The sequence below is a fragment of the Rosa chinensis genome, chromosome 3 (assembly GCF_002994745.2).
Source record: "Rosa chinensis cultivar Old Blush chromosome 3, RchiOBHm-V2, whole genome shotgun sequence".
Classification (NCBI taxonomy): domain Eukaryota; kingdom Viridiplantae; phylum Streptophyta; class Magnoliopsida; order Rosales; family Rosaceae; genus Rosa; species Rosa chinensis.
Genome location: NC_037090.1, coordinates 19892021 through 20031905, shown reverse-complemented (window position 1 = coordinate 20031905; position 139885 = coordinate 19892021). Strand labels below are relative to the sequence as shown.

Here is a 139885-nt window from a genome sequence, read left to right as displayed (position 1 = left end):
GTTGTCTATTTTTAGCGCGAGAGATGAGAAAGAGGGGTGGTTGAGAGTACAACAAGGGATATAGTGTACACGTGGAGATTAACAAGGAGTCAGTTTGGATTTGGTTACTCTCTAGTCTCTATTAATGGAATATGGAATATTAGTGTTAGATTTCGTCTTCAAGTTGGGCTCTGTTCAAAAAACAAATCTATTAACAATAACTATATTTGATCCCAAAAAGTAAACAATGAACTGTGGGTCTTGAGAAAATTATTTCATTGTTTTTCAATTTACTACAAATTAAAGACAGTGTTTCGTCAACTTCTCCAAAAAAAAAAAAAAATAAAGAGAGAGTGAATTTCGTCGAAGAACTAATGGGCCAAACAACGAATTAAAATTGAAACCTAAGATCAGGGTCATATGAATCATAGATCCTTATTACATACCTAGACATTTAGCTCAGGCTAGCTAATTACTTAGAAATTAGCATTTACATTCTGAACCGTTTTTTCTGATAGCTCTAACTAGCTAGACCTGGGAATATTGGTTCATCAACTTAGGAGCATTCATAGTCCACGCATCGAGACTCTCAATAGTGACAGCCTCAGTCCCATTGTTGAACACATACAAGTGAGCTTTATTGTCAACAGCTAGAGTGGGGTAAACCCTAGAAGTAATGCATGTTTTTCCTCCAGCTCCAAAACTCTCAACAACAGAATGATCAATCTGCATTTAAACAGGACAAAGAAAAAGGGAAAATTATTATTAAATTACTAACTAAAACCGTAAGGAGTTGCAAAGGAAATTATTCGTATTAAGCACGTACCAAACTCCTGAGGGAGAGCTTCTTACCAGATAAGTCTACATCTACAAAACCAGCAAATGATGGTTTGTACAGATTATCCTGCAAAGAGGAACTGTCCGGCCCACCCAAAGTGATAAATTAGACAGTGCTAAGAGTCAATAAAAAAGATTTAAATGCTAGTAATACTAGATGTGCGAACTATTATCATAATTATTAAGGTCCTAATCAATGCGATAATATTCATTATTCATATTTGGGTTCTAATTTTAAAAAATTAAGAAATTTTCCTATTATGTGTTTGGTGCAACATAATTTTAATAAAGAAACAAAGGCAAAGACGAACCTTCTTGCATCAGAGCACAGGAGAACCTTATGCTTATTGCCTTGAGTTTTGAACACCCTAAAGAAGACAGGAGTGAATTCCTCTAGGTTTTGTGAAGCTAAAGTCAATAGCCCAAATGGGCCAATGCCACCTCCAATTTTTGAACCCGTTAGCCCACATATTGCTTGGGCATCAAGGTTTGACCATTTAGGGTCAAACTTCTCTGCTTTGTGCAAGCTCTTGAAAGAGAATATAACTTCAACGTCGGCCTGTGTGATTCAGTGACATATATGAATGACAAATAATCATCTTAACGGTTTGACCAAAAAAAAAAAAAATCATCTTAACGGTAATATACTAACATATTAGAGGATCAAACCTGGGCAGCATGTATTCCTTTAACTTCAACATGATCTCCCACTTTGAGATTTTGATTCTTCATCTGGACCTTTTGTCCCCTTAAAGTTTCCAATTCTTCAACAGGCCATTGTAACAATTGTTTCCCATCAGGACTCAGCCACACAGTCCTTGGGATTGCCTGCATATAAAATAAAAATAATCTGAATGTTAGTGCGCACATGATTAACTAATATTACACAAAATGGCTCGTCCATCAACAAATGAATAAGATAAGTGTTACCAATGGTCTTTTTACAGTTACTACAGTGCTGATCATATCTCCCACAAAAGTTAGACACACTAGAAGAAGTTTCTTGTTCTCAACTTTATTTGAAATGCGATTAGGAATTTGATCATTAAAACGAAACAATAGTTGTAATATTTGAGAGACAAATGAGGATAATTACCTGAACTCCAGCCCATCCCTTTTCAACATCATTGTTAGGAGTATCAGACTCATTAGCCCAGCCCCACAAAATTCTTCTATTCTTTGCAGGATCAAAGAAAGTTTTGGAAGCATAGAAGTTCCCATAATCATATCTCAATCCAGCCCAACCATCCACCAATTCCTTATCAGGAACATACCTATCTTGTTTAGGAAAGTATTTTCCAACAGTGTAGTAGTCATACCGAGTCTCATCAAGGCTCACTTTCAAAACATGCTTCACATTCCCACCATCTTTTGATGTCTCCAACCCTACCTTGCCCTTCAATGAAACCGGGTAAAAATCCGGGCATTCCCACATACCCGTTTTCGGGGCAGAGTGAAGCGGGTGCTGGGCCTTGACCCAATAAACAAAATCCTTGCTCCTATACAAATGAGCCATTCCTCTATGCTTTCTCTTGCCACCCACCAACATCTTCCAGTGCCCATTGCTCCACCAAGCGGTTGTCGGGTCACGGAACTGGGATGCATTCATACTTGCATCCGGAACCACTAGCGGGTTGTTGTCGGGCTTAACCCATTTGCGTAGATATGGGTCGGAAACATTTGCGGGCAAGGCGTAGTTTTGGACCTGGCGCTTTTCCGGGTCAAGTCCGGTGTAGAGGATGATGGGCTTGTTTCCCGGGAGAAGGGTGGCGGATCCGGACCAGCACCCGTTTATGTCAAAGGGCTTGGATGGGTATATGGCGGGTTCAAGGGCTTGCCAATTGATCAGATCCTTAGAGACTGAATGGGCCCATACAATGTTTCCCCAAACAGCTCCTTTGGGATTGTACTGATAGAAAAAGTGGTAGAGACCCCCAAAATACATAGGTGCTGTTAAAATTCAAAGATAGAAATGTAACTAGTTACATTTAAGTTGGTGAGTAAAAGGGAAGGATTGGTAAATTTCATGCTAAAGAAAACTCACCATTTGGGTCTGTGGTTCATTTGTTTATGAACAGCCATGGAAGGGACAAAGTAAAACAATAAGAAGTCAGTAATTGTTAAAAGGTAAAAGCATGCAACTATTTCACTTTAAGATATATGAAATATATGGTTTATGAATGTTTTGTATTTCTGTATTTTTATTTATGATGCTATGATGATTTGACTGTTGGTTTTCAGAACATAATGAGGAGGCAGATCTCATCAGGAGAAACCTGTTGAACACACACCAGAACTTTCAAAAAACCACATGAAGCCTGTGCTCTGATGAACTGACCAATATCAGCACTTTTCCAGCTATGAATTCCACGACATCGTATTAATTAAATGACCGACATGCATCCATTTACATAAGTTGAAATTAAATTGATAAAAATAATTGACTCCATGCTGTTGAACAATCAATTGCCTCCACGGCTCCACCGATGGTGGAATAGGGGTTCATAGGGTGCTATATATATCATCAACATCATCCACCTAACCACATTGTTCTTCATTTGCAAGTTTGTAAAGCAGTAAGTAAAGATCTTCTACCATGCTCTTAATTTACATGCTCCAAAGTCAGGTAAAATTTTAAAATATGGAACAACAATACAATTCAAAACTCATTAGCACTGAAGTTATACTGTTTCTACAGTAGTCCGGAGTTCGACATGTTTTCGGAATTTTTAACATTCTCTTTTCACCTGATCCGACTATAGAAAATCCAGGAGTATTGCATATTGAATACCAAAGAGTTTTTATAGCAAAGTTCTTCCGGTGAACGGTTGATTGTGCATGCACAATAGAAAGGTTCACTTTGATTTCACAATACTTTTTAAATATTAAAAGTTCACGACATCATGCTGATTTTTTGATTTTGGACGAAGACATAATGCTGATGGTTTTTCTTTTCATATTTAAAAATTCTGAACATGTACATGAAAATAGTTCAAACACTTTGAATAGGTTTTCTTATCCAAAACATGAATAAAATTACAAAGAAAAACGGAATGCATGGACCAAACTGAGAATTGAGAAAAACTTCATGATTTAAATCTGCAAACAAATCAATATCAATGGTTTAATGACAGTAACGAAATCAAACAGAATTGAGTACCATTAATCCAGTGGCTGGGAGGTTGAAAGTGAAAACCAGTTCTGTGGACTTGCTTGATCTTCACAGCACGAAGAGACTGAAACTCTGGGTATACCTTGTGTGAAGCTTCGACTCCATTGATGTTATGTATCACAAAAACACAGCAACAAGCGAGTAGAAGGAACCATTTAGTGGTATCCATGAAAACACAACAGTGAATAATTAAGAAGCAGAAGGGGATCAGAATAGACAGTTTGGAAGTGGAAGGCGGGGTTGGTTGAGTTTGGTTTGTGTATAGTGATTTATATAGCGTAGTGGAAGTGGAATACCTTTCACAAAGGGTGTGAGAAAGATGATTTTAAAAGTAACAAGAATTGGATTTGGATAATCTTTCTTATAGTGATCGTGAAGTTAGTTAATTTCTACTTAATTAACGCTTTGACTTTTGAGGTTTAAGAACCCTAAGAAAGAGTTAAAAAAAAAAAAAATCATTAGTCCTTTTATCCAATTTTTTATTCCAACTCAAATAGGTACTACAATTAAACAATAGGGTGGTCCTTCCCCATCTTTGGCCATCAGAAGAAGACCATCGGCTACTCTGGCCCTCGTCCGTACATGGAATCGATCATTACCTAAACATTATGATAACTTGCTATGTTTTGTTTCCCAATCCCACACGAGCTATCTCGAAACTGTCGAGTTTCAATGTATTAAACATTTTTCCAATTATAATTGATTTTGATGATGCTCCAAATACTTAGGGTTTTAAACACTTTTTTTTTTTTTAACTGAAATTCATTGAAACAATTAGTGATTACAATCACTTAGAATGGCATCCCGAACACACTCAGGAGCAACAACAAACCAACTTTGACTCTCATTCGAGTGCAAAGCATGATTTGCTAAGACATGAGCTACTTTGTTAGCCTCATGAGATACATGAACTACTTTATAATCAACATGCCTGCGCATAAAATCCTTCACTTCTGTGATGAGTATACCCAAACTAGACAAATCAGCATCTTGCTGCACCAAAGCTTGCACTAAGAGCAGACAATCTACTTCAAATATAACTTGCTCATAGCTCAATGTTTCGGCTAACTTCATACCTTCAGTCAATGCATTCAACTCTGCGTGGAAAGGAGATGTGACCTGGACAAAAGGCCGGCCTGCTGCTGCATTAAAATGGCCAAATTCATCCCTCATGATCACCCCACTCCCCCTCGACGTGTTCCAGCCATGAAAGCACCATCGATATTACATTTCTTCCAGCCAGTTGCAGGTTTTGTCCATGCTTGCTGCCGGGGCCTAGTGTCTCTGCTACATACTGCATTAGCTTTAGAAAATTCATGAAGCCATCCCAAACTAAGCATAGACGCCTCACTTGGTCGTTGCTTTGTATTGTCCCATAGCTGGCTATTCCGATTCTTCCAAATAGCCCACACAATCACAAGAAGTTTAGCAAAAGCATCCTTTGAAAAAGAAACTGCTAATTGCAAAAAGTACTCTTGGAACGTCAAATTGGCTGGCACCTGCATGGTGATAGAGGCAGCATTCCACATCTCTTGAGCATACGGACAACGAAAAAATAAATGCAAGTTATCTTCCAACTGATGGTTACACATCAAGCATTTCATATCACCCATATAACCCTTTCGCTGCAAATTAGCTCTAATTGGTAGAATACCGGTACAACACCGCCATGCATGCACTGCTACCTTCCCCGGAACCTTAGCTCCCCATATAGCTTTCCACAGCTTAGCCAGTGGATCCACAGGTGCAGGGGGTGCCAAAACAGCACCCAAAGCAATATCTTTTACAACAAAATAAGCGCTGTTCGTGGTGAACATACCTTTCTTGTCAAAATGCCATACCACCCGATCTGCAGTAACGCGTCGACTCAATGGAATAGACAATATAAGATCAATATCTGCTGGAGAGAAGAATAAATTCAATTTGCACATCCCAAACCCGGTGTACTGGATCAATCAATTCTGATACAAAGCCAGGAGCATCCTCCCTAGGGGGAGAAGAAGGGCAGCGAGGAAAGGTATCTGGAATCCACTTATGCCGCCAAATATCCACCTGCTCCCCAGAACCAATTCGCCAATGCAGACCTTGATCTAACACTTCTCGAGCTGATAGAATACTACGCCATGAAAAAGATGGAGTGATCCCTAACTCAGCAGTAAAGAAATCCCCAGTAGGAAAATATATGGCCTTGTACAAACGCGCAATCAAGGAATTCGGATTTTGCACTAAACGCCATCCTTGCTTGGCTAGCATAGCCAAATTAAACCAATGAAGATTCTTAAACCCCATCCCACCTTCATGTTTAGGAATGCATAGTCTCTCCCCTGATCGCCAATGAATTTTATTTTTATCATCCGTGTCTCCCCACCAGAAACCCGCACACAACTGATGCAAATCATCACAGAGCCCAGTGGGCAACAAATAACAATAACAATTCATAACATAATTGGGAACAGTTTGGGCGACAGCTTTAATCAAGATCTCCTTACCCGCACCACTTAACAGTTTGGCTCGCCAACTTACCAATTTCTTAGTAAGCTTCTCCTTCAAGTAGCTAAAAGCTTCTGTTTTCTTCCTCCCCACATGTGTAGGGAGCCCCAAATACCTGTCATGCTTGTCCACCCGCTGTACTCCCAGAATACTAGCCAAATAAACTTGTCTATCCAAAGCCATGTGTCTACTAAAAGCAACACTACTCTTCTGTAAATTCACCCGTTGTCCAGAGGCCAGCTCATAGGTATACAAAATATTATGATACTGCTGACACTCTTCTTCAGTAGCCATACCAAACAAGAAACAATCATCAGCAAATAATAAATGATGCAATGTGGGAGCAGTGGGGGTGATGGTCATACCTTGAATCCACTGATTTTGAACATAGTGGTGAATAAGAGAAGATAGACCCTCAGCACATAAGATGAACAAATATGGAGACAATGGGTCCCCCTGTCGAATACCCCTCTTAGGTTTAACAAAACCACAAACTTCCCCATTCACTAGAAAAGAATAACTCACTGTGTTCAGACTTGTCATGATCAATTCCACCCATTCATAAGCAAAACCCAATCGAAGAAGCATACTCTTCACAAAATCCCACTCTAAGCGATCGTAAGCCTTACTAATATCCAACTTGAAAGAAAAATGATCATCCTCCCCCCGTCTATTAGTATGGAGAAAATGCGCTACTTCGGTAGCCACCAATGTATTATCTGAAATGAGCAGCCCGGGGACAAAGGCACTCTGGAGTGGTGATATGACAGAGTCCAAAATCCGTTTCAACCTATTAGCCAACACTTTAGAACATATGCGATACAGAACATTACATAAAGCAATTGGACGTAACTCCGTCATGTCTTTAGGCTCAGCAACTTTAGATACAAGAGTTACATACGTGAAGTTGAGCTCAGCAGGTAGAATACCAGAGGACAAGAATGACTTAACCGCGGTACAAACATCCGGACCAACAATATGCCAGTATTTCTGAAAAAAGAAAGGTGACATACCATCCGGGCCAGGAGCCTTAGATGGATGCATCTGAAAGAGAGCGGTTTTTATCTCAGAGTCCAAGTACGGGGATAATAATTCCCCATTCATAGCAGGTGTGACCCGAGCCTGAACCGTGTTCAGTATAAGATTCCAAGCTGCATCGTGCACCCCTTCAGTAGAGAATATGGAACTATAATAAGATGTGACCACCCTCTCAATATCCTTAATATCCATTACCCACCGACCATCGGAGTTGTTCAAACCCTTAATGGAATTGCGTTGTTTCCTGTTGGATGCACGGCGATGGAAATAAGCCGTGTTTCTATCCCCAGCCTTCAACCATAAGGCCTTGGACCGTTGCACCCATATGGTTTCTTCTTCTGTAAGCAACGCCTGAAACTTGGCAGTCAATTCCTGCTTCTCTGCATGATCAGCTGGGTCAAAAGGAGCTGCTAACAATTCATCAAGTCTACTACGAACCACCCGCATCTCCACTTGTCTAAACATGAACGTTGATTTCTGCCATGCATGAACGCTACACTAGTACCCTTGATCTTCCCAGCAGCCTTATTAAAAGGATCACCAGAAACCTGCGTTTCCCAACCCGTTTGCACTATCTTCTCACACTCAGGGTGCACTGCCCAAAACTGTTCAAACCGGAACAATCTTCTCCATGCCCTATGCACAGGAGGGATAGCACACACCTCCACCATTAATGGGCTATGATCCGAAGTGCTCTGATGTAAATGAGTCGTAGAGGACCCAGGGAAGAGTGATCAGAGACCGATGTTCCAAAGGCTTCAATCTAATCTTTCCTTAGTTTGATAGTCAGCCCACGTATATAGACTCCCTTTGAACCCCATATCCAGCAGATTGCAATCCACCATTGCCTCCCGGAACGCTTGCATTTGGGCAATCTGGCAAACCCCACCACCAGACTTCTCCGCCCTGACCAAAATCTCATTGAAGTCCCCTACAACCAGCCATGGTAGCGGGGAACCGGCTGCTAACTGTCACATCAGAGCCCATGTAGCTCTACGATCTGCAGTCTGAGCAAAACCATAAATACCAATTAATCGCCATTCATCCAGTGACCCCGGTGTACCAATCGAAACATCGACATGTCGGGCCGAGTAGTTCCTAATATGAACTGGTACATCGCTCATCCATAAAAAAGCTACCCCCGGGGATTCATCACTCTTCCCATACCCCAGACAATTATCAAACCCAACCCTAACCCTGAGAGTTTCAAGCTGCCCTTCAGAACACAACGTCTCTGACAAGAACAAAACCCTAGGTTTTTCCTGTCGAATCAAATCCACCAAGGCTCTCCTTCGGGTACCACCAACGATACCTCGACAATTCCATGCTAATATGCGCACGCTCATCATGATCGACTGCCGGGAAGGCCGTCGTGCACAGCGGTGTTGATGCCGCTAACTACTCAGAGCGGTTTTTGCTCTGCTAGGGTTTTTTCCAAGGGTTTTAAACACTTATGTCTACTATTTTGTGTTTATGTTTTTGCTTCTTCTTCTTTTTTTTGGCAATTACTTATGTCACTTGTAATGTTTTTTCTATAAAGGACCTTAATAACACCACAAAGAGTCATGGTAGTTTCGTAAACGAAATTGTCGAATCAATAACATTGTCATGTGTGAGATGTCTACAGTGAATAAAGGAATCATGGCCATGAAATTTTTTTTTTTTTTTGTTGGACAAGGCCCATGAATATTTTAGCCTGATTCATTAAAAACAGATCATGTGCGTTGCAAACTGGGAATGATTATAAGTTATTGGAACCTGATTATATTAAAGGTAATATGGTGTCCAATGTTTTGAGTGTTTTTCTTTTAATTGTTGTCGTTAAACTTCTTTTAATTGTTGTCGTTGTTTTTCCTTTTTTTTAATAAACAAAAGAGTAGTCTAGACGGCTCATCCCCTATTGAATTTTATTTTGAAGAAAAGAAAAGAAAAAAGTACAAAAGGGAGGACGGGACATAAAACCAAAACTCCTCCAAATAAATTAATAAAAAAAAAACAAATGAACCAAATATTTGGATCATTTCTCGATTTATGTGTGTAAGGGGCCATACTAATCTTCTCTATGTCGTTCCAATTGTTTTCGTTGTTAACATCTTGAACAAAGCAAAAATTCATGTGGTTCCGCGTATGTCTTCATGTAAATGAAGTTCTGCTAGAAACAAAACCAAAAACACCCTATTCAAATATAGAAATTTTTCCTCCATGGAGGTATGTTTATGACTTCATTTCTCGCATAGCCACAGGGCGATGTTCTTGTGTTCGGCTCGTACTACAACATTTGAATCACAACCTCTTGGAGCCTTCTACAAGTACTTTACCCACCTAACCTTTTCTTTTTTTTAAATGGGTTTGGAACCCATAATATGTTATTGATTGTGGTATTCTTTCAAGTAGTATTTATACGAATTCAATTTCTATTGGCATATAAGATGAATGGGATGTATAGAGTGGGTAGGGGTGAAGATTAAAAAAAAAAAATGTGATACTCACACGGCAAGCAAACGGTTAGCCAATCTGGATGATCCAATGCAGTTTCTTCATCTCTCTCTCTCTAGGGGTGAAGATAAAAAAAAAATGTGATACTCACACGGCAAGAGAACGGTTAGCCAATCCGTTAACCGGATCCAATGCAGTTTCTTCATATCTCTCTCCCTCTCCCCCCGCCCCCCAAACACACTCCAAAGGGTGAGCTACAGAAGGGTCGAAAACGACTACACATTTAAATCACAATGTCTTTTGTTGATTCGAAGGCATGTTGGAGGGAATGTTTCTATAGAAATCACTTCTTCAAGTAGTGCTTTTATTAAAAGTTCAAGTGCATACTGTATATGCATACACATTCTAAAGTGATTCGTGTAAACGCACTGTGAAGTGCTTTGAAGACGCGTGCTATTCAGCAAAAGCAACCTAGAACACCCACCAGCTATTGTGATACTAACAGCTAGCACCTTGTGCACTTTCAGAAGCACTATCAAGAAAAGAGTAAATCTTTGTACCTATTTTATTTAGAGACACATAGAATTTGATATCTAGTCTTATTTATAAATTTACTGGAATCATGATTTAGATCATTCCAGCCAAAGTATACAGTATTCAATATATGATCGACGATGAGTTGGATATAAATTAATCAGACGGATTCATTTACTTATTGCATTATCGCCACACGTGTAGTGTTCGAGGTTGACCCTGGAAAAGTTGATCGATCAGTACGTTGACGATGATGTCTTCCTAATTTCGTACGCCGTGTTATTTTGATGCTAGCTAACTAGCTACTGTAAGCGGAAAATAAACTACACATGAACTTGCACAAATAATAAACACAAGATGAAGATCATATATATAGTATAACATAGCAAGATAATAACAGAATCGGTTATGAATATGAATCATATCAGCAGTGGTGGAGAAGGCCATCGATCTTGCAACAAGGTCTTCCGTGATCCTCTCAACTTAGAACCTACTATCTATGGGGCTAGAACTGTATGCTTGCGTGTTTTGAGAGGTCACAGGGACCTTGTATTTATATTGTACAGAACAATGAATACCTGCCCATAACAGGTTACTTAATATCATTATTACTGTATCTAACAAAATATATCCGATATATTCTTGCTTGGTTACCAAGCCATTTAGATTCCCAATCATAAATATTAGATTCACATATAAATACGAATATCATGGAATAGGTTTTCTCATATTATCTCAGATTACTTTCTCCCACTTGAACATCTAGTGAATCCATGTAATAAGAATACTGCTCAATATAGACATAGTAATCAACCAAAGTGTGCACAGAGATAAAATAAGTACCTTGATCTAACCAAATCTCTGTCAATGTACAACCATGTTGAAGAACCACAGAAAAGATTCAAAATTGTAAAAAATTGATCCTTTTGCAATTACAAAACCCCATGATCGTGCATCACATGAGACACTAGAATTATCACTTAATATGTACAGTGCCAATGAATGTGAATTCTAACTCTTGATGCATCTGTACATGGTCCTCTTAATGGTTCAATGTGCAAGAACCTCAACACTCAGTCAATGATTATAACCGATCATAATGTGTTATCAAAATTTTGATCCATAATAACTAATTGCTGAATGTATACATATATGGTAAGGGTTAGAAACGGATCAAAACATAATTCAAAAGAAAAGCTGCAGCAAATAAAAGTATAACTAAATACACCATCGATAAACTGAATTTTATTGACTTGTAAAATTCAAATGTCAAATACAACTTGATAAGTTCTTAAAACTCAAAATATAAAACTGAAACATTAATCATAAAACTTAAAAATCAGCTCAAAACAAAACAGAACTCCCACTGAACTTGGCTATACTCCCATTAAGCTTCAGTATCCAAAGTAGGCAGAATGCCAATACATCGAGTATGATTTTGAAAAGCTGCAACAGTTACGGGTTTGGTAAATGGATCAGCCAACTGGTTCTGGGTACTAATCTTCACAATATCGAGCTCTTTATGCTTCACCCTTTCTCTAACACTATAATATTTCAAGTCAATATGCTTAGAGTTGGTTGATCTTTTATTGTTCTTGGTAAAGTAAACTGCAGCTGAGTTGTCACAGTGTACTTTCAATGGTTTAGAAATAATGGAGCTCACTAACTTGGTTTGCTGCAAGAAGTTCTTCAGCCACAATCCTTGACACGTTGCTTCATAGATGGCAATATACTCTGCCATCATAGTGGAGGTTGCAGTTTGCGTTTGCTTTACACTCTTCCAAGCTATGGCTCCTCCAGCAAGCATGAATACATAGCCGGAAGTTGACTTTCCAGAATCAAAATATTGCCCTGCAAAGTCTGCATCTGAAAAACCTTCAACTTCAAGCTCACTCACTCTTCGGTAAACCAAGCTATAACTTTTGGTTTTCTGCAAGTATCTTAAGATTTTCTTCCCAGCTATCCAGTGTTCATGTCCTGGATTGCATTGAAACCTAACTAACATACTTACTACAAAAGCCAAATCAGGTCTAGTACAGACCTGAGCATACATCAAGCTCCCCACAAGCCTAGAATATGGTTTGCTCTTCATGTCTTCTTTCTCAATATCATTTTTGGGGCATTGACTCTTGTTCAGTTTATCACCCTTAGACATAGGCACTTGTCCTGGAGAACAATTATGCATTTCAAATCTCTTCAATATCTTTGAAATGTAATTCTGCTGGGATAGTCCCAGCAAATGCTTGGTTCTATCTCTAGAGATTTCAATTCCCATAACATAGGAAGCCTCTCCCAAGTCTTTCATATCAAAATTACTTGAAAGAAAAGACTTGGTCTCCTGCAGCAGCCCCTTATCAGTACTTGCCAATAAAATATCATCCACATAAAGCACAAGAAAAATAAAATTCCTGCCACTGATTTTCATATATACACATTCATCAACCAAATTTTCTACGAAGCCAAAAGAACACACAACTACATCAAACTTAAGGTACCACTGTCGTGAGGCTTGTTTCAAACCATAAATTGATTTATTAAGTTTACAAACTAAGTGTTCAGTTCTAGGCTCAATAAAACCTTCAGGCTGTCTCATGTATATCTCCTCATCTAAGTCTCCATTCAAGAAGGCAGTCCTCACATCCATTTGGTGCAATTCCATGTCGAAATGTGCCACTAAAGCCATAATAATTCTGAAAGCATCTTTTGTGGAAACGGGTGAAAAAGTCTCATTAAAATCTATCCCTTCTTGTTGTGTAAAACCTTTGGCCACAAGTCTAGCCTTATATCTCTCAATCGATCCATCTGCACACCTTTTGGTTTTATAAACCCATTTACAGCCGATTGCTCTATGGTTCTTAACAGGTTCTACTAATTCCCAAACTTGGTTATCATGCATCGACTTAATTTCAGCTTCCATTGCCTCTTCCCACTTCAGATTCTGATCACTTTCAACAGCTTGCTTGTAAGTTAAAGGGTCATTATCATCACAAAAATCAAAATCTGCCTCCTGCAGGTACACTTCATATTCTGCACTATTAATTGTTGGTCTTCTAACCCTTGTTGATCTTCTTAAAACCTGGTTATCAGTAGCAAGCTCGTTTTGAGCTTCTCCTGCAACTATATTTTCATTTTGTCCCACCCCCACAACACCAACTTGAGGTTCTACTTCAATTTCTATTGGATTTGGCAGTTCAACATTTTGAGCTGGTTGTTGAACTTGTTGCACAACTTCAAGTTGAGGTTGCAGAACAGGTTCAGTAGGGATATTGAAGTCAAGAGGTGTGCTTGACATTTCAGTTTCATCGTCAGGCAATTCTTGAAACTCAAGCTCAAGGTCTTCGAAAGCATGGGAATGGTTTATTTCATCAAGGAAAACAGCTCTATTTGTCTCAATGATTCTAGTACTGTGATTAGGACAATAAAATCTGTAACCAAAAGATATTTCTGGATAACCAATAAAATAGGCTGAAACTGTTTTTGGATAAGGTCTAGCTTCAACTTTGCATCCCCAAACATGAATGTGATTCACACTAGGCTTTTTATTCGTCCACAGTTCATAAGGGGTCTTAGTGACAGCTTTGCTTGGAGTTCTATTTATCAAATAATTGGCAGTTTTTAATGCTTCACCCCAAAGAAATCTAGGCAATCCTGAGGTGCACATCATACTCCTAACCATGTTAAGAAGAGATCTATTTCTTCTCTTTGAAATACCATTTGATTCTGGTGTTCCGGGTGTAGTGTATTGGGCTTGGATTCCATGTTTTTCTAAATACATTTCAAAAAGCCCCTTTTGTTGTCCTGCTTCAGTGTATCTACCGTAATATTCTCCCCCTCTATCTGATCTAACTGATTGAATCTCTTTCCCCAATTCTTTTTCTGCTTCAGCTCTAAAGATAATGAATTTCTCTAAAGCTTGAGATTTTTCAGACAACAAGAAGACATGACAATAACGGGTAAAATCATCTATGAAAGTGATGAAGTATCTATTTCCACAGATGGTGGTATTTGCAAATGGTCCACAAATATCAGTGTAGATCAACTGAAGTGGTTCAGTGTTTGTATTTGAAGTTTTGTTCCTGGATTTAGTAAATTTCCCCTTAAGGCATTCTATACAAGTATCAAAATCTGACCAGTCAAGCTTAGGCAACAAATTTTCCCTTTCCATTCTCTGCAATCTTTCTTTGGAAATATGAGCTAGCCTTCTATGCCATAAAAATGCAGAATTTTCACTAAACTTTCTTTTCTTACTCAAATCTGATTCACCATTTTCAATCAACATCACATCTTTAGGCAGAGAGCAATCCAGCAACCAATAATCATTAATGAAATGAGCAAAGGCAAGAGATTTCGAACCAAAATTTTTTTTTATTCCTGATAAGTCGATGAAAAAAGTACATATTTTCTTGATTAAACACGAAACTGAAATAAGATTCCTCTTCATAGAAAGGATATAAAAAACATTCTCTAAATCAAAAATGGCTCCAGAGCCTAATACTAGCCTAACAGTCCCTATAGCTTTAACTGCTACTCCAATTCCATTTCCCACAGAGATGTTGACTTCATTTTTCCTTGGTGCCCTCCTTGTTATGAAGCCCTGCAAATTGTTTGCAATATGTATAGGTGAGCCTGTGTCAAGAAACCAAGAACTAGGGGAAAAATTTACTAAATTTACTTCAATAGAAAACACTGAAAACCAAGACTTACCCTTTTTCACTAGCCAATCTTTAAAACCCTTACAGTTCTTTTTAATGTGCCCTTCCTTCTTGCAAAAAAAATACTTAAATGTCCCAGGTTTCTTGCCCTTATTGATGCCCTTCTTAGGACCAAGTTGATATGGCTTAGTCCCGCTTGTGCCCTCACCAGAATTTTCAGCACTAGACGCTACAGCTTTGCCCTTACCCTTCCATTTTTGCTTGTTAACCAGATTCACAGACACAGTCCTATGGCTCTTAATTAGCTCTTCTTCCTGCACACAAATTGCTATAAGCTCATTTAAGTCCCATTTTTCCTTCTGTTAAAAATATGCAGTCTTCAGTAGGCCAAAACTAGAAGGAAGATGGATCAGGGCCAAGTGAACAATGAAGGCATCAGAGAATGCAATCTCCAATTCACCAAGTCTAGTGGTTATGTGAATAATTTTCATTATATGCTCCCTAACACTCTCTGAGGTGTCAAACTTCATGCCTAAAAGCTGATCTAGTAAGGCTGAAATCTCTGCTTTCTCATTCTCCTTAAACTTCAGGCCAATAGCGGTCATAAATCCCAAAGCCGTATCAGGTTCAGCAACACTACCCCTCACCACAGGTGACATCGTTTGTTTCATAATTAGTTTGGCCATTCTATTGGTCCTATGCCACTCCCTGTGTTTCACAATTATCACCTCAGGACTAGTATCATTCAAAACAGGTTGAGGCTCCCTCAAACACACATCAAGTCCTTGGAGGCCAAGATAAAGCTCAATACGCTCTTTCCATGTTTTAAAATTTGAGCCATTAAGAGGCTCAATGTTGTGCAGAGAATAACCTGAGTTCATCGCTGAAAACAAGGAAAAGAAAGAAAAATTTCAGTTTTCTGTTCAAAATTTTAAAGGCTTTGTTTGAAAAAACTTGAATGCAAAAATTCATAGCAATCCACAAAAAAATCAAACAAGCAAACGAGTGAAAAATTTCACACAGAAAACAGAAAAGATCCCCAAAATGCACATTCAATTGAAAAGCTTTACCTGTTGGCACAAAGACAATTCAACATACTATTTTTCTTAATTGTAAAGCTGAAAAATTAGAAGCTAAAATATCCCTGAACTTTCAACACATATTAGCAAGAAGAAAAGATCAGTTCACCAAATATAGTTTCTAAAATTTCATATTACATTGTTTTAATTTCAAGAATATAAAAGTCTAATCCTTCTGTTGAAGATACAATTATATTCTAAAAATCAAAGACACAAGTTGCAAGTCTATAACTAAATGGTTCTCAAAATAATCAAATGGCAGATTGATGCTACAACATATACCATAAAACTATTCTGAAAACTTAGAACTTGGCATTGTAAAGATTGAACTTTACGATCAGTTTGTTATCAAATTACAAATTAACAAGATACTGAACACTTAAGGGAGGCAATCTTGTCAAAAGTAATTCAATCATAACAACATACATACATAATTCATATACAGGGTAGTGAAAAACACAAAACCCATCGCTCAATCACAAGACAATTTCAACAATACAATCAAGAATTCATGATCAAGCAAAACAAAATTTAAATTCCATCCGGTCACCATCTACACTAGCCTAGATGCACGCCGGGAATGCTTCTAAGGTTCTCATTCAACATCAGAATTATGCATATATGTAAAATTCCAAGTTTTTGAAACAAAGCTTACCGGGACGCTCCTGCATTGCAAAGGAGGGTTAATTGAAACAAATACACATTCATAGAATCAAATCAAGGCATACCCGTAGCGAAAGTTGAAGGAATTTTCAATCAGAAGCATCAAATTCTCAAAAATTGAAATTTTCTCTCACAAAACCTAAAACCCCAAAACTGAAAACTGAAAACTGAAAACTGAAAACTGAAAACTGAAAACTGAAAACTGAAAACTGAAAACTGAAGAGGAGAGAGCGTTCTGCAAATTAACCGTGTATTTTTTTTTTTTGGGGTAGCTGTACGCGCGTATGCGCTCTTGGTCTGTGAGTGGACTTGAATAATAAAAAATAAAAATAAAAAACAAGCCATAAAAAGTTTTGGGCATGTTCCCTTTTTTTTTTTTTTTTGTGGAAAATTTTGCAACACAAAACCTAATATTGCAAAAAGCCTAATCCGGTTTATTATCATGCAACTAAGGCTCTGATACCAATTGTAAGTGGAAAATAAACTACACATGAACTTGCACAAATAATAAACACAAGATGAAGATCATATATATAGTATAACATAGCAAGATAATAACATAATCGGTTATGAATATGAATCATACTAGCAGTGGTGGAGAAGGCCATTGATCTTGCAACAAGGTCTTCTGTGATCCTCTCAACTTAGAAGCTACTATCTATGGGGCTAGAACTGTATGCTTGCGTGTTTTGAGAGGTCACAGGGACCTTGTATTTATATTATACAGAACAATGAATACCTGCCCATAACAGGTTACTTAATATCATTATTACTGTATCTAACAAAATATATCCGATATATTCTTGCTTGGTTACCAAGCCATTTAGATTCCCAATCGTAAATATTAGATTCACATATAAATACGAATATCATGGAATAGGTTTTCTCATATTATCTCAGATTACTTTCTCTTTACGAAACAATAATTATTACACTTGATATGCTTTCATTAGATGTTCATATCAAGTCTTATAGCTACGGTTTAGAGACTGTTTGAGGGATTACCCTTTGTTCTTCTTTTTTTTCTTTTTTGAGAAAGAGATAGATATTTCATTCAATCAACTAGAAAGCATATATTGGGGAAACATAAACTAATACCCCAAGAAACCGCGGTTACAGATTCCATCATGTCAATAGGCCCAAACTCTAACCACAAAACACCCTTTTTCAAGGCTACATTGAGCATAACCACTGCAAGTGGCCTAGTGGTTCTTGCCTAGTTAGGTGTGCTCCCCAACCTAGGTTTAAATCCCGAAGCTGTCAAAGTGGTCAGGCACTGTGCTGCAATGCACAGTTTGAGCATTTCACATGCGCCGAAAGGGTTTATCTTGGGCCTAGGAAGCCTTTGGGTTCCTCTTGACAAAGTCAAAAAAAAAAAGGCCAAATTGAGCATGTGATCCCGAAAGGCCCAGTAATACCCTATAATCAACAACAAAGAAGACGTCATCCTCTTCAACACCGTGTCCAAAAAGTAACAGACCACATGTAAAGGATCGCTCGTCAGCAAATCAACAACAAAAGTTAATCAGAATTGAACCAAATCGTCTTCGGGAAAGACACCATAACACTGACACAACCATGAAACCAAGATTGACAACCAAACCCTCGCTCAATTGAGGAGAAACTTATTAGATCTAACCAAAAACCAAAACCTAAAAACCTAATAAAACAAAGAATTCGGCTACCACAACATGCTTCCAACTTCGTCGATGTTGGACCCTAACCGCTAGCAAAACCACTACGCTGAGCCCAACCACACAAGCTCACCCCATTGTAGACACCCCAACCTACCGCATGGCCTTCCACCTCCGTTCTCTACATTGTCCCTAGCCAAAAACATGACCAAGCTTGGATCATTGATAACTCAAAAGACCGGAAAACATGAGAGAGAGAGAGAGAGAGAGAGAGAGAAAGAGAGAGAGAGAGAGCAGTCTGCACCGCCACCGTAGGCCTGGACCTGCTAACCACCACCAACCCTTGACTCTCAGCCTTTTGTCCCTTTCCACCTCAGCTTGAATCCGGCCCAGCCACCAACCGCCATCGCCTAAAGGAAAAGAGCAATCCGCTGCTACCGCCGAAATACCCTCAAGCCAAAAGAACCATACCGCTCCACTAAGGCAAAGCCGACCATCCTAGTGCCCTGTCCGGCAACGTCCACCACACACCGATGCAAGCAAAAGCCGTCATTGATGCGAGGACGCTGCCGGACAAGCCACAGCTCCAAACCTCTGTTTTCCAAACCCTACGTTTTGCTCCGAGTATTGCGGAGGAAATAAAAGGATTATAGTTGAAACTTAAATTGATTAGATTGTTTGAGGGATTACCTTTTCCATGAACTATGGGACAATCCAACTGTTACTTCCTCATTGGATTTAAGATTATAAAATAAATTCAAGATGATCCGTTAGAATCATTATCTCTGTGACTGAAATTTTGTGTGTCAAATATATGATGTGGTATGTATCATTTCTTGAACTCAAGGGCAACGATGAATATTAGCAGGTGGACACTTGTATATTTAACAACTGGATACTTGGTAGCAGATCCGCAAATAAAGGTTGAAAGCCCCATCTTTGCAAGATGGATCATTGTAAATTTGTAACAAAAGGGGAATGCTAGCTAGCACCTTTTCTGTTTTCAACTTTATTTGTCAACTTGTTTTTTTTTTTCATTTCTAATTAGGGCCAAAGTGGATATAGTATAAGGATCTACAAAGACATACCTTCAGATCTAGCGCATCTGACCTAGCGCTCTGCTAGGGTTTGTGGAGCGGCGTATCTTTGCGTCTGTCGCGTCCTACACTTTCTTCATTCATGGAGCTTTCTTCAAGCTTCGGTCTCGTCTTGTTTGCCTTAGTTGTGGTCGTGGGCACAGTGTGTGTTAAGGGGAATCTTGGTCCTGGTGTTGCTTCCTCAAAGAGCCAAGAGAGTGTTGGGTCGGCAGGGTAGAGGCTGTCGGGTGGAGTGGGATCCGGATCATTGCAGCAGTCTGCGTCAGGCTTGGTGGCTGCGGGGATTAGTGGTTATCATGATGACGAGATCAAAGGCATATCCAGTCCTTCGTCGGTGGCGGAGGTCATTGAAGGAGGACTGAGATTAGGTTTTGACGATGGTGGTAGAGTCCATCTTGTTAGTGGTGGACGGTGGGATCCGGGAGGGTTGGATCTCTTGCCTTTCTTTCATGGTCATCTCAAAGGGCCGACTAATCTCGGTGAGGATGCTGGCAATTCGTGTTTTCTGTCATCGATCAGAGTGGGTTTTAGCCGGCCAGATCACCTGACGATGCTACTACCAGATTCTGGGTTCGCGGCTTGTGACGTCGACTTCTTCTTGACAATTGATAACCTCAGTCGACGGAGTGGTACAAACAATGTTGCAGGTGATAGGCCACCGGGTAGTTTGGTGGATGGATGGTACGTCGGCGGCGGAAGATTTGAAAGCCTTTGGACTCTAGGCGATACTTGGTGCTGGGTTTGGTGGACGGGTCTGGGCTGGATCCTGATTTGGGATTCGGGTAGGTCTTGGATCCAACCCAAAAGTGTGATACAAATTTTTATTGGGCTCCCTTCCGATTATTGCATTGGTTTTGGGATCGTGATGTTTATTTGCATTGGGTCGGGGACCCGGGATTATGGTATTTGTTCGAAAGGGATCGTATGCCAACACGGTCATGTTCTGACACCCTTGGCCGGCTTCTATCTTTTGATGGAAGATTGCCCTCTGTTCTTCTTCAAATTGACTTTTGTCATTTTGTGAGTTGCATATGCATGGGTAGTCATACCATCGACTACAAAATTCACTACACGGCAGCATTCCGTAGTGATAAAACAGCGCATGCGCTATTGCTATATTCCTATTTTCTTGTATTTTGGTGCATTTGTTGCATTTTTTTCTTATTTAGAAAGCTTGTACTATGAGATATTTCTCGATTATCAATAAAGTCTAACCTCCTTCAACTCAAAAAAAGACATACCTTCAGATTTTTGCATGTAAATAAGAGAAAGTTGAATATTATATTTATTGGCAGGTCTAAAGCTAAAAGTGTATGAACAACATTGTAGGAGCACAAATGGGAGTGAAAATGGAATTAATGTATTTGGTCCCCATCCCTTGCTTATGATGCAACATGTCTTTGGCGAGTTTCTTACTTCGCCATCGATCAATATGATCACTTATGTTATTGTTGTTGGTATGATCGCACCCACTGATGTAATTGACCAAGTAACCTGCTTAGCATTTATTCAATTTTACGCATTCAACTCGACTACATTGGCCATAAATTAACAGAGATGGACACTCACAACCTTTTAAGGCTTTAAGCATTTACGCAAGACTTTGATTTTCCAATGTGGAAGAACACTTCACCCTCTCACATTGTCACCCAGATCTTTCTTAAAACTTAAAATATTTGGTTGAAGCTAGTGTTGAACTGGTCAGGTTTTTCAGATTCCTGCTGATACAGCGAAAGCTGGATGCTTCGATCACTTACTATATGTCTGCTATGATCGGGATCACAAGATTCACGATCTTTCTGCTATAGTGACTTTTCAGAACTCACTAAACGTCAGACCGGCCAACTAAGAACATGGCAGTCCAACTCACATGTATAGATTACTGGAATATTTGCTTGCATCGTTGAAGAGAGAGTACGCTTTCGTTTTTGTTTTCCATGTGATTTCACTTCAGTAAGTAATTCTTCTCTTCATTAAAAGCTAAACTTATAACCAAAGGTAAGAAACCCCAACTAGCCCAACATACTTTGTGATTTTTTTTTCCTATTACAAAGATATGTCTTTGTGTTTAACTTATCATGAGTGAAGAGCGACCCTAGGGTTTGAGCACAGAGAACGGCGGCGACGGATCTGATCCTCTTCGTCATTTCTAGGAAAGGCGGGATCTCTCGGCGTCGAGCGTGGTCCTAGGGTGAAGCAAGGGAAGCAGACTTGAGGCTTGGAACAGGTGCTTTCGAGGTTGTCGTTTGCACAACAGAGGAGGACTGCGTGATTTCTGCGGCGACTTTTGGAATAGGTCAGTTTTGTTAGCGGTGGCGGCTGAAAAGGAGGTTTCTGCTGTGCTGCAGCAGGTTGGAGTGGAGATCGAGGAATCGAGGCTTCGGATCAGTCATTGTTTTGGCTGACTGTGGTTTTGATTTTTTTTTTTTTTTCCTTCACTCAGTTTCAGCACTGATTGGTTTTCAGGTTCTACATTTGGGAGGTGGCGCTGATGCCACGCTAGAAGGGCCATCCGCCAAAAACTGTGGCGGCAGCAGTGCTGATTGGCAAAGGCAGAATAGCTTCTACTATTGCTTTCTTTGGTTGCCGTGGGCCTGGGCCTGAGATTGGGCTCTTGGGCTTGGTTATAGTTATCTAGTTTTGTTACTATTTGTTAGAATAAATGTCTATGTTAGTGAGAGCATCTCCATGAGCCCATATGGAAGTACTTAGTGCCACTGTACCACAATTGCATTCTCGGCATGTGAGATTAGGTAAAATAGATTGCCTACAGGGCGAGATTCTTTTGTTAACATAGACTACTCTGAGCTACGATTATTGAAACAAAGTAGTCGATTTTGTACTATTTTTATCTATGAAACAACGGTATACAACTGGTCTGTACTCTATAATTCAATAAATAAATAAAAATATGTCTTTGTGTTTTAATCGTTTGTGGCAATTTAAAAAAATAATAATAACAACAATAAAAATAATACGAAAAACACTATAGAACTATGTGCAAAGTGCCCTTGTGGTGGAGAATCTAGCGATTAGCAAATTTACATGCTTTGGATATTTCATTGATGGTTCATGTAAGACTAACAAAATTTAATTTTAATCCCAACATAACACAGAGAAGTTTTTTTTTTTTTTTTTTTGACTCTGGACAACAATATAACTCCCCACCCCACCCCATCCCTGATATCAATGAGATTTGAACCCGTGACCTCCACAGTGTTAGTTAGGCTAGCTAATCAACAGGTCACGGCTCACCGACATCACAGAGAAGTTAAATCCTAGCCTCATTGCCCTAACACCTAAAATTTGATTTCCACCAAACCACCGTAAATTTACAGATGAAAAGTTTTGTTTCTTGCTAGATAATCATTTTTCAATGAAAAACATATAGGATTCACAGTGCTCCTCTAAGCCCATGCATTTTGTTGGAAATTTTATGATTTAAAATTAAAATATATTTTATTTATTTCTTTATTTATTTTCGGGGTTATTTTCATTTGTGTTTATTTCTCTATTTATGGTTTAATGGTTTTATATTTTAAATATATGATTATTATTTGACCGTTATATGGTTAATGAGGTTATTGATGGTATGGGAAGTGTGCCTTATATAAGGGTACGTGGCTAGTGTTGGAAGGCACATGTTGAGGCATGAAACATGCACATGTGTGGGAGTTTTGATTGTCAGATAATGAGGGTGTACATGACAGTATAATCCACCATAATGCAACCACTCTAGCCAAATACCTCTGCCAAAGATACTCTTGAAAACTATACATATACAAACTTTACTTATACACTGTTTTAAGTGCACGGGTGATTAAGGTTCAATGGGGCTTCTTAGCTGCACAACGGAGCTCTAAGAGTTGTTGTTTCTTGGGGGAAGTTCGTTATTCAACCCTGTGCAGTAGGGGACGAATCTTCTCTTAGGACAGTGCACTTACACGCCTCGACTCGATAAGTTTTCCTATATAAAATTTTATATATTATATTATTTTCTTACTTTATTTTATTTTCTCATCTGTATAATTATTCTTATTTCCCAAGATATTATCATATTAATTTTGTGTTTTTATTTTACAGGAATTCCGTCCCATATTTTTTACAGCAATCTAAGAGAAGATTCATGCGGAATTTCTGACAAAGACAGACAATATGAAGTTCAAGGAGTCACAATCAATTTGGCAGATTTGGCTTCTTCTTTCTTTCTCAACTTATGAATACCTTAATATTTTTCTTCCAATTATTAATTTATATTGGCTTGAATGTGCTGATTGCATTTTGCTTTACATGTACTAATTAATAATCTAATATCAACTAATTCTTGATAGGGAAAATATCTCAAATGCTAAAGTTGATGGAGAAATTACTTACACAATTAATATATATGCACTAGCCTCTACCATGACGAAGAAATCCTGAACCACCTCTACGACATAACCAACTTTTGTTCTATAAGAAATATATATATATATATATATATATATATAATATATAGGATTAAATTCAGTTTACCCCCCTGAACTTTGGGTCTAAAATCAGACTGGTCCTTAAACTTTTTTTTAATCAGACTGGTCCCTGTACTCTCAAACAACATCACCCGATTCCAAATTTTGAATCCGGGTCCAAAAATGACGTCATTTGCTGAGTTAAAGCCGACATGGGGGCCCACACTTCAGCTTTTTAAAACCTGAAGGAGGGCATGATGGACATTTCTAATTTAATATAATTTCTAATTTTTTTTGTCTATATTCTCTCTCTCTCTCTCTCTCTCTCTCTCTCTCTCTCTCTCTCTCTCTCTCTCTCTCTCTCTCTCATCGAGAGACTCTCGATCTCTCATCTTCTCTATATCGGAGACTCGCAAATTGGAATTGAGGTGGGACGACTGAGGCTGCGTCACCTCTGCGTCGTTGGAGGACGAATCGATAGCGTTGGGCTCGTCCTTCCTCATTCTGACGGCGTTGGTTTCTCCTCTCTCAATTTCTCTCTCTCCCCCTCTCTCTCTCTCTGTTTAAAATCAAAGCTTCCACTCCACCTTTGAGAATCGATCACAAAATCAAGAGGGCGAGGTTGAATTTGAGGGACGCAGAGGCGGTGGTGATCAGTGGTGGTGGTCGTCTCTCACGACTGGGCTTCAGAGCCTAGAAACACAAATCATCAGAACTTAATCAATGGGGTCGGGAAGCTCGGTCAGAAACGGGTTGTGGGATTAGGCTGGCCTAGTCGTCGAGGCACTTATCCGGGAGCTTTGAGGTGCTGGGCTCGGAGCGGGTTCGGGCTTTACGGGAGCAGATCCAGAGTTTTGTCATGACGAACTGGGTTTCTGGGAAATCCAATTAGGTTTTGTCATGATGAAATTCAATTTCGGATCCTTCAATTTCAGTGAAAGCTTTTTCTCGATCTGGGTTTATGATTCCATTTCAGAGCCCGATTTCTGTGTTTCAGGGTCCTGTTTCGAGTAGCAGCAATGGGGTTCCGAGCTCTACAAGAAGTCCTCCGATGAGAATTGCTTATAGGTGCAGAGTTGCAGCACAAGATTTTCTATGAAGAATTTGTTATCAAGGCTTTCTACGAGGTTGAAAAGCACACAGAGGGCAGGTAATTTTGATTTGATTGCTCTGAATGGTTTTTATTTCAGTTTGGGAATTTGGCCAATTGGATTGAGAAGTTGTGTTGCATCTTATTTGCAGCATTGTGTTGAAACGGCGGTGTGCTCGCATTGATTGGCGCTAATTAGAAATTTGAGAGGGTGTGGAATTTGGTTGAGAATTTCAGTGTAGTGGATGGTGGGAGCTTGTGAGGTGTGAAAGAGAGAGTTGGGTCACTTGGTGGGGAGGAGAGGATCAAAATTCAGAGCCTAGTCGGAGAAAGAAATCGGAAATTGAAAAGGAACCAGTGTTTCTGGCAGCGATGATGGATGAGGCCAAATTGGGTTTGAGTTTGGGTGTTGATGGGTTCGCAATGGCGCGGAAGAAGAAGAAGGAAAGGGGATTGGATGGGTTCAGAAGAACAAGAAGAAGAAGAATGAAATCCTCTAATTTTTTATTTTTTTTTATCTTTTTATTGTGAGAATGTCCAATATACCCTCTCTCAGGGTTTAAAAATCTGAAGTGTGGGCCCACTGTCGGCTCCAACTCAGCAAGTGACGTCATTTTTGGACCCGGATTCAAATTTTGGACTTGGGTGATGTTGTTTGAGTGTACAAGGACCAGTTTGATTAAAAAAAGTTTAAGGACTAGTCTGATTTTAGGCCCAAAGTTCAGGGGGGTAAAATGAATTTAATTCATATATGTATATATCCATATTCGATGCATATGAGTTTTTCCATAAATATGCAAGTTATAAGATAATGATTAAAATACATAGATGTTAGTAACCCACAAGCATGTACGTATATGTGCATGTTACAGTTAATTGGTTTATATACATAACCCTATTTTCTATGAAGTCATCTATGCAAATTATATTTGTTGTCAATGATAATTAATTTGTCATGAGATCAGGTTGGCTATTCTTGATTTATGATTATTTGACCGTTATACGAAACTAATATTTCCTAGCTATGATACGAGATTTGCTGAGCCGCTCCCTAGGGTTTCTCTCTGCAAACTCTAGTGTTGTGTGGTAGGCGACGGCGGCAATGACGATCGGTGCTCGCTGGTCTTGCAGGGTGGGTGATAACCTGCTGCTTGCATCGCTTCTGCTTTGGTGGTACGGCTTTGGAACCGGAGGATCAAGTTTTCTAGTTCGGATCTCGGGTGTAGATTGGTAAGAGGTGGTCTTTGATCGTTGTGGTCGCAACAAGGCTCTTGGGAACAAGGACTCGGCGCAGGTGGTGTGTGGCTATTGTCTTAGCTGCAAGGTTTTTGATCGGGTTGCCGAAGGAGGTGCTTGAAGGCTGTGCTGGTTTGGCTTTCGGGTTCCTTCAACAACAGGTGCAGTTGTCTTCCAGGTTAGGCCCAAGGCGAGGTCTCTTCCAGATTGGTCTGATGGTAGAGAGCCGCGGTCGGCCGCCGGAGTGGTGATGAGTGGGGGTTGCCTCCCTGAAGGATCAGACCAGGCCAACCTGGGTGATGGGGACGTAGGGTTTCGGCAGTGGCCTTTGGGCTTTGGGCCCTTGCCTTTCTGGGTTGCGGATGCAATCCGGTGAACTGGACTTGTTGTCCAGTTACCTTTTTCTCTCTCGCTTCGGTTAGGTTTGGTTTGGGCTTTTTGGGAGGTGGTTTTGTCCTGCTCTTGGTCCTACTTTTGTTTCTAGCGTGTTGCTATGGCTGTATTATTTGTTGCGACGTACACCAAGAGGGTCTTAGGCATCAAGATGTTCAAGACAGTGGCTCCATGTTAGGGTAGTGTAGGGTTAGAGAGTTTTTTTTCAAATTCTATATTTTGTTTTCTACAGTTTCTTTAGGATTTTAGTCTTGTTGGAGTAGAGACTTTGGGATGGGACATAAGGTTCGGAAACTTCTTGCCATCTTTCTAGTAGCAGATTCGGAAATAGGACATTAATTTTCGGATAATTTGTCTGTCCTGGGAAGTATGTGTAAGCAAAAGAACAGTGGGTTCATATCATCTTTTATGTGTGTGGGACACAAATCTAAGCTGAACAAAAACTTTGGTGTCCGGTACAGCTTTACAAGATGTGGATCAACAGAGAAATGCATAATCATCGGGACATGAATTTATATAAGCAACTACACAGATTTGAATAATGGGAAGTAGCTTTTAGTCTTTTACATGTGCTTAGGGTATCATACATAGACTTCCCAATCACAGTTTTAGCTTGGGAGGTAGGTTATCAGCATCACAAATATATGATAGCAGATTGCAGATAGGGAAATCATATTTTGCAGGATGGAAAAAAAAAAAAAAAAAAAAAAAAAAAGGAAAAGGAAAATGTCTGGGCTTTAACATGAAACCCTAAAAATACTAGGAAGAACGTGATTTCTGGAAAATGGGGATTGATAGGCACGTTGCAATCCTGGTATAAACTAAAAATAACACAGAACACAAGATTTTTTGTTACGCAGTGAAATCCTCAAACATGAGATTAAAAACACTGCGGGACTCTTACTCTTGAGAACCCAAAATAAGACCAATTAACTTATGACGAAGGATATGTTCTTTACGAAATCAAATAGCACTACCTCGGCTACAATCACTAGACATAACTAATGAGAAGTTTGTCTTCAATCTTGAACCCCTTCTTCAGTTAAATAATCTTCGACTATTACTCTTCTTACTTCACAGCTTCTCTACTAATCTCAAAAGAATTTATGCATATGAGAAACACAACCAAGAACACTTAAGCATGGAACGTGTCCTTGACTCTTATGACAAAACCAATCTCAAGCAAGCAAGACTACCAAACTAATTCTTGCGTCCTTCTACCTATGACCGTCCTTTTCTCAATATATATAAGGAGGCTGTGCAATACACAATCAAACAGATTTCTACCCTAATTCGACTTCTACAAGGAAACAATCTTTTGTTAATCAATTAAAGACACCAAATCCTAAAATACTTAGGAAATTAATAACACAATTTGGCAAACAGAAAAATATCTTTAAATAAAAAAATATTAAACCCCAAAGATACTTTCCTAGACCTTAACACAGGACTGACCATGTGTATGTATTTACCTGAGATTAGCTTGTAAGATACATCAACGTTTTGTATGGGAATGCCAATACAGCAAGTTGATCAAAACTTGTACCTACAAACACAATCGGTTAGTCCTAGAAACAGTAGTAAAAGTCGAAGAAACAACAGACTAGCAAAGAAAAAAGCGCTGAACAAACTAGAAGACTAAATGTTGTGGCGTCATTCTTGAAGATTTTCGGACAGATACGCTACACTTGTTCTTAAACTTTACTTTATCCTGAGATAACACATTTTGAATGTCCATGAAAAAAAATCAACATACTGTTAGAGAACAACAAAATTTTAAACCTCCATCGTCCTTTACTTTGTAGTCCATTTCTCGTCCACAGTCCACTTATTGCAGGCTTATCCTCTTAAAAGTGAGTATTGGAGTAGTTAAATTCCTTAAGTTTGTGTATCTTTTTGCATCGGCCAAGAACATACCAGCATGGTTATAATCAATAAGGGCTGCAGCCCCGCTGATTTGATTCTTGGATGCGTGAACAGCTTGCATGTCCTTTACAATTCCCACATCCTTGAAATTCGTTTTACAGTGCCAAGCTACAAACTGTGTAGCAAAGCCCTATTATGCAACTGTGGGGGTGTAAAATTTTGGCTTTGGGCTCCCACCCATTAAACAAAGCCCACTAATCAAAGTCCAAAAGTGACTAACAACTTGTTAAAGTAAAATTAAGGGAAAACTGATGGGGTAGTGGAGGACGTGAAAACACCTCTTCTCCCACTACAACATAGAGTAAGGGCCGAGAACCATGGAGGGAGGACGAAGCAACAAATGACTATAAATTCTCAAGCTTATGGAGGAATTGAGAGGGGAGAGAGGACAACGGTAACAAGTATCGATCCAATTTCATTTTATATTCTTCTCGAATTGATATTTACTTGGGCCTCGGAGTGTTTTTCTGTTTTGCATGTCCCTTCTCTCCATAATCGATTGCGAGATGGATACGTTTAGGGCTTCTCGAAGATGGAAGGAGGGAGATTTTTGTTGGGTAATCTTCCTCCCGAATTTTTGTGCACCAACAGTTGGCGCCGTATGTGGGAAACTGAACAAAAAGCTGTGAGATAGATTGAGAAGCCATGGACGCAACAATTAAAACTAGGGCAGAAGTGAATGGGGGCAGGAGCAAATTCTTCGTGGAACGACAAGAAAATTTTCGTGCTTTATATTGCGATGAATTTTCTCATTGTAATTTGGTGCATGGGATATAATTCTACTGTTGCTATTTGTTGATTAATTCCATATTCTAGTATCTCACATACAGAAGATAAGAAGAGACGCCGCAAGTAGAAACGACGGCTTCCTAGTGCCAAAGCTACGGCACAGCACGACCAAGCCGTTATTGCCAGTCATGGATCGAACAACGAGCACATGCATGAAACCCGCCAGACCAACTGTGGCTGAGCAAATCGTTAAGCCCGCTGTGGACCTGTGGTGAGCAGTGAGCGAACGACAGAAAGCCTGCAGAATTCCAAGAACATCGAACCCAGAACGTGCCGAGCAGGAAGGAAAATTCTGAGCTATTCTCCGCTGAGAGTGAACCCATTACAACTCTATGGCTTTGACATTGACTAATGAAGCCAATAATCTCTCAACCCTGACAAAGAAGGGCCATAGCAGAGGCTGATCGAATCACAAAAACAAAAAGAAATCAAATTCGTGGCCGGTTCGACCTGAGCATGGAGTTCGCATATGAGAATTGGTAATCTCTTAGCTGAATTCATTGACCAAGGTATGAGTTTGCTTACTTAACAAACCAAGGTAGGGGTTTGCTGCGTTCATCATTTTCTTTTCATATTTGATGTTTTCACCCACTTAGCATGTCAATCCAAAGCCTGCGTGAAGCATGAAGCTCGCGTCATTAGTTAGATATGAGAATACATATGTATACCCCGTTGAATTAAAGTCTGTCCGCGTGCTCTCTCTCAGAGAATTTCTTTTTTGCAATATATATTGGGTGTATGAGTTGAATCAATCTAGCTTAATGCTTATTATTGCATGGTGGGTGCCACATGACGTTTTATATGGTTCTTATTGACTATTTGATTTACTGTGTGATGTTTAAATCAATGCTTATGTTTCTAGTTGCTTAGAGCATCTGTGTACTATTTGATATATATAGTTATAATTGCTCAAATTCTTGTAATTGCAAAGCATATAGGTCTAGGTCCAGAAACGTACCGAGTGTGTGTATGTTTTGAATGGTTACGTTTTTGCCTTTTTGGTTAATGTGGTTTGCTATATACATGTATCTATATACTGGTGATTCAAGTAATGGTTAGCCATGTATTGCTTTATGGGATGGTAAATTAAATATTTGAATGACCTATGATCAAGGGTAGCATTAGAAAATGAGTCTTATTTAGTCTTCTAGTTTTTTCTAACCCATGTGTGTACGTACGTTGAATTATATCATAATGTTTTGGATTGATAATTAAGAAGCCCGCGATTAACGTGCATTGACTCTATAATGTTGCAGCAGTGGCAGAATTTGATGTTAGTTCATAGCATGGGTTCAATTTTTCAGCCATTCATATTACTCAAGTTAGAGATTAAGGCGCTACAAAAGCCTAGATTGGGGGCAACATCGTTTTGACGGAGTTGTAGCCAAACTCAAAGTAAGGCATTTAATGAGGTAGAATGAAAAAAGAAAAAAAAAAAAAAAAAAAAAAGCTTGTTTATACACTGAGGAAAAACCGAAAAAGAAAGTCACCTGACATAATATTCATTATATAAATTTTTTATAAATATCTTGTTGTGTTGCATTTGTTTGCTAACATGATGTTCATATTTGTGCCCGCTTCGGAGGCGGCATACCAATCGTCCCCGTGACGTTAAAATGATTCGTCCCCGTGACGTTAAATGGTTTGTCCCCTGGACGTTAAAAGGATTCGTCTCCGTGACGTTAAAAGGATTCGTCTCCGTGACGTTAAATGGTTCGTTCCATGGACGTTAAAATGATTCGTCCCCGCGACGTTAAATGGTTCGTCCCTGCGACGTTAAATGGTTCGTCCCTGCGACGTTAAATGATTCGTCTCCGCGACGTTAAATGATTCGTCTCCGTGACGTTAAAAGGATTCGTCTCCGTGACGTTAAATGGTTAGTCCCATGGACGTTAAAAGGATTCGTCCCCGTGACGTTAAATAGTTCGTCTCATGGACGTTAAAAGGATTCATCCCCGTGACGTTAAAATGATTCGTCCTTGAGACATTAAATGGTTTGCATCTCACTCATTATCTTTTCTATCGTAGTATTCTCATAGATGCATGATAAATCTTGCTTTAATAAACTGTTTTTGCTATTATCCTTATGGACTAACAATATATTTCTATTTAAGTATCGATTGTTTTTCCTTCCCGCACTCAGAGCTCGTACGGAAAGAAAAAAGGGGGCATGTGGGGGTGTAAAATTTTGGCTTTGGGCTCCCACCCATTAAACCAAGCCCACTAATCAAAGTCCAAAAGTGACTAACAACTTGCTAAAGTAAAATGAAGGGAAAACTGATGGGGTAGTGGAGGACGTGAAAACACCTCTTCTCCCACTACAACATAGAGTAAGGGCCAAGAACCATGGAGGGAGGACGAAGCAACGAATGACTATAAATTCTCAAGCTTATAGAGGAATCGGGAGAGGAGAGAGGACAACGGTAACAAGTATCAATCCAATTTCATTTTATATTCTTCTCGAATTGATATTTACTTGGGCGTCGGACTGTTTTTCTGTTTTGCAGGTCCCTTCTCCCCATAATCGATTGCGAGATGGATGCGTCTAGGGCTTCTCGAAGATGGAAGGAGGGAGATTTTTGTTGGGTAATCTTCCCCCCGAATTTTTGTGCACCAACAGCAACATTGGGACATTGAGCATAAGAGCATGTTAAAGAAGCAACCTGCAAACCAGGAATTAGTGGCAATCATAATATATGATGGGCACAAAGTAGCTTATAGATCTGTAACTTTTGCCCAAAAGAATCCAGAATCCAATGCAAAAACAACAATGCAAAGAAAGTTAGAGATGCCCTCCCAGGTAAAGGTCTTAAAATTATCAATAACTAGGTAGACAGTATAATAATAGTCCACTCCAAGATACAGACTCAAGTATAAATGGCCGGGTCCTCATAAGAACTCCTCTCCAATAGGAATATTGTGAAGTGTACAAATATACCCCCAAGTCTTCAAGTGAAAGGAACAGAATTTATTGATTGATTGCATACAAGCAAGGAATCTGATTTCAAGATAATGGGGAAGGATCATGAACAATGGACAGGACCAGGAAGAGGGTAAAAAACGATTTAAGAAGGTTTCATGCAAATAAGATTATTGTTTGAGTTGCTTCAAGGGTTCTTAGAATTTGACAAGTTAACTTCAGTCTGGATATCTTGTTTTTCAAGTCTTTTTAATTCTAGGACCGATGGGTTTTAAGTTTGATCACTAAATGCTAAAACAAGGAATCTAAACTTTCTTTAATTATCATTGGCATGACTAAAACACAGATATTCGTCTCGCAATAGTACCTCACATCCATGCCATAAATCGGCTTATCTAAATGGATCTGGATGGATGGCTGTGGGTAAGGCACCGCAAAATAGGTTTGTAGTGTAAGCTTTAACAGATGGAATTGAAACACCTCTATGTGACTAACAAGGAAGTCTTCCCTACCCCAGCTGCCCAATACAGCTAAGGATGTCAAGTGTCAAGGGTCATATTACTATTCAACATAAAAATTTGAATTTGGCGTCACTAACTGATGTTATAAACGTTCTCATCAGAATCGCCTTGGATATGCAACATCCCTAACTGTCTAGCTGTGAAGGCAAGGTTTCATACTTTCATATAATACAGTAAAGGTCTGCATTTCAAACCTGTATACTATTGTTATCACATCATCCTGAACAGGTTGGGGAGAGTGAAACTAAATAACCCTTTGAAGGACCATGGTGAAACAAGGGACTAAGGCAACTAAATGGTGTAGAAAACAAGACCAAAAGTAAATGGAAGGTGAAATGTAGGGTAAGGCACAAGGAGATGCCGGAATCAAACTCAAATTGCAATGCTCAAAATACAAATTGCCTAGACGATGCTTATACAAATCAAGACCTCAAACATTGATATGATATAGTTCAAATTCATGTTCCTTGTAATATACATTGGAATAACTTTTGCAACTCAAGTGAATTCCAGAAGCAAAAGACTAAGCAAGACAAAGGAAAAGCATAAAGATCAATTTTTGATAGCAACATATTCAGGTTCTCATATACATCATTCCCGTTGATCAGTATAATGACATAAAATGTCATTTTTTACCAACATCGACTCACAAAAGTTCCACATGGCGTCTAAAGGTGTTCACAATTTGTAAACCACAACATGTATATGTGTCATTGATGTCGAAATAAGCAAGACAAGAAATCTAACCTTTCTGCCTTGGTAAAACAAACTTCAATTACCAATAATCTCCACATGAGCAGGTCCCTTCCCTGAAGAGGTGAAACCGGTTTGCATCACGGACAATAATCTCCCTATTTGTAATAGCTGATACAAACTTGCTAAATGTGTGGCAGTCACCACAAACCCTAAGATTCTTTGTAATTCTAATAGGAGTTCCATCAGACGTGGCGATAAGGCCAAATGCAATTGCCAACTTCTCACTATGGGTGTACAACATATCCACTTTAACTTCCTCATCAACATCATGCAACACAAAATTCGTATCAGGGACATAACCAGCCAACTCCAGTTTGTGACTCAAACTCTTCAGCATAGCATAAATGTTTTCTGATTGTGGATGAGTTCTATCAGCAACACCAAATTGGTAGTTTTTGTCATCTATCTCAATCCAAGTATAACCAGGAATTTTCTTTAGTCTCCTCCGGGTCATCAGATTTCTCATCTTCGCCACTTCTTTCCACCTCCCTGCTCTTGCATAAATATTTGAAAGCAATACGTAATGCCCTGGGTTTTCGGGCTGTAGTTCAAGCAGTGAACTAGCTGCCTTTTCTGCTAGGTCTAGATTCCCATGGACTCTACATGCCCCAAGCAAAGCACTCCATAACCCCTCATCTTTCTCGACTGCCATACTCTCAGCCAATTTCAAGGCCTCATCAAGTTTCCCAGCACGACCTAGAAGATCCACCATACAAGTATAATGTTTAACATCTGCTCTGACAGCATATTCATCCAACATCAATGAGAAAAACCGCAGACCCTCTTCAGTCAAGCCAGCATGACTACAAGCATATAATAGTGAAATAAATGTAACTGCATTTGGTAACACTCCACTGCTCAACATCATCTCGAATATCTCAAGAGCTTCCTTGCCGCGCCCGTGATAACCATAAGACGCAATCAGGGCACTCCATGTTCTAACATTCCTCACTTGCATCCTGTCGAAAATTTCCCTTGCGGAATCAACACACCCACACTTAGCATACATATCAATCATCGCCGTCCCCAAGATCACATCCAAGTAAAACTTATTCCTACGTATATAATCATGAACAAGTCTGGCCTTATGCATAGCCCCAAACTTTGCACATGCATTAACAACAGTCACCATAGTAACCTTATCTGGAACAGCACCTTCATCTATCATCCTATCAAACAGAACCAAAGACTCACTCGCATTCCTGCACTCAGCAAACCCACCAATCATCACTGTCCATGTTACAATATCCCTGTTAGGCATATTATCAAACAGTTGGCGGGCATCATCTATAACCCTACATTTCGCATACATGTCCACCAGAGCAGCACATACAAAATTATCCGAAAGCAACCCATGTTTCAGAACAATGTCATGAACCAACCTGCCAATTTTCAGGTCCATCAAATCCCTACAAGCCCTTATCACAAAAGGCAATGTGTAATTATCCGGCGGCATCCCACATCGAATGAGCTCCCTAAATGTTCTAAAACCATTAGCAAAATCACCACCCTTCACAAACCCACCAACCATTACACTCCACGAAACTGCATTCTTTTCCACCATCCCACTAAACAGAGCATAAGCGTCACCCAGCACCTTATGCTGTGCGTACATGTAGAGGAGCTTGTTTGCAACAGTGAGGTTTTGGAGGATTCCATTGACAGCAACTTGGGCATGGACTTGCCTAATGTGGAAGATGTTTCTAGAGCTCTGCAGGGCAGTGATGAACAGTCCGGGGGGTTGAATTCGAGGTTGTGGCACTTCCTGTATAAGGGTCTGGGTAATTGTGGTATCAGCTAAGGCAGCTGCTGAAGTAAACTTGGGGAATCTAGGCATGCCATGGTTTCGAATAAGGAAGGCCTGGCTTTTCAATTTGAGCATAATGAAGGTCTTGGAGTTCAAGTCTTTCAGACTGTCAGGGACTAAGAATGAGGAAGCTCCATCAAGTTTAAAACCAAAGACTGAAGAGGGAAACGAGAGCTTTCAAATGTTTAAAAGGAATGTGTAAATGCTTTCTGGTCTATTTCTTTTCTTCGGTGTGGTTCTTCTGTTTTAGAAACAGAAAGGAAGAAGGAAAAACAATGGGAATGATTGCTATTAGAAATAAACTACACTTGATTTACTGAAAAATGTAAATACAATGCAGTAGTACTTCTGGCACAGGGCTCTACAGAAGAACCATAAGCAAAGAATGAAAAACTTGAGTATTACAAAACAGACTTCAGGTACACAGTGGGGCTAAATAAAACAGCACCAAGGTAAATTAACTTAAAAACATGTAGGCACCCCAATATACATTCCATCCTATACGAGCTACACTGCTAAATCCAAAGACTGGATTTATTGGTACACTGACTGCACAAGGGGCGAGCCATGGCACGACATTCTACTTCATCCTTGTATTGAGGCAATAAAAAGTGAACAATGATGATACAGATACAAATTACAGAATTTCATGTAGCTGAGCTAGTATCACATCACGCCAGCATTAGTTGAGTTGTGTAAGTGGCGAGCGCGGTATAAGAGATGGTTTCAGCTCCTTCACATCAAATGAGTCATATGAATTGTTTTCCCGAAATTCCTCAACAAGAGCTTCCATTGGCATGGCTCGTAGTGACTCGATTGTTCCCTTGGTTGGAACTTCTGGTTCGGCCTTTTCTGGTGTAGAACCACACGGTTCATAATCCTAATAGCATTCAGAAAAAAACAAATCATGAAGTGAATTGCAGAAACCACTGGACAAAATTGGGACTGGTGGTGATGAAATTAGAAAGAAATTGGGAAAATTATAGGTCCTCAGTATTTCCTCGATTCATGACAATACATTACCACAGCTAAAAACACCATCTTAAAAATCAGATCAAATGCAGCATATGTTATGGATGGTAACATGACTGAGAAATTGTGTTCAACCAGAAATTGCATCAACTTTCCAAAGCTTTCCATTATAACATAGTAACATGACTGAGAAAGCAACTTACCATATATTGGTTCTGAAAGGTATCCCGCGCCCTCTCTTCAATAGATGCAGCTTGCCCACAGTGATCCTCCCGGAAAGTCTCAAGGGTGGTTGATTGAGCCTTGACAACCTCCAAGATTCCAGATATAGATTCCCGCTCCTGCTCATCCATACCTGTAGGAGGTTCCACAGCCAAAATATCACATCTATACTATTAACCATATACAAATCTAATCATAAATCTTATGCTTAGGGAAATCTTAGCAAACCTAAATAACCAAAACTAACAGAAATGAGCACTACTGCACTACACCAGATATGTATTAACCTTTATTGACATTTCAAGATAGCATTCAATTACTATTGCAGCTAAACACAACGTCCACAATTACTATTGCAGCTAAATACTCACTTTCTACATGTTGAAGGGCATCCTCACTATCCTTTGCCACATCTTTCTCAACTGCAGTCCTCACTGAATTGATTTCAACATCATGTTGCTCATTACTATCATAAGCATTCCTGCACCAAATCATTTATAAAGAATTTAGAGAGATTGACATGAGATTTGCTCAAATATTATCAACAGTGCTCAAAGAACAATATACAGGAACCATTGTTTAATATACATAGGTCCTTTCTAAGCAAAAGCCAAGGTTCTTTGTCTTGTAGTTAATTTTATTTTTTTCCTATAATTTAAGAAAATAAAACATTTCAGTTACCCACCCTAAATTTAAGCAGAAGCAACATTTAACCAAATAAAAAGATATGAAAAGGGTTTTCATATGCAGTCTAATGACTGCTACCTGATGAGTGACCCCATAGCTGAAACATGTTTATTTCCCATATCATTCACAGAGTCCTGCGTCTTTTTCCAGTGCTTCGAAGCTGAATCGGCAGTACTTACACTAAACAAAGAAATGGACAGAAAAAAAAGGTCAACATTTAAAATAAATTTAAAAAAAAGATATAAATTATAACTTGGTAAGTTGGTATATAACTAAGACATTTACTTACCATTGCTGCAGAAGTACCTCCATGCGGCAATGTTTCGCAGCAGAGTAATCAACACCATCCTTAGCATCATTCTCTGCTTGCATAGAAAATTCCATCCATTTTCTTTTTGCATCTGTGGAAATACCATCCATAGAAGAAACGTGCACATCCAAGAAAGACTTGTCTGCAATTGCACTTTCTCTGAAATCAATAAGCTTGGCATCCACCTGGCAGCCCAACCATTGATCATTTTGACAAGAGCTTGATACAAAATCAAAATTTACAACAAAGCAAACCATCAACAAAACACAAACCATCTCTTTTTGACGACAAATATGATCGGTGACCAAATTAGAGATATTGGCAATAAGCTTCTCTGCATCAGATTTTGACTGCTCCTGTATAGCATAAACTTGACATGTCAGAGAATTGAAAAAAATATATAAAAAAAATTAAATAAATAAAAATTTAAAAACCTGTGCATTGAATGTGATTGCTTACCTCATAAGCCTTCTGAAATTCAGAAATGCTCTTCATTTTAATATCATTAGCATTTGTCACATGATCTTCAAGCCTTTTTGATTCTTCCATAAGCTTGTGTAGAAATCCTTGAGAGTACTCAGAAATTTCCTTTGTTTGATTAATACTAGAATGGAATTTCTGTTACATACAAATAATTACAAAAGTGTGAGAAGAATTATGAAAAGATGATATATCACTTTACAACATAATAGAATCAAAGTCCTTTCGGAGTTGTGCATTACAACTTTTTTTTTTTTGGAGATGTTATAACCTTCAAAGACAGAATTTTCTTTACAAGTAATGCAGTACATGTCAGAGCACACACCTGTTTCAATTCCTTCGCAAAAATTGTCATCTCTCCCTGCTGTGTCGAGAGACCACTCAGAAGATTCTGAAATATCGAAGCTGATTCACCAGCCTCCGAAGCTAGAAACTGATTCCCAAAAATCAATAATATAAATAAACTTGATATTGCGGAAATATAAACAGAAAAATACCGCAAAACTAGAAAGTGCAACTGGGGACAAACTGTAAAGAAACTCAGATTGCTACCTACTTCTTCAATAGAATGTGTATTGGCAGAAGCCAATGATGAAACCTCATCCAGACCAGCATTAGAGCTCGCCTTGTGCAAACGCACAACATTTTGCACTGCCTCAATATGAGAAACAAACAAAGCCCTCGATGATGCCACTTTCTTCTTCATTTCCATAACCGCCTAAAAGTAAAAGGTGAAAACATAAAAAAAACCATTAAAAGGAACCCAGACATAAATGATCATCAATATTAAGGAAAGCTGTGGCAAACACTCATAGTCTCATACAATACCTTTTCATGGGCCAGTAAAAAGGACTGACAGAGGTTCTCAACACCCTGAAGGTGTTCATTCTGACGAGACATTGAAGTTTCCACCATCTGGCAAAGGGAACCAACTCGCTTGGCAAGATCTTCCTGGTAACTATTCACTACCAGCCTATTATCAGCACTCAGCTTGTCCTCTCTACCTGCCAAATATCACAGCAGATAAAAAAAAAATTAAAAAAAAATCAGTGAACAATTTAGAAACTAGAAGATTAGGTACTTAATGTAGGCTACTAACCAATTTTTTGAAACAATGAAGCATTATCCTGGAGTGCTTTCTCCAGGTCAGACTGCAAAGTGCATGCTTGAAGAGTCAAAGCATTTTCTGCCATAATTACCACAATATCAGAACAAAGACAAATAAACCCTATAAAGAATATATCCAATATCTAAAAGTGAAGAATTCAAATATACCAGCTTTTTTCTGCTCAGAGATAATAAAATCTTTCTCCTTCAGAGCATAGTGACATTTCATCAAGTCTTCTTCAGTGTTAGAAAGCAGTTTAGCAGTATGATCCAACGTTTTCTGCATGATGTTTATGCACTTAGTTTTAGTATCTCTACATAAATCCATAACTCAATCCATGACTAGATGAAAATAGCTCACCTCAGTGGATTCAAGTTTGCTGCTCAAATCATGACACTGTCGAACCTGAATGACATATTTATCCTGCAACTCCTCAAATTTCTGCTCAAGACACACCATATGGTTAGATACCAGTCATACCACACAACACAAGTGGCAGGATATTACCTATTATTTAAACAAATATCATAGGAACAAACCTTCTGATGGGTTTCTAGGGTAAGCCCCATTTGCTCAATCTGATCAGCCATAGCCTAAACACAAGAAAAAAGAACATCAGTATACAGCAAAGGAAATCAAGAAGTCATCATATTCATGAAAGTAATGAAATAACAATGTCAATCCTTCAAATTTAGAACAAAGAGGTGCTTATTTAGAGCCACAAGTCCATAACTACCACCCACCCCACCAGAAGCAACTAATGGAGAAAAGAGCTTCTGATTCATTAACCCAAGACATGGTGATGTAAAAATATACACTTCCAACTAAAGCTGCTAACCTTATTCTATACATAGAAAAGGAATCAGAGAGATTTAAGACACATACAACACAGAAATGAGCATAAGGAACTGAAGGAAAATGAGAAAAATATCATACCTTCCTTTCACTTTCTTCTTGATAGTACCGCTCCTTTGGGATATAAACACCATTCTTCTCACGTGCAGCATACACCTCTGACCAGAATCACAATTTAATCAGCTACTTCAGATTACAGAGACAACTCTACCTCACAACTATAATAATACCAAGTACCTAACGATTCTGACCTGCCTTAAGTCGTTCAATTTCCCCATAAAGATCCTTGATAAGTGTTGATTTCATCATCTTTTGATTCACCTACATATAACCACAAAAAAGTACACTTAAAACAGAGCTACTATGTTTAATCATAGTAAGCAACATTAAAACTACTCGTAGTTCAACAGTAACAATATAAATTTTACAGAAAGCATTGCGCCAATGACTGAAAAATAAGTTGGCCTACAAAGCCCTATTAGAACAAATGTCTTCAGCGTAATAATTCTTAGGCCCATTTGTTTAAAATTCAAAACAATATGAAAATCTTGAATAGGAATACATTATTTAAAACATCTTAGATCAACACTCTAGTGCCAATAGTAAATAACAAACCTCAGGCTTATTTTTAATATTTTTGGCCCTGTGTGCATAATCCAATGTGCTCAGGGTTTCTTCCAGACAATGGACAGCTGGTGAGACTGTAGCAATTATGCAAGTCTTGGTTCTTCCGCCAAGCGAATCGCGAAGTAACCTAGTAAGCTTGCTATCCCTAATTTCATATACAATTCTGTCATTAGACAATGGGAAGTAGGATGACCATAGGCATATAAATAAAAACAAAAGAGTGCATTCCCAACCTGTATGGAACATGTCCAAGATGCTCCACCAAAGCATTGATTACTCGCCCTAAAGTCAGTAAACTTTTGTTGATTTCTCCAGCTTCTCGTGCACGACCCTGGGAACCAGTAGGTGATACAAGCATCAAGCAAAACAGTTTCAAAGTTAGATCCAGCTCTTCCTAACAATAAAATTTATTGGGCAGTCAAATAAATTTATGCACCTCTCTAGCACCAGAACGAGATATGTTTTCTGAGCCAGCCAAGTCTACTAAGTTCAACTTTCCGCACTTGATCAGCTCCTCACCTTCTGGGGTTGCTTCCTTAATGTGTATCGTGATGGAAAAGAGAGAATGTGACCGACTGAAAGTAACAAAACAATTTTTCAGTAACACACAGAAAAGTTTGACATATTCTAGGAAGAAAGTAAAACAAGCATTACCTAGATTGTTTGTTCAATAAAGTTTCAGCAGTGCGACGTTTCGCAGACCCTCTTTCAAGAAGAGTGAAAATCTCACTGGCACTCGTCACAATTTCCTCCTCCAGACCTCTTACGAGGACTCCACCTTTCCCATCCTCCATTAGAGGCAACTGCTTTTTCTGCTTCTCCTCTGCAGGAACTCTAGACAGTTCTTCTGGGGCAAGAAGATCGGTAATCTCCTCATTGTAAAGCTCTAAAAAAGTAACTTTTACACTGTACTCTGTGCACTGGCCCTCAAGGGTATCAAAAATCTGCTGGACAGCCCTCGGAATAACTCCAGCTCCAGGAGGCAATTCTCCATTTGGCCCACTCTGTTACAATTTCACATAACATCAACACAATATATTGAATCATCGATACTCAACTTGAACTGATAACTAGACACGCAAACTATACCTTTGCCTTTTTGCATTCACCCTCCATTGTGTAAGTCTTCCCTGTACCAGTTTGCCCGTAAGCAAAAATGGTGCAGTTGAACCCTTCCAAGACTTCATTTACTATCGGAATCACAGCTTGGTCATAAAGATCTCTCTGCTGCGCATTAGGACCAAAAACCTACAAACACAAGCAACAAAAAATTCAAATTTTTAACAACTATTCAACACAAATTCAGCATGAAACAAAAGATCGTTCCGGTTTGAGTTTATAACCTTATCGAAAGTGAAAACCCTATCGATATGCTTCCCTGCAATGCTCTGAGACACGGCCACTTCTCTCTGGTACTCATTACATGTTATCACCTGCGGCGCGTTGCTCCGCAACTCATCGTCACTAAACGGCCTAGAAAAAGAGTTCGAAATCACCGAGAAATTGTGGATTTCAAAACGGTTCCCCCAAATCTAATCTAATCTTCAAAACCCTAACCCTAGACAAGCGAAAAAGAACATCGGAGATTGCGAAATACCTGCATCGAAGAAGGACCTGGACGTTGACGCCTTTCTCCTTCTCGTGACGGCCGGACATTCTGAATCGAGGGCCGGAGGGAGAGTCGCACGCACCTATTTTGTCCTGCTAGTTCCAGATCCACTCCCGAAAATGCTTCGCTGTGATTCTCTCCCTCTCTCTCTCTCTCTCAGAGACCCTGTATCTCTCTCTGTGATGCGAATTTGAACGGGGATTTAGAACTGGGAAATGTTGGGCTCTCTGGGTGTATTGAACGAACTGAGAGAATTGGGAAGAGAGCGGGATGAGAAGTGAGATTTGAAATTTGAGAGGCGCTCCTCACGAGAGATATCTACGGTTCCGTATCGAGGGATGGAGATCCGACGGCTTTGTACAAGTGTTTCTATTTTCAGGTGGTTGATTGGACGGTATTGCCCTTGGTGTTTAAATTGTAACCTTGTTCGGTGAGTGGTTGCCAGATTGGAGTATTGGACTGAGGTGGTCTGGGCCTAATGAATTTAGTTCAACAAAGATTAGATGACTTTTTTTTTTTTTTTTGGGTCCTTGACCCATAGGTCCAATTATAGGAAAAACTTTTCTCATCACCTCAACAAAAAAAAGAGTTGTTCCATTTGGTAGTAATCCAATTTATATGATGATCATAGTTAAAAATGAGATGACCAACTAGCACACTTGTAGAATCAAAACAAATATAAATATCTCGATACACCAATTATATGTCAAGTTACTTGATTCTGTAACATTTACGGGATTATGACATATTTATGCAATTTTTAGCTATATGAAAGTATGCAATTGAAATTTTGGAGGAAACTAATATAGAGTAGTAAATATATGAAAAAATATAGAGTTGTAAATATATGAAAATTTTCGACCATAAAACCCTGACACGTTTTTTTCCACATACTGGAAGGAACAAATCCTAAGTATCACAAAGAAGCAATATCGCAATTTCCAAAAAAGAAGCAATATCGCTGCACTTACAGTAAATAAGCAATGGCGCTACATCCAAAGTATAGCTATCTGCACTTCCTCTTACCAAAAGCTTCGATGCCCAAAATTAGATCTTTTTAAGGCAGCACCGGCAGCTCTACCCCAATACACTTGTTGAGAAACATAAAAGTAGAGCAGACCTTTTTGACGACAACATCTTGAGGACACGATGTTGGATGAAAGAAAAGGATTTGTGAAGGCTGCAAAGTGTTCAACGTTTTCTATAACATTAGGGTGTTAGAATTGTCTGTTCGTTGTGATAGTATATTTGAGTAATAATTATGGTCAAAGTTTGAGGTTTTTTTTATTTATATTGAAATTAATATCATTAGAATCAATGATCATTGGTTAGAGTTATACATGTACTTAAACAAGACAACTGGCAAGAAAATCTAGAATCCTAGCTAAGCAAATTGATAAACAAAGAACAACTCTATGTCTTCCTGGAAAAAATCATTGATTAGTTCTCTGTTAGCCTAGACGCAACTGTGGGATGAACATAACATCACTTCCTAGCAAACAAATAGGAGCACCTCCTAATTCATAAGCCGCATGAAATGCACTAATCAAATACAAAATAATTACCAGCTCTACTGTTATCATGATCTAAATTAAAATTGGCACTGAAAGACTGTAGACGATCTAAACCGTCCAAGTTAGTCAAACTCTTGGACTAGGCCGACCCAAATCATTAAATAATAGGTGCAGTGGCAAGGCACCCCTTGACAAATCCAATTCGCAAACAAACCGAACCAATGTCAATGAGCCCAAATTAAACATAGTGCATTAAGCCCAACCCACATAAACTGAAACCCAAACCCAGAGGCCCATGTCCAAGTAACAGCAATGACAGGAAAGCCATTTCTAACTTGTAGCTCCTACTGCACCATCAACATCGCTGCCATGACTTCAGGTGGCCAAACCCACCAACAGATCATATCATCAAAAGTTGAAAACCAAACCCCAACAACAGTAGTTTTTTGGAAAGGAAAAAAAAAAAGGAAAGTAACAAAAGTACAACTAAATTCTGCACCTCGAATTGCCTGCGCTAATCACAATCACTCTTGGTCAATAATAATGCCACAATATGAGCCTCAAATATATATATATATATATATATAAAGAGTTAAAGTGAAATTATTCGAGATTTAATTTGTAATCTCGATAAGTGTTAAGGACACTGGGGAAATTTTTTTGAATTTTCAAGAAAGCGAGATTTTCAATTTAGGATTCATAATAAAGTACGTTACGTGACGAGTTCATATAATTTTCAGGGATTTTTTCGAACACTCGAGCTAATTATTATGATTTTCCGAAGGTTCGGGATTATAGAAATTATTTAATGGAAAATAAAAATCGAGTAATGCGATCTCAGCAGTTCAACTTACCCACTGGTTGATCTGGGTCGTCAAATTAATTTTAAATTTGGACCATATAAACCCTAAAATCAAATCAGACACCCTAGGTCACTCTAGAAAACTAGAGCTTGAGCCCCGAATACGCGACCTAGCGACCTGTGAAAGCAACCCGACCGGAAATCCTCCTTTTGGCCACTTCACGGTGGATAACTAGTGACAATCGAATCGTCTCTTCGCTGCCGTTCTGCTCCTAAAATTGGTTTGTCCATTAGTCTAAAGCAATGTTCTAAAAAACGGCCGCCTAGGCGCTGGGCGCTGAGAGGCCGAGGCGAGTAAGAGGGAATCGGCGGCATTAGGCGGAGAGAAGTTAGGCGGTCTGGGCGGTTCGGGCGTCTAGGCAGGTTTTTTTTTTTTTTTTTTTTTTTTTAATGTGTTTGCTAAACACCTAAACCTAAACGAAGTTTCGTCGATCCCAAATCAGACCGCAGCTTTCGCTTTGTAGCTCCTCGTCTTCTCCACGCTTCCACTGCTGCTCCCTGAGCCACCGCAGCTCCCCCAAGCCACCGAAGCTCAATTGCGCCCTTCCACAGTAGCTCCCTGAGCCATCGCAGCAGCCCCCCGAGCCACCGAAGCTCCATTGCGCCTCTGCTCCACCACCTCAGACTTCCTCTGCTCCGCGCCGCCTTCAGACTCGCGATTGTCATTCCCAAAATAGACCCAATCGTCTATGCATTTCAGGAGTTCTCGTAAGTTCTTATCTTTAATCTCAGAAATTGAATTCAGATGCGATTTGATGATTATGTTTTGCTCCGGAATTTGATTGATGAAAGAAAAAAGTGAAATTTTGATTGTTTTGGAAGAGAAGTGAAAGAAAAGTTTGAAAATTTGATTGGTTTATATGGTAGAAGAGAGTATGCAGTAGCTTATTTGAGCTGGGCTAAGCTCAATTTTACAGCTTCAGAAGATTGATGAATGCCAATTAATTGTTTAGTATTCTGGATATCTGGGTAAAATAGAAAAGTGATAATCTGGGTAACTGGGTTTGATTGTTTGAATGTTTGATAATCAATCTGCTTGTTGCTGAATGTTGATAATTACTGCCTCTAAATCTGATTTGTATGAATGCCATCGTTACTCTGCTAGTATGCGAATTTCAATTTCTTCTGGAATCTAGATATGAAACTAATGAAAGTATGAAACTGTTGGTTTGTTGTTGGCTTTTGAGTTGTTGGTTTGTTGTTGACTTGTTGCCTTGTTGGTTGAGTTTATTGTTGAATGTTGATAACTTGATATGTTTTAGACTTTTACCGACTTTGTGTCTTTGTCAAAGACCGAAGACTTGAAGACTCTTATTGTTGAATTTGTTTTATTGTTTTTGTTTTATTTGTTTCATTGTTTGTTTATTATTTGTTTTATAACTTTTATTGTTTTTGTTTATTTGTTTTATTGTTTTTGTTTTATTTGTTTCATGCTTTCATTGTTTGTTTATTGGTAGGGTAAAATAGGATGGCATCTTCCGGAGGATCTAATGCTACTAATGACGTGGATAGATCATTGAGGCATGGGTCAACCGATGTTGGATGGGACTTTGCGGTATTGGCGGATCCACACAACTTAGACAAGTTGAAGTGTAAGTTGTGTGGGAAAGTGGTTAGTGGTGGAATACATCGAATGAAGCAACACATTGCCAACATCAAGGGAAATGTTGCCTCATGCAATAATTCTACGGATGCCGATAAAGCCAAATGTATAGCCGCAATAGAGGGAGCAAAACTTAAGAGAAAGCAAAAGGATATGCATGAGAAGGAAGTGAGGGAAGAAGTTGAAGTTACTCATTCCCATGATGTAGAAGATGTAGAAATTGAAGGGCCAAGTTTGTCAAGAAAAAGGCCGCACTTTCTTGGGCCTATGGACAAGTTTGCATCTTCAATCACTCCCGATTCTTCAATTGATGGAAGCAAGAAGATGCGTCAACAAAACATTAATGATGCAATTTGGAAGGAAAGAACACATAGTGTGCATCAATGGTTGGCTAGGTGGGTGTATGAAGCCGGCATTCCATTTCATGCCATTGATAATGATAGCTTCAAAAGATTTGTAGAAGCGGTTGGTCAATTTGGCCCGGGTTACCGACCTCCAACTCAATACCAACTAAGAGAGCCATTGTTGAAGGAAGAGGTTGAGAGGACGAAAAATTCACTCAAGAAGCATGAAGAAGAGTGGGCAAAGAATGGTTGTTCCATTATGACCGATGCTTGGAGTGACCGAAAAAGAAGAAGTATTATGAACTTGTGTGTTAATTGCAAGGAAGGCACTACTTTTCTTTCTTCAAGGGAAGATTCGGATCAATCACACACCGGGGCCTATATCTTTGAATATGTTGACAAATGCATTGAAGAAGTTGGGGCACAAAATGTTGTTCAAGTAGTGACGGATAATGCTACTAACAATATGGCGGCGGGGAATTTGTTGAAGATAAAGAGGCCAAATATATTTTGGACTTCATGTGCCACTCATACATTGAATCTCATGCTTCAAGGGATTGGTAACCAACCAAAATTCAAAGGAGTGATTGAGAAGGCAAAGGCATTCACTATCTTTATCTATGCACATCACAAGACATTGGCTTTGATGAGGAAGCATACAAAGAAAAGAGACATAGTGAGGCCGGGAGTCACTAGATTTGCCACTTCCTTTCTAACTTTGCAAAGCTTGATGGAGAAGAAGAGTGAATTGAGGTGTATGGTTGCTTGTGATGATTGGACCGCTTGCAAACATTCTAAGAGTGCTAAGGGGAAAACGGCATATAATACCGTATTGAGCACCTCTTTTTGGAATGGGGTAACACTTTGCTTGAAAGTGTTTGCTCCTTTGTTTAAGGTGCTTCGCCTTGTGGATGGGGATAAAAAGCCATCAATGGGCTTTTTGTATGGAGAATTACTCAAGGCAAAGGAAGACATTAAAGAGGCATTCAAACATCAAGAGGCCAATTATCGGCCAATTATAGAGATTATTGATGAGAAAGCCCGTGGTCGTCTTGATAATCCATTACATTTGGCGGCTTATCTCTTGAACCCCTATTACTTCTACAAGGATGAAGACATTCAATATGATCATGTTGTCATGGAAGGGTTCTTTCTTTGTGTGGAGAAGTTCTATCCCGATGACCTTGAGACCCAAAGTGTGGTGACAAATGAAGAATTGTTGATGTATAAGAGCAAAGGGGGTGGATTTGGAAGAGCAATAGCTAAGTTGGGATGTGCAAAGAATGATGACAAGTATGATCCGGGTAAGAAACTAAGACTTTCATTATTCTGTGAAAATTAGAAGGCATGATATTTATTTTGTTTAACTCATGATATTTATTTTGTTTACTTATTGTTATTGTTTTGTTTGTGGCTTTGTGCATATGTAGTTGGATGGTGGTCCAATTATGGAAATGGAACACCCAAATTGCAAAAAATGGCTAGAAGAATACTCTCTTTAACTACAAGTTCATCCGGGTGCGAGAGGAATTGGAGTACTTTTGAGGGAGTAAGTGTTTTCTTTCAAATGCCTAGAATAATACTCTCTCATAATGGTTGATTTGTTACTAACTTATCAATATATATTTATATATATTTTTTTTATGTAGATCCATACAAAGAAAAGGAATAGACTAGATGCTTCAAGATTGAATAATTTAGTCTATGTCCAATTCAATGCCAAGATTATCAACAAAAAGAGAAGGGCTCAAGAGTTGGGTGTGGATGTGCTACTTGGTAATGAAGCTAGCAAGGCTCAAGGGTGGATTGTGGATGGTGGTGATGAAGAAGATGACTCGGATATTATTAGTGAAATTGAGGGAGAGTCTTCGGGAGTGGATAGTGGGCTTAGGAGAAGTTCTAGAAATGTAGAGGTAAGAGAGCTTCATGATGAAGATTTTGTATTGGATGAGGACACGGAAGAGGAGGGAGAAGAAGAGGATGTTGAGTTTGAGTCCGACACCGAAGGAGTCTTGGATGGATATGGAGAGGAAGAGTTAGAGATTTAGCCATTTAGGCTTGCAATTGTTTTATCACTTTAGTCTTTAACTCTTTATGTATGCTTATTTAGGACTCTTAAAATTTGAACATTCTAGGTGCAATTTTATAACTTTAGTCTTTAACTCTTTATGTATGCTTATTTAGGACTCTTAAAATTTGAACATTCTAGGTGCAATTTTATAACTTTAGTCTTTAATCTTTATGGATGCTTATTTAGGACTCTCTTAAAATTTGAACATTTTAGGTACAATTTTATAACTTTAGTCTTTAATCTTTGTGGATGCTTATTTAGGACTCTCTTAAAATTTGAACATTCTAGGTGCAATTTTATCACTTTGGTCTTTAATCTTTATGTATGCTTATTTAGGACTCTCTTAAAATTTGAATATTCTAGATTTTTTGGTGCAATTTTATTACTCTTTGAGTTTTTATAAGTTTATATATTTTTAATTACATAAATAAAAGCTATAAAAATTAAAAAATACAAAACCGCCTAGGCGCCGCCTAGGCACCCGCCTAGCCGCCTGGGCGCTCCTCCCCATCCCACCGCCCGACTAGCACCTAGCGATTTTTCGAACCTTGGTCTAAAGTAGAGAGAGAATCAAAAGCCAGAATTTTCTGATTTTTCGACGCACTTTTGACGTTTTTTGGGCAACTTTGGCCGAAATCAATGATGCATGAGGTATGAAACTTGATCTACTCTTTATGCTCTACATCTTCATATAATTGGTTTTTGAAGTCGATTGAGTCTTGATGATTTGAGTTTTTGGGTGACGTCGGCCACCATCAAGTTCACTGCTTCTGACATCTTTTTTGCATTCTCCGGCAGGTTAAAGCAAGTTCACCCGTTGGGTCACATGGTCATCTACTATTCACTACTTTTTAGTGTATATTTTCATTCTCTGGGTCACAAAATACACTGTGCCCATGACCCAGGGCACGAAATACACTGTGCTTATGACCTAGAGGGTGAAATTAACACTAAAAAGTAGTGAATAGTGGGTGACCTGATGACCCAACTGGTGAACTTGCTCTTAGAGAGGGAATGTTAGAGAGGAATGTACATCGTTGATTGATGTCTGTTATAGGCTTAAAGAGAATTGGTAATAGCTTTTGATTGTGAATAGTGTGGATATAATTATTGAAATATTTTTGGTGGATATAGTATAATACCTTTAATTGAGCTCGCTTCCTATTTCTAAGTTGGAAGAACTATGGATGTCCAAAGTAAATTGTTGGGCATGTTATAGATTAAGTAGTAACTTGGTCAAGTGAGATAGATTTGGTTATACATGGAAGAAATATGGGTGTCCATAGTAAATTGTTGGACATGTTATAGCTCCGAAAACTAAGTGGTTTCTTCTTCAGATAATTTGGTCCAGTGAGATAGATTTGATAATATATAGTATAATTGCCTTTAACTGAGCACGCTTCTTATTTCTACGTTGGAAGAACTATGGGTGTCCATAGTAAATTGTTGGACATTCAACTTAGTGGAGGCAGATGAGTGAACAGAAGGTAGGCAGGGGTTGGAATGGGTCGATTATGAGATAGGTCTAATTTCTCGCGAAGAGACCAAGTATCAGCTAGAAAAAAGGGTGAGTACTCTTTTTCCTGAATATCAAGTCAGCAGTCGTTTTCATAAAGGTTGGGGAAGCATCTGTGCCGACTTAATGAAAAAGGAACCGAAGCCATACATATGGGGCCGATTATACTTTGATGACGTACATATTGGAAGTAGCCTGATGTCATACCCAAAAGATCAGGCTGCAACTAGCGAAAGGGATCCTCCTTCGGAGCGTTTTCTTGGTAACCTAGCTACACCTTCTTTTTAGTGAAAGTTGACACACCTCCAGTGCCCTAAACCACAAGCAAAGGTTCTTGGAGTAGAGATCTCGTTTTTGCGGGTTCGGTTCAGAGCTCTTATCTCCATACCGAGCAAAGCGCAATATGATAATAAAGAAAAGTCTGGGTTCGATCTTCTCTTGGTGGGTGGCCGGCATTGATCGTAAGGTGGATTTACAGTCTTGAAGCTCTTTCTCCTGAGCTGACCTTTGCTTTTGAGCAAAAGTTTGCTTCCTTGCTAGTTCTTCTAGTTGACTAAATTGTGGTGCCTTCTTTCCATTGCTTCGGAATGGTGTCTGTGCTATTCAATCCCCATTCATCTGCTTTATTTTGTCTCTCTCTTTCCTGGAGAAGAGAAAACCAACCCTAGCTAGATGGAATATCATACAATTATTCATATGATTCTATTCTGCATTATCCATTCAAAATTGTCTACTCTATAACTAAAGAAAGAATGAATAGTAGATAGTACATTGTGTTTCTAGAAGACATTCTTAGGACCCTGTTGATGCCTATTTCGGCATCAACGAGTCAACGGAAGTTCCGTTGAAATTCAAGTGTAAAGTGGTGGGGTTGTTTTCTTCAAGTGGGCCTATCTTTTCCTCCGATTAGTTTGACTATGTGAGTAGCCTTGGTCGTCTACTTGTGACTGAAGGTATGACCTGGTGGTCCTGTGCCTAGTCTTGGTCGTCCACCTCTTGTAACTAAACTACTGAAGTAAGACCTCGATGGTCCTCTTCCTTTGACCTCCTTCAGTAAGATTGGAAACTTGGCCTTGGACACCGCTCTTTTCTTCTTGAGTGAGGCGGTAAAGCCTTGATCATTCCTTCTTGAGAATAGATGGAAGTATGACCGTTTGTTGTCTACTCCCTTATAGGATGAAACTGATAAACTCGCCTTGCGCTTCCTCTACTTGACATTGGGCGTCCAGCTCCCTTGTTGGGTAAGTTTAGTAGTCTGGCATCGAGTTTCCTTCACCTTGCATTGGGCGTCTAGCCCCATTGTCAGATGAAACTGATAGTCTGGCTCGAGCTTATATCATCTTCTTCATGATGTTGGATGTCCACCACTTGAAGTTGGAGGAGGTTCATCATAACAGCTCTCTTGTTAGGTGAAGCTGTTAGTTTGGTCTCGAGCTCCCTTCACCTGACGTTACGGGATTCCTTCACCTCATGTTGGGCCTCCATGCTCCTTGGTTGGGTGAAACTGATAGCCTCGCCTCGGACTTCCTTCACTTGGTGTTGGGCGTCCATGCTCCTTGGTTTGGTGAAACTGATAGCCTCGCCTCTGGCTTCCTTCACCTGGTGTTGGGCCTCCATGCTCCTTGGTTGGGTGAAACAGATAGTCTATTCTCAGGCTCTCTTCACCTGACGTCTCAGGATTCCTCCACTTGACATTGGGCGTCCAATCTGTGACTTTGGCGTATATCAACCTCCTCTTAAGCATCCAGTCTGTCTTGGGCATACAATATCCTCCACCTGACGCTGGGCATCCACTGCCTCGAGTTGGCAGACCTTTATGGAAAGGACCTGTAAATGTGAAAAGATGGAAGGTTATCAGAGGACCAGCCTAAGGCCGGCCAAACACACTCTGATGCCTAAGTTAGATTAGTGTGTTTGAACATTTATGGAGACTGGAGAAGAAAGAATAATGCTTAACCATTTTGACAGAATGAAGTTGACATGTCAATATAGAAAGAGAGAGAAGAGACTATGCATTTTGGCATAGCTTTGGGAGAGAAGAGAGAGTTGAAGTCCTCCCTTTCTGCTTGTAAAAGATTGGTATTTATAGGAGAAGAGCGGTTGAGGTGGAAAGGGAAAAGTATGGGTTCTTCTCTAAAATCAGGGTGTCAGCCCGTAATTCCTGCTTACTGACACTCCAAGGGATGGGTTTGACAGATTCAGTGACACGTATCACCTCGATGTGGTCTAGTTTGGTTGGTGAAGGGTCAAGAGACAGGTGTCGCATATCCAAGCTTCCCTTTTCCTTGAATTACTCCTAGGCCATACCTAAGAGCCATGCTTCATTCAGAACTCGACACTTGGCATGGTTGGTGAGATTTGGCCTTAGTTGGTGCTACATGTCTCTTCATGATGACTACATGTTATGAGCCTGGAGGTCAATGCCTTAGCCTTGGTGCTTATGGTCATGATCCTTAGAGGTCGAGGGTTTTAAGCTTGGAGGTCGAACTCTTGTTCTTGGGGGTTGAGGCTCTTGATTCCTTTGGATCATGTTTCCCTAATAGTGAGGTCATGATATGCTTTTGTCTTGCCATCCAAGAAGGTGAATTAATCATATGGTGACCGTCCAAGACTTAAGAGGTGGAGATCCAAGGTTGAAGACTTGGAGTACCAAAGTGAGGCATCTCACTAGCCATGGTTATTTCCGTCATAGGATTATCTTTTCTTTCTCGAAGAAAGGTTTAAGTGCTTTGAAAAATCAGAGTCTTGCGTGGACTTTTTGACATTTCAACGCGTCCTACATGAAGTGGGTTGAAAAGGTCAAAAGTAATTGTCGAACCAAATTATGACATCAACAGACCCATGACTAAAAAGTGTTGTAGATCTCGCCGTGGTAAGGGTAATCATTTAGATTATCTGTCATGTCTGCCTGTTCAGGGACGGTGATTTGGGGAAGTTTTGGTCCAGCCCTTACCTTAAGGCATGGGCATCTAATTATTCCTGGAAAGACTAAATCAATCTATTTTGGAGTTTTGGACCCCTGGCCGGAGGAGAGTTCGTATATCTGGAAGCTTTCTTTTGCTGACTGGGACAAGGTGCGCCGAAAGCTCATGGGGAACCAGGATTCTGATAGTTTAGACCAAAGGTATCACCTGAAATCAGGAATCCACTTGGAAATGCAGGATGAGGTGGAGGCCATTTATTTGAGCCCGACCCTGCAACTCAACCTGGGAAGTGCTATAATCAAGGTAGAAACCTCGATCTCAATTGGATGCCCTAGCCTAGCGACAAAAGACTTGCATGCGGAGCTCAAGAAAACAAGAAAAAAAAGTAGATAGAAAAGAGACAGGCGCAAAATGCCCATCAGTAATGAGGGATGGGATGGCAGTTATTGAACGCAACCCCAAATCAACTTGACTGAGAGAGTCTATTATAACCTTGTTCACCCTAAAAGCTCATCAATAAGTGGTTTATTCTTCAAATAATTTGGTCACGTGAGATAGATTTGGTTATATTAGTGACATTGATTTGAAATATTGGAATGACAATGAATTGTTGTTGGACTTAGCGACTCTAGTTACCCGAAACTTGAAAAGTGGTGGTGTTGGCCTAGAAAAGCAAATGGAGTCAAAGCTACAATATTCAGCTAGGGAATTCTAGACTTGCCTCAGTTAATGATATTTATGCATGTATTGTTGTGGCAAATATTGATGCATGAAAAATATGTTATCAATTTTCAATGATTCACTGTTTGATGAGTTAAGAGTGAGAAGAGTATAGGGACTTCCTTGGGGTTCGATCCCCTAAAATTTGGAGGGACCGTATTGATAGATTAGTATCTGATATCCATTTAGGCGTGGCACTATTTCTAGATGATATGGCATAAGTGGACACTCTTGCTACACCTCGCCACTTTAGATACTATTATTTTGGTAAGGGTGTAGTTGGCATAGGGATTGGTCATCAGGTATGTTCTTTTTTGGGCCCTACTTGCATTTTACAAATGAACAACAATTTGTGAACGTTTTTATCATATGCATAGTTTTTCATTTACTGCCGACACCTATGTTTAAATTTTTTGTTTCACACCTAGCTAGGGTAGAGTCTCATTGAGCAAGGATGATGAAAACTCACCCCTCCAACAATTTGTGGATATAGGTACAGTGTATAAAGATGGGACAACTGGACAAACTTTGGGTGTGGCATAGAAACTGTACTCTTCAAATTGTGTCGTCGACGGAGTTAGATCCATCATGACAGGTTTCCCTATTTGCATAACTTGTTAGACAAGTTTATAATTGTTCGTAAAGTACTTTTCTCGTAAACTTGTCAGACTTTGGCCTTGGATCGAACTAATATTAGATATTTATTTTCAAATGACTTGTATTTGTTTTAAAAGATTCCTCATGGTTTTATTATTTTCACCTCATTTTCAATAAAAGCTTCTACTTAAAATTTCATAATTTACTTTACAAATAAATTTTAAAATTTTTTTTGCCTTGCGGGTTTTTAGGACTTGAGTCAAGAATATTAGCTTAAATTTTAAGGACACGTGGCACTGTAATGTACTTAATTTGATGAGGTGCAAATCAGGGAGTCATACACAAATTGAACGTCATCACCAAACTGAGAGCGGAAGCAACCAACCTTGCCGGATCCAAACCAAAGATTTGCTCCAAACACAGGGACCAACCGGTCACTAAAACACATTTTTTGAACTTGGCTCTACACTCCAAGAGCCAAACCCATAATAAGCTCACCTACCTAGGTCGGCCCTGGGCATGATCAGACAAGAGTCATAGTTATGTACCAAGCCTTTAGTCTAGGGTTTCTATTGTTTTATTTTTAAGGGCTTCAGTTTCATGGTCTTTTTGAAGTTTTGGTTATTTTCTAATCTATGATTTCCTGGTTTTTTTGTTGTCAATTAATTAAGATTTCATAAAACTCACAAAACGTAGAGGATAATACAACATAAACCAGAAAAGAGCAGTAGAAAACAAGCCCATAAGAAAAATAAAACACTAGACCCAAAAAAAGCCCAAATAAGAATAAAACCCTAAAGTTGGCCGACAAATAGGAGCCAAGAGGAAGTTGTCGCCACAGTGAAACACATTGCTAACCAACTAGCAAAACTTGCTCTGATGGCCAAAATCCAAATTTCCGACGCAAACTAATAGATCTACACCATTAAGGCCTAAAATCATCCAAAACACACAAAATCGGATCACAATCTCAAAAACCAAATCATTTCAACCCTAATAATCACCATCGTGAAACTACAGACGAAGGAAAGGATGTTGTCGAAAACCACCATGAAATCTGATGGTAGTGTTGATGTCTGCTCTGTATACCATTATGTGACTAAAAAGTAAAAACATCGAAATGTGTATCGATGCAACGATAAAATTAAATTTGAAGAAACCATCTGAAGGCATCGATATGACAATAAGAGAGAAGATCCAATGAGGCTTGTGGTGAAGGATTCAAGAACTTAAAGGATGAAAATACAAATCTAATCTCTTAAAAAAAAAACACATAAAGGAAAAAGACGAACTTCGTCTTTGCAAAGGATGCCGAGCCGTCAGAACAACGGACTAGAAGACCAAAACAACAGACGAAGTCGCCAGAATGATAGACAGAGCCGTTAAAAGACTGAAATTAACCGTCGTCAACTTTCAACAATCCTGATCCAGAGAGATGAAAATTTTGTGGTTTTTTTTTATTTACTGCATGATATATTGAGTTACCAAGATTTGCAACATTACCAAAAGAGAAAAATGCACCATCAGTGCCTCAACTTTTGTGCACCGGCTAAGTTGATACCCGGACTCTCAGTGCTACCAATGTGATACCTGATCTATGATTTTGCTATCGTTGACATACTTCTGTCAAATTTCTCAGACGAGGATGTTAAAAAAGTCACGTGGCAAGCACGTGGACCCAAAAAAGGGCAAACACGTCTTTTTGCCCAAAATGCAGCCCAATTTTTTTTTTTTTTTTATACAATTTTCTCTCTCCTCTTCTTCTTCTTCTTCTTCCTCCTTTGTTCAGTTGTTCAGTCCAATGAAGAAGATAAAGACTAAGTCTTTATGTGGTGAACTGTGTGCTTTATAATTCAATGAGATTTGAATCTCTGTTTGTTCTAGTTTTCGACTTATTGGGTTGTTGATATGGTTGCAAAGGAGAAAGCTTTTTTATAGCTAATTGAAACTGAATGTATGGCGGTTTAGTTATATGAGATATCTGCTTGCAGTATACACATTTGGGATAGACCTGACCGTTAATGAAAGGGCTTACGTGCACAAACAATGCAGGAAAATGGATATGAAATCCAAGAGCTCTGGGTGAGTGACAGTCATGATAGTAGCTATCCCATGTACTCTGGATGCGAGTACACACCAACATCAATAACAGCGATCCCATATTAGATGTGATAGAGAGAATGAACAGGTTGACATTCAATCATGCTAGGAGGAGATTTGGGAAGGAACAAGAGCTCCTAAGATTGGATTTCGAGGAAGACATTTTCTGGGTTTCGGGTTTGAATTGCTTCAGAATCTGAAATGTATTTTTGGTTTGTCCAAATCATCCATCATCATGAATCAATAACCCAAACAATCTATCATCAAAAGCAGAGCAGATATTGAGGAACCAAGATCTCCTAGAGCACCCAAAGCCATCTCCCCAATTTTCAAACTCCTCTCTTTGAGCTCTCTTCCATTTTCCGACTCCATCAACTCTGTAACTCTTATCTCCACTTCATCCCGGGTCACGAACCCATCTTCCTCTCTCTGCTCCACATCAATCGCCATTTTCATGTCATTCACAAGAACATTCCTGTTCAGATGCTGCTCTGCATAGAGCGGCCACGCCACCATTGGTACCCCGGCTATCACCGATTCTAGCACGGAGTTCCACCCACAGTGAGTCACGAACCCGCCCACGGCTTCCTTCTTCCATTTTCCTTCCACATACTGTCAGTATATGTCGTCAGAGTTGATTATTGGGATGGCGAACACGGTGGGGATTCAGGTGGTGAAGGATCTTGGAGTGATTTTGGAGGCAGAAATTGCAATTGGAAAGCCTTGGTTTATTTGCTTGTTTCTTGATTTTGGGGGCAGTATGAAATTTCTTTTTGGGAAGATTGAGATCGCAGTCACAATTGAACCAAGGAAGAAGAAGAAGAAGAGGAGAGAAAATTGTAAAAATAAATAAATTATGGGATCCTTTAATAGCAAACTACAAAGACCCCCCTAGTAGAAGTCCAAAACACAAATAACTCCTCCACTTTTGATTTTATACATCTAAGGACAAAAGTTTACACTTAAGGACATTTTGTCTTTAGTAAGTCTTTTACTTTCCTTAATAGTTATCTCTTCCTTTGGTAAAAATAAAATTGACGGAGCGTAGTGGGCCCATGCTTTTGAATTTGTTTGTTTAACCATATTGCAGGTATAAGTCCATCCTCTATACTCGAAGGTAAACGGTTATTTTTACCATTCATAATTTCGATTGTTGATAGACTTGAGTTGATTGCTATCTGCAAAATTACTACTAAGGAACTGCAAAAGGAGAGAGAGAAATTGAGAAAATTAAAAACCTATAGAGATAATCTTAATAGAGATTCTCCCAATTACTGGGATATTATCTATAGACTACAGACTAGAATCTATAGAATAGAAGAGGAGATAGATAATCTCTTAGATGTTCTGGAAGAGGAACAAAAACCTCTTGATTATTTGAGCATTGGTTAGGAACAAAAACCTCTTGATTATTTGAGCATTGGTTAGATCCGCACATCACTGGTATCAGAGCTTGTAAAATAGCTCAAGGAGAACCCCTCCTTAATGGGGACAATGTCAGAATTGTTGTTAGAGAAAATAAATTCTCTATTGAAATCTTCTGATGAGAAATATCAGAAGTTGTTACTAGAAATATCTAGATGTCAAACTCATCTAGAAAAATTACCTGCTATAATCCACCAATTGGAAAGATTGGAAAACAAACTGGATTATATCAAAGAACTTCCAAAAATGGAAGAAGAAAAGCTGACAGTCGTCAGTAGAAAAATCAATGAACAGCAAAAAACGCTGGAATCTATGAAAAATATACTGAAGGACAAGAAAGGGCCTACAGTAAAAAAGAAAACTAATGGATTCAAACCATTAGAAAAACCAGACAGAAATCGTGTTCCAAACATGATTTTTCTGGAACCATCTACTAGTCAGACTAGTATCCGGTATGAAAACCCAGAAAAAAGAGAAATGAAAATGTTAAGCATCTTTGGAAAAAAGAAAGGAGTACAGCTCCTTAATGCTGAAGAGTTCGAATTCAATGAAATTGAACAAGAGGTAAAAAACTCCTCAATCCCAAAATTAGATTTTAAACAAATCTACAAAAGGGGAAAGTTTGATCTAATGGATAGCCATTATTTTAAACTACTGGAAATCACAACCCCCGCTACAGCAGGTGGAGAGACTGATCTTCTATTAATCACTCCTTCAGAAGTTGCTAGAGCTCAAGCAAAAAAATATCAATTTATGCATATTGGAGCAGTCCAAGTAGGCATAAATCTGCTTGCACGTGAAGGCATAAACTGTTCGGTCCTATGTGTTCTACAGGACAACAGGTTAACAGACTTCCAAGCTAGTTTGTTGGGAACACTCGAAGCATCCTTATGTGATCAAGTAGCATATTTCAACTGCTTCCCCAACTTCACCACCAGCTTGAAAGATGCAGCTCATTGTCTACGACTGAGAGTCAAGACAGATGGCATATCTATGAAAGAAGATATGCAAGAACTTGCTATAGTATATAGAATATACTATAAATTGATGAGTACTACAGTAGCCCCTAAGACAAGGATAACGAATATCCCAGGTCTTACTACTGGATTCCTCACCAATCAGAAGAACCATTCACAACAGATCCACAAGGTTACTTGGAATGAAGTAACTTTTCCTCTTGAATGGAAATTATCCGGTCCAAAAAAGCAGCCGGAAAGAGCAAAAGCAAAGATCTACGAGAGTAGAAAGACTGGAGAAGTTAGTCTTAATTTTGACAATCACAGAAAAAGTGATGTCTATCCTGAGAACCTCAGGATAAACAAGAATAATCTTCTGAGAAGAAGCTACAGCACTAGGGAAGCTAGTGTCAGTGGTATAAAACCCACTATTGAAGAACCAATTTCTGAAGAAGAATTGGAGGCTGATCTGAACAGACCAGTCAATATGTTCAGAGCTGAGAGGCTCTATGAACTCTATAAAGAAGCTGAGAATTGTGAAAATTTTGAACGATTAGAAAAACTAATCGAGGAAATGAAAGAATTCAAAATCAGAAAGACGAGAAAAGTCTTTCCTTATCAGGATATTGAAATGGAAGAAGGAGAAAGCTCCAAAACTTTCATTAGCAGAGAAAAAGGGAAGGTAAAACTCCCATTACAGAAAGCCCCCACTGGTAAAAAAGGAGAAAGAAATTCCCAAAGATTTGTCCCAGAGGACAATCTACCTAGAGTTCCTATCACGAACTACGGCATCTGGTTAAATCTAGATAAGAGTCTAGATAAAAGAAAAACCATTGACCAATGGGTAGATGGCCTGATGATGGCTTCTGCACTTACCCTTGGCAAATTTGAAGCACCAGATCTGCAGGTGTACTATGAAACTACTCTCACTGGAGTAGCAAAAAAGTATTACCTATCCTTCAAAGAAACTGCCAGAGGAAGAGACTGGCTTGAAGAAATCAAAAATTCAAAATCTCCGTATGATTTTGCAGTACCACTGTACGATCAGTTCTGTGGAGATCTTTCAAATCTGAGTGAAAAAGCCAAAGAAACGGCAAAATCGAATATCTATGCTCTCAAGATCTGTGATATGAGATATTTCGAAGAATACCTGAATGAGTTTCAGGAATATTACTGTACAATTGGTGAACTAGAGAATACTGATCTAGTTAATCTGTTGCACAGGAAACTCCCTGAACCATGGAGAACAGCTGTGAGAGAAAGCATAGCTGAAAAACCAATTGAAAGATTTTCAGTTGGAGGAATTGCCGACAGAATCCGGCAATTACTGAAGGAGCAATGCAAAGCCAATCTTAGAGCTAAGATGGCCAAGAAACAACTCAAAGGAGTTGAAAATTTCTGTTATGGAATACTGGATATGCCCACAAATTGGGGATGTCATGAATCCAAATTCCACAGAAAGAAGAAAAAAGAAAAATATTACTCTAAAAAATTCAAAAAGAGTAATCAGAAAAGAGATTGGAAATTCAATAAGAGTTCCAATTACAAGAAACAAAAGGATGAAGATCCTAAAAAGAAATTCTTCAAGAAAAAGAAGAATACTCATCAGCATAAACAACCAAGCAAGAAAGCTTGCAGATGTTGGTTATGTAAAGCTGAAGGGCACTATGCCAATGAATGCCCTGAAAAGGGTAAAAGATCTACTAAAGCTCTCTTCGAAGAATATGAGCAAATAGTAGAGGTAGCAAACATGAAAGGCTACGAAATAGCCTATTCTGATGATGAAGATGATGACAGGTCAGTCTACTCTGCCTGGTCTGAAGAAGAAATTTCATCAGATGAGTCTGAGATCGATTCTGAAGTAGAGTACTTCGAATCCAGACAAATGAATGTTTTGAGAATCAAAAATTGGGAAGAAAGCAAGACAGAATCCTTCATGTCTTCTTATCAGGTGAACCCTGGTACATTCGTTTGTGACTACTGCTTATGTCATGAAAAGAATGGTCTCCCTATGTTTTGTAAAGAGTCCAAGAAGACTTATCATAAAGAATGCTTCATAGCTGAAGCAAGAAGAAAAACCAAAAATGGTCTTGTCAGCCAGTTGGTTGAGCAAGAATATGAAGAATATTTCGCTGAACAAAAGGCGAAAGAAGTGGAAACTCTGTTCCAGGAAACCATGGAACCATCTTCCTCGAAAAAGGAAGAAATCATCGATGAAGAAAAAATCGATGAAGATATTGAACTGGTTGAAATACCAGAAAATAGAGAACTGGTGAAACCACCAGAAACTGTTCATCTCTTAGAACGACAAGAGGCTACTGAAACATGGGATCTACTTGGCCAACCATCAGGCAAGTTTGATTATAAAGTCAGATATGACCCTCCGTCATGGTTCAGTGACCCAGACATCAAAGAGATAATTCCTACAAACTGGGATGATACAAAACCTTCTAGTTTTGATAAATCACCTCATCCAGAAAAAGTTCCAAAAGAAGAATGCAAACCATTCATTCCAAAGGAACAAGCTTAGGAAAATGAGCTTCATCAATCAAAAGTCGTCTCTACAAGTAGATACAGCAACTACATAGAGATTGGACTCAAATTCCCTGATTACAGAAAATATCATCTACATGCCTTTATAAATAATGGATCAGGTTTTACAGTTGCAAAAAGATTTGCAATTCCAGATGAACTCTGGAAAGAAGATAAGAAAAAGTCTGCTACTGGTGTTACATTTGATGGAAGCCATCTCACCATGAAAAAAGTAGCAAAAAATGTTCATATCACCATTGGTGGAGGAACATTTATCATCCAGAATGTTTGGCAATCTGAAGGCCAAGGATCTGATTTCTTGTTGGGAAATGATTTTATTCTCCAACAACGATTCATTCAGGATGAAGAAGCGATAGGCTTCAGGAAAGGAGAACGGGTGTTCTGGGCAGACCGCCTCACACAAGCCAGAACTGTGGTCGGTCCCGGTTTTACTACTCAGTATCAGAGATCGCAACAGAATAGTGGTGATCTTACCCCCTACAAACCAAAATTCGAACCCATACTCCAAATCAAGCAACAAGAAGAATTACTTGTTGAAGAATCTTCTGAAGAAGAAGAAGAAGAAGAAACTAGTGAAGATGAAGAAGCTAGTTTCATCCATGAGCATAACCTCAAACACTTTCAGAACAAGCTTGAGTCTCAGCAAATTCCCACTCTTGAAAAAATCAAGAAAACACTAGAGCAAAATGTGGATACAAATCCTCAGAAGTTTTGGGAAAAAGACCCAATGGTCTGTGAATTGAAATTGCATGACATGAATGCTATCTGCCATGTTAAAGCCATTCCTCATTACAAAGAGGAAGATCAAAAAGAATTCAGAAAAGATATTGAAGATCTCTTGAACAAGAAATTAATTCAACCTTCCACTAGCCCTCATCATGCTCCAGCATTCTACGTGAGAAATCATGCAGAAAACCTACGAGGAAAAGTTAGAATGGTTATTGACTACAGAGATGTCAATAAAAAGACTGTCAAAGACGGTTATCAAATTGCTCAAGTAAGAGTATTGATTAACCAGCTCAGAGGAGCCAAAGTCTTTTCGAAGTTCGATGCAAAGTCGGGTTTCTGGCAAGTCAAGATGCATCCTGAGAGCATACCTCTCACTGCATTTGGAACACCACAAGGCCATTACGAATGGTTAGTAATGCCTTTTGGTCTAAAGCAAGCTCCCTCAATCTTCCAAAGAAAGATGGACAACATCTTCAAGCATGTGGCAGAGTTTTGCGTCGTCTACATAGATGACATCCTAGTCTTCTCCAAAAACAAAGAAGAACACATGAAACACCTCCATGAGGTAGTAAAGCTGATAGTTCAGCATGGAATCATCCTAGGTGAAAAGAAAATCTTCTTTATCCTTGATGAAGTTGATTTCCTAGGAATAAACATCAAAAATGGAGTAATAAAACTCCAACCTCATATTCTTGAAAAGATCTGGAAGTTCCCAGACAAAATTCCTGATGCTAAGAGTCTAGAGAGATTCCTTGGTGTCATAAATTATGGGAGAGATTTCATCCCTAAAATCTCAGGGTTAACAGCGATGTTATCTCCTAAGACAAGTTCCAAAAGAAAATGGAACTTCACAGAAGATGATGAAAAAATCGTGAAGCAGATAAAAAATCTCTGCAAAAACCTCCCTCCTCTGCAACAGCCAGAAGAGAATGATGAAATTATCCTCCAGACAGATGCGAGTGATAATTATTGGTCCAGTGTGGTTCTGGCAAAGGCGCCTGGAACTAACATTGAAAAGATCTGTAAATTTTGTAGTGGCAAGTTCAGCCCTGCAGAACTAAATTATCCCACAGGGGAAAAAGAAATTTTGGCTGTCAAGAAAACGATTTTAAATTCTCCAGCTTTTCTTGGAAAACCCTTTACTGTCCGCACCGATTGTGCCAGAGTAAAGAATTTCAAAAATTTCAAACTTGATAAAGCTGCTGATAGAGGAAGATTAGCAAACTGGCAATTATTTCTTAACCAATATGATTATAATGTTGAATTAATTGCAGGAAACAAGAATTATCTTCCAGACGCATTGACCAGGGAAATGGCAATGTTCAGCCAGAGAGAAGACGACGAAGGTCGTAATCCCAGAAGCAGAAGGACTGGGAAAGAACATGAGCTTCAAGAAGATCCTATGGAAACCAAAGAAAAGGTTCTTAAAAGGTTTCTGCTAAGTCCTAAAGGACTAGCCTCAACTGATCAATCCCAGGGTAAAGGATTGGCTAGCCCGTCTCAAACGGCAGACGATAAAGGCTCATCAAGACCGTTGACGGCTGCTGCTTTGCCAAAAAGCAGACCAACTCCAACTGGAGTCATAAATGTTTTTAATTATGAATTAAGAACTTTTGACACTCCTGTGTTCAGAACTGGCAGGAGACTAGCTTATCACCAGAAGGCAATCCTGGATAATCTCTTATTTGCTTTTCAAGAAAGAAGCAGTGGTCTAATGTTCCCAGCACTCTTTGCACTAGCTGAAGAACTATATGAGAACGCCAGACCACAATTTGAAGAAAGTCATATACAGCAGAGTGCTGTAAGAAAAGAAAAAATTATCATCACTGCTTACGATCATCCTGACGTAGTCAGCAGTGACTTATTCCTATCTCTTACCAGAAAAGAGATAGATTCGACACTGGCATGCTTACGATGGGTGGAAAAACTTGAAACTGACAACCACTACAAGATGTATGTTGATACAGATGTCGAAGACAATGCAACAACAGTAAGGATGGCCCAGGCAGATAACGACTCGTTTGTCCTTGGTCACAATTCAGAAACCGATGAGAACATGTGAAGCAGCAGGTGTAGAAAACACCGAAAGTCCTTTTGGATTTTTCCCAAAAGTGACTTTTGCTTTTCAAAAAGCAGGTGAAAAACATTTCACCTAAATGAATCTGCTTTTTCCCCGGCCGACCTCCACCAGCAGGAGCACTAAGGAAAGCAGGAAATCACGGAGTCGTTCTGTACATTTTGTTGTTTTGAATTGTAATTTGAGTTCCGCTCCCTATATAAGAAGCTTTAGCTTCCCTTAGAAGGCATTCGAAGTAGAAAACATCAGTCTAATATTCGAAAATTGAGCAGAATCAGATTCTCTCAAAAATAAGGAAGCCATAGTAGCAGCAGTAGCAGGTTTTATATAAATCTCTTTATGCAAGTGTGCCTCTGATTCCAAGTAAGTATTTGTAATCAAGTTATGAGTAGCTAAGCAGCTTCTAGCTGTTTGCCCAAGAGTGAGGCTCTGGGTTCTGTATCTGTATTTATGTTTGAATAAATAAATTCAGTTTGTGCTCTGTACCCCGTCACAAAAATATTTTGCTGTTTTTGCATTTATGTTTTGATAACAGTAGCAGTTAGTAAGCAGTAGCAAGCTTTCTATTTTATTTTAAAAGCTGACTCTTATCATACTAAGGCAGCAGTGATTCCGCCCTGATAGTAACCGCTTAGACAGGAAGTCGTTAGGTGAAGTTGTGGCATGTTGAAGGCTAGTCCTTAGGCTGATACTGTGTTTAGTCTGGAAAAGTAAAATATAAGCTGATACTGTGTAAAGAACAAAAAGAGGTAAAAGGAGAATAGTGTGTGTCCTTAATTGTATAAGGGAAAAGGTTGTGAACTTTGTTGTCAAAAAATCTATTGTCTGATAGTGCTTTGTAGTTAACCCATCATTTAAGTTAGAGAAAATATTTCAAACAGTACCCGAACTTAGACCGACTCCTAACTTCAGTACCCGACTATGCAAAACTATCACTTTGGTACCCCAAGTTTGAAGCCCGACCCAACAATGGTACACGCCGTCCATGACGGCGTTAACTAGCTAACCACGTGGCATATTTTGAAGGGTATTTTCGTCCTTTCATATTTTAATTCATTATTTTTTTTCTTTTCACTAAGCTTTTTTTTTTTTCCTTCTCTCTCTCTCTCAAGCTTTTTTCGTTCTTCTCTCTCTTAGCAACTCGTCTCTACTCTAACCATGGTTTAATTTCTGCTTCTCTAATTCTCGTTCCCTTCTGAATCTCTTACTTTCTGCCTCACTCTTTTTCTCTCTCGTTTCTAATCATAATGAAGGAAATCGTGGAAAACCCTCTTCATATAAAATGTATGTACTTGGGTTTGTCCCAATCAGAAAGCCTAGATCATTTGATTTTGATGGGGCATCGTTATTCGGGTATGGAATTGGAATAGAAATGAGTTGGAATTGGATTCATCACGGACTCCAATTCAGAAGAGAGGAAGAAGAGAAAGAGGGACCAGGTTGGGCCACTAGAGGGACGAAGACGTCTCTGGGCTTTTGGGCTTGGGAGAGATGGAGATGGGATGGTGGGGGTTAGGATTGTGATGGGGGCTTTGAGGGTGTCAGGAAGGAGAGGAAGTTGCAGAGAGAGGATGAGGCAGCCATGGATTGAGTTTGGTGAAGATTGTGGACCTTCTGATTTTGGTGTTATCTCTTGTGCATTTTTTTCTCTTTTCAGCAAGATGGCATTGGTGTTATCTGGACGGTGAATTTCCCGTACTCTGTCTCCCGTTTCATGAATGATTATGGTTTGTTTCTTTTCGATGATTATGGCTTATTTTATCTCTGCTTTTCACTTCTCTCATTCTCCGGAAATTCCACCTAATTCAAGCTAGTCATCCCCTCCCTCCTCTGCACTCCCGCCCAACAAGGTCTGGGTTTTCTATTGGCCATCAGAATTCCGAACCTAGATTTCTTGTTCTTCTCGTAGATCGGTGATCATCTCCTGAAGCTTGAACACCACCTGCTAGTCGGGAATCACGACTAAGTTTTCTGTGATGGCGAAGTCGTGCATCATTGTGGACCCGAGTTTGGTTTCGAAGTCGTAGCGGCCGACTGTTTCGAGGTCGCCGGAGGGAGTGATCCGCACTTGGTACGGCATGAGGATGAGGAATTGATGAAATTTGAGTGAGGAATGAGGAGGTGGTGGTGTGTTCGAAGCTAGAGAGAATGAGAGTGAGGAAGAGGTTGATTGGCTGCTGTTTTTGTGAAGGAAGAAAATGGGTGTGGTGAGGTAGATGGGTGGCTGCGCAGATAATAGGCGAAGGAGATAGATGGGTAACGAAATGACCCAATTACCCTTCAGGTATTGCCACGTGGCTGCGCTCTTAACACTGTTATGGACGGCGTGTACCGTTGTTGGGTCGGGCTTCAAACTTGGGGTACCAAAGTGATAGTTTTGCATAGTCGGGTACTGAAGTTAGGAGTCGGTCTAAGTTCGGGTACTGTTTGAAATATTTTCTCTTTAAGTTATTTCAATAACGAAATATAAGTTGAGGCAATGATGATGCATTTTTCTCTTACCAAAACAACACGAAACAACTCACACCACACTTTTCTGTAGTACAACCGTGTGTCAGTTTTAATAGTGTGTGTTAACATCAATATCGTGCCTCTGGAAACGACATCGGTCTTTTTTCTCCTCTCCTCGTTTTCTTCTCCTTCTTTCTCTCTCGGTACACCATGTCAGACCAGAACCCCAACCCGGAATCAATGCCCGAGCCCATTGCCCGACCCGTCGGTGGAACCGAGTACAGCTGGTGCAAAGCCGTTCCCGTCGGCACCGGCATAACCGTTCTAGCTTTCCTCCTCACTAAACCCCCAAACATCCCACTTCTCCAAAACGCCCTCCACAACCTCCAAAATTCCCACCCTATCCTCCGCTCCAAGCACCACTTCGATCCCGCCACCAACACCCACTCCTTCCTCACTCCCCCGACTCCCCACCTCCAAATCCAGCCGTTCGATCTCCCATCAACGGCCAGCATTCTCCAGACCCACTCCGCCGTCTCCCCATTCCATCAAATCTTCGAACACGAGCTCAACCTCAACACGTGGCGCGACCCCGATCCTCTGTCGGCCGGCACCGACGTGTTGTTCGCCAGCACCTACACGCTCAGCGAGTCCCAGTGGGCCCTGGTGCTCCGGCTGCACACGTCAGCATGCGACCGCGCGGCGGCGGCGGCGCTGCTGAAGGAGCTGTTGAGGTCGGTTGGGGGAGGAGGGACAGAGAGGGAATTAAAAGGAAATGGGGAGGTTATTTCGGCACTTGAGGATCTGATCCCAAATGGGAAGGCGAACAAGCCGTTCTGGGCGCGTGGGGTGGACATGCTTGGGTACTCTTTGAATTCGTTCAGGCTGTCCAATATAGAGTTCGAAGACGTGAGTTTGCCGAGGACTACCCAGATGGTGAAGTTGCGGCTTAACCCAGAACACACTGATCAGCTTCTTGCTGTAAGTCATTTTCGGCATTTAATTTTTCCTAAGTTGGAACTTGGAAGCAACAAAAAATAGCTGGTAAAACTAAAAATAAACGAATAACTGGATATGCATGTGAATTTTGCTTTGATTTGATGCTGAGGAATATGCTCAAATAACTATTTTTGTGAATTCCAGTGAAGTTTTGAAGTTAAAAAATAAAATAAAAATATAAGTAGGTCTCAGATTCGCATAAGGTAAACAAACGGGCTCCATATTATCGTTTTGGTGCCCCCGTCACATCAGTATTTGTCATGGTCGTTTAAAATTGTGCAGTAGGAGTGATGTGCCTCATGGGCAGAATTATTTGTCATCCTGCTGAGAAGGGATGTAGTTTTTTTTCCGTTGAGTCACATTCATAAGGCTAATTGGGCCTGCCTCTGTCGTTGTCCTAGATTAATTAGGAGGGGCAATCGATGGTGTCGTCTGTGTTAGGATAGCGTTGCTACAGGTTTGACAATTGATACATTTTTGTGCTAATTTCAAACAGAAATTTTCTCATATGATGTCATTAGACAGATTACTTGTATCAGAATCGCTGTATTCGACATTAATTCAATCTGTTTATTTTTTGTGTTAGCAAATTGTGCATGTTGAAATGCTTCTAAAGGTCAAAAGGCTTTAATTAGTGGCGGATCTAGAATCGAAAGTGGGTTGGGCTACGTATTCATGTGTCTCTTTGGGCGAAGCCTTAAAAAAAAAAATTTAGTACAATTATGCACAAGTGTAGGAATGCAGGAGCGGGGAGATAAGAACCTGAGAGTTCAATTATCAACGATTGAATTTAGTCTGGAATTTAGGCCTTTTTGGGAAGAATGAGAGTTTGTGATGGACGGAGAGTCGGAGAGGAGTTTGACTTCAATAATTCAGAATTTTGGGTGGGCTTTGTCAAACAAACATATGTACAAATAAAAAATATATATCATATATATATGTTTTTTTTTTTTCAACCCAAAAGTTTGGGGAGTCCTCCCACCCCTATACCTAGATCCGCCATGGCTTTAACTGCATCTTGGTTTTGGTTGTGGTGTTATGTCAAGAATTGTCACCCTTAGTGGAACTACTTGCAGAGCCTATTTGGCACATGTCAATAACTGGTTCATGTGGACCTTAAACAATGATTCTTTCTCGTTATCCATTAGCATTTTCTCTTCTTCTTTTTTTGTCAAGTTGTGGGTGGCACAAGGCTTTGCAATGCATCAATAATACAGGTTTGGTTTTTGACCAAAACACTAACAATTAAATTTGAATTTGGCTAAATTTGACCGTGCTCCATTTCTTAGCAATTTGACTGTGCTCCATTTCCTAGCAACCACCTCAACTGTGACTCCAACTTTGCAGGGTTGCAAGTCCAGAGGAATAAAACTATGCGGGGTGCTGGCAGCTGCTGGATTGATTGCCGCGCATGCCTCTAAGCACCTTCCCGATCATCAATGGGAAAAGTATGCTGTAGTAACGCTTCTTGACTGCCGTTCACTTCTTGATCCGCCACTTTCTGCCAATGATTTTGGTAAGCTCTTGAATTCTATCACCCTTCAAAAAGTCACACCTGAATCTATTGAAGTTTATAGAAGTTGATTCTGAAAATGTCAACTGCTGACTGGGGAAAAAAATTGACTTTCTCAAAGGCCAATAATCATGAATGAGTATACAATGTCAATTACCTACATGTGGAAGAGACTAAGATTCACATGCCTCCATAATTGCTTCAGGTTTTTATCATTCTGCCATCATGAATTCACATGACATAAACGGAGAAAACACACTGTGGGAGCTGGCAAAGAGATGCTACACAGCCTTTGCAGATGCCAAGAATTCTAACAAGCATTTCTCAGACATGTCAGACCTGAACTTCCTCATGTGCAAGGCTATTGAAAACCCTGGTTTGACTCCATCATCGTCGATGAGAACTGCCTTTGTCTCGGTGTTTGAGGACCTAGTGATCGATGATTCCAGTGAAGTGCACCAAGAGCTTGGGTTGGAGGACTACGAGGGGTGCGCTTCAGTCCATGGTGTTGGCCCTTCCATAGCTATTTTTGACGCCATACGTGATGGAGGATTGAATTGTGCATGTGTTTATCCGTCGCCCTTGCATTCAAGGGAACAAATGCAAGGCTTGATGGATCATATGAAGAGCGTTCTTGTAGATGGTTGTACTGTTGACAGCGAGAGCGAGATTAGTTCATCTGCTTAATGATGATCATGAATTTAATTCTTCCACTGTGCTGCAGCCTATGGCAAATGTTGTTTAGTGCTGCTTCATTAGTGTGTAAAGAGTTCAGAATAAATCAATAAAGAAAGGGAAAGACTGTTTAAATATAGAAGATGTTCAAAAAGATTAATATCCGCGAATCCATTGACAACCAGTGGAAAGTGTTTCCTTGCAAATCAAATTATCCTCGGAATGCAATCAGTAGCTACATATATATCTTCAGCTTTTTAGTAGATTCTTTCATGTGACACAGATAGCACAAAGTAATAGCAAGCATTGGCTGTACTTTGGGAGTTTGGGGTATGACACATCTAGCATTCTCCACAGTAGTGCTAGCAGCAGGAATGCAATGAATCCCAATCCTCTAGTGACTGAAGTGGTCACATCCCAGAAGCGCGGGTTTAGAAGATGGAGAATTTCAGGCTATTAAAGTAACTCTCTCCAACTTTTGCATATTCTGATCCTCCTTTCTGTTACCGTAAAATGCTATTTGGACTTGGAAGCCATGAGAAGATGGAACTTCCCGATCTGGATTGTTATCGTGCTTACGTACGTTCGATAGTACTGTCATCGTTGCTATAGCTTAATCTGGTAAGGCAGGCATGTCGTGCCATCAACAAAGGGTCAAAGAACAATAAATTATGATTTTGGTAGGTAATCAAATATTTTAGTATCCCATGTTGGGTCAGATTTGGAGTTCAATTATCGCTAATCAGACTACATGGAATAATTCAGAGAACTGATCGATATGTCCAAAGGTCCAAAACCAGCTCCAGCTCTTTTAAAGAGCTGAGCTATATGTATTTATGTATATGAACATGTTCTAGTACATGCATGGAATTACAAAGCCCACATAGCAGGTTAGCCAACACTAATCTAAGCACTTTCACTAATCAAATAAAAGAAGGCAGCTAACTTATCCTTACTGATCATGAAATAAACTCCTCAACAAGTTCTCCAAAATCAAACTGCCCGTGACTGCATTCCATAGCACTGACAACCTCTTCGAAAGCTGAGACGCTGCAAGGAACCACGAGTCCATTTCTCTGCTGAAAACCAAACTCATTGTACGCTTTCTCCAGCAGCATCTTGAAGAGTGGATGAGAAAGAAAGCTTGTTGGAACCACAAACCTCTGGCGCTCTTCGCCTACGTAAACTGCCAGGAACCCAGTTGGTGGTTTGGTTGGAGGAGACCCTCCTTGCTCCGAGTCTCTTAGCAGACATTCATAGTGTGATGGCTCTCTACCAGTTGCCCCCACAGCCTTCACCTTCTTGGCTAGGTTTTTGAAGCTCACCATCTTCTTCCCAAGCATTTTTTGTGAGGTTTTGAGAGAGAAGAGAAGAGAATAGAGGAGAGGTGGGAGAGGTTGAAGGATGTAGGAGGTCGGATATTGGCTATGAATTAATGAAGTGGCTTGATGATTTTGGTTAGTGGAGGATTTGAGAATGGTGGTGGTGGTGGGTGTGGGGAGGGCTAGCTAGGGTGTTTTATATGTGATATGTAGTGGGGGGAATGTCTCAGAAAGGTCAGCTATTTGACTTTTTAAATTGGGGAATCTTGATTATTTCTGACCTCTTAACAGTTCAGACCAATTAATTTCATATTATATATTAAAATTATAAGAAAATTGAGGCCAGCTGACTTTTCTATTCGGTTTGATGGAAGTACCTTAGAAGTCAAGTTTCGTACTTACGATGCCGTATTGCACTATTGCCGTTTGAGAATATCGTTATATCAATTTAAAATTTTCCATCTTTATTTCGTTTGCAATATATATATATATATATATATATTGCAAACATATATATATATATATTGCAAACATATATATATATATACACACACACAGCCCTTCTTGGGTGCAGACGTCAGCACTTTTTGCTTCGGTGCGGATTTCCAGTTTTTCTCCACTGTCCGATCATATTTTCATATCTTAATCGTTCAGTTTTTAGTTCCTAATGTATAGATCATCTCTGCAAAATTTCAGCCAATTTGGTGATCGTTAAGGCATCCAAAACTGCAATTTACCATTATAAATACGAACGGTTCCGGTTCTACAGATTCGGTCCGTTCGTGTAAATTGCAGTTTTGAATACCTTAACGATTACCAAATTGGCTGAAATTTTGTAGAGATGATCTATACATTAGGAAATAGAAATTGAACGGTTAAAATGTGAAAATATGATCGAAAAGTAGGAAAAAATGGCAAATCCGTACCTTTTTGCTTCGGTGCGGATATCCGCACCTGAGCAAAGTTATACATATATATATATATATATATATATATAGATCATATCCAAAACGGAGTTCCACTTGAAAATTACAGAGTTAACTTAGAGTTTTGGGTCGCATATCCACATCTCGACTGTTCAGTTTTTAGGTATTAGTGTATAGATCATCTCTGCAAATTTTCAGCCAAATTGATGATCGTTAAGGTATCTAACTCGCTTAAACCAATCGATGAACTGAATCTGTTCAACCTGAACTGTACTAACTTTAAGGCAGTTATCAATGCCTTAACGGTCATCAATTTGGCTGAAAATTTGCAGAGATGATCGATCTATACACTAGTACCTAAAAACTGAACGATTGAGATGTGGATATGCGACCTAAAAGGGACCCAAAACTCGAAGTTCACTCTGTAATTTCAAAGCAGAACTCCGCTCTGGAGAGGTTCTGTATATATATATATATATATATATATACTTATTTTTTATTATGGTGAAATTAGTCTTTATGAATACTAGCCTTCATGCGTGCGCATATTATTTTTTTATTTTTCATTATTATAATATATATTTATTTTCGTCCTAGTTTTGAGATTCTTGAGTTATAATGGAGAAACCCTATTTGCACAATTTTTTTTTATACCGCCCTCACTGCGTATTCCCTATTTTGTGTAGAGAATGTTGGTCCTACTTTTTTTTCCCTCTATTTTTGCTTCAGGAGTCTTGTTAGTTGATTATATTTTTTCTTTTGTCTAATCATGTAATCTATTGATTAAAAATACCATAGGATAATTGCATTTGCATTCATCTCTCTCTCTCTCTAGAGAGATTCTTCCTAGCTAGCAACCCAACCATCGACTGAGTTGTTCGATGCGTTCATTGTGTTTGTTTGCTAAATAGGAGGAGAATTTTATTTTTTTATTTTTTATTTTTTTACTTACCATTGTTGCATCAAGTTGTGAAGCAGAGAGGACTGATAGCTATAACCAATTTCTAAAAGTGAAACTGAATTAATTTTAAGCTAAGGAAAAAGGATTCTGGCAGATACGCCATATGCAATGTAGAAGAGGCCAGCCAACGATCTCCATGTGCAGTTGAAAGATGTAAACAGTCCTATATACAGATCGAACAAACAAATACAGACTTAGTTACATGAAAGCTGATATATACAACAGTGCCATTCGTGGGTAACTTTCTATCTTGCTGACTGGCCTCAGAATAATCGCAGGTGACCTTTAGCAATTCAGATGCCATTCACCTTACTCTTTAAAATAAATATACTTGCTGATCGATTTCTTCTGCACACCAATGTGGACTTGCTGCCTATTGCAGATTACAATTTTCCTCTCATAAGAGATTTTTTTTTCCAATAATAAGTCATGCCTGTTAAGAAACCGTCCCATATATGTTAAGCAACAACTCCCCTGTTTTGATCAAGGGTAATTAGTATTCTCTCAATTACCAGCTCTTCTGTTGTTGCATAAACCCTCTTCAAAGAGTTGATCTTAGGAAACTCAAGCGGCCATAATTTACTGAACTTATATTCAATATTCACACGATAAAGTAATATTAAAAGCCAAAGAAAAAAGACGGTAAAAACTACATCAATAGCAATTCTGAATCTAAATAGAAATAATGAGAAAAAGAAACCAAGAGAAACTTAATGATTGAAGTCTGAAGAAAAAGAAGTATTCCAAGTGATAGTTCACATCTGTGAAGAAGGAGAATTATTCCACGCTTCTTTCTTGTTTTTGTTTGTGCAAGGTGAGAGAGTCAGAAACGTAAAGAGAGAGGGGGACTCAAGACGGTTGTTGTTAGTGGATAGCACGGAACGGTTTTTGGTTTTCATTCAATATAGTGGTGATTGTTTACTACTTTACCCATGAAGTATGAATTTTTTCTGTTAAAACGTTTTAATAAATCAAGGGTAATATTCGGGTTTTTGAAAATTTAACCTTGAGGATTATTTGCTTAATTAATACTGATATATCCTCCAATACTTTCTTACATTCTTCCCCTACATTAGTTGGTATATGGTTGGTACACAATTCTAGCTGTTGAAATATAACTTGGAAGTGGAATAGTCAACCCAATTAGTTCTCTAAATGGGTGGATGAATAAAACAAACTAAAGGATGGTAAACAAGAAAACAAAATGAGGTGTAATTATTGAAGTCCCATAAACAATAATGGACTCCCACTAACTATGCTTTTAAATGGTTAACTGCTATGAAATCATTTGTTAGTTTGAATCAAATGGCTACCACATTATATAGTGCTTTGAGTTTGATCAACTTTATGCGGTGGATTGGTGGAATCTTAACTCATTTGCTGGAAAGTGAAAAAGAAACAAAGGGTTGTTATTGTCCTTAAATTTAGGAACCAACCACCCTATATTTTAAGGCTTGGATGAAATGATTAAACTCAGATGTATATTTCATCTACCTATATTGTAGGACATTAAGGCATATATACATTGAATTTATGAGAAACTAATATGTTTCATGCAACCATGAACCAGTAATAGAAGTCGGTCTATCACTATATAAATTTGTTTTATTGTTATATAGAATTTATCTACATTAATGTATTTATATATTGAGTTTAGAGCTATAATATTGAGTAGCGGTTGCTAGGGTTTCTCCCTAGTTATCAACTTCTATGCTCCTACCTCCATCTCAAATGGAGATATTCAGGCACCTCTAACTGTCTCACAACACGAGTATGAGTCTCGCCATCTCCCTTATTTCTCCGATCTACTCCAAGCAATTATGGTTGCTGCATCCTATTGCAGCAGTACTTGGACAATTTGTCTTCTCAGCACATGGCCTCTCCATCTCCGGTGGCTTCGATTAAATATTGATCTCAACTCGACAAATCCAAGATGAGGTGTTTGTCAGAACTCGGATATGGGATCCAGATCGCTTGATTTTGTCCCTTCATTTAGGGGTGGGCTCGTGAAACGGAAAACCGAAAAAAAACCGCACCGAAACCCTAACCGAAGCCGAACAAAACCGCACCGAAAAAAAAAACCGAACCGAACCGATTATGTTCGGTTCGGTTTTCGGTTTCGGTCTAGTGAAAACCGAACCAAACCGAAACACTGTTCACTTTTGACAAAACGACGTCATTTTGTTTTAGGGTTAGAGACCAACTATATTCCCTTTCTCACTGCCTCACTTCCACTGACAGGGTCCACCCCCTGGAATCCGAAGTGGCCCCGCGGGACCCACCTTTAAAGAAGGTTTACCAAAAATTTCGGCATAACCTCCCTTAAAAATGGGCAACCCAAAACCTGTAGAATTTCAAATTCACTTCTAAACAACCCTTCCAAAACTCCTGGAGCGACCCTGCTCCCAAAACCGCACAACTTCACAATTTAGAGTATCAAATTATCCAATTAACTCAAATTACAACCAAGTCATAGGTTACAATAATAATACAAAATACTCAAGGTTATCAGAGCAATTTAGAACCAAAAGAACAACGATACACATAGTAGGTTAGCAAGTAACCTACGAGGGATAGATGACAGCGGTGGTGCTAAGCCTCAACTCCTAAAGCCGAACAGCTACACTGCGAACTGGGCATTTGAAACCGAAGGGCCCAGGGGAAAGTACATAAAAACGTTAGCGTGAGTGGACAAAAATAAACAATTTCAAACAAAAGGGATTTTATACTTTCCCACATTTATTTCTTTAAAAAAAATTCCGATGCATGCAATGATTAATGAAAATAAAACAAGAGGAGTTCCGCTCAAGAAAACCGACTAGCCCCGCTAGTCACAAATAGTAAAATGAGTAGGGGAAGACGATAGCCATACAAGTGAGCCTCCCAGGCTTGGGTGATAGCCTCCCAGGCTAAAATACTCCCATAACTCCCGTAATATAACCTTACGCCACTAAGTGTAGCGATAGGATACCGGGCTACATAATTATTGTCACAAAGACGGAAGGGCTACGGTGATCCCATCACCGCGCCACAAAGGTGGAAAATCAATGCTAGCAATGATAAGTCACCCAAAGTATGGCAAAAGAAAATCCGAAAACCTCAAAAATCCATAAGTACATAAAGCTTCCCCATCTCTTGCAAATGAATTCCCATGACGTGTCCCACACACCAAGATCATCTCAAATTCAAAGTAAATAGGCAGAAATAATATTATTCGTAAACCGGAACAAAATCCATTTCCAAAATCATCAACAAGGCATTCTCAATGCCAAAACCGAAGTCGATATAAAAAGAGGAAATACAACTCCATCGAAATCCCATTTTGAAACTCATTTGAAAGTCTCAAATCGAAATAAAATATAATTAGAGAATAATTCCGGAAATCACCTCGGAAATAAGATAATTTCACCATTAAAATTATAAATCAAAAGCAATTTCGGAAACGAATCAATAATCAAAGTATTTATATGAGATAATACGAAATCAATTTATAATCTCATACTCGAAATGTAAATTGATGAATAAATAGAGCATACTTTTTTTTTAAATAATGCATGCATCAATTACTTAAAAACAAAAGTCCACTCACGATATACGGCTAACGTGGTATCCAAGCGTAAGGATCCTCGTCGAGCGATAGGTCGGTATCACGTCCTGTACACAATTATAATCCGTAAATAACAATTTGATAAATATTTACGATAATCAATAATTAATCTCAAAACCCATAACCTCAACTTCTCCAATCCTCTTCCACACCCAATCAAACTTCACCATTAATATCCATCCGTCGATTAATGTATTCCATATCGGAACAAGGGAAATCCGAAGGTCGGATTCCCACAATTCAACAACCGAAACTCCCAAACTTCGGAAATTCATAATCCATGTCAAACTTCTCCCAAAATTAACCAAAATCACATATTTAACCTCTACAACAATTATAGAATTTAATAAGCTAAAAATTGAAATTAAAAAGCACCCCCACGCGCAACCTACAGTGACGGCGCGTGGGCGATGGCCACCAAATTTCGGCAGCAACAACTACTCAACACGCCCAATCTTTTTCTCAACTACAACACAATCTAATTTTACCTTGAAACAGTCGAAATCAACCGGTGAAGAAAGCCCAGAAATTCCAAACCCTAGGTTGTCGATTCTGTCTCTACACGGCAAATTGGAATGCAAGGCCTTAGGGGAAATGATCTCCGTCGAAAACCGAGCCTTCGACGCCGGTTTGGTGGCCGGAGACGGCCGGAAACAAAAGAATTGCCGGAAAACCCCAATCTGCTACAGTTTGCTTCTCGCTGTCGATTCTCGTTTCTCCGGCCAAATTGGCGTGACTCACGGGTACTAGCGTGAAGAGGGGGAGTAGGCGCGCCGGTGATGATCGGTGACCCGTCCCCAGGTGGCCGGACGGCCGGGAATTGAGAGGAGGAAGATAGAGGCCGAAAAGGAAAAAGGGAGAGATCGGGGAAAGAGAGAGAAAGGGTGGGTTTCCGGTTTTGGAAACCTACCACAGTAAAATTTCAATATATATAAATTTACCATGAACAGTAACTTCCTTAATTCGCTCATAACTTTCGCATACGAACTCCGATTTTTACGCACCACATATGCACGCACTCGGTTTAATGTCCTCTACAACTTTCATAAAGGAAATTTTCTCAAATTTTGACCCGAACAAAAAGTCGACTTTTAGGGCCACTAAACGTACTGAAACGATAGTAAAAGTGAAAATAAAGGTCGTTTACCGTCCAAATGACTAGTAAACGGGTAATTGAGATACGGGACGTTACATCCACGACCCTATCTCATTTTAGTTTCTCTCTCTTCCTCTCGCCCTCTCTTTCTTCACTGGCCTCTCAGTTTTCTCTTCGTCATCGACAATTCGAGATCGCCAAGGACTGGGTTAAGCTCACGGTCCAAAACCGTCAGGCGAAGGTCTCGGTTGTCCCCTCTACTGCCTCTTTGGGATCTGCATTTTGCTTGGCGCTGGATCGCGACCGTAAAATGTCAACTGCTTCAAGTTCGTTTTCTCTACCTTCTTCCTTCACACATCTCTCAGCCGGACCTTCCTCCGTCTTTGATTTTCACCAATCTGAGATTCTGATTTTCCCGATTCATATTTCGTGTCCTCAATCCTCGACCTCAACTCCTCAAGTCCTCAGTCCTCACTAGCAGCGCTATCTTGTCTTCTTATTTCCTTTTTTTTGACTTCAGAGATTGAAGAAGACTCGGTGTTCTTTTCTCCTCCATAGCCAAGGTCCAGGTCGATGGCCACGGTCCAGATCGGGTGATGTAATTGTTTCCATCAGTACTCTTCTCTGGGTTATCGGGTTTCGTTTGAAATCCGAGTATGGTGCCATGGTGGTTGAAGTCTGATGAGCACGATCTCCCCCGCCACCGCAAGGACTAGATCGATGGGTATTTCTGATGCCTTTTGCTATTCTAATGTGGTTTTTGTTAATTTCTATTTAATTTAAGGTTTTGATTTTCTGGGTGTTAAGATTTTGATTTTGATTTTGGTTTTCATGCATGTTGATGACTTGATTGCAATAACAAAGCATGTTGATGACTTGATAGTAATATGTGTTTTTCTCTTGGTATTTTACAGGATAGTTTCTTTGCTAGTTTTTGCTGGGATGGTGAATTACGATTGGACCTGGATTGGCTTCATACCCAATTGACACAGTGCGCAGAAGGATGATGACGATGTTTGATATTTATTTTCATATTATTTCACTGTCTGGGTGTTTTGATTTATGGTTCAAAGTTCAAACTTGAATGACAGTGTGTGACTGTGTGTTGTTCGTGGCCTTTTTTTGTTAGGCAGATGCTATAATTTCAAGGATGCAAAGTAGTGAACTGGATGGTGGTGCTGATCAAACAATATTAATTACTGCAGGTACAATATGCGTTTATAAGTAATATATGTTCATTACTTTAAAACATTGATGGTTTCTCTGTTCAATATGTTATATTTTAGCTGGGATGATGACTTAAATCATATACTTTGTTATAGCTAGGTCTCTAATCTGCAAGCTTAGGAATTTGAATAACCACTATGTAATCTGGTCTGTTTAATAAGACATGCTTTAACTGGTAAACATATCAAAATTATTGAATTAGTTTTGCGTTTTGGTGTTGTTTTCATGTGGGGCATGTATTCTATAATTGAGATTATTCTCACTACCAAGTCTTACTGATTTTGAGGCATAAGGTGGAGTTAAGGGGTAATTTGAGATAATACTATCTGATATGACCATTGATATGATCTGATAGTAGAATATGTATTGATTCCTCAGTCTGCCTGTGCCATGTTTACATTAATAGGCTTGGACATCAGACATACAGGCTTGGATAGTAAGTTTAATTATATTATATATTTCGCTGTCTGACTAATTTTTGGTCTACTAATAACTATTGTTTACCTTTGGCTTTCCATATAGAGGCTGTGCCTAGGGAGAATCCTCGAGTTCATGAAACTAGGGAGAACGTAGCTAGTCATTTGCAGGTTTGTTACTCTAAAAGTCTACATATAAGTTGATAGATGTGTATAAATTTGATGATTATATATGATGAGACTTCCTTTTTAATTAAGCCCTATAGCTAGCTATTAACACCAATTCATGTCACTTCCCATTTCAAGCAAAGAAAGTTATTATATTTTTTATTTATCAGAAACATAGGACAAAGATTGACTGTGGCGTTTTATATTGATTTGGATTTAGAGACTGACTCAGTTTGTGTGATCTGAAATGTATGCAGGAGCTATGGCAGAGATTACAAGCATCAGTTTTGAGACAACATTCTCTTTTTTGTTTTTGTTTTTCATGTCTTTTGCTTGTGTGGGTGGTTATTGGTTAATGGGTTGCTCTTTTATTTTATTTGTTATATCGAAAAGGCTCCAATGGCCTTGATTCCTAATTCCCTAGTTTCCGGAGTAATTTTTGTAAGTAGATGAACTTGAATCTCTCGAGTCTACACCAATGTGTTTGATGCATAGTTTTATTTTTTGGTGAGGAAGGGCCCAAAAGGCTAGCAAAAAGAGAGAATGAACTATAAAAAAGACCTAGAAAAAAAAACACAATTATTAAATTATTTTTATTTTAAGAAAGTAGAAGTCTGTAAAAAAAATTTCAAAAAAAAAAACCGAAACTGGGCCGAACCGAACCGTTCGGGTCGGTTCGGTTTTCGGTACGGTTCGGTTCGGTTTTCGGTGTCAACTTCTCAAAACACAAAAACCGCACCGAGCCTAAATTCGGTTCGGTTTTCGGTTTAGGCTCGGAACCGAACCCACCCCTACCTTCATTAACGATTTGCTACTCTGCCTAATGATGGATGGTCCTGAGTTCAATTTGGTTGTTCTAAACAATCATAGTGGTTTTATACTCATGTGAATTGTTACCGGTGATCAATAATGGTATGGTTGTTAGCTCTTCGTTCTAGGTTTTGTCGGGTCAGCATGTAGCAGAGAGAAGGCAGTCTCCTGAATACTGGCCGGATCTTGCTCTAGCTTGTGTTGGCTACAATAGTAGGTGTTGGGGATTCGACCTAGAATTCCTATTGCGGAAGCAGACAAGTGCAAAACAATATAGATAAACGAGCGAGAAAACAAACTTGTTAATGAGGTTCAGCCAAGGTTCTAAAAATCGGCCTGGACGGCCGCCAGGGCTACGCCTAGGCTCTAGTCGTAGGTGTACCGTTCCGATTTTGGCCTAGGCGAAGGTATTAGGTGCTGGCCTTTTAGGCTTCCGCCTAAGTGAGCTAGGCGGAGGTTAGGCGGCTTAAGCGGAGTAGGTTGGGCGCTTGAATTTTTTTTTATTTTTTATATTTTTTATCCTTATGCATTCGTCAAATCAACGATTCTCTACTCACATTCTCTTAGTTCACCGACAACCAAGAACTGAAAAATCCATATTCTAAGCACACAAATCACAATTCAAAATCAAAATCATCTATTTGGGTGCAGAGATAACATGGGATTTTGATCTTTGGTTCAAGAAAAGCGAAAGCTCCAATCTTTACTATAATCCCCAGTTTTCTTGACCACATTTTCTGGGCAACGAAACAGAGAAAGAGAGTAATAGCTTATTGTTAAAGGTTGGAAATTAGGTTGAGGTACGTGGCGATCTTGGAGGTCTCAGATTTGTGGTGGCCTTGCCTTGGGTTTTGACGCAGAGAATGGAAGAGAGAGAGAGTGAGAGAGAGAGAGAAAGAGAGAGAGGTAGTTGGTTTGGTTTAATTAGTACTTTAGTGGGAGAAGTTGGAATTAAGCCGAAGACACAAGTTGAGATTTTTTTATTATTATTATTTTTTTTAGGAGAAAAATATCAATAAACAAACTAGGTGGAGGCCCAACCTGAACTTATTGCTCAATTGACGTCTTTGTCCATGCCATTCTTTCTATTTTCAAACATTATCTATATCTTATATTTTTATTTATATAATTATATGTTATAGAAATAAAAATAAAATATAAAATATAAACCGCTTAGTTCCCTCCTAGGCACTCGCCTAGGCCCCTATGCCTAGGGTCACCGCCCGACTAGCTCCTAGGGTTTTTTAGAACCTTGGGTTCAACAAAAATCTTTGCCTACGTCCCCGGGCTGCTTGAGTTTCACTATAGAAGAAGAAGAATACACGAACAAGAATACAAGAATCTCTCACAAGAAGTTCTCACCAACTCGCAAGACCTCACTTGTAGGATTATGTAAGCAGGTAGGAAACAATCAAAACTCGTCTTTGGTCAAGGATTAACAAATCTTTATCCTATGTGGAATCGGATCCACACACCTAATAATCTTCCACTTGGAGCCGATTACTCCAGTAGCTAACATTCTTCAATATTCTTCAAACATAGCAACACAAAACCCATCATCACAGCCAACATCTCCTTCTTCAAACATGGAGACCAATTGAAGCCAAGCACAGCTTTAGCTTACTTATTGGCACAGATTTAGTCAACATATCAACATGATTCTCACTTTCTTGAATCTTTAACAATTGCAGCACTTCATCTCCACGAGCCATCATATGTAGTGATACTTTAAAGGAATGTGTTTAGTCCTTTAATGAAAAGCAGGGTTCTTTGCCAAGTGAATTACAGTTTGACTGTCACTGTGCAACGCACAATTCTCTTGCTTTTTACCCAATTCCTCCAACAGACCTTTTATCTCCTTACCAGCCTTTGAGACTACTACATACTCGGATTCCATTGTAGACAAGGCCACTTGCCCTTGTAAATTTGAGACCCAAGATACTGTAGCACCACCCACAGTATAGACATAACCAGTAGTACTCCGACATGTATCATGATCTCCTGCCAAGTCTGCATCAACATACCCTCGTAGTTCAGCACTACCTCTCTTGAAACAAAGAGACATATCAGTAGTACCCCGAAGATACCTCATGATCCACTTCACAGCCTCCCAATGTTGCTTTCCTAGATTACTCGTGTACCTACTCACAACTCCAACTGCATGAGCAATATCGGGTCTAGCACACACCATAGCATACATTAAGCATCCAACTGCCGATGCACAAGGTATTTCTTCATATATTCTTTCTCTTTTTCGCTCTTGGGTGATTGTTCCTTGGACAATTTAAAGTGAGCTGCCAACGGTGTTCCTACAGCTTTCAATTCATCCATATTGAATCGCCTAAGCACATTCTCAACATACTCCGCTTGTGAAAGCTTAAGAGTACCAGCCACTTTATCACGGATAATCTTTATCCCTAAGATTTTCTTCGCCTCACCCAAATCCTTCATCATGAACTGGTTTAACATCTCTCTCTTCAACTTCTCAATCTCATTGAAGCCTTCCCCAACTATCAACATATCATCCAGATACAGTAAAAGAATGATATACAATTTTTCAAACCTCTTGAAGTAACAACAGTGAGCCGATTGACATCTTGTCACTATGCCAAAAATGTTATCAGACGACGGTAGAAAAACATTGTGTAATAAGGAGACCCACCGTTGTAGACCGAGCCGTTGTCTGATGAAAATTCAGACAACGGTGGAACACAGTTGTCTGAGAAACACACAGACGATGGGTATGTGTTAAAATTGTTGTCTGATAGCTCGGCAGATGACTCGATAGATGCCAGGTGCAGCTGCGCAGTAGTTGCGGCGCTGCCTTCAGACAACAGTGCTTGTTTTCAAGCTATTGTATGTTAAGCTTGTTAGACAACATACTTTTATTTTGTATGTTGTTTGATTGATTTTCAAACTTCAGTTTTTGGACTATATCTGTTGTATGATTTAACTTTGGACAACTGAGTTCAATTGCTTCGGTTGTCTGATTAACTTTAAGAATAACAGAGTTCCATTGTTTCTATTGTGTAAGTATAAATTAGAAGACACTGCTTTGTTAAAAATCGATGTGTGGTATGAATGATTGCATTTGCTACATTGTAAAACTATTGTACGATAGTGCAATAGTGCCATTTTCGCTATATTTTGTGCATATATAGTGCCATTTTACCTAATGAACAGTGAACAATTGGAAAGAAAACACATTACAAGCCATCAAATTAATGAGTAATCCAATCCATTCCATTCCATATGCCTCAAATGTTAAAATGGAGCATTTCCCAATCATTCAACATTAAAACTAGAAAAGCATTCTAATACATATATGCCCTACCTACTTGAACATCCAAGGTTGATACACATATTGTTCCAAAGCATTCTGTCTTCCAATGTTGTCTGCAAAATATATAGGAAGAGTAGTTTTTAGTGACAAATCAATTTATTCTGGAGTAAACAAAGCCAACCATTACCAATAAGAGTATAAAGTCAGAAACTGCCTATGCAGAAAAGTGCTGGCAACGGTTTATAGAATGGGACCTAAAAGTCATTACAGTTCTGATCCATTGAAGTATAAACTATAACACCTTAACAACCTTAACACAGAAGACTTTACCATATCTATCACAGTGAAATGCCACCGTAAACCCAACTTCAAGGATCAGCTTTCCTAGAGCTTTGAAGGCTACAAAACAGTACTTGATATTAATAACACTTTATTCAGTACATAAATCAAGAAAATCAAATTATCATAAAGCAATATAAGATAATTTGGGTAATTGATCATTCTCTAGCAGTATAAGCCTAACACTTTATTCAGGTGGCACTCATGTACATATGATATTTTGGGTAATTGATCATTCTCTAGCACCATAACCTTTGTTTAGAGAGTGCAGCAAAGACATTTTATGGCCGGTACAAAATATATGTCTATAGTCATCAGAAACCATAAGACATGCAAATAGATAAGATGAGTATAATAATTTAAAACTGGTATCATTCAACGATTGCAGTAACAAGTAACTAGCATAATAAGATTCATATATATAACTATTAGCCTATAGAAGCCTATAGAAGTTTGAACTAGCAGCACAATGACTTGAGACATATTTCAGATTCAAAGAAGCTCAGGCCAAGCAAAAAAAAAAAGAAAAAAAAGAAGAAGAAGCTAAGGAATGCTTCTTCAGTCCCGACAAGAAGAACAAATAAAAAGTAATTGTATTGACGTGAAACTTAAAAAGCATCTCTGAATTTCTTTAATAGGTTCTCCAGACTCAAGTTCTTTATCCAATATGAGTGTTTAACTGCAATCAAAGACGTACATTCACACAATGCCCAGACCCCAGTAAAATATCAAGCATTTTCAAACATAAGTAGCAAGTATAAATGAAGAGGTCTTACAGCTAATCGTTTGCAAGATTCTTTTATCTCCATTTGTATTTGAAGCCCTATATTTATTACTACAAGTGCAAGAAGACAAACATAGATAAGTAATACTGATGATTGTATAAGCTAAGTATTTTAAATACTCACCATCTTCTCCCTTCCCCTCTTCGCATAGCAAACATAGATAATAATAAGTATAACAAAAGTAAGGACATAACATACCCTTCAGTGGAGTTTATATGCTTTCTCAAAGAAGATACTTTCAATTTCATATATGAGCCAGCAAACTGGACAATAATCTCAAATAAGACAGAGGAACTGGAATAGCAATAACTATTCTGTGCTTGATAGATTTCTACCTCTTCTCTTAGTTTGCATGTTAATAATATGTATATTGTATGATGACATAAAAGTAAGAGCTACAGATATAAGGTCCTCTTAACAAGCAGTTATACAAATCTATGATGTCTTATATAGTTATAAATCCTTATATGCATTTTTGAAATTCTAAAGCTTGATAAAGTACATGAGAATGGCCTTTTAGAGAAAGTTGGAGTTGGAGAGGAGAAAGTACATTCAGACTAGTACTTTTGCAACTATTTCTAACTCATTAGAGCTTACTACAAATGATTGACTTCCATGCTAACTTTTATTTACAATGGGAAAATTCATTGATATACAGAAATTAACATAAGCAGTTCTGCGAATTTAGGTTTACAAGGGAGAATTCACTGATATCAAGAATGTAACACAAGGAATTGTGATTGTTAGACAAAAGCTTGAACACTTAATTACCTACTTAGGCAAAAGAGTTAGAAGACAATTCCAATTGATTTTTCTTTTACAAAGAAATGTTTGGGAGAGTCTAATATCTGGTAACTATGAAGGAAAACAATTGTTTATAGATAGAAAAATGAACTATCAAAGTAACAACAAAAATTCTTTAATTGTTGTTCATAGGTTGGTTCATGAAAAGTTTTATGAAAAACCAGAGTATGAAGTCAGAAACCTGGCTGAGTCACAATAATTCATATTTTCTATACAGAACTCAGATTATGCTCTTGAGGCACATGGATTACAATAACCACTGATCCCATACAATAGTTGTGATTGCATAGTAAAGCTAATGCTATGCACAACATTAGATGTCTCTAGAAAAATCTAGCAAGTACATAGATAGCTTTGAATTGAAGCACACCAGCAGCTTTGACAAAGTAATATTCTTTTCATGTTAAATCTAGCAAGTATAGAGAAATAGCTTTAAATTGAATTCTCATCCAATTGAAAGGTCTTTTGTTTTCCTTATAACTGCTGTAATTCTCTGTTTATGTTGAAACCAATTGATTTTAGAAAGCAGTAACAAATTTCTTGCAAGTACTTAATTGAGTGAAAATGCATCTTCTTGTATGAAGAGTTTACAATGCAAAACATATAAGCAGGGCAGAGTCATTTTTTGTTTGTTTCTAGATTTTTTTGCAACTATGTACAAATGCTAGTAAATCAAAAGAAAAAAATAATGCGAATACCTCAAAAGAAAAAAAATATATAATGCATCCTCCCACCTTTCGCCCATGATCACAAGCTTTTTTGCTATTCACAAGTACCTTTGCTGCCCATCTATTTGACAAAAATAAGTCAGAGCATCTCTGAAATAAAGTACCCCATTCTATCATACATTCATAACCAAGCTTTCTACAACTACCTATAGCATTCTAACAAGAGTAAAACAAGGAACGACATGTGACTAGCCACATTTTAAATACATGTATCCTACTTAAGGGACAAGCTTAGGATTTGAGTTCTATATTACTTTTTGTTTATGCAACACATGGTCTTATAAACCAGATGTAATGAGAAAGCATTAAAGACATATAATTAAAGAAAATGAGAAAGCATTCACTACCTAATGAGTATATCCTATTCATATAAACCAGAATTTTAAAGAAATAACACTATTTTAAAGAAAGATGACAAATATTAAAAAATAGGATTAATTTCAGTTTACCCCCCTGAGGTTTGGGGGTGTCATCATTTCACCCCCTGTACTTTCAATTTTGAATTTTTACCCCCTAAACTTTCCAATTTCAATCAGCCGTGTCCAATTTCTACTATTCCATCCAAATTGGACGTTAAGTTTGACTTTTGAGGGCTAAAATGGTCATTTCAACATAAAAAAATTTATTTTTTTCTGTTTTTTAGTTTTTTTTTTTTTTCGTTTCTTTGCTTTTATTTTTTTTTTGTTTCTTCGTTTTTTTTTTGTTTTTTTTGTTTTTTTTTTTTTTCTGTTTCTTCGTTTTATTTATTATTTTATTATTTTATTTTGTCTTTAACCTATACACCACAAGTTATAATAGGTTTATGAAAACAAAAAAAATACTCTAGGTAGTTGAAAGCCGCTCGCTGGTCTACGATATTTGTGACATATCTCCGATAAAGTGAAGAATTTAGGATATATCCCCAATAAAGTGAAGAAATATCTGAAAAAAATAATTTTACACTTTATCTGTAAATAAATATCTGTAAAAAATGATTTTACACAGATATTTCTTTACTTTATTGGGGATATACAGATATTTAGTGTAGAATCATTTTTTACAGATATTTCTTCACTTTATTGGGGATATCATAAAATTCTTCAATTTATTGGAGATATATCACAAATATCGTAGACCAAAAATGATTTTACACAGATATTTCTTCACTTTATTGGGGATATACAGATATTTATTTACAGATAAAGTGTAAAATTATTTTTTACAAATATTTCTTCACTTTATTGGGGATATATCCTAAAATTCTTCACTTTATCAGAGATATATCACAAATATCATAGACCAGTGAGCGGCTTTCAACCACGTATAATATTTTTTTTGTTTTTATAAACTTATTATAACTTGTGGTGTATAGGTTGAAGACAAAATAAATAAATTAATAAAAAAAAATGAAGAAACAGAAAAAAAAAAAAAAAAAAACAGAAAAAATTAAATAAATTATTTTTTTAATTTTTAATTTTTTTAAAATTTTTTATGTTGAAATGACCATTTTAGCCCTCAAAAAGTCAAACTTAACGTCCAATTTGGACGGAATAGTAGAAATTGGACACGGTTGATTGAAATTGGAAAGTTTAGGGGGTAAAAATTCAAAATTGAAAGTACAGGGGGTGAAATGATGACACCCCCAAACCTCAGGGGGGTAAATTGAAATTAATTCTAAAAAATATTATTAATTTAACATAAGCCACAATTTAGTTACTCTTCAGGAATGATACCTTTTAAAGCACAATCGTTATCCATATAGTTTGCTGTATCATATTTAGTTCTCTTGTTCCGTTGAACTTCACTTCGATACCTGACAGAGGATAAAGTCCCCCAGACCCCTTATCTATAAAGCATCTCAATATGACAGTATGATTGACATGTATGTGTGCTATACTATGGATGATCGTAACTTCCATATTTGCATCTCCATGGCAGTTGAAGGTTCTATGTGTTCTCATTTGATTCCATGGGACTACAAATAACATGCAATCATCATCATTGTTAGTATGAATAAAAATTGAAATTGGATAAAGTTGGGATTACGACATGCCTATCACTGGAATATAAAACTCTACAAAAGTAAAACCAGAGCAAACAAATTGATAAAAGCTTTACTTGTGTGAGATTCCATGACCATGGCTGAAGGCACCACCTTTGCTTAGTTGGTACATTAGACCCTACATCATCACAAACCACCATTTATGTTTATAAATACTTCAAGGTATTAGCAAGTATTGACTTGTTTAACATATCAAACATGCTCAGTTTAACGTATCTGGAAATAAAAGGAGCATTTCTTCATACCTAGTTTAGCATGAACATTTTCGAGAGCTTCTTTCAAAAGTGGCAAAGCCTTATTGCCTTTTATTCAGCATGTCAAACCTCTTTCTTTGCAAATCAGAGGAACAACAATGAAGCTATATGGCACATATTTGATCCCTTTCTGCTAATCTCAACAAAAACAAATATGAAGCCACTGTCAACATAAAATCGAGTCAAATTAATCCAATATTTACTATATTTTTCAGTGACACCATGATCAAAACATATATCTCATTTCAATTTTTAGAGTAAGCATGAAAAGGAATAGATAAAAAAATTGCGTATCTCAAATCTTTATTCTTCCTATATGCAACTAATCAAAGTAAGTTGCTTTCAGTTAAACAGTTTTTGATCATTCCTTTTCATGAATTCCAAACAACCCAATAGAAAGGTAAAGCAATTTATATTCAAAACTTGATACATCGAGTAAAAGAACCATAACATCTTCAACAAGTAAGACCCATTTCAGGCTTGAATTAGAGAAAATAACTAGTGAATATTAATCGCGTGAATTCAAGGAATTATATGTAAAAACCAAAATATGCAAAGGAAATTCAAATTTAAGAGTGAGAATGAGAGCTTACAGAGGAGGCCAAAAACAAGTAGTTGAGGCAGAAGGCAATCCACAAGCTCTACCGGACTCCATCACATTCAGAAGCAAACAATCCATATAAGGAAACCAACAACAATTAATTGAAGAACCAGAAAGAGAAAACGAAGCTTACCCTGTTGGTGAAAGTGTGGCGGTGCCTCTAGGGCTTCTTGATACCATTCATGTGGCCTTGGGGGACTGGTTGTCATTCTTAGATAAAGCTTCAAAGCCTCCTTGTAAGCCTTCTTGACCTCCTCTATCATCTGCTTTTCTCATAGAACTCCTAATCTCCTTGGTGTCTGTTAGGGTTCATGGACATCCTAATCTCCGTCCACTTGAAGAATGTAATGTCGATGACATCGAGCAAGGAGGTCTTGAAGCCCCTGAGAGTCGAAAGCTAAGGCTTTATGGATGTGAGCAGCAGCCTCTTGCGGATGGAGTGCGATGGCCTTCTCGGCTTCGTCGAGAGCTTGCTTGGAGAGAGAGGTGGTGGAGAATTGGAGGTGACAGATTTGGCTTGGGCGAGGAGCTGGGTGCCGAGGACTATGTGTTAATGATGAATTATAGGAATAAAGCAGAGACCTGTGATTGGGGTTTGAGGTAAAGACCAATAAGATAAAAGACCGCCCTCGACAATCAAAGGCCAGAGGATTTGGATGATGATCTTCTGCTGTTATTCCTAGTAACCTCGTTGTTGTTGTTGTTGTTGTTGTTGGGTCTTTTTAGCTTCTTCCTCCTCCTCTTCGTCCTCCAGATTTATCGATTATTGTACTGGATAAACTCCCTACCTTTTCCTCTTCCATCCTTCAAATCCCTAAATTGAAAACCCAAATTGAGTAGATCGAACTGTAGGTATATATCGAGTATTTTCAGAAGACGGTGTTTTGAGAAGATGAGTTTTGAGAAGAAGATGGGTTTGGAGAAGAAGATGGGTTCGATTCAATGTGCTTTGAGAAGAAGAAGATGAGTTTTGCTGTTTTTCTCGAATACCAGCTAAGTGTTAAAAAAGGCTAAGTGGGAGATAATGTGCATTAAGTTTGTTGAAGCGGTAGACAAAAGCGCATAAAGTTTAGTTTTTTACTTTGTATAATCAATTCAGACAATACATAAATGAATTTTGGTTGTCTGATAGTCTACACTTGAAACTTCAGCTTAAGGACCCAACAAGCAAATCTCCCGCCTAGTATGAAACACAAACTCATTTCTCCCGCCTAGGATTGCCATCTCACATTCACACAACAAAAATAGGTCATTCTGTTGTAGGAACTTACAATTATGTACCACCATTTCACCCAAAAATTGGTCGTTTTGGGGCTACTCACTCACATTTTGGGGTACATCTGATTTTCTTCCAAACTTGCATAACAGAAACAAAAAAATGTGTTGTATGTTATTTTGCAACTTACTCTCATACAACATATACAGCTATACTGTTATGCAAGGTGAGTCAAAATTTTGACCCGAATTTGAGCAAGTTGAGTGGGAATTTTTTGTTTTTTTTTTTTCATTCAGACAACAGACAAGTCCTTATAACTATTGTACAATAATCTTGGACCAAAAAAAAAATTGATTTATGACCTCCTTATACAACTAAATCTCATTAAACCTGTTGTGTGAAGCAGTTTCAATGATCACACGATGGAATTTTTTTTTCGTTGTCTAAAAAGTGTAGTGTTATAAGGATTTTGGCATAGTGTGTTAGCCACTCCCATACATGAAAGCATCAAATTTCTTGTTCCATTGTCTTGGGGCTTGTTTCAAGCCATACAGACTCTTTTGCAGTTTGCATACCAAGTCCTCCTTACTAGGTGCTATAAAACCTTATGTTTGCTTCATGTATATGACCTCCTTCAAATCACCATGAAGAAAAGCAGTTTTGACGTCTAGCTGCTCCAAATACAGACCTTTAGCTTTCACTAAACTAGGCCTCATCATTTAGCCCTTCGACCCTAAGCCCGACCCGACCCTTACATTAGGGCGGGCCGGCCCTACCTTTTCTCAAATAGGGTAGGGTAAGGGTCATGCAAATGAAGCCCGACCCTACCCTACGGCCTGGTCCAATTGAGCCCGTAAGGGCCAAGCCCGACCCTGCCCTAAAAGCCCTACCCGGCCCATCCCTAAAATTTATATATTATTTTTATTATTTTCTATTACATAGGCTTTGTTTTCTTTAACTATTATTTTCCTTGTTACACAACAATTAATATTGGTAGATTTAGAGAGATAGTTAATTGACTATAATCACCTTAACTAAATTAATAAATGTTAGAAGTTAATTTCTATATATGTGTGTGTGTGTGTGTATTAAATATAATCAACAAAAAACAATGAGTCTTGTATTACTTATATAATCATTGAGCCACATTTTGTGGAAATATATATATATATATATATATATATATGTATGTTTTGTTATACAAAATAAGGCCCATTTCGGCCCTATTCGGAAGGCCGGCCCTACCCGGCCCCTTCGGCCCTAACGAATCGAGCTTTTCAGGCGGTTAAGGGTTAGCATATTTAAGCCCCGGCCCGATCCTAAGCCCTAAAATTTAGGGTAGGGCTAGCCCTAGCCCAGCCCATGATGACCCCTACACTAAACCAAGCACGACCTGGATTGTGCTATGTTTCACAACCGGCGAAAAGATCTCATCAAAATCAATTCCCTCCCTTTGCTGAAAACCTTTCACAACCAACCTTGCCTTATAACGTTTGCTCCCATCAACTTCTTGCTTAATCTTGTAAATCCACTTGTTATGCAATCCTTTCTTGCCTGTTGGTAACTTAGCTAACTCCCAAGTATTGTTGGACATGAGAGAGTCCATCTCATCTTGCATGGTACCCTACCACTTAGCAGAATCTTCATGTTGTATTGCCTCATCATAACTCACGGGTTCACCATAGTCAGTTAACAGCAAATAATTAGCATAAGGTGAGTATCTATCAGTTGGTATTCCTTTAGTACTTCTTGATGATATTCTTCGCACAAAAGGATGTGTCACTTGCTCATCACTAGGAACTTGTTTTTTAGGTTGTGCGACCTCAGGAGCCTCTTGTTGTTGTCATTCCTCCCCATGATTTCCCTTAGACACATCTTCATTGGACAATTCTTCCAATCTTGCAAACTGCCTATCTTTTCTTACATGACTTTTAGGCTCTGCTGCTTGCCTATTCTTGTACATCACCTCTTCATTAAAGATGACATTCCCACTCCTTACCACTTTCTTATTCTGCATATCCCAAAACCTATAGCCAAGCTCGTCATCACCATAGCCAATGAATATGTACTTTTGAGACTTAGGATCCAACTTGCTTCTCACTCCAGCCTCAATGTGAACATATGCCACTCAACCAAACACTCTTAAATGCGATAGGCCTATCTCTTTTCCACTCCATTTTTCCTCAGGTAGGAGATGATTCAATGGTACTGATGGGCCACGTTTAATTAAGTAAGCAGCATTATTAACCGCATCAGCCCAAAACATGTCTGGCAATCCCGCGTGTATCCTCGTACTCCTTGCGCACTCATTCAAATTCCTATTAATGCGTTCAGCCACTCCATTTTGCTATGGAATTCTCGGAATTGTCTTATCCATCCTAATCTCATTCTCTGCACAATACTCTTTGAAATCGTTACCACAGTATTCACCTCTATTATTCGACCTTAGACATTTGATCTTTGACCCAGTCTCATTCTCTACGATCGCCTTCCACTTCTTGAAAGTATCAAATACTTCCCATTTATTTTTCAAGAAATAAACCCATACTTCCCTTATGGAGTCGTCAATATAAGTCGCATGGTAATTTGAGCCACCTAACGATGCCACACGTCAGTATGAACCAACTCTAGTTTTGTATCTTTTGGCGCCTTGCCACCCTTTGAGAAACAAACAACCTTTTGCTTCCCAAATATACAGTCTTCACAAAGCCCAATCTTCACTGAGTCCACACCATATACTTTACCCCTCGACTGAAGTACGCCCATACCTTTCTCGCTGATATGCCCAAATCTACGATGCCATAAGTATGCATCTTCATTTTTCTCAACGATCGCAGTGACTTCATTGTTCTCAATAATGGCAACAATATTCAAGGTCGTATAGAGTGTCCCTATCTTGATTCCACGAGCTAACACCATAGCTCCTTTACACACCTTGCACGTACCTTTCTCAAAGGTAGTGCGACATCCTTCATCATCCAACTTACCCACAGAGATCAAATTCCTCTTCAACTGCGGTATGTGTCTAACATTAGTCAAGGTCCATGTTCCACTATTTGTCAGCAAAATCCTCTGATCACCCTTTCCCACAATCTCCAAGGCTTCACCATTAACAAGAAACACTTTGCCAAAATTACCACGTTGGTAATTCACCATGAGCTCTTGTTGTGAAGTTGAGTTAAAAGACGCTCCAGAGTCTACGATCCATGACTCTAATGGTGTTTCAGTAACGCTTAGTACAAGTACATCCGAATCAAACTTAATTGTGTTTGCCTTCTTCAATGTATCCTTCCACTGGTTATAGTATCTCTTGACATATCCAGACTTCCCACAATGCCAACACCCATCAGACTACTTTCCTGACTTGGACACGCTTCTGCCTTTTCCCGGTGCCCTAGACTTAGACCTTCCACGATTGTTGTTTGAGTTCTTGTTGAACGTTCTACCTCTATTTTCTATAGAGAGCGCAGAACTTGAAGGATCTTCAAGGTTATTCTGTCTTCGCTTCTCCTCATTCAGAAGAATGTCACACACATCATTAAACTTCAGCTTCTTCGTAGTCCCAGCTCCACTACAAATCAAGTTCACATTCACATCCCAATCCAAAGGCATGAAAGTCAACAACACCAAAGCTTTGATGTGTTCGTCAAATTTAATATCCACCGATGCTAGTTGCTCGATAATATCACCAACTATCCCAACTTGCTAGCGAACAGATATACCCTTACCCATCTTTAGAGTAAATAGCCGTCTCATCAAGTACAACTGTTGAACGACATTTGGTTTCTTATACATGTTGGACAAACTATCCATCATCCCCTTCAACGTAGTCTCCTTGATAACAAATCGTCGTACGTCATTCGAAAATGATAGTCGAATAGCTCCAAGGGCCATCCTATCCATCTCAACAAATTCTTCCTCCTTCATATCTTTGGGGAGCTTGCCATCTAAAGTCTTAGCAAGCTTCTTCATATTCAGGTAGTCCTCAATCTGTGGCCTCCATAGACTAAAGTCGTTACCGTAGAACTTATGGACCCTATTCTCAAAGTCTTCTATGCTCATTGTTTCCACTCTAGAGCCTAAGCTCTGATACCACTCAGTTAGGGATTTGACATAGAATTCCTCTTGCGGAAGCAGACAAGTGCAAAACAATATAGATAAATGATCGAGAAAACAAACTAGAACACACGAACTTTTTAACGAGGTTCAGTAAAGAACTTTGCCTACGTCCCCTGGCTGCTTGGGTTTCACTACAGAAGAAGAAGAATACACGAACAAGAATACAAGAATCTATCACAAGAAGTTCTCACCAACTCTCAAGACCTCACTTGCTCTCTCTATTTAATGCTTCAAAGACTTGATCTACTACTACAACCTATGCCCCTATTTATAGATATCTAACCAGACCCTATAAGACATTGGAAACCTATTCCCAATAGACATAGAAACCATTACCAAGTAGGATTATGTAAGCAGATAGGAAACAGTCAAAACTCCTCTTTGATCAAGGATTAACAAATCCTTATCCTATGTGGAATCGAATCCACACACCCAACAGTAGGTTGGTGGTGGAGAACGGTGAAACTGAGCAACGATATGCAGGTGGTCTTGGCACTCTCTTTGTGTGAGATTCATATAATGAATAGAGCTTTATAATATGAAGTATGGTGTGAGAGCTAGAAACACATTTCAGTGAGAGAATTGGAAGATCTTTGGATATGGGGTTTCAAGGAAAATCTGAGGTTAAGGAAGACTTTGGGGAATGGCTAAGAGCTAGGTTATGCTTGAAGGCTTGATTGCTTTAGGTGTTTATGAGTTTTTCTAGATTGTGCTAGATGCCTATTCTAGTCCTAAATCTCATTTTTTGTAAACTTTGTTGAAGGATGTTGTGGTGACTCAGAGAGTTTAATTTGATGGATAAAACATTTCCTCCTCAATCCATACACAATTCCTGCCCTAAAATTAAGAAAAGTGGTGCTTACTTGAGAGATAAGGAAATGGGAGAAAGTGAAAGTTGCTACAACAATTGACAATGGCTGCAATAGAGACAACCGCATTAACATGTAACAAGGTGGACGAGGAGAGTTGAAAACTATACAGGCATTGTTTAAGGAAGAAGAGAATGTTCCTTAACTGGTCACAGGGTATCTCCTTCACTAACTAGCAGAAGGAATCAATCATTCTTAAGTATTTTGATTTGATCTCTGCATATTAGGTTGCTGCGGGAAAAAAGGTGAGACTGAACGAAGAAGAAGAAGAAGAAAAAGTTTGGGTTTTCTGATATGGGCCTTGGGTTTTAAAAGAAAGGCTGGCCTAATTATCATGTTCACCATTTCATCCTTGATTTAATTTATTGAGCTTGGATTTCAGGCCCAACACCGAGATCACCGACGACATTAAATCAATAGACGAGCATTACGTATCTCCGTAACCTTCCAGACCACACCCACTTTTGCAAGCCTAAAAAGCCAGGTTGTGGCTTGGGTCTACATGCGTGGGATGATAGTTTGGCATGGTTAGTTTAGTCGATAGTTTTGCATGTATATTTCCTCATCAAGCTTCAAATGTACATAAAGCATGTCTCATACTTTTTTGGGTATCAACAGCTGTCAGGGTGCCCAAAGCAATATGGGTGCCCTAAGCAGGCTGGGGTGATATTCGTTTTTGGACCCAACCTTGGTTCTTTATGAGGGGCCTCTATCCTTTAGGGTTTCACATTTGCAATCTCTTGCGAATTATTGTTGTCAAGTTACTTCTCTTGGGAGTGGTCTTTGCTAGCAAACTTGTGACTAGCTTAGCTTGCATAGGGTTATTTACACCAAGTTAATTTTTTTTTTTTTTGGAGTACCACAGTTGAGTGAAATGATGAATGAAGATTCAAGCTATTTTAATGTGTGTGGAATGACTTTTTTATAGTCATTTAGGCTCCAAAAATAATTGAGTTTCATTGTACTAGTGGAGGTACTCATTTTCTCTTAATTGCTTGACCACTGATTTAGGATATATACAAACATATAGGGATTGATTATAATGTGCTGTTCTGGCAATGAGACTTAATGAAGTCTCTTTTCTTGTAGAAAAAAATAATAAGTGAACAATAATTCTACTTACAATGCACATTGGCACAAAAAATCGCATATTTTCTTACTTGTGGGTGTAAAACTATCATTGTCTTATTCTTAGTCTCATCTAGTAATGATAATATTTTTCTTCTTCTTTTGTCAGTCCTTCTAACGCTCTCTCTTATCTTAATTATTGATTTGGTATTAAAAGTGCTTTCATAAGTAATCTACGTGTGCACACACCATAAATAAATTTTTACTCACTCTTTTGGCTAAAATAAATTTTTACTCACTAGTTGTATAATTCAATACAACAACGACAATTAAAGTTTTTGATCGATCACATTACGTATATGCAGATGTCCATGAGTAGTTTTTTAGTTTATTCAATTCCATTATTGAGGTTGGGTGTTCAATCTAGTGGTATGATTCTCTCTTCAGGTGCGAGAGGTTGTGAGTTTGATTCTCGCAACACCCCTCATGTTTTATTTTGGTTAATTCCAATCTTTTATTTAAGAAAGAAATTTTATCATTCAATATGGGATCCAATATAAAAATTATTGTTTTCTCCCGATTTAGAAAATAACAAAAGTTTCATTTTTATCACGAACCCTATCGCTAGAGCTATATGTACCAACATTCACTATTTTCTGTTTACCTTAAGGATGTGGCTATTGCCACCTTACTAATTACTTTGTTCATCCTATAAGTTTCTGATTTATTGAAAAACTATTAGGTTATAAAATTACAATAAACTATTATTTAAAAAAAATTACAATAAACTATATCTTATTAAAAATTCATCTTACAATTTGCAGTAACTATTGTAATAATAGATATGCAGTAACTACCTTTTTGAACAAGTCTATGCGATATTTTGTACAGCTCCACAATGTGTTAAAAGTAAAACATTAGGAGAAATAGTGAGTGAAAATTTCCCTACACAGAGTCGAATTACGGAACATCATTTCTGGTCCGGAAGTCGGGGATACCGAGACCTACTACTCATTATTCACGGCAAACTTCTGTGAACTAAAAGGCTCATAAGTTCAGAATTGACATCAGACATGATGAAGAACAATAAGTGTTACAATTCCAACTATTATTGGCTCACAATAGTCAAATTTGATAACAACATGTGAGGAGCACATTATAAAGGAAGTCTTATTCCGGCAACCATAAAACTAAGAAAGGATGGCTTGCCTTCTAAAATAAAAGAGAAAATACTCCACCACAAAAACAAAGCCATAGTTGACATGGGAAGCATACAAGTAGCTCCACTAGGAGACATGGAATTGGACCTTAGGATTTGGATAACAATTTGACCAAGATTTGGAGAATGATTTGTACCTCTGAACCGTACTTTTTGACAATTTTATTTTTCTGCAAAATCAAATTCAACGAATTAGTTTAGATTATTATCCACTAGATCTATATTAAAAAAATAATAATAAGAGGTCCAATTTTAAGGGTAGACGTTCTTTGCCGCCTTCATTAACTAGTTCAAGTAGGCATACTGGTGTTCTTCATCTATCAATGTCTTAACGATCTCAGAATTGCTTTGTTAATCATATTTGTGGCATAATTTCTTTGAAAACTATAAGTTTGATGAATAAAAGGAACCATATTGGGAAGGAGTGAAGGACCAAAACTACCAGGTTTAATAGATGGGAGCAATATTTTTTCCATATTTGTCAATTCATTCATAAACACATGGTTGTAAATGCAATAATATATGTCAAGTTTATGCTGTATTTGTGAAGTTTTCTTTATAAGAGATGGCGTCATCCATCAACATCTAAACTTAAAACTTAACACAATGCTTTGAAATGTTTGAAATTAATACCTTATTTTTAGAATCTTAATTATCATGAGACTTAGCTTAAAAATGAGACGGGTATAGGGGTTAAGTTAGTTCAAGATATACACGATGTTTGCTTTGTTGTGTAAAAAATTTGTGTGGTATTACCAAATGTTAAAATAATGCAACCATGTTAAAACAAATTTAACTGATGCTATCTATTTATCCTAATACTGTCCGGAGTTTGCAAGTTAGATTGACATACTATTCTAAGCTTGATAGCGTGAGTAAAAATTTAGGTTTCTCCATGTCAAAAAAAAAAGAATAGAAAATAACACTACAGTCGAACCATTTTCTGAATATGACATGTTGCTGTGTCAAAAACGCTTAAGCTGATATTAAACAAAACTACCTGTAGGCTCGATAATGATCAACAGCGGGTGTTTGGTCTAGTGGTATGATTCTCGCTTCGGGTGCGAGAGGTCGCGAGTTCGATTCTCGCAACACCCCCACGATAGTGCATATTGTGGGCTTTTTTATTTTTTGCTTTTTAAAAAAAAATCGTGGGCTCTTTTTCGAAGCCCAACCTACATTGTGGATTTGGTTTGGGCTCTCTCCTGGCCAGGCTGCTCATACAAAACTACAAGATCTAATTCCTCTTATTTTCGAGGAGACCAGAAATCGCAGTGTCTAGGGTTTTGCTGAAAGTCGAAACCTTCCTCACCCAAAACCTCTCTCTCTCTCTCTAATCCTTCACCATGAGCAGGTCAGGCCAGCCCCCGGATCTCAAGAAGTAAGCCTCTCTCTCTCTCTCTCTCTCTCTCTCTCTCTCCTGCTCTATTTTCTCAGTTCGATTTCATCTTCGTCGCTGCATCTACTCTTTTAGATTCGATTCTAATCAATTCAATTTCTTCTTCTTCGTTTTCACAGGTACATGGACAAGAAGCTTCAAAGTAAGTTCACTATGCTCTTTTCGCTTCCCTTTCCTTACTTTACTGGATTTGCCTTATCGCACTATTTGGCTGCTGAAATTTGTTCATATTTCGTGGCATGGCCTATGAGTTAGGACTGGGCGTTAAGTTTAGCTTCGGATTGGCTTTCTTTCTTGGCTCAAACTATGAATTTTACAGAAAACCAGTATCTCCTTAAAGTGAATCACATAATCTTGTTAGTGTTGTTATAATGGTTTTGATACAGATTCCTTTGTATAAATGTAATTGCATTAGTCATGTTTTCCGGCTAGGTTTTTGTGTTTGGTTTATGCATGTGATTCAAGTCATTCAACTAAGGTCTTTATTTGGCTTAGTTATGTTGGTCAAGTTTAGGTTACCATTGATAAGGTCTTTGTAGATTCGGATCCAGATGCTGTGTTAATTTGTTTTTTTTCTGGAAACTATGAAATGGTACCAGCATGCGAGTAAAAAATATGTTAGCCCGGCCCAAGTAAATGTTTACAGCATGAGTTTTGCACTTGCTGATATACTTTTTGATCCATATTCAAGTTGATTTGGGTCATAGGGATTTAATTGTTATGAAGCTAGGTGTCTATAAAAGAGCAGAGTTATGAAAGCGATTGTGTTCTCAATTGTCCTTTTCCTTTAATTGGGCCACAGAAATAACTTTAATTTAATAAGTTTCTTTTGATATCCTTTGCTTTTATCCAAAACTTGACTGTTTACCTTATTCCCATTCCCCAATGCTGAATTTTCATGCATATCATTTCTATTCCTAGAATTGAAACAAATTAGAATTCGAAATTCTCTCCGAAGTCTAGGTGATAAAAGATTTTCAGGAACAAACAAATCATAATGATTTTTATCCCTATTTCAAGTCATCTTTTTATATTTGGTAATGACTTATTCTTATCAACATGAGTTTTTTCTCGGTATTTTTGATTAATTTTGTGTCTACTTTGATGAACCAACGAAAAATGAAAAGTTTGGCGATTTTTGTTCTGTCATTTATAATTTTTGTTAAGAAGTGAGGATTTAAACAACACATGTGAAGCACATGAGAATTTTTCTGTCCTAGTATCTAGTACTAAGGATCCTTTTTTTTTTTGTCTTTTTACTCATGTATTTCTTCTTTCTGAGTCTCTTTTAAATTTTTTTTGCTCGCAACTATTTTATGACTTTCTTTTCTTTTCTTTGCATGACATGACCAATTGGTGACTTGTGACTCCTTTCTAAATCATTTATGCACTTTGTAGTTTTGCAGTTGAAAATGTTTAAGAAGCAATTGTTTTGTGGAAATAGAAAATTAAATTATATTTTATAGGTGATGACCATGATGGTATGAACCCCTTTGTTTCTCTAAATGGTGCCTTGGCATTTTCTATTTTCTAGTTTTTAACTATCACTAAAATGTCCGTCTACAATGTTTGGGTGAATGGAAGGTGGTGCCAAATTTTTTGCTACTCTTTGGTTACTTTCTCGTCTCAAATATGAAAGTTTCTAGCTTTCTGTAGATCCTTTTTAAGTTGAAGGGTATATAGGGGTTAGAAGGTCAGTCCTTAGGTATTAGAACTACAGACAATTCCTTGATGCTAAAACATCAGTCTGACATTATTTCCTTTCTTTTGAAGCTACTAGAATCTCTAAACTGTTGACCTAACTTGTGTTTTGTATTGCAGTCAAGCTAAATGCAAACCGAATGATTATTGGAACCTTGCGTGGATTTGACCAGTTCATGAATCTGGTGGTTGATAACACTGTAGAAGTGAATGGTGATGAAAAGACCGACATAGGCATGGTGGTATGTACCAATTTTGTTCTCCATTTCTTTGTTGATTTTATAGTTATCCTAATAATTGTTGAGGGTACTTAAGTTTGCTTAATGTTGAATTATATTGCTGCAGGTGATCAGAGGAAACAGTGTGGTTACAGTTGAAGCACTTGAACCTGTGGCCAAAATGCAGTAGTTTTTGTTTTTAAAAAATTTATCTGGATGTAGGATGCAAAGGGAAACTCTGTAACTTTGTTATGATGGTGAGGTGAATTCTATATCACCCTTGCCACCAAGCAGATTGTGATGAATGTAATTCTGTTGTTCTATATGGAATAGCAGTTAATTGGGTGTAAGATACAAAATGTGGTAATGCTGCTGCTTTGACTTTGAATGCATCTTAGCTTTGTGCAAGCGTTTGCTAATGTGGATGAGCTATTGCCTTTTCATTTCTTTTTCATTGTTAGTCCTAAGCTTGTCCACAAGCATGTGAAGCAGTTCATTTTTGCATGCTAATAATAAAAGAAAATGCAGAGTTTTGCCCAAGTTGTTGTTACCATTCTCCTGCTTCAGGGTGTATCCTGAACAATACAATGCAAGAGTCCTAGTGTATCTGACGATGTGCTGGTGACCACAAGGCTGAAGAACACCTTGATTTTTTATGGAGATATATATCCTTCATTCATACTGTATGAGCTTAGGAGCTCGTGTTGAACAAAGATACTGTAAAAGCAATGTCCCAGAGGACTCGGCAAACCCTCTTTAGTAACCCTTTTTGGGGAGTGTTTCGATTGTGCCCCAGTCAAGAAGAGAAAGCGAAGACCTCAGAGAGATTACCGTTTACATGGGAAAAGCTCTTTTGGGCATAGAATGAAACAACTGACGGTTGCCCGCCATGTCCATTTTGAATTTGAAGGTGCAAATCATGGTAGAACAACTCAACTATAAAGGCTTCTTTTTCAGTCTGATTGAACAACTCAACTACTCAAGGTCTGCTTCTTTTTTTCTTTTTTGTGTTGGTTGATCAATACATCTTCTCTCTCACAAAGGCCTGAAAGGCAACGACAACTTAATGCTGTCCAAGCGTGGATTCCAAGTAGCATTAAACCAATGAATCTTCCTTTATTAACATGTGCTTCTCATCGAAGACATGTGAGAAACACATGTGATAGGTGCTTGATTACATCGGTGTTGTCATGAGAATGAAAGTTTATACTATCCTTAATCATAATCCAAGAGAATCAGGAAAATCGTAAAATTCATGAACACTAAACCATAAATTTTAAACTCTTGATCGGTCGTGTCTAAAATTCTCTTGGACATATAATTTTGGGTTTTGCTTCAAAAATGATATTCTCTTGCCAAATACTACGTTATGTTCTTACTGACAACTTCAATATGAAAAGTTACTAAAAATACTGTAACATGTTAACGTAACTATGCCAGAAAAGCAGATGTATAATGAAGGAATGGTCCCAAATCACAAGGGTCGCCTTTTAAAATGACCAATTGCTTGAGCTTGTAGGTGGCGAAAAAGAGAAGAATCTGTATTGTTAAGCATAGACAACTCCTTGCTTGTCTTCTACTTGGCTGTTGCTTATTCCTACTCTTCATGTTCATGAGGCGGCCCATTATTCCCTTCTCTTCTTTTTGTGTTTCTTTGTATAAAGATTGGGACAAGTACACTATATTATTGAAGAATCAAAACCGCTCTCATATGTGTTAAGCCTGCTTTACATGGATTGATCGTTTCTTCTTTTTCCTCCCCTACTACTTTGCACACATTGTGACTTGTGAAAGCAAAACTTAATGTATCCGTTGAGGATAAAGGTGCTCTTATGCAAAGAGAACGTTCTTATTTCACTGAGAATGAAACTTCTTCTAGTCGACGGTTTGGCTTTCCATAGTATCAATATGCATCTTTCAACGGTAATGGTATAGATTCTAGTTTGAAACATAATCCAGATTAATAGCATGACAATATTTATTTGGTTTGGAGCAATTTCCGAAATACTCACATTGACTTTACTTCGACACAATTGGGTTAATTTGCTTAGTAATTATGTTGTTAGGATAAAATGCTTGTAACTCACAAGCACAAAAGCTGCCAGAATGAATGGGGTTAGAAGTGATTTGACCCTCAGTCCTCAGATGTCATAATCAGATGATGGTTGTAGGTAAATAACCTTTCTTTTTCTTTAAACTCATGTTAATATGACCTGTCATTCCACCTTAATCTACAAGAGACAAAACAAAATCATTTCTGATACTTCCAAAGTCGCAACATAGAGATGTGCGTGTGCCAAATTGCCTCAATTTCATCTCATGTAAGACTTTGGTGATATTTGGTGCAATGTCTTTACATAGTAGTTGGTATTCACGTGATTTTAATGTCATGAACAATATATGATACCCTTTATTAATGAGGAGGGTATAAAGGAGGCTGAGGTGACAATGAAATGAAATTTCTGTTGCCGGTCATTCAATTGGGAAACATTTCACGATTAATTTCTAAAGTTTATTAATGTAAACTTTAATATATCAGAATAATAAGAGAAAATCTCAAATAAGTAGCTGTAAATTACGTTGGATTCGATTGTAGAAACAATTTTGACAAAACTTAATACTAGTGACTAAGATTGAAAACAAGATAATTAACTTGAACATTTTTTGGACTAGGCAAAAAAATATTTCTTTTTCTATAAGCGTCAAGTTTAAGAGAGAGATCTTGTCTCAACATATGGCATATACAAGGGTAAGGGGACCAGAGTTGATTGGCTACCATAGAAGAATGGAAAAATATTAGTGACTGCAAAAAAAAAAGCGTCAAATCCCTCATAGGCTCCCTCCATACCTAAGCCAATAGAAGCTCAACACCTCCATTCACAAATGAGATTATATATATAAATGGTGATGACTTTGCTCTTAAGTGGAAACTCCACCCAACCCACCTCTTCATCTTTTTCCCTCTTTGTCCTGGAAGCCTCCCCCTTAAACAATTCCACAAGCCTCCTCTATCCTTCTCTCTACTCATATACCCATCTCAACCTACCACTTCTCATTGCTTCTTCAACTCTCAAATCATAGCCAGCCAAGAATTTTGCATTAAAAAAAGCTAAGAGGGGAAATCAAGAAAGTGATGACAGTCACGTCTCACCATCCGGGACCTTTCCTTGAATCCAACTCTACTCAACATTCACATCCCAAGGATTGGTCTTTCGCAAGGTCCCAAATTTAGTCAATTTGGGATTAATTTAGTGAAAAAGATTGAGTCTTTGATTGTTTCCTCGACCCCAAAATTGCTATCTTGGTCACCATGACTGAGGTACTCCAATCCCCATCTCACTTCCCTTCACCTTCAAGCTCTTCCCCACCCACAAGTAATGATGGCCCATACCCACATGCCCTTATTACCAGTCCTTCCGTAGGTGAGAGCCTGCAAGCCCATTTGAGTTCAGAGGAGGAGGAACAAGAAGAAGAAGAGAGGAAGAGGAGCGAGAGAGACAGAGAGGGAGATCAGCTGTCGCTCTTGACGCTTCTTGTGGCTGCTTTTAGGAAATCTTTGATTGGGTGCAGTACTACTGGGACTGGGGCCGAGAGAGCTAAGCTTTCCAACATGGAGATTGGGTGGCCTTCCAATGTGAGGCATGTTGCCCATGTCACCTTTGATCGGTTCAATGGCTTTCTGGGTTTGCCGGTTGAGCTTGAGCCTGAGGTTCCCAGGAGAGCTCCTAGTGCTAGGTCTGTTGCAATTTCTGGGCTCTTGATTGATGGGTTTTGCTTCTTTTCTTTCATGGAAATTAGAATTGTGTTGTTGGGTTTCTATCAACTTGTTAGAGTATATTATGGGTTTTCACAATTGGGTTAGTTTTATCTTTCTTGAAATGTTGTTATGGTTGCATATAGTGGTTGGTTTCATTGTTTTTGATGAACAATGAATTTGGCTAGGGAAACCTGTGTTAGGGTTTTCATTAGTTGGTTTGCTGATAAAGGTATCAAATTGTGTTTTCTGTATTGGTTTTAAGCTGCATTGGCTTTCTAGGGAAAACCCAAATTCAGAAGCATTTTGTTCTTGTGCCTGGCTGGAGCTTTTGAATATTAAATCCTTCGTTTTCTTCGTTTGTGTTGGCACATGACATTATTATTCTTTGCTTGATTGCTGGTATTTGGTGTACTAGATTCTGCTCTAAGCAAGCTTTGTTTTCCAAAAAAACTTGACCAATTGTTGTACTTTGGGCCATCAATAATCTTAGCTTAGTTAGTGTGGTATGATTCGTATCAAGCTGCAACCACTTGATGCCAGTTTTCTGTGTACCTTTGATATGGTTATATTTTCTGAGGCTTGGAAAACGTTGGTTCCGCATATTTTAAGGAGATTTTTGGATTGTTATGAGTTACTGAGTTGGGCCTTTCTGTTGCTCAAGTAAGATTAATAGAATACTGGTTTGTGTTGCCAGAGCCTTTGGTCTATTTCTTAATGATTTAGAGACGAAGCATTGGATGTGTCAGGCATTTTTCTTTTTCTATAAATGGGATGTCAGATGCTCTGTACATTGATTTTTTATTTAACTAATGCGATATGTCTGTGCTTGTTTGTGTAGCTTGTTGGAGTTGATTCCCTATGTTTGCTCGAGTAAAACTAAAGTAGGCACTGGATTCCCTAGGTTCTTTAGTGATAAAATACTCTAATTTGTTGCATGCTTGCAGCCTTGCATACTTGTTTCCATGTTTCAGTTTAACAGCCTTATGACATTTAAGGTAATAGTGCTATATTGACATTGTGTTCATCTCCAGTGCAAATGTTTTCGGGGTTTCCACAGAGTCCATGCAGCTATCATTTGATGCTAGAGGAAACAGTGTCCCCACAATACTCATCTTGATGCAGAGACATTTATATGCGCAGGGGGGTCTGCAGGTGACCATTTATCCTTTTCCTTCTTTCTTTCTGCATGCCAAGGGTAGAATGTAATTATAAAACTACACTGTTTAAGTACAGAAATTTTAGATTTCTTGAAAATTGCTGCTTGCTGCTTATGATATAGCTCAAAGCCTCAAACTAATTCGAATGTAAAGCTCAACAAACTAAAGAATAATATGCTGTAACAAACTAAAGTAACCCATTAACACATAATAGGGTGATTTATGAGACTCAATGATTCATGACAAGTTTGAAGTTAGCAATTTGGTATTAGCTTAAGCTAACTGGAATGAAAACTGAAGCTTACAAGTTATTCATGCAGGCAGAAGGAATCTTCAGAATTAATGGCGAGAACAGTCAGGAAGAGTATGTCAGGGACCAATTAAACAAGGGAATAATACCAGAGGGTGTTGACATGCACTGTTTAGCAGGTCTTATTAAGGTCAGGCATTTCCATATGTTCATGACTACTCTTTCTTCTGTTTATCCCATTTGTTGTCATTTCTTATTCTGGAATTAAGAATCTGTATGCATTATGGTTTATGGAACATGCCATCCATTGACCAAACTCAAAGATTATGGTTAATGGGCTGTACCTGCTCCATGGCCTTCCTCCCCCAATTAACCTAAGGTGAACTTGTTGTTCTGAACTTTCATAGTTTGACTTGCTAACATGATATTTGATGTCCTGGTGCTTTTGCAGGCTTGGTTTAGAGAACTCCCAACTGCTGTATTGGACTCTCTCTCACCAGAGCAGGTAATGCAGTCGCAGACAGAAGAGGAGTGTGCTCAACTTGTTAGGCTTCTTCCGCCAACAGAAGCTGCATTATTGGATTGGGCAGTAAACCTAATGGCTGATGTTGCACAGATGGAACACCTGAACAAGATGAATGCACGCAACATTGCCATGGTCTTTGCACCAAACATGACTCAAGTGAGTGAATATTACACTACTAAAGTTTTAATAAAAAGAAACAGAGAAAGGGAAACCATAAATCTGCAAATTTTAGTTATTGAATAATGACATCCATGCCAACACGTTGTATATAGTTGGGATGGATTCATAATGTGAGCTCATATATGATAGTATCATCATCTTTGCATGCAGTTTCTTTTATTTTTTAGGCGATCAATTGTTATATCTAAAGTTCATATATAGAGAATTAATGAGAAAGGGATAAGAAGACGTGCTACTTTGAGGGAAAATATTGCAACCCTTGGTTATTCTAGTACTTACTCAACATGTTCTAGATGACATCAAATAAGTCCAATCTTGTAATGAATCACCTAGGAAAAATCACCCTTAACTTGATAACTAGGCAGTCATAATCTCTGTATCCAGTATCCTTTATCAGTTAGCATTTCGGTTCTGATGTGATAATCGTATATTGTCAAATGTTAAGGGTTTCCCTTGAATATATTGTTATATTTTAATCCATTATTCTACTCAAGTATGGTTTAGTAACAGTTCCCTGTAACTTTTGTTTATCACAGATGGTAGATCCTTTGACTGCATTGATGTATGCAGTCCAAGTGATGAATTTCCTCAAGACTCTTATAGTCAAGACACTAAGAGAGAGAGAAGAGTCTATGGTGGAAACAGCTCCTGTCCCACGCCTTGAGCCTTCTGATGAGGATGAGCACCAAAGCACTTTTCAACCATATCTCGAAGAGACTAATAAGGAGGCTAACAAGGAAAATGAAGAGGAGAATGTATTTGTTGCCGAAGAACCGGCTTTACAGAGCCCCCCTCGCACTTTACAAGATGAACCTAGTCAACCTACAGCTGAAAGTGGATCCCAGAATTTCCTCTCTTCTATCAAATATATGATCCCCGGAGGAAATTGGTCTGTAGTTGATAATTGTCCTTGTGAGGTTGTATCCCAAGTCAGCTCTTTAACAAATGGGCTCCAAGAGGATGGCATAACAGGTCAGGGTAGAGAGGCTCAGACAAACGTTTGGAAGAGTCAACCAAGCGTTTCAAATCTGAAGAAGGGATCAAAGGTCACTGAGCAGCTAATGGTTCAAATTGTCGGGCCTGGAGACAAGAGCAAGAGAACTGGGATTCTTAGCCGCATAAATTCGAGGACAGATATCGCTGAAGGTTGGCGTTGAAGGGTGTATGGTGCCGCTTTTGGGTGTTGGGAGACTGCCCATTGGTGACACAGGTCCTCTCAAGTTTTCCTTTCTCCCTTGTGAAAATGTTGTTTATGTGTATGTCTGTATGATATAATGTGTGCTTTACATTTGTTTCTGGATGATGTTCTTAACCCTGTTGCCTAACCCATTCTAACATTTCCTGTTTTTCAAATGGATTATGAACCCCTCCTGCCTCTTATATCCGCTAAGTTGACGTGGATTGATACACCTTTGGCCTGGAGATTCTATAAAATATTGGAAACTTCTTGTTTCACCGACTTGAAACTCTCTTGATGGCAATAATACCCCTATCCGATGATCGACCAACTCTTATTAGTTTTGCAAAATCCATCCAGTTCTTATGAAGTGCAAATTGAATTATTAGTGATTTTCACAGGATAATAACTGGTCCTCTTTGAGTCGAACTTAAAATCCCTTATTGACACCAGCAAGTAGGTGTTAGTTTAGATTTCAAAGTGAAATACTCAAGTTAACACCACCTAAGGAGGCTGAAATGGAAAACATGTGGTATCCGGTACCATTTATTTTTATACTCCTTGTCATCAAACACAGTCCAAATCGATTAGTGGAAGAACGGCGGAGGTGCTTAAGGATGGTGGTCATGGTGGTTGGAGGCAATAGTTGTTGGTCTGGTTTCTGGGTTTGTGGCCCAGGAGTGTTGCTGATCTCCGTTTTTTCTAGTTTTGTTTTTTAGTTTCTGTGTTTTTTTCTGTTTTGTCTTTGTCCGATCCTTTGTGATCGATTGATCATGTTTGTTGGCTCATTACAAGACACCGCTGATTGAGTGATGACGGTTTTCACCCGCCTCTATCTCGTGTATTCACTACTCAGGAGGAGGAGTTGACTCGAGCATATGTTATTCCTTCATGGGTTCAAAGACGCTACCCAGTTGGTATGCCGACGTGTTCTTACCAATGTTGTTGGCACTCTGTCGGTTTTTTGAGTCTTCTTGGTCTGTGTGACCATCGTTCCGGCCTCATGGTGTACCGGAGATTTAGCTTCTTTTCGGAAGTCCTTGTTCGGACCCTTTGGTCTGACGTTATTAGTGGGTCAATAGCGGCTCCTGTTTGTATCGTTCATACCACCTGTAACACTTCCGCATGAATGAAATCATTTGATCAAAAATCGATTAAGACTTCTAGTTTAACATAAGGCGATAAGGCACTTAGTCCCGACAAACAAACGTATTCTTTTAAGTGGAAATTAGTTTAGAAATATTCATACGACAATAACTGGTCTGTCATGCTTGAATCGAACTTAAGATATCTTATTTAGAGGTGTAAATTGGGCACGACTGTGATGATACTAGAAAACTCGTAATAATATGAGCGAATAAGAGAATAATTCATGTCCAAATAAAAATTGAAAATTAATGAGAAAATTACGATAAAAATTGGAAATTAAGAAAATTACAATTTGATTCGGAGAAAAAAAAAGCCAAGAAGTGTCCATTCTTTCAAATCAAAGTGGGCATCGACGATCCCTAGTCTCCAGCTTGCCCTCTTATCGCTTTCATCGTCTTAGCAAATTCGTTGTTTCTGAGAAGCCTCTCAAAGGTCTCCGAGCTCCAGGTATCTCTCTCTCTCCCTCTCCTCCTCCTCGGCTTCTTCTCTTCTTCTTAATCTGAATTCTGAAAGCTCCATTTTTTTTTTTTTTGAATTTTCTGACTTTCCAATCTTCAGCAGTAAAGCTGAGCTCTGCGATCTGCCCCCTGCTTACCCAGTTTCTGTTTTTGCTTTGTTATTAGAATTTCATATTAAATCTTGAAACTTTCCATGACAGAAGTGCGTTCAAGTGTCCCAGATTGGTAGTATGCATGTTTTTATTCAGACGCAGAGCCTTTTTCAGAATTATGAATATTCATGGCCTCCAAAGCCATTTTTGCTCTGTTCCTTCTTCAACTCTGTTACCTGTTCAACTCCCAACTCGAATGTATGTATTTACCACACAATGTTCAATTGTAGTGACTGATTTGTCAGATTGTTATCTTAGAAATTATGGGTTTTGTAGGGAGAGTCATTTGTGGTATGTTTTACCTGAGGAGGTGAAGAGTGAAACCCTTTTGAAACGGTATTTTGAGCTTCTCTCACCTTGTGAGAAGACAAATGTGCTGCGAATGCGCGGCGATGAGCTCCGAAAGAGAGCCCTGCTGGCCCGTGCGTTGGTTCGGACTACCATTGCTAGATATGTAGGTGCTCTCATTTTGTTTCTGCAAGTTAGAACGTGACTAGTTATGTTGTTTGTGTGGTTGGAAGTGGATGTCTAAACACTGTTGTTGAATACTAGATCAGACAAACGATAGAGTTGATCCGAGGTCATTGAACTTTAAAAAGAACGGTTATGGGAAGCCTGAGGTATGTTTCTTTTTCTTTACATTGATGCTTGATTGCTATCTTTTTGTTTTTCAGTTTGTGGGTGCACTTTGTAATCTTTGTTATAGCGTATTTGAGTAGGTAGACTGGCAAATTGCAGATCACTGGCAGCCACCTGCACTGCAATTCAACATCTCACACACTTCTTCCTTGATAGCTTGTGGAGTAGCTGTTGATTCACCAGTAAGTATTTTGAACGCTCAAGGGGCCATAACTTTTTTTAATCTTGATTCTTTAATCGTATGTGTGGATAATTCAAGTACATATATTTTATGTGCATATTGTTGGTGAAAAGATAATGTTTTTGAACTGATGTGATTTGATTCCTATATTTACAGATCGGTATCGATGTGGAAGAGAAACAGCGAAAGTTGAAGCACCATATTCTAGCTTTTGCCAAACGATACTTCTCTACTCATGAAGTGGAACATTTAACTTCTATCTCAGACATTGAAGTTCAGCGGCAGCAGTTCCTTAAACTGTGGACTCTCAAGGTCTGTTAGATGGCTTCAACATTGATAATGCATCGAGTTAGACTCCAATACATTCTAAGAGTTGTATGAAATGCAATACATAAATGTTACATTCTCCTGGGTGTATATGGGAAGTTTTAAACTGTTATACTGTCGATGTTTACTAAAAGCTTTTGTGCACCCACATCGGTAATAAACGCCCCACTTAAACATCTTTTTTTTCCTTCTGTGGAATAAATGTATTAAGGATACATTTGATATGTTTCTATGCCAAATAAAATGGGTGCTTTGGATTTGTGTTTCACTATTTCTATAAGTTTTATGAGATACAGGCTATAAGCGTGATTTCCAGTTCACTGTCCAAATCCTTTACTTAAGAGTTTTCTTTGTAGTCTACGGAAAATAGTATCAATAATGCCCTGAAAAAATGCATAGGTTCTCTTCGTTGATTATTGTGACCCACGTTTTATGTTATTCTAAAGCTTTCTTTTATTACCATGGATCTCATTTAGGAGGCATATGTGAAAGCATTGGGGAGGGGCTTCTCTGCTTCACCTTTTAAGACCTTTACCATTAGATTGAAGGCTGCAGCTAGGAGAGGCATTCCTCTATCTGAGGAATTGGATTCTCAGGTATGTCAGAGACTAGAAACATTTTATTGCAATATAGTGAGGCATCCATAGTTGTCAAACTCATAATACATTTGATGTGGAATCAACAGTTAAACATGGTTGTTTAGTAAGCTACAATTTGGGTTTGAGATTGTTGAGCAGGTATCAAGTAGTGTAGACATACTATGGTTGACTGATTGTTTCATTGTTCTAGATTTTTTAATGCTTTATGTCACTAAGATATTCCCAGCCCTAGACAAATTACTTCTGGTCCAGAGTGTTGATCATAGTATGTAATTTGCATCCTCTTTGAGAAGTTTCGGCCGCCCTCTCATTTACTTTTCAATATGTTTTAGATATCTGAAATAAGTGTCGAGTCTCTTGGCTCTGAAGATCTTACAAAGAACTGGCAGTTTTTGCCTCTAGAGTTGGCTGGTTCCCATTATGGTGCCATTTGCATGGAAAAACATAACACTATAGGTATCTTTCCTTCTTTTCCTCTCTAAGAGGTTTATTTATTTATATATATATTTTTGTTTTTGTATGGATTAAAATGAAATCGTCAAAAAAGTTGTCACAGTTGTATTGTACCATATGCAGGAAAAGGAAATGTTCCCATAAAATTGACAGCGCGAAGAACGATCCCACTTGTTGAAGATGAATGTGTTATAGGAACTGATCCTGTTGTACCAATAGGTGGATTGACTTATTGATTGTTTATAAGTGATTCTATCGTTCATATGAAATCATGCCATAGACTAGCAATTAATAGACAAATTCTTTCCTTCATTGGTCAGTGTACCCATCATACCCATCTCTCATCTCTGTTAGTACAGTGGAGAAATGCAACTTTTTTTTTTTCGTCTTAATTTGAAAAGTCCCTGGAAAAGTATACTATTCGGTATGAGGTTTGGACTTGCAAGGCATTTGAAAAATGCAACACCTTTCGGCCAAAAGGATGGGGATATATTACCGACACCTGAAGCATCCCAAAACCTCCCAAAACGGAAGATAATATTCTTGTATGAAGGGTGATTCTGCATCTATGCCATGATTTTTGAGGCTTCCAGTTAAAAAATCATCATGAATACAAATGTTAACATGAAGGTAACCTTGTGAGTGACAGTGTGACACTCTTGTAACAGACTAACAGGGCAGTCCATGAAGAATGGCTTCTGCTCTCGACTGCAAAAAACCAGTTACCTCTTCCCAAGAACCAGTGCAGAGACTCCCTATCCTGGCATTGTTTTGAATAGCCAAAACCTATTAAGTGATATAAACTGAAGCAAAAACAGCCACTTCAGTTAATCCACTTCATTTTGATTTCACTCTGAAATTTGGACCAATCTTGACCAGTAGAAATCCCAAACTTGGAAATAGCTATTTTCACAAGGGCTTGTTAATTGGCAAAAAAGCCATGAATGCGCATCACCATTCACCAGTAGTCTTTACAAGAACAAATCCCATTTCTGAAATGGTGAAAACGAGTAGCATCTCTGACCACAAACTGACGATCCACAATCTTGCTAATCGACTTGATAAACAAGTGGCAGTCTCCACACACCCTTAGGTTCTTTATCACTACGATCTCAGTCCCTGGTTCAGTGTTCAAGAGCCCAAATGCAATTGCCAATTTTTCACTGTGAACACCAACACCAATTACTTGCTCTTTGTTTCTTTCTCCTTCATTCTCATTGGACGCGCCAGGTTCCCGGGCTAAATTTTCTAACTCCTCCAATATGCTGTATATATCTTCTGTCTGACAATGGCTTCTATCCCCAGCCAAGAAAACATGAACTCTTCCTTTACACTCAACATAGCTACACCCTGGCTCCTTTTTGAGCTGCCTCTCCTTCATCATAACCCGAACCTTTAAAACCCCTTCTAGATTATTTGCATCAGAGTATATATTTGACATCAACACATAATAACCACTATTAGTTGGTTCTAGCTCGATGACATGTTCAAAAGCTATCTCTGCTAGTTCTACATTTTTATGTATTTTACAGGCACCCAAAAGGGCTCCCCATACTCCACCATCAGGCTTTACCTGCATCGAGTCAATTAGCTCTTTTGCTTCTTTAAGCCGACCTGCGCGCCCTAAAAGATCCACCATGCAAGAATAATGCTCTGGACCAGGCTGCAACCTATAGTTTTTCTCCATTGCAGCAAAACACTCCAGTCCCTCATCAGTCAATCCTGCATGGCTACAGGCAGACAAAACAGTCACAAACATGGCTTTGTCAGGCCTGATTCCAGTCGCGATCATTTCCTCGAAGAGCTCCAATGCAATCTCTCCATGTCCGTGCATCCCATACCCACCGATAATCGCTGTCCAAGAAACTAAGCTTTTTTCAGGCATGACATCAAAAATAGCATGAGCCTTCACCAAATTACCACACCTAGCGTACATATTGATCAGAGCATTTTTCAAATACGGATTGGAACCAAATCCACTAGACTCTATCCGTCTTTCTACCTCACGTCCAACGCCATGCGCACCAAGGTGAGTACACGACGATAGAACGCCAACAAGCGTCACAGGATCAGGGCAAACACCACAATATTCCATCTCCCTGTACAGATTCAAAACATGAGTAGCAAGCCCATTCTGCGCATACCCGGAAATCATTGCATTCCAAGTAATCAAACCCTTTTCAGGCATCGCATTAAACATCTTCCTTGCATTATCAATCGACCCGCATTTCACATACATTGTAAGCAAACAATTCCTCACAGACAAATCAACGTCGAAACCGCACTTCACACTAGAACCATGAAGGCACATCCCAAGACTCAAATGCACCGGAGCCACGCACCCCGGAATCAAACCCAGCATGGTAACTGAATTAACCTCCACGCCCTCCTCCCTCATTCGACGAAACAACGAAACCGCATCACGAAACTTCGAATTCGAAGCATGCCCAGATATCAAAGCATTGTAGCAAACAGTCAGCTTCCTCGAGTGGGGATTTTCATCGAACACCTTGCGTGCGTCATCGGTCGAACGGCATTTACAGTACATGGAAACCAAAGAGGTTTGTACGAAGGGGTCGGGCTCGCACCCGGTTTTGACGACGTGGGAATGGAGTAGTGAACCGGTGAGAGGGAGGGAGAGGGCGGCGCAGGATTTGAGAGCGAAGGGGAAAGTGAAAGCGTTGGGTGGGTGGCCGAATCGGAGCATTTGGCGGTAAAGAGTGAGAGCTTCGGAGAAGAGGCATTGCTTTGCGAGCTCTCTTAAGCGAGAGTTCCATGGGGAGGTAGAGGTGGTGGTGGTCATTGTGGCCTGTGGCGGTGGCTGCAACCCCTTTTGTGCTGCATTTCGATATTTTGGCGCGCATCAGAGAAGCTAAAATTACATTTTTATTTATTTGGATATTATTTTTTTTTATCAAAATATTGACGACGATCATTGAAATGCGATGCACACAATTTTTCCACGTCACCTGTAATTGCATGTAGCTAAATCACGTATTACTAACTTTTTTTTTATGGGAGATTGTTGTAGAAAACCCTTTAAAAGTAAGGGAATCGCCTATTTTTTTCCTGCGTACGAAAAAAATTGCTAAAATTTTAACGCAAGACGCCAAGACATGGTTAATATATAAATAGCAATTTTGTAGAATGGAAGCTGAATACATGCATTAGACTCTTAAACCTTAAATAACAAGAATCAGTTTATTGATCTCTAAAAGTGCCAGAGAGGAAGTAAAATACAAAACACCCAAAATAGTAGAGCCAGAGCGAAAGTGAATAACTAGCACCTCGCCTACCTCTAGAGTTCTGACGGATTAGTAACAAATAACTGAATAGTTTCAACTAACTTAAAAACAAAAAATGTATCTTTTTAATATAAAAAGACGATGATCATCAACATCATCAATTCACAACCTGAAAAGATTCTTCAGCCATGGAACGAGGAGGAGAGATGACAATGAATAAGAAAAAAGCAAGTGATCAAGACAAGCAGAGTGTTCCATTTTACAAGCTGTTTATGTTCGCTGACCAATACGACATCACGTTGATGATCATCGGAAGTTTAAGTGCGATTGGAAATGGGCTATCACAGCCACTCATGACGCTGGTCTTCGGTGGTCTTATCAATTCTTTTGGAGCTACCGACCCAGCTCATATTGTTCCTACTGTTTCTCAAGTACGTACATAACCTGCACTATAATGCAAATGCACCTCCATTACAACCCGACATTACCTTTATTTTCTTATTATGATTCGTAGGAAGAGCATAGATTAATGGTAACCTTCATCTTTTTTAGATAAAATGTGATTAAGTACGGATATTCTAAAGATGTGTTCCTTTGATTGGGTTTTGTTTTTTGAGTGCGTGGTATGTTTCAACAACCTAATGGGGGCATTAATTAATGCGTTAATTCTTAAAGAAGCATAATTTAAATCCTAATGCTTTGTAGTATGAGTCTCTTTTTAACATTAAACGAAAATATATCTCAAGGGAGTCGGATGACACCAATTTCCCTTCTATTGGCCTCATGTGATATGAGTTTTTCTCTTTCCACACTCTGCATAAATACCAAACATAAAAAAAAAAAAAAAATTGTTTTTCTAATTCTTGAATATATTTATTAAAATAATTTTGATTCCCCACTATACCATGCATATATTATGTACGTTCCAGCATATGTCGAAATTAAGAGCTGGATCATTTCTAAGTTAATTAACTAATTCCTACTTCCTATATATATATTTCAGGTGTCTCTAAAGTTTTTGTACTTGGCTATTGGTACAGGCCTTGCTGCATTTTTGCGTAAGTGTTTAGTTTGTGGAGTTGACTTCTGATTCTGTTCCATCAATTCAACTAAGTTTGAAACCAGTAATGTTTACCGATATATATTGGTTAATGGAAATAATATTTCATATACGTGCAGAGGTCTCATGTTGGATGGTGACTGGGGAAAGACAAGCCACTCGAATTCGAGGCTTGTACTTGAAAACAATACTAAGACAGGATATTGGATTTTTCGACACTCAAACTAACACCGGAGAGATCATTGGGAGAATGTCAGGGGACACCATTCTCATTCAAAATGCCATGGGCGAAAAGGTACGTAGCTAATTTCTTTAGCTTCTTTAGCACGGTATTATGCACAGCTAGTTGCAATGGTTGGTTCTTATGGATCATATTCTGTTGATTTGTGATATATGCAGGTGGGGAAGTTCATACAGCTCCTTTCAACTTTTCTCGGCGGTTTTGTAATTGCTTTTCTCAAAGGATGGCTTCTCACCTTGGTTTTGCTGTCCTGTATTCCTGCAATTGTTATTGCTGGAGGAGTCATGTCCATTGTCGTTTCTAAAATGTCAACACGCGGGCAGCGTGCTTATGCAGAAGCTGGCACTATAGTAGAACAAACTGTTGGAGCCATCAGAACAGTAAATTTGTTAGCTAGACCTTGATGTACAATTAATATCTTTATCTTATTATCAGAGTATAATGCTAACTACATTATAATTACATTTGTGCATTCTAGGTTGCATCTTTTACCGGAGAGAAGGAAGCGATAGATAAATACAACCAGAAGCTGAAAATTGCGTACAATAACACGGTTCAACAAGGACTAGCCACAGGGGTTGGACTTGGTACATTCATGCTCATTGTCTTTGGCACTTATGGACTTGCAATATGGTATGGATCAAAAATGATCATTGAGAAAGGCTACAATGGGGGCCAAGTCATCAATGTTCTATTTGCAATGATGAGTGGTGGAATGTAAGTTTATCGGTACTTCATATATAATCTACATTTTGGGGGATAATTTTGATGCTTTTCTTTAGAACTATGCTAATACTTACTTGTTTGGTTGTACTAGGGCACTAGGACAGACATCACCGTCTCTTAATGCATTTACAACAGGAAAAGCTGCTGCATATAAAATGCTTGAGACCATCAAGCGAACACCAACAATTGATCCTTATGATACTACTGGAGTTGTATTGGAAGATGTTAAAGGAGAGGTCAAACTTAAAGATGTGTATTTCAGGTATCCTGCTAGGCCAGATGTGCAGATCTTTGCTGGATTCTCGTTGCATGTTCCGAGCGGCACAACGACTGCTTTGGTTGGGCAGAGTGGAAGTGGGAAGTCAACAGTAATAGGCTTGGTAGAGAGGTTTTATGATCCAGAAGCTGGTGAAGTGTTTATAGATGGAGTCGATTTGAAGAAGTTGCATCTCAGATCAATAAGGGAGAGGATTGGGCTTGTAAGTCAAGAGCCAAATCTTTTTACAACAACAATAAGGCAGAACATAGCATATGGGAAAGATAATGCAACCGAAGAGGAGATTAGAAGAGCCCTGGAGCTTGCAAATGCAGCAAAGTTCATTGATAAACTGCCCAAGGTAAATTTATTTGTTTTTCTGCGGTAACCCTTAGGTAATATGTGAGGACTTGTGCTATGCAAGAGAGACTAACATGTTTATTTTGATAGGGGCTTGACACAATGGTAGGTGGAACATCATTATCGGGTGGACAAAAGCAAAGAATTGCAATTGCTAGAGCCATTTTGAAGAACCCAAGAATTCTGCTTCTCGACGAAGCAACAAGCGCTCTAGATACTGAGTCTGAACGAATAGTTCAAGATGCACTTGTCAGATTAATGTCAAATAGGACAACTATAGTTGTTGCTCATCGCTTGACAACGATAAGAAATGCTGATGCAATAGCAGTGGTTCATAAAGGGAAAATTGTAGAAAAAGGTAAGACCAAACCATTTGTAGTCTATCAATCCCAATCTACACTACGTGTTCCCCAAGTAACATTATTATTGGTTTGATATGTAGGAACTCACGACGAATTGACCAAAGATCCAGAAGGAGCTTATAGCCAACTACTTCGCCTACAGGAAGGAGCTAAAGAAAAAGATGCAGAATCAACCGGTCTAGATAATGGTTTAGATATAGATAAGACCATGCTTAGCTCTGGGAGCCAGAGATTATCAGCAGGGGCATCTTTAAGCAGAGGTTCATCAGGTAGCCGGCTGTCCACCACAATTAGCAGCTTTGGCACTCCTGCTCTGGTTAATTGCCAAGTGACAGAAGTAGTTGATGGGGAGAGCCTTGAAAAAATTAAGGTTGATCCCAAAGAGCGTAAAGCAGTTTCAATCAAAAGGTTGGCCATGATGAACAAAAATGAGCTTCCAATTTTGCTTATTGGAGCCATTGCTGCAGCTTGTCATGGAGTAATTTTTCCTGTATTCGGCTTACTACTCTCAAAAGCCATTAAAATGTTCTATGAACCGCATAGTGTGCTACGAGAAGACTCGAAAACATGGGCTGGACTGTATGTAGGGATGGGTTGCCTTGGGCTGGTTGTCGTTCCTGTGCAGAATTTCTTCTTTGGAGTTGCAGGTGGAAAATTGATACAGCAAATTCGTTCCTTGACATTTCAAAAGGTGGTGCACCAAGAAATTAGTTGGTTTGATGATCCCGCAAATTCAAGGTGGGTTAAACAAACAATAATATAATGAGCTTTGAATTCTCTATATGTTTTAATTGAAATAACATAATGAGCTTTGAATTCCCTATATATTTTGTACTTTCAGTGGTGCCATTGGTGCAAGGTTGTCTTCTGATGCTTCAACCGTGAAGGCTCTTGTTGGTGACGGCTTAGCCTTGATTGCACAAAATATAGCAACTGTCATAGCAGGGTTGGTTATAGGGTTCACAGCTAACTGGAAACTGGCGCTTCTGATTTTAGGCGTGTCGCCATTATTGATTATGCAAGGAGTACTTCAAACCAAATTTCTTAAAGGGTTTAGTGGAGATGCCAAGGTGAGTCAACTCTTTCCCCACGAGTTATTTATATTGCAAATTGTATTTGTTGCTAATGTTTTCAACATTGCATACAGGTTATGTACGAAGAAGCTAGCCAAGTGGCAAATGATGCAATTGGTAGCATTCGAACTGTTGCATCATTTTGTTCTGAAAAGAAGGTGATGGATGCTTATGAGAAGAAGTGTGAAGGTCCCATGAAGCAAGGAGTACGGTTAGGAGTAGTGAGTGGTGTAGGTTTTGGCTTCTCTTTCTTCGTAATGTTCTGCACCAATGCATTAATTTTCTACATTGGAGCTATTCTTGTAAAAAATGGGCAAGCTAAATTTGAACAAGTATTCATGGTAAGATTTCAGCTTCTTCCTTGCTCCATTCCTCCTACATCTGTTAGTGGTTCTTCTTTTTTTTTTTTTCTAATTCTATATTATTTTTCAGGTGTTCTTTGCTTTGACAATCTCAGCAGTAGGAGTTTCAGAATCTAGTGGTATGGCTCCTGACTCTAACAAAGCAAAGGACTCAGCAGCTTCAATATTTAAGATTCTTGACAGTAAGCCTAAGATCGACTTGAGCAGCGACGCAGGCTTAACACTACCGAGCATAAGTGGAAAAATTGATCTCGAACATGTCAGCTTCAAATATCCCACAAGGCCGGATGTGCAGATATTTAGAGACGTTTGCTTGAATTTCCCCTCTGGAAAGGTAATTACAAATCAACACTCAGTTTATGTTTGTAAATTTTATTGCTTAATGCTTAGCTTAATTAATATTCTATCTACACAGACTGTTGCTTTGGTTGGAGAGAGTGGCAGTGGGAAGTCGACAGTGATTGGCCTCATAGAGAGATTCTATGACCCCGACTCAGGTCGTGTACTATTAGATGGAGTGGAAATCAATAGGTTCAAGATAAACTGGCTGAGGCAACAAATAGGTTTGGTTGGTCAAGAACCAATTCTCTTTAACGCATCCATTCGGACCAATATTGCTTATGGCAAGCGAGGAGATGTAACTGAAGAACAGATCATTGCAGCCACAAAGGCATCAAATGCTCACAACTTCATTTCTTCATTGCCTCAAGGATATGACACCTCAGTTGGGGAACGAGGGGTTCAGTTATCTGGAGGGCAGAAGCAAAGAATAGCCATTGCAAGGGCTATTCTAAAGGACCCGAAAATTCTTTTGCTTGACGAAGCTACAAGCGCACTGGATGCAGAGTCGGAACGCATAGTACAAGATGCTTTAGACAGAGTGATGGTGAATAGAACAACTGTTGTCGTTGCGCACCGCCTTACCACGATCAAAGGGGCAGACATAATTGCTGTGGTCAAGAACGGCGTGATTGCTGAGAAGGGTAGCCATGATTTTCTAATGAAGATCACTGATGGTGCTTATGCGTCTTTGGTGGCACTTCATTCAAGCTCAACATGAGAAGTAAAACGCATACGAATAATAGTTGCATAGCCGAATATTATAGGCACACGTGCAGTGTATTTCTGATTAAGGACTACAAAAGTTATAAATTTTGTTTGTTAAAAAAAAAAGAGTACTTTGTGTAAATTCATGTAGTGTTGGTCACTGATCGCTATCTGAGTTGGATGATTATTACAAATTGTAGTCAGAGAAAAAGTAATGTAAATCGTTGACATAATTTTTAAATAAGAAAAATAATAAGCCTTAAATTCAAGTTCTTCTGTATAAGAAAGAACAATTTGGGTCGTGTCTATATAATAGTTTTTATTTATTTTGATATTTTAATTATGTCTCGTTATATGGGTGTAATAAGTTCCTCCAATTATTTAGTTGGGCAGGTCAGGCTGTAAGCTTGTATGTGTGCTCAAGGTGCCTTGTCGCCTCTAAGGAGTTACTGCCTTATGAAATTAATGCAACCTTTTAATAGTAGGGTTAAACGAAGTGTTATCAGGAAAAATTCTGATTGGCAATACAATAAGTTTTGTTTTATGGTAATGTGTAATCTTTCTTTTGTGTCACCTTTATTGCAAAGCAAATAGAGTGGTCTATTTGATACTCTTCACTAATTGGTGTATTGTTGAATACCTATACCTAGCATTAGTAGGTGTCTATGTTATTAGTCAGGTCGTTATTCAGCACGTCAAAAACAAAGACAGCAGCGCGCTGCACGTGATAGATTAGAGAGGGCACGTGATTTGTGGAGGGTCTACGAGATTTCGGTGGGGCGCGAACTATTTAAGCAATCAAACAAGCGGATAAAAGAGGATAGAGCAACCATCATCAGCTTTCCTCCAAAACTTTAACGGCGATGGAGGCCGTACATTTCCCGACCGTTTCTTCCCGCCATTTCTCCGCGACGACCACGAACAGAACCTTCTCCGATTCAAAGAGGATTCCGACGGCCAAACTGGGCTCTTCGTGGACTGCTCCACGCTCTCCTACTCGGCTCTCTTCTAGAAACTTGTTCACTGTAAGTCCCAAGCCCTTCAGCTAGTAATGGCGCTTTCACTTTTGCTCTTCTCGAAAATTTGAACTCTGTTTTCTCAACTGTGTTTAGAGAGAGATATGGGGTTGGGTAAATGCCAAGAAAGTTACCACTGGTAGAAAAGAGTTGCGTGGAATTGTGAGAGCTGAAATGTTTGGTCAATTGACCAGTGGCCTCGAATCCGCTTGGAACAAGCTCAAAGGCGAAGGTTCGATTTTTATCTCTTATATTCTTCTGTATTTTCTAGCGTATAAATGGGTTTTTACTTTTTTACTGTGTTTGTGCTGCAGAGGTTTTGACCAAGGAAAATATTGTGGAGCCAATGAGAGAAATCAGGAGGGCTCTTTTGGAAGCTGATGTGAGTTGTGTTTGGGATTTTGAGTTTCTATGTGTCCGAGGCAAGATGGTTTAGTTCGATTTTGTTCTGTGTTGATAGGTAAGCCTTCCTGTTGTGAGAAGGTTTGTGCAAGCTGTCAGTGACCAGGCTGTTGGTGTTGGGGTTATTCGCGGAGTCAAACCGGATCAGCAATTGGTTAAGGTAACTTCACAGACTATACATGGTAGCATTGTCTTGCTCATTTTAAATTGGCCAAGTGAGAAAAGTTTCTATCTTTGTTTTAAGTGTAGATGACCTTATTTATGTTGTACAGTTGAAACAAATAAATGACACGTTTGAACTTTGATTCTGTTTGCTTGATATCCATAAGATTGAGAATCAATTTCTGAGTGACTAAGAAATAGAAAGTAGATAAGTTGCCTGATCAACAATTTTTTGTGCTTACGACAAAGAATGGTTAAAGAGCTTAGATCAGTTTTTTTTCAGATGATAAATGAATTCTTTTGTCAAGAAAATCAAGGTAGTCACTGTTGAGTGTTGACTTCTAATGAATTGTGACTGTCCACTGTTGCTTCTTTTAGATTGTGCGTGATGAGCTAGTGAAACTGATGGGAGGGGAGGTATCTGAACTTGCTTTTGCAAAATCCAGTCCCAGTGTTATTTTATTGGCTGGTTTACAAGGAGTTGGGAAGACGACAGTATGTGCGAAATTGGCTTATTACCTTCAGAAACAGGTGCATTTTCCCACAAGCATCCCTTTCGTTTCATGGTTACATGCGTTATAGTTTTACTCTCCTTTTTTTTTTTTTTTTTGGGTTCCTTTTATTGATACCATGACACACGTCAATCACAGGGGAAGAGTTGTATGCTGGTTGCTGGTGATGTGTACAGACCTGCTGCTATTGACCAACTTGTTATTTTGGGTGAACAGGTATGGCATTCTGATTGTCAACAAAGTCTCAGACTGTAAATCTCTGTTCATTCTTATGTCCTTTAATTGTTAGGTATCCGTTCATTCTTATGTTCATGATATAGCCTGTAACAGGTAAAAGTGCCTGTATATACAGCAGGGACTGACACCAAACCTTCACAAATAGCTAGGCAAGGTTTAGAGGAGGCCAAAAAGAAGAACATAGATGTAGTAATAATGGATACTGCTGGAAGGCTTCAGGTAATTATTCGAAATATATAATTATCAGGCAGTTCCTAGATGATGCAATGAGAACGTTCACTTCTGCGCCATCTTATTTGGGCTGGAGGTTTTATGTTTTCAATTTTTTAACAGATAGACAAAGTACTGATGGATGAGTTGAAAGAAGTAAAGCGGGAATTGAACCCCACAGAAACTTTACTCGTTGTGGATGCAATGACTGGCCAGGAAGCTGCAGGTATTCACACTTAACAGTTAATCTTTTGTGGGTTTAACATTTATAGTTTAATCACTTCCAGTTACACATATCATATTTATTTTTCGTTGGTTCTCAGTTTCCGCAGAATTAGACACGAAAGCAAAATTATCCTGTCTTATTATGTTATAATAGGTTGTTTATTTCGGATCCCTCTTTATTGATTTATAGAAGAAAATGTGATTGATCATCTGCAATGTCATGAACACGTAAAAGTCTTAAATAGGAAATTGGTTGCTCTATCTAATGTTTGAGATAAAGATGCAAATTCATATGCACCAGATTGAATTATGAGTTTCCTGGCCATACTCATCATATTGTTACCAATTCGCATGCGATTTGATAATATCCATGTGTCCAAAGATGCAACCAGTTCCAAATATGTTTCAAAACTGTAAATTTACCATGCTACGAACAATGCATGTATATATTCCTAGAAGTAGGCTGACTTATCTTCTTTGTGTTTACAGCCCTGGTCACGACATTCAATGTAGAGATTGGGATTACTGGCGCTATTTTAACAAAGCTGGATGGAGATTCTAGAGGTGGAGCAGCTTTGAGTGTTAAAGAGGTTTGCTCGTTGCCTTACTTTTTGTTCATAGTATCATTCTGCGACTTCTGCTCCATTTACGTCTTCATCCCACAATTTCATTTTTATAAGAATGTCAGGCCAAAACATATAGTGACAAGCAAGCTGTGTCTATCAGAAGAAGTAATCTGTGCCGACAATAAGTGCTCTTTTAAAATTTTTTTTTTTTTAAAGCCACAGTAAGCTCTTATTTCTCTAGAAATAGTAAACTATCTCTTTCCCTGAGATCTTAACATGGGATGGTTTTGCTGTAGATTTAAGGGGAGTGATTTGAGCACTTAACTCTTCACATATGTTACCTCTGTTACTCTAGTTTTAAGTAGTTAAACTGGAGTGCCAAAATCACTCCCCAAATTTTAATCTGCAGATTATTCATGGAGTGTAAAAGTACTTATATGAGATAGAAGTCATAGGACAGTTGCATTCCTCTTTAGCATTCAGAGTATGTAGTATTGCATTTTGACATGCCAATAAAAAGTTGCTCCATTAAAGTGGTTGAGCTACTCTAATTTGGAAACTTCATCTGGGCTTGCTTTATAAATTCAAGTAATTGCATTATTGTGAATTAAGTAGTCGGAATTGTTTTGTTACTGTCTAAATTCAAATAGTTGAAGATTTGACTACAACAATGGCATGTTTCTTGGTGGCAGTTCTCTTTCTTAATGAATTTCATTTAACTATTGAAGTGTCTTTACTTGCTAGTTACACTGCTGAGAATATGTTTATGTAATTCTTTTCATAATAATGACAGGTATCAGGAAAGCCAATCAAGCTTGTTGGCCGAGGAGAGCGGATGGAGGACCTTGAACCTTTTTACCCCGATCGTATGGCAGGACGCATATTGGGAATGGGAGACGTTCTCTCATTTGTCGAGAAGGCACAAGAAGTTGTAAGTATTTTCTTGTCATCCTGTACTTATTTTATTTTTTTAAATTCTTTTATATTGGGGTAACAATAAGTTTTCATAAGCATTCATGTTGAACATTGTTATAATTGAATTGTCAAAATATAGATGCGCCAAGAAGATGCTGAAGAATTGCAAAAGAAGATTATGAGTACAAAGTTTGACTTCAATGATTTCCTAAAGCAAACTCGTGCTGTTGCCCGTATGGGTTCCATGACTCGGGTTCTTGGAATGATCCCTGGAATGGGGAAGGTACTGGAGCTTGTTTTCCAATTTTTCCCTCTGCTCTGGCTTTTATGAATGTTGGGTGTACCTGAAGGGTGGTTTAAAGACCAGTCTTGTGGTTGCTGTTCTCTAGTTTACTTTATGAACCTCAGATCTGATAGTGGCTAATATCCAACAGGTTCTTTTTGGTGGTGTTTCATTATTTGCACTCATTAGTATGCTTCTGTAATCAGGTTACTCCTGCACAAATTCGAGAGGCAGAAAAGAGTTTAGTGATAATGGAATCTATGATTGAAGCAATGACCCCTGGTCTGTTGGTTCACCTTGACTTATAGAAACTACAATTTAGTGATGATACTTAAAGCTGCTTCCTGGTGCATTCTGGCTTGTACTAGCTTTCTGATTCCTGTCTTTGATTGCAGAGGAAAGGGAGAAGCCAGAATTGTTGGCCGAATCTCCCATTAGGAGAAAAAGAATTGCTCAAGAGTCTGGGAAAACAGAGCAGCAGGTATGTACAGTGGCTACCTGATGTTTGACATATCCCTGAAATGAAGGGTTGTATTCATTAAAAGAGAGAAGATAATTTTGATGTTATTTTAGATCTTATGTTCTTAATAATGTGAATCTTAGGTGAGCCAACTTGTTGCTCAACTGTTCCAAATGCGAGTTCGTATGAAGAATCTAATGGGTGCAATGGAAGGCGGTGGATCTATACCTGGACTGAATAATCTTGAGGAAGCCCTCAAAGTTGATCAGAAGGTGCCTTATTTTCCTTATAGTTTTGCCGTGGTTATGTTTAACTATCACAATTACATTGGTTGCCTTTATAAATTTTTCATTGTTTAAGATTCTGCCTGCATCAGGCTCCTGCTGGTACTGCAAGGCGTAAGCGACGATCTGAACCAAGGAGGCAGTTTGGTGACTCGGCATCGAGGCCCAGTCCTCGTGGTTTCGGGGCCAGGAACTGAGAGAGCACAGGAAGGGAGAATCCAGGCCAATGAGCTGTGAGCTCTGGATATGTTGCTATTAATTTTGCTTACAACCTGCACAATTTTACTGCATTATATTCATGATTGCAGTACTATTGTCAAATCGATTTTCCTGCAATAGTCAGTGTAATCAGACACTGTATATTGAGTTGCTCACTGCCTGTACGTAATCTATTTCTGTATTAATGACAAAAACAGTTAACAATTCTTGTGCTAATTGTTACTTCGATCTGAAATTATGGACTTTTAGCTTCAGTTTTAGCTTGTGTGTATCAGAAAAGTTGTTGGAACGTAGATTTGTTGTAAGAAATAAAGATATGGGGTTAGAGAGAGACCTGTCCTTCACCTTCTAATTATGGATTTTTTTTTTTGGTTTTTTTTGGTTGAGAAAACTAATTATGGATGGTTAGGCCTAAAGAAAAAGTCACCGAATAATTTTCTCGGGCGGTTGATGACAAGAATGCAATTCAGACCCAGAAATATATAACAACCGTTGCAGCTCCAGGTTCTAAATTGCTGACACGTGCCTTGTGACAAAGCCTTGTAATTTCTCTCTCTTTTTGTTTCTGATCTTTTCTCACACCCCCTATACCAAGAAAGAACTCTTCTAACTTGAAGGCAAGGTCTGTTTTCATTTCCCTTTGCAGTTTCAAAATGGCAAGCCCAAAAATGAAGGAGGCAGCTTCAAAATTTCCAGAAGGTGATGCAGATGCAGAACTGAACCCAAGCAAACAGAAGAGTGTTGAAGTGGATCCCAAAGCGTCTGAAGTTACCTCCTTGCAGATCAAGGTGACTTTTTTGTTTTGCAACATACCCTGTTTCGATTTTTCACAATAGAAGACTAGGAAAACTGATTATGACTAAAACAAGAAGAGGTTTCATGGCACTGAAAAGCAAGTTTATTAGTCCTTTAATTCAATACTCAATAACTTGAATTGTGTAACATGAAAACTCAATCTGTGGTTTGAAAGCTATTGATCCAAAAGCGTGCACTAATGAAAATTGATTACCAATGTATATCAAGTAAACACCTCCTCGTGTGTAGAGGAAACAAAACGCAGTTTAGGAAAATATGAGAACTGATAAGTGGGGGTTTGGTTGAAGGTTGGATCCATACAGGACCTCTGGGAAAGTAGATATCTGATACCATGTATGACAATCACAAGGCTCAAAAGTTTGAGCTCTTAGGGAATCGATTAAGAATAGGATTGTATCACCTCTCCTCTCTTGGAGAGTTTATGTACATATATGCATTGGCAATGCTAACCATATTGTGCTGTATATTCTTAAAGCAACGAGCAGAGGCTGAAGACAACAAGAGAAAGGAAAAGAAGAAAGAGAAGAATGAATCGGTGCAAAAGCTCAAAACAACCATTGTAGTCTCAGGGGTAATTGTGGCTCTGATTGGGGCTATTTTCGCCTTAACCAAGAAAATGAGAGAGAAATGAAAGAATTCGATCACCAGAAACCAGGCATTATACAGAAAACAAAGGAAATTTTGCATCCCCCTCCCCCATTGGTTTCTGTTACCTTCTTTAATTTTTCTTCTGCTTTTGAAATGTCCATGCATGCAGTGATTTTTGATGTAGATTAGTAAATGATGCCCTCTTCTCTGTCAATTATACATGAATGGGTTATGTAAGGAAACATGTAATCTACCGTAATGTTCCTTTTGTTTATCGGAAGATTAAATAAATTCAGTTTCCTGTGCTCTGTTTGGGGGAACGTTTACATTTTGACATTGATAATTAACACACCAAAAAATACAATTGTTTCCTAATCAGAAGATTGGTATCAGTGTTATGCAAACATGTACATTTTATTTCAACTTTTGAGCTTTTTAACAATGATGAAACATAGAGCAAACGACATGAGCAATAAAACTCTATTTGCCAAAGAGAATGCTGGTTACATTTCTAACCACACAGTATAGCAGTAAAATGGAAGACAATAATACACTCTCATTCAATCAAAATAGGGTATTCCAAAATGTATCCATCAACATAATTTAATCACAGAAACAAAGGTTTTCATATTATAACATAACTAATTTATGAAGTATATCAAACCAGCTTTCTCTCTTGTCGATTTTCCTTGAACACAACTGTGCCATTCGAAATCATCTTACTTTTATCTAACATCCTTTTAACAAAACCAGACTGCTGCGGTAAACAAACTATGACCATTTTCTTCAAATTCTGAGCATGCTCGAGCATATACCTTGCTATCTCAATTCCATTTAGTCCTCTGGAAAGCTCAATGGTAACCTCATTAAGCTCAAGTATAAAACCGAAGTTTTGCTGCTTCCAGTATTCCATATAGAACCCGCATGTCTAGCAAATCAAGAAGACAACAAGTCAATCACTTTAATTTTTCCAAAATTACCAATAAAAACAAATGTAGAGATCAGAATGAACTCTGACTTACATGATGAGAATTGCAGTCAGATAGAGGTGGAGTAGACTTGATGTACAAGGTACACAAATTAGGCATTCTTCGGAAAAGAAAGACCATCCATGGGACTAGGTCATTAACAAAGCTGCCAATATGCATACACAAATAACAAGTATTACGAAACAGAGGTGGTATGATTCCTCTCTTATACAGTCCCTGCAATTAAAGGAACCTATGTCTCAATTTTCATCTTCAATTATTTCAACAAAACTAAAAGAAAGAAGAAATATAATGGCAGGGGGTTTGTTTACCTTCATGGCCTCTTCATTTAGAACAACAAAGCGCTTGTGTGTATTGTAAACATGCTGTATATAGTCAATCTCATCTTCTTCAGACTCTATAAAATCCAACATCTTCTAAACATACCGTTTCTCCGAGATTTGAGTGATCCAACAAATTCCCAAACCAATAAAATCTTTCTAGATTCGGAGCAGAAAGACTAAACGATTTGTTGAGAGATGAATAAAAACTCCAGTAGACAAATATGGATATGAGTTTCTCACCAGAGATTTTAAGATGACAGAAGCGAGTCTGATTGCAAGACCCAAATTTAAATGATTTCAAAGAAGGGCTCTCAATGTTGATATTTCTAATTCCATGGACATCATCAAGATCTAATTCCTCAATGCATTTGCAGGAATTTGAGATCCATTTGAAAAATGACTCATTCAATATTCTAACATTTTTCAGCTCCAAGCACTTGAGACTAGAGAAAACGGTGAAAGAGGGTGTATGAATCATACAATTCATGTCCAGCGATACAGACCTCAAAGATTTACACTGAAGGATGAAAAATGGAAATGCTAATGGCATCGCCTTCTCAAATATAGAGATCTCAAGATCAAGCACTTCCACTTTACACCTTACTGCATAGTGTATCCAAGCCATCATTCCAGACTTCTCATTACAACCACAAAAGCATGGTGTTTCATGGTCAAAGTTCTCGGGGGGAACCCAACGAATACAAAATTGGTGTATCTTATTCTCCCCACGATGAATCAAGAACTTATCCAAAGACCTCAACAAATTCATCCGTTTATAACATGAGGATGTGTTAGCCAAGGAAAATTCATCAAACTTCAAGGATGGACTTGTTAGATAAAGTTCTCTACACTTCTTGGACACACAGCCGAAACGAGTGAGGTCAGTGATAGCTAGGAAAGAAACGATGTGATGCACAACTTGATCCGGAAGATTAACAAATCTTCCTACCATAATCTCATCCTTAAGACAACCTCCTCCTTCAGCTTCACAACTTGCGTTAGCCATCAGTTTGAGCTTGTAGAGATGTCTGTCTCAAAGTATACTACAAGGCAGGAAATTAGTTAATTCCAAGCTAGAAACATAATGTAGATTACACTCGACCAAACTAAAAACAAGTTGTAATCTTGATACTAGTACATACCTTTGATGTACCCACCAAATATGACCTTACTCTCCTACACGAAGAAGAACACAGAGAGCCCTACTTTTGTTGATGTGGTTGAGACTTAAGAGTAGGTCTGGTATCAGCAGCAGCACGTTGTGAATGGTGCTTAAAACCAGTATAGACCCTGCTTTTGCTTTTTAACTTTTAAGCTGGGAAAATAAATTTAGAGAACTCATATGCTTTTTAAGGAGCCATGTGAGTGCACCTTAAAAAAACAAAGTTTTAGTGGTTTTTCTTTGGGTGCATGGATCTCTCAAATATTCTAGTTCTCATCTCATCGGAAAAGCCAGGCTTCTCCCAACTTTTCTTGACATAATCTGTTTGGCAGCCATTGTTTATGCTCTATTTGGTAGAAAGGAACAGGACAATGTTTTGGGGTGCGCAAAAGCCTCCTTTAGTTACTATAAAAAAGGCCCATAATCACCATCAGATGCGCACTTGTTCCATGCTTTTCAAAGATTATCAAACCAATTATGCTAATGAATTCTCCATTTTGGTCTATATTAATCCCTTTCACCTTTTTAAGGCATACTTAAGGATTTGCAGGAATATGAAATCTATTCACCCACTATTTCAACATTTGACAACATCAACTATCCAAGATTGGAGGAGGAACATAAGGATGGGGGATTTTCAAAATCAAATTGAGCTTTCAAGGTGCATAAAACTGAAATGCCTTGCTGTTTGATACAACAGGGTAGTTGCTCCTTAAATATTCCATTATAGTTGTAAAACTAAATGACTATACCCTAATTTATAACCTCAATTCAACATATTCAACATAGAAGCTAGGACATCAGATGAATTTCCATTTCATTTCTAGAAATTGAGTATCAATAATAAAATAAAATTCAATTCATGGGCCAAAATCAGAAGACATGTATTAGTACTATGCAAACATCAATGTTCTGTAAGATTCTCAATCACTACTGGAATGCATATATTATATGATAATAACAAATGTAGACAAAAGCAATGAGCAATATAAATGTTATACCCTTATCCGATAGAAATGCAAACATTTTCTGTATCAACACTATAGTATGGTACACTCTTAATGACAAGTGTAGCATTTGAAATCACCTTGCTTTGACTTAAAAACCTTTCAACATCAGAATGCTCTTGCAAGTGAACAACGACCATTTTCTCCAAATTCTGAGCATGCTCAAGAATATACCTTGCTAATTTGATTCCATTAGATCCTCCCCAAAGCTCTATTGTGAACTCCTTAAGCTGATTGAAAAAAGCAAGGTCTTGCATCTGCCAGTATCCCATATTAAACCCAGATGTCTTCAAAGGCAAAAAGACAACTAAAAAATCAATGAAAATGTCCAAACAGTCAAAAAAATATGTATACGAATATAACATATAATCCAATGGACCTAGCATTATCCTGCCCTGAACAGTGGTTTCAATTTGGTAAGGGGAAAACCTATATCCTGTTTCTGGATTAGTTTTCCTTCTTTTAAAGAAAACTTAATAAAAAATTGAGTTTCCAAACTGGCTAATGGGAAAATTATTATTTATTAATGTAAAAGCAAATATCGTCACTCAAGTTTAGAACAGTACAGAAACTAAAGTAAGAAACATGAATTAGCCCCATCAGTTCCATATGACAAAAGAAATAGAGAAAAAAGAGAAAAAGCAAACTAGTCCAATGACACCATCATTCCCTTCAAGAGTTTAGTATCGGATTCTAACCCATCTTCATCCCCGTTCAACTGAAAATATAACATTTCAAGGCTTTGCATTGGAAAAAAAAATTTAAAAAATTCAGTTTAAAGGATTGCGGGTTCACTTTACCTTGATGACCTTGTTGATTAGATTAACAGCTTTAACCGCATGTAAGCTACAAAGAACCTCTCCAGTCATCCACTCTAGGCAGCAGACGAATCTCAGCTTCTTCCAGACATACTAATTTGCCCAGATTCGGTTGATTCATCAAATTTCCGACCCAGTTAAACTTTTTTAGATTCGGAGTAGACATATTTAATAATTTGTTCACAGGAGAAACAAAACTCCAGTCTATAGCTATTTCTCTAAGCTTCTCACCTGAGATGTGAAGATGGCATATCTCAATAACAACAGGACACTCAAAGTGAAATCACTGAAATGACTCCAAAGATGAGCTTTCAATGGTTACATTTTTCGGCCCATAAAGATAATCAAGATATATATATCCTCAATGCACTTGCAGCCGCATGAGCTCCATTTGAAAAGGCCCTCATCTACTATAGTAACATATCTCAACTCCAAGGATTTGAGATTTGAAGAAAAAGCAAAGGAGGGCACATGAATGGTACAATGGAAGCCCACCATCAACGACCTCAAGGATTCAGGGTGAAAGATGTATGACGGAATTGATTGTAATCTGTTATCATAAGCAGCAGCAGCAGCCACCGAGCCGCACCCGATAGAGAGATAAAGATTCTCAACCTTACACCTAACTAGCACATTGGGTGTCCAGAAGCATGGTTTGGTTTGGTTCTATCCCGGGGGGCATAGAACTGAACTAAATCTTCCTTTTTTTTTATTCTACAATTTAGGGTTCACCAAAACTTGATGCAACAAGCACAGTAAATGATAGAGCTGTACACATAGTTTAGATGAAACTAATAGCATACTTCGATTGAAACTGTACATGGAACGAAATACTATAGTTGTAAACATACTGAACATTGGTTCTCAATTAAGGAAAACAGCAATGACATGCTAGCAAGAGACTTGGAACCAAAAACAACAGTCAAAAACTGCATGCCGAAAGGATTGAGCGTCCATAACAAAGCCAGAGAAACAGACCAGTTGCTCTTGTGGACCTCTCTGGACTAAGATAAGACAACGTCTGTAAAACTACTGCTGCCGCATTATGATCCTTTATCTGGTGAGCGCGTTTACATTATCATCATCAGACAACCCTTCTTCTTCGTTTCTGAGGTCCTCTTTCTTGATCTTCCTGAAAGTCCAGTGTGATGTTGGAAGCCATCTTGCTTTTCTTTAACTTCCTCATAGCATTAGAGAGCTGTGGTGGATGCACAAGTGTCATTTTATTCAAATTCTGAGCGTGTTCAAGGATATATCTTGCAAACTCGATTCCATTAGACCCATGGGTAAGCTCTACGGTAACCTCCTTGAGCTGATAAATAAAAGCAGTGTTTTGCATCTTCCAGTATCCCATATTAAACCCACGACACTAAAAAGCCACAATGCAATGGGCAAATCAATTGAAAACTTCCAAAACAATACAACAGAATAATAATGCAAAAATAAGACAACTATATTTTTATTACTGTGATAAACTCTACTCATATTTCAGACAAAAGAAGAAACCGGAGATAGCCTACTTTTACTTACATCAGCTTTAGGGCCACAGAAGAATGAATCAGACTTTATGATTAATGTACTCAACTTAGACATTCCTCCCAAAAGGGAGGTCATTGCAGGGACTAGATTATCAAGAAAGCCTTCAATATGAATACACAAATAACAAACATTCTTTAGCAATGGCATGGAACCTCCCTTGAACAGAACCTGAAAATTAATATATCATCAAGTTACTTTCAGTCGAATTTATATTCCAAATGTATTCTAGACTTGATATTTCAAATCATACTAGAAGTAAGACAATGATAATGATTCATTGGCCAATATTAATGTGCAGTGTCATTAATATACAGCAAATTTGAGATATATAAATGTTCAGACTCTTAGTGCCAATCTGGAAATATTATAGTCTAAATAAGACATAATTGAAAAGTACCAAGAGCAAGGCTAAAAACAAATAAATTGCTGAAGATAGAGTCACATTACCATCGTAGTCTCGTCGTTCAGTGTAAGAACTTTAGCACTGGATAAGCAGGAAAGAACCTCAGATACATAGACAAAATCATCATCACTAGGCAGAAGACAAATCTTAGCTTCTTCTAAACATTCTAATCTTCCAAGGTTAGGCTGATTCATCAAACTCCCGGTCCAGTTTAAACTGTTGAGATTCGGAGCACAGATATTTAATGATTTATCTGTATGTGGTTTGTCTGTAAGTAAGCCAAATCTCCAGTCGATAGTTATTTTTCTAAGCTTCTCACCGGTAATGTAAAGATAACAGATACTAGAAACCCATTCAATGCACAATGATTCCAAAGATGTGCTTTCAATAGTGAAATTCTTTGTCCCCTTCCCACAAACATATTTAAGAGACAATTCCTTAATGCATTTGCATGAACACGAGATCCATTTGAAAAGCCCCTCATCTACTAGAATAACACCTCGCAACTTCAAGCATTCCAGATTAGAGAAAGAAGCGAGTGAGGGTGCTTTAAAAATCATACCATTCATATGCACAGACAGAGATTTCAAAGATCCACTAAGTAAGACGCAAGGAGGAAAGGGCAGTGCCTCCCAACCCAAATACTTGATGTCAAGGAATTCAACATTATACCTTATGGCATTGTAGATCCATTTGTCCAAACGAAATCTCTCATCTTCACGTAAGCTTTGTTGTTGGTCCGCATAGTAAAGTTCCCAGTAAATACAAAAGCGCTCTATCCTATTAACCCCACGATGAAACAAGTACCTATCCAAATAACTCCACAACCTCAACCTCTTATCATAAGTCCGTAAGTCCTTCCAGGAAAATCCATCAAAATTCAATGACGGAGTTGACAGATAAAATTCTCGGCATCTTTTGGACACACAGCCGAAACAAGTAAGGTCTTTAATAGCAAGGAACGAAAGAATGTGATGAGCCACATGGTCCGGAAGATTACTCAGCCTATCAATCAAACCCTCGGTAGCAGCTCTAACTGCTTGGCCTTGACGACTTGCAGTAGTAGCCAATAACTTACGCTTCCCCCTGTCTTCCATGAAACTAACTCGTATCCTTTTGTGCTTGCACGAAAAGTCGATTTCAGTTTATACTATACAAGCCTACAAGGAAATGGAGACCAAATAACAAAAGATCAACTACATTTCATCAAAACTTCATCTACAATATTTCTGAGACCCTCTATCATCATCAACCTATGAACTCTGAGACCTGGTGAAACTTACCCTTTTGTTCCATTAAGCTAAATTGTCATAGATTATACTAGAAGAAGCCTACAAGAAACGGAGAACTAAAGCTGAACCAAAGTTTTGTGAATATAGCAAACGAAGCTGAACAAAAGTAAAGGCCAAACGAAGTTGATGCTAGTACTTACCAACATGCAATGTAACCCAGTAGAACTCCAGCTTGCTGTCTGTAGCCCAGTACACTCTTCTTCCTTCGTCTAGATTCTGGAAATCGACGGATTGCAAAGCAGAGCAGAGAAACCCTAAAATTTTTATTTTGATAATTTGGGGGTCATTTCTTTCTTTACGCTCTGGGGGTAGAACTGGACTCAGTTGGCCTTTATAAAAGTGATAGTGCATGGGTTAAATGTCTAAAGTGCCCTTACATCTTTGGAGATTTGTTTGGCGGGTTGGAGTAGGACTCTGAAGCTTGGAAGTTGGAACTATGGAAATGAACGACTAATGACGCAGTGACGATTCTAATTACTCCGAGCCCTCCTTTAAACCCTCAACTCGTACCTCGAAACCCAAAACTGTTGTAGGAAAATGAAATTGTGTGTATATTATTAATAATAGGAGCCCTTTAAATAGGGAGTTACAAGATACCCAAAAAGGTAATAGAATCCGATTACAATTGAATATCTAGAACACATTCCTATTACAACTCTAAACCCTAGTTTGTAGAGGCACACATTATGTCGATATCCTTCAACACTCCCCCTTGTGCCGCTCAAACTTGGTGATGACGCTTTGATTGTTGCCTTGTTAAAAACCTTACCAGGTAATAAAAACCTTGTGGGACAAAAATAACCCTGGTCGAATGACAAAAAGAGCACAACACGTCCTTCACTCTTCGAGATCGAACATGTAGACATCATGCCTCTCCCTGATGTCAATATCTCCCCCTGATTGCTACAATCATGGGAGTTCGGATAACTTTCTCAATCCAATGCTCTTCACATGTTTCTCGAAGGTGGATTTTGGTAACGACTTAGTAAATAAGTCCGCTACAATATCCTCTGATCAGATTTGGTTCACTTCAATATTTAGAAGTGCTTGTCGTCATTTTGATGGAGGGGAGGAGGAGCACGGAAGGTAGCATTTTGCCTTGTGGGGTCCGATCCCACACTTCCGTCATCTCTTTTCTCTGTAGGGATAGAACAAGCTCATATCAATTGTATCTCTCAAATATTGAAAGATTGTCTTTATACCAATCTAATGGCGTTGCATTGGCGCGGGGCTATGTCTAGCCAACAAGTTCATAATAATTGAGGTGTCCTGTCTTGTATTTTGCTAAGTACAATAATGCGCCTATTGTACATAAGTAAGCACTTCTGCTATTAACACGTCTTTGTCATCATCCCTGGGAAGAAACGGATCCCTTTTAGGGCCAAGACTACGGACGACCATGGTGCATCTTTGACTTTATCAAAAATGTCTATTGACACGGTGTACAAGTTCTGAATCTAGACAAAACCGTGTTCTCCCAAGGTCCTTCCTCTCAAACTCGGATTTCAGGTGTTCAGCGGTTTCCCTTAACTCTCAAGGGTTTCAATTATGTTTATCAACATAAACCGCGACAATTGCAAATCCGGAACTTGTCATGGAAACGCGTGGGCATAGTTCATCATATCCATTCCCAATCAAGTAGTTACTTTAGTGAGCATTTCAACCTCGTTGCAAATACGCTCCGTGGTCTAGAGCCACTTGACTTGGGTAAATGAAGTCCACAAGAACCTTCATTATATTCCGTATCTAGATCCCCATAGAGATACGTAGTGACCACATTCGTAAGCTGCATGTTCAATTATTTGGAAACTACCAAACTGACAAGGTAGTGGAGTGCAATGACATCCATTACGAGAGAATATGTCTTCTCGTAGTCGATTCCAGGGCGTTGTGAGAAACCTTGCTCCATAAGGCGAGATTACCATATCTTTTTCTCATCACGCTATCTAACGAAGACCTATTAATGTCAATAGGTTTTATGTTAGGAGGTGTTGGCATCTCAGGCCCGAAATCCTTCCTCTTCGTTAGTGAATCCAATTCAACCTGGATCGCATCTTTCCATTTAGGCCAATTTTCTCTACATTGGCATTCTTCAACGGAGTAAGGTTCGATGTCATTGGTCTCAATAATTCCACGTCCTCATGTACACTAGTGTAGTTCGTATTCTCAGGAATTGGTTCTAACATTGAGGTGTTCCCCAACGATGTCTCTTGGACATAACCACAATCCAAAATATCTTCATGAGACGAATTTTGAGTATCAATGATCAATGGATCAAGTTGTGCCAAACTCGCTCTCTTCTTAGGGCGAGAATCCATCGAACTTATGGGTCTCCTACTCTTTCTAGCAGAACCCATGGCCTATGAGGCCATTATGCCACCTTTGTGGCGTCACCATACCACCATCCATGGTGGTGTTGCCGTACCCATCTTCTCTGGGTGGCACCATGTCCTCTTGTAGGGACATTAATCCTTGCAGGCATGTTTGCAGCAAGTATATGTGATCTTGTCACTTTTAGGGGATCAAGATGAGACATAGTGGGGACAGACCACGACAATTCATGTCGTTCCTGTTGAACATTGAAGTTCTAATCTCCCCCTAACGACGGGAAGACTGTCTCATCAAAGTAACAATTCGCAAATCCAGCGAAATAGAGATCGTCTGTCAAAGGTTCTACATAGCGGACTTATAGTTGGAGACTCATGTCCAACAAATATATATATATATATATATATATATATATATGCATTCGTTGCAATGACTCATGTTGATGCGCTGTGGCAGCGCAATTGGCACATGAACTGCACACTCAAATATGCATAAATACGAGATATTAGACTCGAACCCAGTCACTAGCTGTAACGTAAATAAAAGTTGAGTGGCTGCTATGAGTCGTAGACGAATTAGCATAGCTGCATGCGATATTGCATAACCCAAGCGGAAAATATTGGTGTGCATTACCAAAGTCCGGGCTACCATCGTAGTCTTTTAATGGTGGCTTTTCCGCGAGACCAATTGGGTGTGTAGATATCAATACCCAATGATATGCAATAGTCATCGAAAATTTTCGATGTAAACTCTCTAGCATTATCAAGTCAAATTGACTTAATGAGATGATCTGGGTAGTGAGCCCGTAGCCATATGATATGTGCTAGGAGTGTAGTATAAGCAGCATTACGAGTGGATAATGGCACAACACAGGACTAGCGTGTTTGCGTATCAACCAACACTATAAAACATCTATACGGTCCGCAAGTTGGTTGATCAAATCCACATAATTTCCTTAGATTCTTTGTGAGAATGGAATTATTTCCTCAATCTCCTTTGCATAGGATGGTCTCAATCCTAAATAACAGGCTTTACAGAACGAAACATGGGCCTTATAATCAACCAATAAAGGTTTTGGTTAAGCCACAATGTCACAATAGACTTGAGAAGTAGAGAGAGGAGTTTATGGCGTCAATGCCATGTATTTGCCGCAGGGGGTAGGCGGCAAAGGCCATGTATGGCCGGTCTTTGCACAATCATGGCTCCATGAGGTGCATGTGCAGCTCCTCGAACCAATTCTTGGCTCTTACTTTTCTTCGTTCTAAAAATGGATGTCCATGTAAAGTCTTTAATACACGGATCATCATGTCAAAGCCTATATGTGTCAGAATCCCATAAGTCGTCTCTCATGACATGGTTGGATTCAATAACTCGAATAGTGGTTGCATACAACTCGCTAGAGCGACACATAAGTTTCTCTAATACTCGTTTATGTCCATAGTCATTAGAGGTGATGCAAAGGAACTCTGTCCATTCTCATAATGTGTTTCCACATGAAAACCATTGGCTCTTATATAATAAAGTTCGAATTAAGGTATGTCCAAGACATTAAGTAAAAGAATTGACACTTTATTAATAGCCAATGATTACATCAAAGTTTCCAAAATCTAATCCAAAATAAAATCAAACTAAGACACATTGTAGTACTCTATTCGTTTGGTAACTCTAATCAAATATGACCAGGAAAGTAGAAAGAGATGTTGGTGGAGTGAGGCTCTCTTAAGTACCAATAATCTCAATGACTTTCCTAGACATCACATTTTATTGGGTCCACCACATAAGAAAGAGTTAATACAATTGTCATTTATTGACTAAGGCATATTGCCATTACAAAAGTTCTTGGAAAATAAAAGGACTAATTTAATCAAAGTCTGCTGCATCCTTGTGCACTTCATCTTCAGCTTTGAAGTCTTATATGGTGAGATTGACATCTCCACCATCTTCTTCTTCTTCTGCAAGGCACACTTCTTGCTCCCTCAGGTCCCTATATGCCCTGTATCTTGCAGCTAGTTCCTCGCTTGCCTTGCATTGGTTGAACCAATGCTCAATTGATCCACATCGATGACACTCATCATTGTGGTTGCCTCCCTTTAATTGAGGTGTACGTTGTGCACGTTGCGGGCGTTTCCTAGGAGGGTTGGTGCCACCACCATGACCCATTGAGCCACCATTACAGCTAGGGATATCATGACCCCCTCTCCTACATGTGGCATTACCAC

General features: G+C 38.7%; 15 protein-coding genes, 1 non-coding gene and 1 pseudogene across 22 annotated transcripts; 10 read left to right on the top strand and 7 right to left on the bottom strand.

Moving 5' to 3' along the window:
• Nucleotides 1-282: 282 nt before the first annotated feature.
• On the bottom strand, nucleotides 283-4262 carry LOC112191758 (beta-fructofuranosidase, insoluble isoenzyme 3). 2 transcript variants are annotated; one of them, XM_024331158.2, is made up of 7 exons: nucleotides 3977-4262; nucleotides 2861-2869; nucleotides 1913-2766; nucleotides 1486-1644; nucleotides 1128-1375; nucleotides 806-896; nucleotides 283-705 (listed from the first exon to the last, which is right to left on the bottom strand). In XM_024331158.2, the coding sequence occupies exons 1-7, from the start codon at nucleotides 4155-4157 to the stop codon at nucleotides 508-510; spliced, it is 1740 nt and encodes a 579-aa protein (XP_024186926.1). In that variant the 5' UTR covers nucleotides 4158-4262; the 3' UTR covers nucleotides 283-507. The 2 variants fall into 2 exon arrangements, with proteins under 2 accessions (XP_024186926.1, XP_024186927.1); XM_024331159.2 differs by having other exon boundaries at nucleotides 566-705; nucleotides 832-896; nucleotides 3977-4261.
• A 5260-nt stretch (nucleotides 4263-9522) lies between these two features.
• Nucleotides 9523-9616, bottom strand: LOC112195563 (annotated as a pseudogene).
• Nucleotides 9617-31613: 21997 nt separating this feature from the next.
• LOC112194903 (pentatricopeptide repeat-containing protein At4g21065) lies at nucleotides 31614-35722 on the bottom strand. Its single transcript, XM_024335154.2, has 2 exons — nucleotides 33682-35722; nucleotides 31614-32156 (listed from the first exon to the last, which is right to left on the bottom strand). The coding sequence occupies exon 1, from the start codon at nucleotides 35570-35572 to the stop codon at nucleotides 33710-33712; it is 1863 nt and encodes a 620-aa protein (XP_024190922.1). The 5' UTR covers nucleotides 35573-35722; the 3' UTR covers nucleotides 31614-32156; nucleotides 33682-33709.
• A 64-nt stretch (nucleotides 35723-35786) lies between these two features.
• Nucleotides 35787-42707, bottom strand: LOC112194902 (kinesin-like protein KIN-5C). The gene is made up of 23 exons (XM_024335153.2): nucleotides 42356-42707; nucleotides 42102-42231; nucleotides 41848-42006; nucleotides 41413-41762; nucleotides 41195-41333; nucleotides 40992-41089; nucleotides 40747-40903; nucleotides 40383-40452; nucleotides 40213-40289; nucleotides 39816-39869; nucleotides 39637-39717; nucleotides 39444-39555; nucleotides 39268-39354; nucleotides 38997-39172; nucleotides 38725-38886; nucleotides 38494-38601; nucleotides 38148-38306; nucleotides 37961-38044; nucleotides 37668-37873; nucleotides 37457-37558; nucleotides 37063-37172; nucleotides 36673-36824; nucleotides 35787-36377 (listed from the first exon to the last, which is right to left on the bottom strand). Exons 1-23 carry the CDS (start codon nucleotides 42412-42414, stop codon nucleotides 36180-36182), a joined length of 3030 nt encoding a protein of 1009 aa, XP_024190921.1. The 5' UTR covers nucleotides 42415-42707; the 3' UTR covers nucleotides 35787-36179.
• Nucleotides 42708-46211: 3504 nt separating this feature from the next.
• On the top strand, nucleotides 46212-47611 carry LOC112194263. The gene is made up of 2 exons (XM_024334512.1): nucleotides 46212-47445; nucleotides 47586-47611. The coding sequence occupies exons 1-2, from the start codon at nucleotides 46212-46214 to the stop codon at nucleotides 47609-47611; spliced, it is 1260 nt and encodes a 419-aa protein (XP_024190280.1).
• LOC112191710 lies at nucleotides 47559-48796 on the top strand. Its single transcript, XM_024331111.2, has 3 exons — nucleotides 47559-47994; nucleotides 48121-48239; nucleotides 48340-48796. Exons 1-3 carry the CDS (start codon nucleotides 47622-47624, stop codon nucleotides 48736-48738), a joined length of 891 nt encoding a protein of 296 aa, XP_024186879.1. The 5' UTR covers nucleotides 47559-47621; the 3' UTR covers nucleotides 48739-48796.
• Nucleotides 48797-66886: 18090 nt separating this feature from the next.
• LOC112192954 lies at nucleotides 66887-70135 on the top strand. Its single transcript, XM_024332902.2, has 3 exons — nucleotides 66887-67790; nucleotides 69156-69324; nucleotides 69527-70135. Exons 1-3 carry the CDS (start codon nucleotides 67020-67022, stop codon nucleotides 70006-70008), a joined length of 1422 nt encoding a protein of 473 aa, XP_024188670.1. The 5' UTR covers nucleotides 66887-67019; the 3' UTR covers nucleotides 70009-70135.
• A 509-nt stretch (nucleotides 70136-70644) lies between these two features.
• LOC112192955 (auxin-induced protein 6B) lies at nucleotides 70645-71482 on the bottom strand. The gene has a single exon (XM_024332903.2). The coding sequence runs from the start codon at nucleotides 71337-71339 to the stop codon at nucleotides 70956-70958; it is 384 nt and encodes a 127-aa protein (XP_024188671.1). The 5' UTR covers nucleotides 71340-71482; the 3' UTR covers nucleotides 70645-70955.
• Nucleotides 71483-98881: 27399 nt separating this feature from the next.
• TRNAP-CGG lies at nucleotides 98882-98953 on the top strand. The gene has a single exon. It is a non-coding gene; the product is annotated as a tRNA-Pro (tRNA).
• A 145-nt stretch (nucleotides 98954-99098) lies between these two features.
• Nucleotides 99099-101592, top strand: LOC112191604 (probable small nuclear ribonucleoprotein G). The gene is made up of 4 exons (XM_024330970.2): nucleotides 99099-99236; nucleotides 99374-99396; nucleotides 101076-101197; nucleotides 101301-101592. The coding sequence occupies exons 1-4, from the start codon at nucleotides 99202-99204 to the stop codon at nucleotides 101361-101363; spliced, it is 243 nt and encodes an 80-aa protein (XP_024186738.1). The 5' UTR covers nucleotides 99099-99201; the 3' UTR covers nucleotides 101364-101592.
• A 2499-nt stretch (nucleotides 101593-104091) lies between these two features.
• On the top strand, nucleotides 104092-108498 carry LOC112191989 (rho GTPase-activating protein 5). The gene is made up of 5 exons (XM_024331496.2): nucleotides 104092-104908; nucleotides 105962-106082; nucleotides 106408-106527; nucleotides 106789-107019; nucleotides 107580-108498. The coding sequence occupies exons 1-5, from the start codon at nucleotides 104484-104486 to the stop codon at nucleotides 108198-108200; spliced, it is 1518 nt and encodes a 505-aa protein (XP_024187264.1). The 5' UTR covers nucleotides 104092-104483; the 3' UTR covers nucleotides 108201-108498.
• A 1158-nt stretch (nucleotides 108499-109656) lies between these two features.
• LOC112191990 (4'-phosphopantetheinyl transferase HetI) lies at nucleotides 109657-112506 on the top strand. 4 transcript variants are annotated; one of them, XM_024331497.2, is made up of 9 exons: nucleotides 109657-109816; nucleotides 110028-110177; nucleotides 110256-110433; nucleotides 110537-110599; nucleotides 110699-110800; nucleotides 110956-111111; nucleotides 111603-111722; nucleotides 112058-112181; nucleotides 112302-112506. In XM_024331497.2, the coding sequence occupies exons 2-9, from the start codon at nucleotides 110062-110064 to the stop codon at nucleotides 112412-112414; spliced, it is 972 nt and encodes a 323-aa protein (XP_024187265.1). In that variant the 5' UTR covers nucleotides 109657-109816; nucleotides 110028-110061; the 3' UTR covers nucleotides 112415-112506. The 4 variants fall into 4 exon arrangements, with proteins under 4 accessions (XP_024187265.1, XP_024187266.1, XP_040372100.1 ...); XM_024331498.2 differs by having other exon boundaries at nucleotides 109660-109816; nucleotides 110031-110177; XM_040516165.1 differs by having other exon boundaries at nucleotides 109699-109816; nucleotides 109993-110177.
• A 536-nt stretch (nucleotides 112507-113042) lies between these two features.
• On the bottom strand, nucleotides 113043-115124 carry LOC112191988 (putative pentatricopeptide repeat-containing protein At3g11460, mitochondrial). The gene has a single exon (XM_024331494.2). The coding sequence runs from the start codon at nucleotides 114979-114981 to the stop codon at nucleotides 113137-113139; it is 1845 nt and encodes a 614-aa protein (XP_024187262.1). The 5' UTR covers nucleotides 114982-115124; the 3' UTR covers nucleotides 113043-113136.
• A 556-nt stretch (nucleotides 115125-115680) lies between these two features.
• On the top strand, nucleotides 115681-121095 carry LOC112193913 (ABC transporter B family member 9). Its single transcript, XM_024334175.2, has 12 exons — nucleotides 115681-115854; nucleotides 116427-116481; nucleotides 116603-116778; nucleotides 116883-117104; nucleotides 117203-117441; nucleotides 117542-118067; nucleotides 118157-118424; nucleotides 118509-119166; nucleotides 119270-119498; nucleotides 119576-119842; nucleotides 119934-120197; nucleotides 120279-121095. Exons 1-12 carry the CDS (start codon nucleotides 115696-115698, stop codon nucleotides 120921-120923), a joined length of 3708 nt encoding a protein of 1235 aa, XP_024189943.1. The 5' UTR covers nucleotides 115681-115695; the 3' UTR covers nucleotides 120924-121095.
• A 627-nt stretch (nucleotides 121096-121722) lies between these two features.
• LOC112191276 (signal recognition particle 54 kDa protein, chloroplastic) lies at nucleotides 121723-126661 on the top strand. Its single transcript, XM_024330605.2, has 15 exons — nucleotides 121723-121935; nucleotides 122023-122158; nucleotides 122241-122308; nucleotides 122387-122488; nucleotides 122869-123021; nucleotides 123141-123218; nucleotides 123333-123458; nucleotides 123573-123675; nucleotides 124164-124264; nucleotides 125034-125171; nucleotides 125295-125438; nucleotides 125645-125720; nucleotides 125834-125919; nucleotides 126042-126170; nucleotides 126275-126661. Exons 1-15 carry the CDS (start codon nucleotides 121774-121776, stop codon nucleotides 126377-126379), a joined length of 1707 nt encoding a protein of 568 aa, XP_024186373.1. The 5' UTR covers nucleotides 121723-121773; the 3' UTR covers nucleotides 126380-126661.
• A 279-nt stretch (nucleotides 126662-126940) lies between these two features.
• On the top strand, nucleotides 126941-128131 carry LOC112191277. The gene is made up of 2 exons (XM_024330606.2): nucleotides 126941-127189; nucleotides 127693-128131. The coding sequence occupies exons 1-2, from the start codon at nucleotides 127055-127057 to the stop codon at nucleotides 127846-127848; spliced, it is 291 nt and encodes a 96-aa protein (XP_024186374.1). The 5' UTR covers nucleotides 126941-127054; the 3' UTR covers nucleotides 127849-128131.
• Nucleotides 128132-132884: 4753 nt separating this feature from the next.
• On the bottom strand, nucleotides 132885-135659 carry LOC112193689 (putative F-box/LRR-repeat protein At3g58880). Of its 3 annotated transcripts, none has more exons than XM_040516836.1 (5): nucleotides 135479-135659; nucleotides 135330-135394; nucleotides 134091-135206; nucleotides 133635-133811; nucleotides 132885-133473 (listed from the first exon to the last, which is right to left on the bottom strand). In XM_040516836.1, exons 3-5 carry the CDS (start codon nucleotides 135141-135143, stop codon nucleotides 133189-133191), a joined length of 1515 nt encoding a protein of 504 aa, XP_040372770.1. In that variant the 5' UTR covers nucleotides 135144-135206; nucleotides 135330-135394; nucleotides 135479-135659; the 3' UTR covers nucleotides 132885-133188. The 3 variants fall into 3 exon arrangements, with proteins under 3 accessions (XP_040372770.1, XP_024189682.1, XP_024189681.1); XM_024333914.2 differs by having other exon boundaries at nucleotides 135330-135377; nucleotides 135479-135658; XM_024333913.2 differs by lacking the exon at nucleotides 135330-135394 and having other exon boundaries at nucleotides 135479-135658.
• Nucleotides 135660-139885: the final 4226 nt, after the last annotated feature.

Coding starts and splice junctions, on each gene's coding strand:
- LOC112191990 (XM_024331497.2), top strand. CDS start 110,062: ATGTTTTTATTCAGACGCAGAGCCTTTTTCAGAATTATGAATATTCAT. Junction 110,178..110,255: donor GTTCAACTCCCAACTCGAAT/GTATGTATTTAC, acceptor TGGGTTTTGTAG/GGAGAGTCATTTGTGGTATG. Junction 110,434..110,536: donor GGACTACCATTGCTAGATAT/GTAGGTGCTCTC, acceptor ATACTAGATCAG/ACAAACGATAGAGTTGATCC.
- LOC112192955 (XM_024332903.2), bottom strand. CDS start 71,339: ATGCTTGGGAAGAAGATGGTGAGCTTCAAAAACCTAGCCAAGAAGGTG.
- LOC112191989 (XM_024331496.2), top strand. CDS start 104,484: ATGACTGAGGTACTCCAATCCCCATCTCACTTCCCTTCACCTTCAAGC. Junction 106,083..106,407: donor ATGCGCAGGGGGGTCTGCAG/GTGACCATTTAT, acceptor TTATTCATGCAG/GCAGAAGGAATCTTCAGAAT. Junction 107,020..107,579: donor TTGCACCAAACATGACTCAA/GTGAGTGAATAT, acceptor TGTTTATCACAG/ATGGTAGATCCTTTGACTGC.
- LOC112191758 (XM_024331158.2), bottom strand. CDS start 4,157: ATGGATACCACTAAATGGTTCCTTCTACTCGCTTGTTGCTGTGTTTTT. Junction 1,645..1,912: donor AGGGATGGGCTGGAGTTCAG/GTAATTATCCTC, acceptor TTTTATATGCAG/GCAATCCCAAGGACTGTGTG. Junction 706..805: donor AGCTCTCCCTCAGGAGTTTG/GTACGTGCTTAA, acceptor GTTTAAATGCAG/ATTGATCATTCTGTTGTTGA.
- LOC112191276 (XM_024330605.2), top strand. CDS start 121,774: ATGGAGGCCGTACATTTCCCGACCGTTTCTTCCCGCCATTTCTCCGCG. Junction 123,022..123,140: donor CTTATTACCTTCAGAAACAG/GTGCATTTTCCC, acceptor CGTCAATCACAG/GGGAAGAGTTGTATGCTGGT. Junction 124,265..125,033: donor CAGCTTTGAGTGTTAAAGAG/GTTTGCTCGTTG, acceptor TAATAATGACAG/GTATCAGGAAAGCCAATCAA.
- LOC112194902 (XM_024335153.2), bottom strand. CDS start 42,414: ATGTCCGGCCGTCACGAGAAGGAGAAAGGCGTCAACGTCCAGGTCCTT. Junction 39,870..40,212: donor AAGAAGAAAGTGAAAGGAAG/GTATGATATTTT, acceptor TCTTGTGTTTAG/GCTATGGCTGATCAGATTGA. Junction 39,173..39,267: donor TTCATTGTTTCAAAAAATTG/GTTAGTAGCCTA, acceptor GATATTTGGCAG/GTAGAGAGGACAAGCTGAGT.
- LOC112193913 (XM_024334175.2), top strand. CDS start 115,696: ATGTTCGCTGACCAATACGACATCACGTTGATGATCATCGGAAGTTTA. Junction 117,105..117,202: donor CTGTTGGAGCCATCAGAACA/GTAAATTTGTTA, acceptor TGTGCATTCTAG/GTTGCATCTTTTACCGGAGA. Junction 118,068..118,156: donor TCATTGATAAACTGCCCAAG/GTAAATTTATTT, acceptor TTATTTTGATAG/GGGCTTGACACAATGGTAGG.
- LOC112191277 (XM_024330606.2), top strand. CDS start 127,055: ATGGCAAGCCCAAAAATGAAGGAGGCAGCTTCAAAATTTCCAGAAGGT. Junction 127,190..127,692: donor TTACCTCCTTGCAGATCAAG/GTGACTTTTTTG, acceptor ATATTCTTAAAG/CAACGAGCAGAGGCTGAAGA.
- LOC112194263 (XM_024334512.1), top strand. CDS start 46,212: ATGGCATCTTCCGGAGGATCTAATGCTACTAATGACGTGGATAGATCA. Junction 47,446..47,585: donor GAAGAAGAGTGAATTGAGGT/GTATGGTTGCTT, acceptor CCTTTGTTTAAG/GTGCTTCGCCTTGTGGATGG.
- LOC112193689 (XM_040516836.1), bottom strand. CDS start 135,143: ATGGAAGACAGGGGGAAGCGTAAGTTATTGGCTACTACTGCAAGTCGT. Junction 133,812..134,090: donor TGAACGACGAGACTACGATG/GTAATGTGACTC, acceptor ATTAATTTTCAG/GTTCTGTTCAAGGGAGGTTC. Junction 133,474..133,634: donor TCTGTGGCCCTAAAGCTGAT/GTAAGTAAAAGT, acceptor GTGGCTTTTTAG/TGTCGTGGGTTTAATATGGG.
- LOC112194903 (XM_024335154.2), bottom strand. CDS start 35,572: ATGCTCAAATTGAAAAGCCAGGCCTTCCTTATTCGAAACCATGGCATG.
- LOC112191604 (XM_024330970.2), top strand. CDS start 99,202: ATGAGCAGGTCAGGCCAGCCCCCGGATCTCAAGAA. Junction 99,237..99,373: donor CAGCCCCCGGATCTCAAGAA/GTAAGCCTCTCT, acceptor TCGTTTTCACAG/GTACATGGACAAGAAGCTTC. Junction 99,397..101,075: donor CATGGACAAGAAGCTTCAAA/GTAAGTTCACTA, acceptor TTTGTATTGCAG/TCAAGCTAAATGCAAACCGA.
- LOC112192954 (XM_024332902.2), top strand. CDS start 67,020: ATGTCAGACCAGAACCCCAACCCGGAATCAATGCCCGAGCCCATTGCC. Junction 67,791..69,155: donor ACACTGATCAGCTTCTTGCT/GTAAGTCATTTT, acceptor CCAACTTTGCAG/GGTTGCAAGTCCAGAGGAAT. Junction 69,325..69,526: donor ACTTTCTGCCAATGATTTTG/GTAAGCTCTTGA, acceptor TAATTGCTTCAG/GTTTTTATCATTCTGCCATC.
- LOC112191988 (XM_024331494.2), bottom strand. CDS start 114,981: ATGACCACCACCACCTCTACCTCCCCATGGAACTCTCGCTTAAGAGAG.
- LOC112191710 (XM_024331111.2), top strand. CDS start 47,622: ATGGGCTTTTTGTATGGAGAATTACTCAAGGCAAAGGAAGACATTAAA. Junction 47,995..48,120: donor TGATGACAAGTATGATCCGG/GTAAGAAACTAA, acceptor GTGCATATGTAG/TTGGATGGTGGTCCAATTAT. Junction 48,240..48,339: donor ATTGGAGTACTTTTGAGGGA/GTAAGTGTTTTC, acceptor TTTTTTATGTAG/ATCCATACAAAGAAAAGGAA.